At 38.2% G+C, this 144,179-nt stretch overlaps 1 protein-coding gene across 5 annotated transcripts; it reads left to right on the forward strand.

The window, feature by feature from the left end:
- The first annotated feature begins 7,441 nt into the window (after positions 1–7,441).
- Positions 7,442–114,300, forward strand: Ptprc (protein tyrosine phosphatase receptor type C). Of its 5 annotated transcripts, XM_037211364.1 has the most exons (33): positions 7,442–7,569; positions 7,650–7,765; positions 53,994–54,017; positions 57,645–57,773; positions 60,295–60,441; positions 63,077–63,217; positions 63,926–63,994; positions 65,212–65,238; positions 67,039–67,254; positions 68,312–68,443; positions 69,370–69,504; positions 72,627–72,749; positions 79,180–79,335; positions 80,753–80,961; positions 85,655–85,715; positions 87,414–87,522; positions 88,180–88,214; positions 90,598–90,707; positions 91,377–91,467; positions 91,560–91,636; positions 96,002–96,038; positions 96,128–96,225; positions 96,898–97,023; positions 98,805–98,962; positions 99,497–99,632; positions 101,197–101,346; positions 105,338–105,428; positions 106,660–106,793; positions 108,530–108,664; positions 110,026–110,148; positions 110,370–110,545; positions 112,349–112,484; positions 113,879–114,300. In XM_037211364.1, exons 2-33 carry the CDS (start codon positions 7,693–7,695, stop codon positions 114,149–114,151), a joined length of 3,837 nt encoding a protein of 1,278 aa, XP_037067259.1. In that variant the 5' UTR covers positions 7,442–7,569; positions 7,650–7,692; the 3' UTR covers positions 114,152–114,300. The 5 variants fall into 5 exon arrangements, with proteins under 5 accessions (XP_037067259.1, XP_037067261.1, XP_037067260.1 ...); XM_037211366.1 differs by lacking the exon at positions 63,077–63,217 and having other exon boundaries at positions 7,443–7,569; XM_037211365.1 differs by lacking the exon at positions 57,645–57,773 and having other exon boundaries at positions 7,443–7,569.
- The last annotated feature ends 29,879 nt before the right edge of the window (positions 114,301–144,179 follow it).

A 144,179-nucleotide genomic window follows, 5' to 3' on the forward strand; every position in this document is an offset into this window, starting at 1 on the left:
AGAACAGACAGCTACTAAATACAAAGGCTAGAAAATGGTGGCACTCACACCTTTAATCCTAGCATTCCAGAGATAGAAATCCCTCTGGATCTCTGTGAGTTCAAGGCCACATTGGAAATAGCCAAGCATGGTGACACGCCTTTAATCCCAGAAAACCACCCTTTAATCCCAGGGAGTGGTGGTAGAAAGCAAAAAGATATATAAGGCGTGAGGACCAGAAACTAGAGGAATTTGGCTGGTTAAGCATTTGGCTGGTTAAGATTTTGGCTGGTTAAGCATTCAGGCTTTTGAGCAGTAATTCAGCTGAGACCCATTTCGGATGAGGACTCAGAGGCCTCCAGTCTGAGGAGGCAAGACCAGCTGAGGATCCGGTGAGGTGAGATAGCTGTGGCTTGTTCTGTCTCTCTGATCTACCAGCATGGACCCCAATAACTCGCCTCGGGTTTGATTTTATTAATAAGAACTTTTAAGATTCCTGCTACAGGTCATCTTCAAACCCTTCAGAGATCTATAGAATATGGCATTTAAAATGTTTTAATAACTTAGAAATTTTTCTTTTTTGAGACATGTCAGCTCCTGGCAGTACCAATCTACTTCAGAGAAAATATGGGCATTGAAGAAACTGCATATGGAGTTAACTTTCATTGTAGCAAAAGTTAGCCACTGGACAACAAAGAATCCTCGAATCAACAGGACAAAATGGACAAACAGAACATGAAACAAACGACTACTGATTCTTGCCAAAACAAGTGTGGTTATGGCTTTATCAAAAGGCATCTTCTGAGGCCAGGACAATATGGCACCATCCCTGAAGTGGCCTTCGCAATTTGGAAAAGGTACAGTGCCCTTTTCTTCGAAGGCAGCTGAACAGGCAGTGGGCCGATGGCTTCTGTTGTGCAATGGAACAGCAGCTGAAAGCTGACGCCTCTCAATAGTAGACTGGCAGAGGCATGTGGAGAAGAAGGGGATGCTGAGATGAAGCCATATATACACAGCCGAGAAGAATGGACAGCTGAATTAAAAAACCGTCAACAATTTCCAGAATTTAAAATCCTGAATCATGACATGACACTAGTGGAATTCAGGTGTTTCTGGTACATGGACTGCTCTCACCTAATGTGAGGTTGAACTGTTGACCTTGTGTACATCCTACTTCACAAATGAGTCTGTCAGATACACTAAGCCTATAGGCTGAAGATGATGCCCCAACACTGCAGAGAAACCTCAGATGACTGTCCAGGCAGCTAGCTGTTTCTGTCAACTCACAAATTTTTTTGGAAGTTGTTTGCATGCACTTCCTATTTTTATTTTTTGTTAGCTAATATTATTTCCTTCTTGGATCTCTGAGCAAGTTGAAGATTAGTTAGTTATAGTTGAAGATTAGTTAGATATAGTTGAAGATTAGTTAGTTATAGTTGAAGATTAATTAAGATAGAAAGTGAATCAGATACATTTTGGACTTACCAAAATAGATAGATAATGAAATTATTTGCTCTGAATTTTTCAAATACAAATGGACTAGACATTGTTTAGGTATTTATTACTTGTATATATTGTATATAGTTATTGTACTTTTGTATATAGTTTTTCTCATGTTAGTTATAACCTTTTGCTTTTTTTCTTTTTATTAAAATAGAAAAGGCGAAATATGGTGGTATTTTATTTGTATTGAAATGTGATTTTAATTGTATGTTAATAAATAAAGTTGCCCGGGGGTCAGAGCTATTAGAGCCATAGAAAGAGTGTGGTGGTGGTGGCGCGGCGGCGGCGCGGCGGCGGCGGCGGCGGCGGCGGCGGCGGCAGCAGCAGCAGCAGCAGCAGCAGCAGCAGCAGCGGCGCACGCCTTTAATCCCATAGATCTCTGTGTGTTCAGGGATACAGCCAGCATTGGAGACATATGCCTTTAAGACCTGGAGGGCTGTACTTACAGGCAGTGACGAGGCAGTCACGTGTTTGGGTTTACAACCAATGAGAAGGCAGAACAGAAAGACTATTTAAAGATCTACACACAGGAAGTAGGTCTCTTTCGGAGAGGTAGGAGCACCGCAGGAGCAAGGGTAAGATTTTAGCTCTGAGCTCTGACCTCTTGGCTTTCTCTTTTACATTGGTTCTGTGTTTGTTTTTTTTTTTATTTAATAAGACAGTTGGTTACATCTACAATAGACCCAGAGAGAAACTCTTGGCTTAGCATGAGTTTTTAAAACCCCAAAATCCACCCCAGTGACAAACTTCCTCCAACAAGGCCACCCCTCTTAATCCTTTTCAAACAGTGCCACTCCCTGCTGACTAAGCACTATATGAACCTATGGGAGTCATTCTTATTCAAACACCCACAGGTGGACATCTATAATCACCCACTCCAAACCTCGGGGATCATTGTGCAAGGCGGGGCTGAAAGAACATAAGGGCCAGAGGAAGGGGGTGGAGCACTGTGGAACAGTTTCCTCTGAGATTGATACATTCATCCAGCAGGGCAGCTCACTAAACAGTGGCATAAACAACTCAAAATAGCTTCTCGGGAAGTTCTCGAGACTGAGGAAATTCACTAAGACCCACCCTCCAGTGGTAAACAAGCCAAGCTGCAAAGAGTACGGGAATCAGAGCCACTGCCTGGAAGAGGATTAGACCGGAGTCACTTGGAAAGGACACTTTCCAACCTGTTGAGCTCACTGCCAACTGTGAAGTGTGCTCCAGGTTCCCAGCTTTTGTGAGCTGTTAGCCATGCTGGTATGGGCTTTGGTGATATAGCTGGCATTGAGTCATCCCGCGCCTGTAAGTAACCCTTCATCCCTACTCCTGTAAGTATCCCCAGTGAAACAGCTTGGTAAATTGGTTTGCCAAGCTGAACTTTGGTGGTATCTGTTTTATGCTTTGGTCTGTCATGGGCTCCCTATCTAGGGTGAGTAGACATGTGTGTCGCATCTCCCCAGGAAAAGTTTGTCACCAGACAGGCATATTTAATGACTTATTTTAGGGAGGATGGACTATATCATTATTTACATCACACACTGTATCTCAAGACTTTAAATTGATATTTTGCAAAATATTGTTATTTTTCTTAGAAGATTAACAATTAAATTTCACATTATAACCTTACATCTGACATTTTTGAGGAATATATAGGAAATTTTGTACACAAGTAAGTTTTCTTTTTTAAAAAAAAGTTATATTAGTTTACATTTATGTAAATTATGTTTTACATGTCATGTTTTAAAGTCAAATTGATTTGATAATGTTATGTATTTTCATTAAGTCAATAATTGAATTACCCACATATTTTAATAAAAACCCCAAAGTTACAAATGGAAGAAATATTCCACTGACCAGATTCAGGCCCCTCCCTGACAGAGTAAGCTATAAAAACCAAGTCCTCCTCAAACAAAGCAAAGAGACAAGCTGCAAAGACTCTCAGACCAGACCAGTTGCCTGGGAGAACCAGGAACCAGCCAAAGAGATTTAGACCAGCTGAGGCACCTGGAAAGGACATTCTCTAATGGGTTGAGCTTCCGGAAGGTTGTGCAGTGTGCTCCAGGTGCCCAGCTTTTGTGAGCTGTCACCCATGCTAGGGTGGGCTTTGGTGATGTGGTTATTTTTGAATCATTTCTGTTCCTCTAGGTAACCCCTCACTCATACTCCTGTAAGTAATGCCAGCAAAACTCACTGGTTCACCAAGTTGGACTTTGGTCGTATTCGTACTTTGGTCTGTTGTAGGATCCCTATCTGTGTTTAGTAAATGTGTGTGTGTGTGCGGTGTGTGTTGTGTCTCCTCAGGAAGTGTTTGTCACACAACACACGGGAATGACCTCCCTGTCCTTTGCAGGAAACCATCTCACTGCAGACATGTTTGCCCCCTGGTTCTTACAATCTATCTACCCCCTCTTCTGAGATGTTCCCTGGGCCTTCCATGCAGGAGTTGTGTTGTATCATGGCAGCTTGCCCTACTAACTCACTTAAGAACTAGGCTCTGGTCCTGCTTCTTGGAACCGAGCAGGTAGTTTCTGTTGAAGAGCCACAAACAAAGCCAATCAATCTCCCAACACCCCCGCACCACCACCATCCCAACCAGCATCAAGGACAAAGAGACCTGGCTGGTACTGCAGGCCTGAGCCACAGCAGCTCAAGGTGATAACCAAAGAAAGACAAAGCCTGGGACTTTTCCAAATGGAAAAGCTATAGCCTTAACCAGCCTCTGACTAGCCTTATGTAGCCAATTAGAAAGTACTAATAGGATTACCACTTGCTTAAGCCAGTCATATCTGAGATGACCTAACTGCTGTAGGAACTCCCCTTAACTGTGCTTAAAAGAAACCTGTGAGCTTCTCTCAGGGGTTGTCACCCCTTTGTGTCAGGTGTGCAGCCCCAGCATGCTGGTATCCTTCTCAAGATCATAAACGCTCTTTCTGGTTGCATATGTGGATGGTGGTTTTTTGTGGAACTTCTCCAGGACTCTAACAGTATCCACTGGGTCTGGGGTCCCCATAATCAGTTGATCTCTGCATGGTGACTGGTTGATTCTCTAAAATGGTTTCAATTTGCTACAAAAAGAAGCTTCTTGGATGTGTGTGTGTGTGTGTGGGGGGGGTGAGAGCGACATTTATATATATAGGTGTAAAGATAAGTTTTAGAATGTAGGAGTTAGGAATCATGCAACTCTAGGAAAATGGCAGTAGTAGGTTCTCCTCTGAGATTTGTGACCCCAAGTAGTTGGCCAGTTCCTATTATGAGGCGTAATTTCCCTCCTGTTGAATGTAGCTCAAGTCCAGCTAGATTGCTGTTGATTACCATCCATATATGAGTGCCGCTCTCCTACCTTTAGGGATCTCTGGACGTTTTGCTCATTATTGTGGTTTGTAGATGCCACAGCTAGCTGGGTAGGAGGACTGTTTATTGCTTCCCTCCCTAGGCAGATGGGGCAATGAAAGCTAGCCCACAGGAAGGAGGCTTTCAGATTAGATCTGAGCTGTGCCCAAAGTGTGTGGTACCTTTAGTAGTGGGGACTTACCTTCAGCCTCTGGGAGGCAACCAAGAACACCCGCAATAGCCTGTAGCATTTTGAGAGTCACGTGGACAACCCTGACCAATTCTAATGGAGGTTTCTTGTGTCTGGTATTGGAAGTTTTGTCAGGTGGTCTGTGGATCTTGTGGAGAGTACTGTCAGTCCATTTGGCAGAGCTTATAGGTATTATATATAATTTGGGGTAAATACAAAAATAACGTGGTTCCTTGAGGATTTAAAATTTTATAATCTAGAGTTTAAGCTGTAAGGTTATTTCCATGTATGCAAAGGGGAACACAGGTCTGACCCTGCAGCTCCTTGAAATCAAAGTAAGAGGAAAACAAGTAAGTTTTAACTATCAAAAATGTATCTGCAGCATGCTGGGGAGGTGGGGAGGTGGGTAAAGTGCTTGTTGTGCAAGCATGAGGATTTGTATTTGGATCCCTAAAAAAAGTGACTGTGCATGTGTGTAACCCCAGTGCTGGGGGATGAGAGACAGGGGCCACCCAATCTAGCCTAAATGGTGAGCTCAGGCTCAGTGAGAGACCCTGAATCCAAAACTTACATAGAGAATGATAGAGGAAAACACCTAGCAGTAACCTCTTGCATCCACATGTGCACATGTACACACACACACACACACACACACACACACACACACACACACACTTACAAAAATACAAAACCCTTCAGTATTTCCAAATTGGGGATTATAGTCACTTTGGGGGCGCTGACTGCCTTCCTGTCTCCCACACGTTATCTACGTATTTCAAACAATAACTTGTGATTGTGCTTTTTTTAAATGCAAGTAGGTAACGTAATAGTGCTAGATTGGTTTAATTGTACTATTGAATTCATAGTGACTTTTTTTTAAACTAGTAGATATATTCTTATTGGTAAACTTACTAAGCATAACACCACAACATGAAAAGCACTATAATACTAATCCTTATACCTAACAGATAACTGTAGCATTCAGTCCTCATCAAAGATGTTTGTTTCTTATCGCAGTAGACGGAGACTATTACAGGAAGCCACAACTGGTCAAATGCAAAGAACAACTGACCTTGAGGCACCCAGTCCCAGTTAATGCATCTCTAATACAACCCCTATACTCAAGGCTCAGGAAACATCACAGAAGAGGGAGCAGGAAGCCTGCTGCAAGAACTGTCTTTTAATACAGCAGAAAAGGCACACTTGTGAAACCCCAATGGTGGCTTGCTGCATTAACAAGACTGAACAATGACAAAACCAGTTGACTTGCTAAGGTGGATGAGGGAAATCTCAGAGACCTCTACTCCAGATGAAGCACTAAAAGTAGTTAAGGACTGCTGAGAGTGAGAATGAGTCTTTCCCAGGGTGAGATTCCCCCATTAGTTAAGTGATTCAGTCAGGCCTAACCACACGTGGACATATACAAGACACAAACACCTATATACACACCTACAACACACACAAACACACACCTACAACACACACACACACACACACACACACACACACACACACACACACCTCTGCACATACAAACACACAACACCAAACAAAGTCTGTAGGTTATAAGTATGTGTGTGTGTAACAAATAATCATTAAAGAAAAGAAGGCCATGAGTTTGAGTTTAAACAATATGTTGGGCCTACGAGGGGTTCTGGGAAGAGAGCAAGGGGTGGGGAATGATGTAAATATGGTATACATGTAAAACTGAGCAGGAGTGTGTGGAGGGGGTGGGGTGGGAAAGTATTGTGATAAAAAGAAGCAAGTTAACTTCGTGAAAGATGGCCCTTGGTTTTCATTGCTCTCCCTTCCTTGGTGAATAGCAAGGGACACACCAGACGTAGAGGCATTCCAGTTTGGAAGGAGAATTCTCTGAGGCAGAAAGGGGAGTCTAACTCCCGTGTTCACAGTGATACCTGCGTGAAACCAAATGAAACCAGGAAAAAAAAAAAACAATTTAGGAGGCTCCTTAAGCCCACTGGGGATAGTTTTGCATAGGAAAGCCACATAACTGAGACAACTGGGACATCATTTGAGCCTGATGAGCTCCTTGTGGTGAGTAACAGGAGTTGACAGACATAAGCAGAGAGACAGTTTGGTTCACTTGGTCATCTTAAACGGACTGGAGAACCTCGTGCTGGCTTAGCCACTCACTCTGTTATCTTGCCAACCCCTGTGTTGATATACCCATGCGGAATCTGTTTTGTCATCTCCTGGGTAAGAAAAATTATTGATGCTTTGCGGATGGATGTATCATTTTTGAATCAAGCTTTCTCAAAAGGATATTATAAAGGAGCAGCATTTGAGTAGGGTGAGACTGTTTTCCCTTAGAGGAAAATTGAGAAGAACTACCAGCAGCGTAATACTTGAATTAAGGAAGTAAGCCATTGCACTGACTTTGAACAACTTTTTTTTTTTTTTCAACTTCCTGCAAAGAGGACCCTTTACAGTATTTTTGGAGAAGTTAGTAAAACCGAATCTGACATCACCATTTAGCAGTGCATGCAGCTAGCAAGTGGTTTGTTCTTAGGGTAACAGAGAAGGAAACCTGCTCCCCATCTGATAAGACACGGTGCAAAGTATGCATTAATTTCTTTTATTTCGAGTTAGCTTTACAGAGTCAAACTTCTAGAGAGATAACCATTGTTTTGCCTTTCAGGGGGACGTGTGCTATTTCTTAGGGACACAGCTGATCTCCAGATATGGCCATGTATTTGTGGCTCAAACTTCTGGCCTTTGGCTTTGCCTTTCTGGACACAGAAGTGTTTGTCACAGGTAAGCACTTCAATGTTAACTTTTACTTTCTGATGTTCTGTTCCTTTTGCGGGGAAGGATTGTTTGAAATGGATATTTTTAAATGTTGTGTGATGGAGACTGAAAATAACCTGGCCGGCCCACTACTCCAGGGTCAAGGTTGTAGCTCAGAGAAACCAGGCCTGTCGCAGGGCAGCAGACACTGTTTCTGTTCAAAAGACGTACATGGTTTGGGGGGAAAAGACACAATTAAACAGAAAGCTGTCTCAGTCTCTTCATTTGACAATTGTCCAAGGATGTCACTAAAGCAATATACCTGGACATGCAGCTATGACACTCAAAAGAATTGTTAAATAAGTCAGTTTTTATGCTTTTGAGCAAAATACGAATGGTTTAAAATCATGAGACAGCTTTGGTTGTATGTAAGCCAGTCAGTCATTTCAGACCGAAGGTTGCTTCCTCAAGTGTTGATGGTTGTTAAAATAGGGTCTCGAATGCTTGGCTACAGAAAGGCTTGAAGATGAGCTAGGTGCTTTCAAAACTGTTAACTTTTCATGTTGTCTTGTCAGAGAATGCATTTTGAATTGATTATTTTAGTTCCTCAATAATGGTTCTTACGAGTTCTGCTGTGGAAATTCTGGTAGAGCCACCGCCCTTCCTGGGTGATGGGTAGATAGCTAGACAGCATAGCCCCGAAGAGGTAGAAATATTAAATTTCTTAAGAATCACACAAACGCTGTGTCCTTCTTTACTTGCTTAAGTCTGAGATCTTCCCACACTTCTGGTCTGGTCAATAGATACATCTTGAGTAGTTTCAGTTTGGGTTGTGAGTTTTGTTGATTATTAAGTGACTCATAGATAGCATTTCTCCTTGTAATGTTTAACCTAAAACCGTCTTTTTACTATCAAAGGGCATTGGCAATGAGTCTTTGTAGAAATTTCAGGATACTTTTAAGTAGGAACAGTTTTTAAATCTAATCAGAATTCAATTTTAAATTTTTCTTAAGTTTACTGCTCTGAAGGATGGAGCACTAACTAACCACTGAATATGTCACATGGCTAAATTATGGTTTTGGTCATCTATGGGCCTGGAAAAGAAATACAGCCTGAGATAACTTTCTCTTGTTATTACTACAGTAAGTTTGTTTTGTTTTTTAATTGGAAAGGTTAATTTAAAAAATCCACTTAGGCCAGTTGTGAATTTGTTTGGTTTAGGTTTCCAACATAAAGATGATTTTTCAAAAATACATAGAACTACAGAAATTTGTCATAATGTACAAACTACTTCTCATGTTGTCATCCCTCTACATTTTTTGTATAATCTAAAGAAAATTATGAAGAACTTAAGGTTGCATATATGCATTTTATTATAAATCAGCATATTTTCACTTGTAAATCCCCTCTCAAGGTAAGTTACTAATTCTTTTTAAACGAGTATGAAAGAACCCTGAGATACCTTTAGGCCTCAGAGCAAATCACCATCACATTGTTAAATCAGGCTATTTGGTGTTTTTTGCAGAAGAAGCATATTTGAATTCATGATCAAAATGTGTATAAAGGGTTCTAGAAACCTTTAAATCAACCTTGCTAAATATTTTAGTCTATAAATAAATAAATGTAGATAGATTATTTATCAATATACAGATGATGGATAGGTAATAGATAGCTGATAGAAAGAAAGATTTTGAAAGATCAAGTTTACCATGATTGCTCCCATAATACTGAGGGTAGAGACTTCTCAACAAGGCACTGATAATCTCTCTCAACATGTGTATTTATTATTGGAAACATAAATCTTTTTTAGGAAACAAATGACTTAGAGCCTACATTTTATCTTCGGGTGTTAAATTAATTCTGTATATATAGGAAATAAACTCTCATTCATCAACTTTTTATTATATGCTTTAGAAAAATAAAGAAGTACACTGACATATAAATGAGACACCGATGGACAATACACATCACTCCAGCATGTTACTTAATTTCTGAGTCCTCATGAGACCAAGGTCAAATTTAAATTCTTCCATGGCACCAGTGATGCTGTGTTCATATTTACAAAATGTCTCTGATCCCTTTGCTCTGTGCCTCTCTGCCATGGCAATTGGATACTGGATGCTTGTTTAAAAGTTCTTAATAATTCTAGAGCACGGTGATGGAGTAGGATGCACAGGCTGGGTGCAAGGTTTCTACCTCTAATAGAGTCCTAATTCTAGGCCTATCTACCACCCATCATCTAACGGCTAAAAAGCATCTTCAATTGTGCCCTGAAGAGTGTGCAGTGAGATATGTTATGAGTCAGAACAGTGAAAACTCATTTCCTGAGCACAATTGTTAATTTTCCATCAACTTTAAAATATCTCATATAACAAATATGTACTTGGCCTTGTATACCACAAGCATTTGAGACAAATTATTAATTGAGTTTGACAAACACTCCTATTAAGTTCAGGAAATAGCAGGAGAGCCTGGGCTGTGGGAATGATGACTTACTACTTTTTTTTTAAAGATTTTTTTTTTTTTTACTGCCAAAATGTTTTCTGTGACCCTTGTCATTGCTAGAATGTGAAAAGCATTTTGTTGGAGTAAAGAAAGGTGAATTAGAAATGAGGGGATCCTTTCTCTTGCTTGACACTCTGAGCTCAGGATCAGAGTGGTGAATTGCCTTTTCCATTCAGTTTGGTATCTTTCCAACAGTGTCAAGCAATGAATGTAGCATGCAGATGTTTCTCCATTGTTCATGTGCATATGCACACCGGCATATAGATATGCATATATAATACATACACATAGTGCTTTGTTTATTTGTTGTTACCACCTACTACGTGTCTGTCTACTGGGTCTCTGCACATACTTAGCTGTTCAATACTGAGGTTCTGTGAGCACAAGTCCTTCGGCAGGTTTAATGTTCCTCTGTCTAGACTGACTACTTCTTTTGTGCCTGCGAGCTTATTTCCAACCTCCAAACTAATCCTTCAGAAATGGAAAAGTTCTTTTCTGAAGTGCATTCACTCATATGCTCTGCAAACAGCGAAAAAAAGTTTGTCAGCTTCCACATCTTTGTTGGGATCACCTCAATTCCAAGTCTCATTATCTTTTGTCTGTAACATGTGACAGTATTTTTTTTCCACCAGTATGAATCTCACCCTTTCTTCATATAACTTAAAGTATTAAAATTGGGGGGAAGGGGGGTCCTGAGATTTCCTCATTAGCTGTATTCTCTGTTTTTAAAATGTCAGCATGTACTCACTGTACAAAATCATGACATGGATTCTGCCATGCACGCCAGTAGTGGATGTCGGTCTCATTCCCCCCTCCTCTTTTTACAGGCCTCTCCCTAAGTAGCTTCCTCTCCCCTCCTCCCCTCCTTCTCTTTTCCCATTTTCCATGACTGATTCAAAGAGAACGAGTGGGAGGTGCTTTCAACATCCGGTTCTCTATGCCCTCCAGTCCTTTAAAGGTCCATGAACATTCTGTTTCTCCTCTGACACTTTCCCCCACTTTTCCCTGTAATGTGTCAAGGATTATTTCAATTATTGTGAAAATGATGGAGATAAACAAATTGGTATTTTTAATAGTATGTACCCCACATGAGAGCATAATGTATTATTGTATCTTTCTGAAATTCTATGTCTGATTTTATATCTGAGTTCTGGTTAGTTAATAAATATCTGAAGGAGCTCCTTGATAAAACTGTTGATGATGATGATGACTACAGGGGAGGAACAGGAAAAGAAGGGAGAAGAGGAGGTGGGCAGGGAGGGGGAACCTCTGAGAGGAAGGCCAGAAAGAGAAAAGGAGCAAATAAAAACTATTAAGAGGCAAACTGGGAAAGTGGAAATAGAAATTTTGTCATGATTAAATAAATTTATTTTTATTTAATTTGTTCACACTTTGATCCATTTTTTGTTATTTACCTCTTTCATATCTATTTCGTTTCTTGTTGGGAAGAACATCCCTGACTTCTTAAAAATGCATGACTTGAGAATATTTTTCCTTGAAAAGCTCTTGCTAATATCTTCTTGATGAGATTCATTCTTCAGAGAAAGGTGTCCCTAGGAAGGGGGCTCAGGAAGGAAAAGGGAAAGGCACATAGCAACACTAAGGTATGGTCAGTCTTTTCAAACATTGATTTGGATACTCAGGTTGCAGATTTGGGCTTCCCTTCAAAGGTAGATGGAAGATACTGGACACATAAAGTTTATCAAGAATCTGAGAGTCATTTTCCCCCATTTAATGGGACAGTGGACTCTAACCAGAGTAGACAAATAGTGTATATATCAGGATGATTCATTTTGTTGAATATGGTATTAATGAAGACATTAATTTTCTATTAAATTATTTATGCAGAAAGAAACTGCAATGAACTGATTTCTGTCCAAACAAATTATATCAGTTTTTCAGTACTGGACTCCAAACCCCATAGCAGCAGCCTGTCACTCACTGAAGGATCAGCATGGATTCTGCTCACACAAAGATGAAACTTCTTAGAGAGGTTACAGAAACAAAAATTTAAAATTTCAGAGTATTCACTTAGCAACATCATATGATATCTATTGCTATATAATGTACAAATATACAAAAATAAAAAATTCATTGGACTTTGTGTACAAAGCCTTAGCCAATATTTAGATTTAGTAATAAATGAAATAAAAAAATAGTCTAATACTTAACAATGCTTTCTAAGTATTGATTCAGCCACTATTAGTTCTTAAATTTTATTTTTGAGTTTCAATGTCACATGCAGTACAACAAAATCCATTTTTTTCATGATTTTTTACACTTGTCTGGGGCAATGTGAGCATTCTGAAGCATCTGCTGTGTTAGTTCCTGGCCGTACTGTGAGGTGAGAGACCCTACAGCCAGATTCATCTTGAGATTTTTTTTTTTAGAAAGAATTTTAAGTATTTTTTAAAGGAGATAATGGGAATGCCATTTGTAAGACTGTCTTCAAGTCAGCTAGAATTAGTTTGATCAGTGATCCCTCATTTGCATAGCATTCTGATTAGCTTATGCACCTTACACTAGTTTCTTATCCCTCAGTGGAGCAGCGACTAAAGAACAGGGCCACAGTATAAAACGATGGGTAGGGGCTGCAAAGCATCCTACTGTGGTTCCTGTGTTTCATCAAAATGAATGCAATTACTACCATGAACACAACTTGGGTTAACTCTCTACATGAGTGGAGCTTTATCTGTAGCCATACTATTGTTGTAACTTGGATTTTTTTTTTTTAAGAAAAATTTCTCTGTCTCTCAAAGGTTGGCCATCCTCCCTTTTCATGCCTTTCTGTCTCTCTGTCTCTCTGTCTCTGTCTCTCTGTCTCTCTCTCTCTCTCTCTCTCTTCTCTCTCTCTCTCTGTGTGTGTTTTCTCTCAAGTGAGCAAATTAAAATTGCTTTTCAAAGTTTAGCTCAAAAGTCATATCCCTGGAGCTGTTTCGCCTCTCCACTCCATCCCATGCTATGAGCATTCTGTCTTGTGGAGAGTCTCCAGGAGTGCTAGTCTTCCTGCCTTTCCTTCTCCTGCTTACTCTGTCCTCCATTTCTACTTCTTTCTCTCTGTACCTGCAGAACCCTTGTAGCCATCACTGGATCCTTTCTTCTTTACCAGTGTCGACTGGTCCCAGTGCTTGCTTTATGAAGGTCTGGTAGTTTGTGAATATGACCCTGCCCTGTGTATATAAAGTGCTTACTAAATCATATGAATAATTTGACTCCTGCCCTTTTATTATTGCTGTCTGTGTAAATTACTCAAAGTGAAATTTTCCATGTAGAAGGAATGTCAAGAAATAGAAGCAATTGTACAGATTCTTATGTTCCCTCTTTAGATCACATGGTACGAATAAAATCCTTTAGTTTTTCCCTAAGTAAACCATTATTGTTTTAGACAAATTGAGAAATCCAGAAATAAATAAACAGATTCAGAGTAAAATCAAGGTCAGATTTCCCAAACAAACAAAGAGACATAGATTATTGGCACCAAGACCTAAAATATTCCTCAGTATCTTACTTAATCAGGTCAACTGAATCCATTCATTTATTTAACTTGGAATCTGATGAACCAGTATTTGGAGAGTGAATTCTCTCCACAGCATCCACGAATGCCATGCCTTCAGCTGGCATTCTGTGATGTGTGGCCTGCTGGCTAAGACAAGATTACAAGTCTTCAGTTTCTTATTCCAGACTCAAAGGCTCTTACTCAAAGTAGTAATGTATTTTGCTGAATATAATTATTGGTCATGATAATTTTTTATAGATACTTTTTTAAAAAAAAATCTGATACACTGGCTACAAGTATTAAGAGACCAGTTAATACTTCATATACTCAACAAAGAAACAAACCCACTTCTGCTTTGGTAAGCTGCCTTCAGGACAACAGTACAACTAGATTTTTTTTTTCTTCTGTAGACACTTCAGCAGAAGGTGTTCTAGAACTCCCAGCGATTGTGCAGATGATTAGATATTCAATAGAATAAAAAAGTGGTAGACACTAAAAGGAACTGGGCAGTCTCTGTGATTTGCTTTACTTGTCTTGGGATTTGTTCTCAGCAGAAAATCCTTCCATGGAGAAAAGCCTTAAGTCAGACAACTGCTTTACTACGGCATCAACAGCTCCTGGCTGAATGTGAATTCCAGAGGAACATTACAAAGTCATCTGCTGGGGGTGGAGTGGGGGAAGGCTTCCATTTTAACCTGGGTCTGTCTGTTTTTTCCAGTCTACTCATTTTGTATTAAGTCAATCTTGCTGTTGTTTCAGCTTGGTAACCAGGTGCTTAGAGGATGACAATGTTCATATGCAAAACACAGTAGGATGAAATGGTAGTTGGCAATCTCAGAGGTCCTCTGTAGGCAGCATGCACCACAGGCCTACCCACTTGGTTTAACTCCTTCCACACACCATTGCTCACTGGGTCTCTTGAACATCTTTGGCAAAATCTAACTCATTTGAGGTTCTTGCTCTGTTGAAAAGTACAAAAAAATCTTTGATTAATATGTGTTTCCCACAAATGCCAGTGCCACCCATTTGATGCACAAGTAATATTATGAGAACACAGGAGACTGAGGGAGCACAGGATTGAGTGTCTCTTAAGGTGGGTGATATGAGGAAAACAATGGATTTTCCCCCATTTAACTTGCTTTTGATATTACACAAAGTGAGAGGCATTGAGTAATTTACTCAAGTATCTGATTCTGTTTTGTTTTGAAGCGCAAGGGAAGTAATTTGACCTTTGTTAAATACTTTGATCATGGAAAACACACAATGTTCTCATCTTGCTCCAGGAAGTGCAGGCACCAGCTCATCTTTCCACAGTCACCCCAGAGCACAGCGGTATTGGCCACAGTGGTATTGCCCACATTTCCACTCTAGAAACAGGTTGGATCGGCTTCATGGGAAGCAAAGAATCAACTTATTTACTGATGCCTTAGTATTATAAATACGGATTGCCAATCAGAAATTGTAAATCACATAAGTTGACTCATTAGACATGGATTTCCAAGTGCCCTACTAACCTCTAAGGTTAAGTGTTAACTTATGCCCTATGAGTCTTGAATATGCCTAGTTTCCAATGAGCTAGGTTGTTATGATCTGAATTTCATTATGGGTACTTTAGTTATGATCCAAACATATAATGGAGGGCTCAAAAGACAGCTTAGTGATTAAACAAAGACATATAATGGCTAAAAATCCACTTAGTGATTGGTTCAGAGTCTTGACTGTGATAGTGAGCTGCACAAGGATAGTAGGGACAGAGTCTGTGAGCTGACAGGCAAACTCAGTCTTAAAATATAACCTAGATTCTACTGTAACTGCCAGGAAACATTGTGGAAATCATGCATCAAGATCTCAATTTCCTCAGATGAGAAATGGGAATAATGACAGGAAATATTAAGTGAGATTATCTATTCACTGAATCAGTTGCTTGCAGAGTGCTACCTTTGAGTCAGAAATTATTCTAAAGAAGAAAAGGCACCCACTTCCATGCAAAAGGTGCTCATGTGAGAAAGAAGAAATGATTGAGAAATGTTCATATGTTAGTAAGTGTTGTTTCGACAATTAAACAGTATAATATGGGAGAAGGCCAGATCCAGGAGTGCATGTTTCTTTATGGAATCATCAAGGAAGCTCTACTTGAGGACAAGTCATTGAGCCAATTGATGACTAACATGAAGAGGAATATGATGTGATGAGAATTTGGCAAGCACAAAGGTCCTTTGATTACAGCAAACACATTGATGTGTTTAAGGCATAGAAAGGTCAAGTATAGTAGCATGGTGATCAGGAAGATGAGCAGGAGACAAGTATAGAGTTCCCCATAAGTGTGGTATGATGGTATGTGTCTTTAATACCAGCACTTGGGAGGCAGAAGAAGGCATATCTCTATGAGTTTGAGGCCAATCTGGTCTACATAATGACTTACAGGACAGCCAGAGTTTCATAGTGAGACTCGTCTCAAAACAAAACAAAACATAGAATTCACCATGAGTATACTGAGAAGATGCCGTTTGGAATCTTTAAGGATGATCTAATCTTATTTCTGTGATGCATATACTACCCAGGATGCTGTAAAGAAAATAGGTTGAATGTAAATCAATCCTAGAATAGGAAGAATTGGGGTGTGTGGGAGTGGGTGGGTGAATAGGATGGAGATAGGGGTAGACTTTTACATAGAACCAAGAAAAGTGGCTTCAGGAAAGGGACATGGAACATGGAAAATGATGCTGAAGAGGAATGATGGGTAAACAAGACAGCTAGTGAGGAGAAACAAATGGATTTGCCTTGCAGGAGTGCAAAGGACTTAGCACATCTGCTGCTTTGCAATGATATATCATTTAAATGCACATAAAATCCCCAAATCTTGTCCCTTCTTGAAAAGTGAGGCAGGGGAGTCTTTGTCACTGCTCTGTAGCATGTCTTGTTTTTATGCACTTTGATGAAAATAGTCAAAAATACCTTTTACTCAACATGCGGGTGACTTGGAGCTTTGTTATAAGATTTTTGTTTTTGTTTATTTTGCTGGGTTTCTTTTTGGTTTTTGTTATTGTTATTGTTCAAATGGTAGTTTCCAAACCAAAATTTAAATCCTCCATTTTGTTGAAACATTTGAAAACCAACTGGCTATCAAGTTGGCAGGTGTTAGGTAGGAACTAACACCCTTGATAATGATAAGTCATGCTCATGGGAAGAAGGCCGTAGACAGTAGACTAATGTAACACTTGCATCATTTTTACTTCTGGCACGATGGATTTTGTTTGTTTGTTTGTTTGTTTGAGTTTTCATTTAAGTACCACTTGCTTTTTTTCTCACTGGTAATTAGTTAATGGGAAAGATAGCTTTGTGAGGAAAAAAGAGGTCTTATAACATCTCAGCATTTTACAGTGATAGCTTATTGCTTTCAATATAAATAATTCTTCCACATATGCTTCCAGATAAATAGGCAATGTACCAGTACCATATTCTCAAAGGAAATAACAATATTTCATGTACCAGTAGCATATTCTAAAAGGAAGTAGCTATATTTAATTTTCCTTGTTCTAATATTAAATACTAAAATTGAGGAAGAATAAATAAGGAAAATTGAGGAAGAATAAATAAGGAAAGGGAAGTATTGCTGAGTATCTGCATCCTTGTTTCTCTACAAATTGCTTAAGGTACACATTTGCAGGCTGCCATTGCTGGGGATCAAACCCAGGTCCTTATGTACTCCTGGCAAGTAACCTACCACTGAACTGAGTCTCTCGGCCCTTGACCATTCATTTCAATAAGAGAAGCCACATGTGTCTAAACTCAAAGAAAATGAATGATCAAAATTTGGCCCTCATTTTGTTTACTGTGTCTTTTTTAAGTTGAAAACAGACACTAGATGCTTTGACAATTTGCTGTGATGTCTGAAGTGGGAAATATGAAACGACATTGGAGAAAGTGATGCAGTTTTCTCTTTTTGCTCCTACTTAATTTTCATATAACCGTAAAGGGGCCACCTGGGCACATCTACTTAAACCCCGTTTGAAAGAATAATCCATGACAGCAAATGTATGAGGATGGATGGAGGGAGAGAAATACTCCAGTGTTTGAGAAATAGATCATCACACATGTAGTCTGTGCCAACTGTGTACCAGAAGGTACAATTGCTACAATGCAGAAAAACCTCCATTGCATAAGCATTGCAAAGGAAATGTAAGCTCAGGGAACCTAAGTAATCTGTTCTCAAAAGTGTTAGCTCTATTACGTGCACAGGCATTACGTTTTTTTGTTTCAGGGATAAAAGTGTAAGGTCGAGATCTCGTTCTGTTGGAATGATAGAGGAATACATTCTTTGTAAATGTGAACAGCTGTGACCGGCCCTTGCTGGGTGGCAGTCTTAGTACAGATGGAACCCACCAGACCATTCAGAAGCTCAGGGGAGGGGGAGTTCTCATACTGGGGAGGATGAAAGATGCTTACAGGTTGACGTATAAGAGGAAATCAGCAAAGCCTTTGAAACAGCAGATTTTCCCGTTTCTGAGCACAGACCATGGTTTGTGAGGGCAGCTAGAAGGCATGGAAAAAACCAACATGGAGGATGGCCAGTGAGAGATCAAAGGCAAGTGGAAACTCAAAGCTCTGGAAGTGAAACAAGTCGGATATAGCATGAGGAGGACTTCAAAGATGGGGAACAAGATCATAAAAATAGTTCGAGTTGTCAAGTCTAAGAAGTGTGCCAGTTCTGTCACATTCTGTTTCCGGGAGGGCTGTAAAATGGAAGATACTTTCTATTCATGTCCATTTAATTACGCATATCTCCCCATGTATCTCAGCCAATTTGTAAAAAAATAGGTTATACTATGCTCAAACACAAACTCCTTTTCTTATTCTTTCAATAGAATACATTCTCTTAGCATCAGTTTTAACATGTATACTTCTAAATTCGGGGTTACATCAGAAAATCAATGTGAAAGCATTTCATAAATGTAACGCATGGGACAATACCGGGGATAGAACAGTACTTAAGTGTTTGGAAGTTTATAAAGGAGTTGGAATTCTGCTGTTACTAATATATGCAGCTTCCATTTGGTTCTTCAAGAGTTATGGCATAAGTTGAAATCTTGCTTTAAAAACAAGCAATAGTTGTTATGTTATTCTTTAAATCAAAGTATAGAAAAATGAAATGCCAAGCCATTTTTAATGCAGATTCCTATTTTGAAATTAATCTGCTTTAAAGGCATCTATATTTGCTAAAGAACAACAAATAACGAAAAAATGATGAATGCAACTCATAAAACATGATTTTGTACAAAATTGTCTCCAGTTTGTGTTTGGTCAGTGTTTATGAGAAAGAAACTTCTCATAGATGTATCATTTAGCTAAAGACTGATTGTTATAATTTAGAAGAAAATATTCACATAAATGTATTTTTGGCAAACAACCCCCCCCAATATGGGCCTATATTTTAATTCAGCTATTATTCTATCCCCATATATTAAGTTGAAACAGAAAGATTAGTAATTTTAAAACAAAAGTAAAACATACTTCATTCTAAAAATCTTTCTTGGCTGGGAATTTCCTTATATAGTTACATTTCTAGGACTATCAGAATTTGCCTTTTTCTCTTGGTCACCATTTTATGGGCCAAACACCTGGATCTGATGGGAAAGGGGCACTTCCTCCCTGGCTTTTCTAATTATCCTCTCATAGATATGTGTGCTTCATGCTTGTTAAGAAAGTGGCCAGAGTTTAATATCTGTCATTATAACACACAGTTAATTGTGGCATTTTCAATGACTTTTCAAATTAAATACATTTTTAATTTCTTTAATAAAACAATACTGAGAGGTACCTTTAAAAACATTAGGGCTACAGATGTTTTCTTTTATAGTGTTAATTGATTTAAGGTCCATCAAAATGTTGTTAAAATGTCCAGAAGTTCACAATAATGATGGCACATGGATCAGATTAAAATTCTTTTTATGCAGGGGAAAAAAGGAAAAGAAAAAAACCTCCAAACCAAATAGCTTATTCTCCTCCATTCAGATATATTTGGCGAGTGCATTGCAGCAGCCAGGTCATAGCTAAAATTTTACTCTTAATTATTTATTCTCTTACTTTATAATAATAAAAAAGAAATATAAGGGGTGTGTATAACATATAAACTCATAAAAAAGGAGATATAAGAGGTGTGTATAACACATAAACTCATACAGATGCTTAGTACACATTTTGGTTTTGTGAAGACAGACAACCATACATTTTCTATTTCAATTTGTTGTTCTGCTTTACAACTGTGCCAATTTACTAACCTTTATTTTATTATTTCTTTTTAATTTTGAGATGATAATATAATTACATCATTTCCCCCTTCCTCCTTCCATATGCCTGTCCTTGCTCTCTTTCAAAATCATGGCCTGTTTATTCATGAATTGCTGTTACGTGTGTGTGTGTGTGTGTGTGTGTGTGTGTGTGTGTGTGTGTGTGTATGTACATTTAAATTTCCAAACATATCCTGCTCAGTCTGTGTAATGTTATTTGTAGGTAGGTTTTCAAGGTTGACCATTTGGTGTTGGAGACTCTATTGGTGTGCTGTTCTCTGGAGACGACTATTTCTCCTGTTCCCAGCATTCTTTGCCTATAGTTCTTTGTGTAGGGTTGAAGCCTTGTACCCTCCACCCCATCTGCTTTGGCATACCTATTGTCCTTGTTCAGCTCACATGAAGGCAGTCATGCTGGTGAGACTTTGTGAATGTAGCTTCAGTTGATAAAAATACAGTATTATTTTTCAGTCCTTTGGTTAGGCCTCCCTCTAAAGATATTTTAATTTCCTCTTACTCATTTCAACCATGATTCCCTGATATCAGAGAATAAATAATGTGCTCTGTAACCTGAGAAAGCAAAGGTGAAGGAAGGTCTCATGAAGTTCACGTGAACGTGTGTATAACAGTAGTATTTTAATAAAAGTAAAATTGTGTTTTTATAGAAAATAATGAATATTAAAATTAAATTTTAAATGCTTATTATTTTTTGGTTAAAGTTATTATGAGTTGCAGATGCACAAATACTGAAGAAAATTTGTCTAAGGAGAAATTACAATGGACTGGATCTAGTAAAACAATTCAATTAATTCAGTGTAGTTATCTTTTTTTCATGATTTATTTCTCTTTTACTTTCATGGAGTTTATATTGCACAGATGTAGTCAAAATAAGTAATTTTTTGTACAACATATAATGGGATAGGAAGGAATGGGAATCTCTTTCATGGACATCACTATTTTTAAATGACACATTTACTTCGAGTCTGTTGGGTACTTTACACAACATTCAAAGGGGACATCATATCATTTACAAAAACTTCAAGAGTTCAAAAACATTTACGAGTGAGAATGTTGTCAGCTACAAAGATCTATGAGGAGGGTGAGCAAACCAGTATTAGTGTGTGTTCACTGCGAGAACTATACAGATACCCACAACTGCCTGTGCTAGGCACAGTTTGCTCCTTGTTTCAGAGCCAGAGAGTCTAAGCCATAGATATTCATTAGGCCATGCTCTCTTTAAAAGAGACCCCTGCAACCACGTAAATAATGATTTCAGATAATGTTTGTTAGGAGAGTAAACACTAAGGGTTACAGATGTGTTTCTACTGTTCGCAAATGGAAGGAGCCCGGATCTGTTATCTTCAGTTTTTAAATTAAAAGATATTGTTGCTTTTCTTTCTTTCCTACCTCTGCCTTTCCTACCCACTGCCCTTTCCTGGTCCTGGCACCTGTTGCTACAGGATAAGGGCCTGGTACAGAGACTGTGGACTGTACAGGGGCTACTGAGGCATCTTAGATATCCAACTAGCAGTTGATGCCAGACCAAGGAGCCAGTATGCAGAACAGGGCTATCTTCTCATGCATTGCTCCACCTTCTCTGAGGAAGTTAACCGACTTTGTGTTTTGCAAGAAAGTCACGTCATGGAGGCGGGTTGCAGAGTGGGTACATAAGGGAAGTTTAGTTTCTGTGAGGTGGGAGTTGAGAGCTCAGACATTGTTCATGGTCTTCCAGATGGACGTCAAAACCAAGGCACCACATCCTGTGACTAAAAATCGTTAAAGGGAGCAGACATGTATTTTAGAATAACAGAAAAGATATCTAATGATATCTCCTTATCTAACGATAAGGAGATGAAATCAGAAAAGTAAAATTTATTTTACTTAAAATGGAAGTTCTGTTGTGTTTATAGGATGTGTAAATTATACTGTAGGATGAAGTAAGAACATGTTACTCAGATTGCACATATGTGTATCTGTGTCCATGTTAAATGCTTTGATTTAACTTTTCTATAGAACAAGATTTATGCTCTGATCTAAAACATACAGTTACTAGAGCAGTGAAAATTATCCAGGTGCCCTTGTTAATCAATCACTCTTATTTAACTAAAAATAAACCCTTGGAGATACTGCCCTAAAATCACACACATACCTGTGATGAAGTGTATATGTCTATGTCTCCCATTTAGTGGGCAAATCACTTAAATTTCAATAGTGTTTTCATTTCAAATTCTCTTGCTGCTTCTAGATTCTGACTGAGTCCGAAAGTATAAGTTAGGAAATATGATGAGAAACCTTTTTTGCTTGTATTTTTTTCTCAATTCCCACCAAAATAGAAATACCAGAAGTCTGTAGAAGTCCATTTTTGCTGAGTTTCTGGCCCTTAGGCTTCCTCCCAGCTTCAGATCTCCAGTGGTGGCTTCATAGAGCCTCTGGGCAGTTGTACTCAGTGTTCAATAGCCATTGTCCCACATCTCTGCCTTCTTCCTGAAGGGACAGAGATGTCCCTACCTTTCCTATACCATTAGCTCTTGTATATCAGTTAAACATGGATGGTAGCATTTCTTTCATAATTAGACAGAAATAGTCCAATTATTGTTGGTACTTAAAGAATGTGCTTAATTAAATTTAAACTCTATGAATAGTAGGGGTGTGTGTGAGAGAGAGAGAGAGAAAAAGAGAGAGAGAGAGAGAAAGAGGGGGAGGGAGGGAGGGAGAGAGAGGGAGAGAGAGAGAGAAATGTCTAAGATCTGGAAACTTTGAAACAGTTGAGGTTTCTTCATGCACACTGAGAGATGGCTTTTTAAAAAACTGCTTGCCTCAGTTCTTCCTAGCATAAATCTGAATTGCCCTTCACATTGAATTTTATCATCTCAAACATGTCACTTTCTGTTTGTGACTATTGTGTTAATTAAACACTGCTATTTGTTTAATTAGCTGTTTTGTGTGTCGTTTTACCTGCATTTTGGTTGAATCCTACTGTGTTTTGTAGGTTTCCTCTTTGAGGTGCTGTTGACTGAGTTCAGGACCTCATCTTTGCTAAGCACACACTCTGGTTTGAGCTGTTTCCCCAGCTGCAGATGTATTTTTAACACACTCATATTGTCATTATCCTTTACATTTCCTCTTCTGTGAACATATTACTTACTGTGGCAAAAATTTTCTAAGAAGTTGTGTAAAAGAAGAGCATGCATCTGAGGACCAGGTGACAGACTGACAACAATGGCCAGAGGTCACAAGGTTTTCTGCTATGTCAAAGACTGAGACTGTGCTTGTGTTCATTTTTCTCTTTGGGAGAATCTTAGAGTTTCTGGAACGCCCTGAGAAACTCGGAAGGGGAGTCTAGACTCCATTCTCCTTCTTCCTAAGAAGAGAGCTCACAATAAAATGTAGATGACTTTTCCACCAGCGCCTCAAGATGTTGTCCAGCTTGAATCTACTGCTAGTAGAGTGCTTCACAACGTGGAACTCTGCTGCCCTAGAGTTCTGCACCTGCCACTCTGCCCTCAAACTTCCACCTCTAACCACACGCCTGTTTGCTAACTTTCACACCAGATCTTTGAGAACAATACATTTAGTAAACTCCCCATCTTTTCTGAGTCCTTTCATGGTGGAGTTGAAAGAAACCTTATAGGTCAGCCATTAGAGTCAATGTCTGTAAGGCTTCTCTCATCCATCCTCACTATTCCAATGTTTTCTAGAGGCTATTTTAAAAGGGCCAGTCATAATCCTTCAACTACTCAAATGAATTGAAATTCATATTTTCAAAATCTTGCTCTATCTAACCGTGAGGCTCTCAGACCGTTTCCTCTGGATTCCTTGAACAGTCTTCAGACAGTTTCATCCTCAAACACAGTTGTGAACTCTACCGTTTCCATGTGCATTATGTGTACTTTTACCATAAGAGCAACAGTTAAAATATTTATTTTAATAATAATAAACAACCCAATATGTGCTAATAAAAATGACAAACGTATGAAAAACATTCAGTAGAAATAGTTTTGCAGTTCTAACAAGTCTTTTTTGTTTGGTTGGTTTGGTTTTTTTGTTTGTTTCTTTGTTTTTTCCAGACAAGGTTCCTTTGTGCAGCTCTGGCTGACTTGGAACTATTTGGTAGGCTAGGCTGGCCTCAGTCTCAGAGATCTGTTTGATCCTGCCTTTGGAGTGTTGGGATTAAAGGCATGTGCCACCATGCCTTGCATTCTTACAAGTTCTTCTTCTTTTTTAAATCTGTCTTCTTAGAGAAGTGCTAGGGTCTCACACTTGCTTTTCTATGTGAGATGCTTTACCATTCTGGAAAGATCATTTACTAGTGAGAGAATGAGGGAGACAAAACTGCTTTTTGGTATTATCATAAAAATAATACTACATATACTGCTCAATAATTTTTTGTTTGTTTGTTTTTTGTTTTCAAGACAGGGTTTCTCTGTGTAGCTTTGTGCCTTCCTGGAACTCACTTTGTAGACCAGGGTGGCCTCGAACTCACAGAGATCCACCTGGCTCTGCCTCCTGAGTGCTGGGATTAAAGGCATGCACCACCACCGCTAGAACATGTTTTGAAAACACCGACTTCAGCCATCAGGGTGGGATTGTCTCCTTAGAGTAGCATAGAACATGACAATACTGCAAGCATTTGAAGGTGTTTATGACATCTTCACCGATGCTACGCTTTATTAGAAAAGAACATCTTACCTTTGCTCTTGTTTTCTTTTCATTCTTTATCACACCTTCTATACCTTCATCCCCTTTCCCATTCAGCTGCTTCTGGACACTAAAACTTTTGGTTCCATTGCCAGTGAATAGCACTAGAAACTGTACTTTTAGGACCTGGTAATTTGATTCAAAAAACATGTATCTTCCCCAAACTGGCTATTGAGAAGTTAGCATGTCCAAACTGGTTGGCTATTCATTGTATATTTGTAATTATGAGACACATTTATGGAATGCAATGTGATGATTTGATTAATATGTAAATCATATAGTTATCAACTAAGAGTAATTAGCATACATACACATCACCTCATACAACTATCTTGTTTTGTGAGAAGACTTACAGACCCTTCTTCTGTTTAGTTTGAAATGCATAACACATTACCATTAATTATAATCACCTCATTGAGTAACAGAACACTGGTCCTTAGTTTCTTCCCATTTACTTGTAACTTCATACCTGTCACTTCTCTCCCCATAACCTGATAATCAATATTCTATCCTGTTCTCTTATGGGGTCAATTCTTTAAAATTCTACATATGAATGAGACCATGTGTTATTTCTGTGCTTATAGCTTATTCCCCTAGAGGTCAATCCCTGTCGTTACAAATTATAAAATTTCATCCTTTACTTTTTTTTTATGACCAACAAGTGATGTCATGATCAGCTTATCCAGATTTAAGCAATGTGCTTGTTCCATGGTATATCAGCTATTTTAATAATAGTTATGACATAAGATGAGTAATTATCAAAACAGTTGGCAAGAATAAATACTTACTGTGCTAGAAGATGTTATGTTTAATGAGTATATTAACTCCTTCACCTAATCTTAAAGTAACTTGATGGTAAATACACATTTTTTTATTCCTGTGTTATATAATCTTTAGTTCATAAGAGTTAGACAGTTGTGACAGTATAACTAATAGGAGATGACGAATTGATCCCCAAACACTTGAAAGAATCATCAGTCTCACTGGTTTTCCAAGGTTGTGCTTTGCTATGTGTATGCACATATGTAAGTGAATATTTTTATAATTTTATAATAATATTTTATAATTGAATAATTGTGAATGGATTTCTGACTGAAACGTTATCATTGAATTGAATTTTTGATAGAAATGAGAAACACGGAGGGAAATGGGAAGAAGAGAAGAAAGGAGAAATTCATTAGGATTGCTGAAATCCATAAAGTATAGGTCCCTCCTGGTGTATGTCTGATTTTCAGCTTAAACCCAGATGACTGGCGGCAGAACACTGCGTTCTTCTCCTCCAAGGACAATGTCACAGACACAGCTGAGACTTTTAGCTATTTTTCAGTTATGTTTCTTTCTTTTTTTTTTTTAATGTCGGTCTGTTGAAGTATAGCATCAAAATATTTCAGGAAGGAACTGGGAAAATTAAGGTTTCTCTCTTGAGTGTGAAGGCTGCATCTCAAACCCTCATTCTAGGCCGGCCACTCCCTGTGTGCAGGTGTCTGTCACTGGGCAGAATGAGCACAGTGCCCACTGGTGAGGGACAGCTTGCATGAGCCTGGGCTCATGCCAGAGCAAGAACTGCTTGCCAGAGAGAAAGGAAGGGCGGGGGAGAGAGAGAGAGAGAGAGAGAGAGAGAGAGAGAGAGAGAGAGAGAGAGAGAGAGAGAGAGAGAGAGAGAGAGAGAGAACCTGTGTCCTACTTCCCAAGTCTCTGCAGTTAGGAAGTGTGACAGACCCCTGAGCCCAGGATCACCTTCCCCGTGAATGAAGACACTCTGTCAACACAATAGCACCGCAGGCAAGACTGAACTTACCCTACTTCTTTTGTGTAATTCTGCAATACCTGGTCCCGAGCCCCGCTGAGTACACCTGCTCCCTTCTATACCTAGTTGAATTCCTTTCTTTTCAGGCTATTAGCAAAGCCAAAGCAAGCTGCTGGTGCTTACAATTTGAATAACAATGGTCTTTAACTTTTTCTGTTTTTTTTTTTTAAAATGTGGAGCTGTCAGGAGCACCGTTAGCTACATGATCCCATTATCTAATTAAGGAAGCTTGAACGTCTTCGAACTATAAAAGGGCACAGATGGATTTGTCGAATTAGATGAGCTCAGTCCTCAGTCTGAGTAATTCGAGATGCCAGCAAGCTTCTGGGAAGAGCTGAAGGAGTCAGTCGAGGTAGAAGCTTAGTCTAATGAACATGGTCTGAGGAGGGATGATGGAGTCTCGCAGCTGCTCTTAATCAGTTCTGGTGTGGTGGCCATAGTATATAATTTTGTTATGCAAAGCAGTTTGTGGCCATCGAGACAGTAGGCTTTAATGCCAGACTTCTTGAATCCCATCTCCGTTCTGTCTCTTCACTTCTCTTGGGGAGTTAGTTAAACGTTTCTGTGCCCCAGTTTCACTAGCTATAAATGCTAGTTACTTGACTGGTTACTTCACAAGTACAAAGGAGTAAAGTAATTGGCCATAGAAACCATCAAATGCCCGTTACATGTTATTATCACTACTGTTATTTTTTAATTATTCCTTTAACTATGGCAAGATGCTACCTGGTCGGTAACGGGGATCACACAAAAGAATATTTTGCATGTTTGAGAACATAAGAAAAAGAAAAGTTTTTTTTGTATTACTGGTCACAGTAAACTATTTAGTATTTCTAAAATCCGTATTTTTTTTTTTTACACTCTACGTGCTTTTGTGTCATCTAAGGAATGTTTTGTGTATCAACAAGAATGCACAGAAGTAAGCAAAAGACGAAATAAAATTACTCAGGAGATTTTCTACTACAGATTTTATCTATTTGTATGAAAGAAAGTAAAGGCATATAAACAGACACACACTCTCTCAGAAAGTTGGTCTGTGGATCACGGAGGAGAATATGGTCTTTTATTTATGTCTGTGGTGAGCTGTGAGAAAAAAGGAACAGAACATCTTCCCATATTTAAAGGGAACTGTGTGAAGATGAGAAGTATTTGTCTGGAACACTTGCTTGAAATTAGTTCTGCTGTAGTTGTGAAGTGCATTAACCGCAAGAGCGTTAGATTTAATAGAAAGGATAGATCTGAAGATGCTGCGAACGAGAAAAACGACATCTCTACTTGTCCTTTGGAGAACAAGTCTAACGTGTCCCTGTAAGTTTGTAACCCTGTCATGAGGGCAAAAGGCAGACACTGCTATCCACTTCTCAGTAGGAAAGCAGAACTTCTTGACGCACTCTTTTTGAGTAGTGTTTTTAATAGTGGCTGAGAAGGGGACATGTTGAAAACCATCACATGACTGGACACAGTCACGTGCAGTTGTCTTTAATGGCAGCTTGTGAGTGTTCTGAAAGTCCAGGAGGCTCTCAGCTGCATGTGTGGAGCTGTTCTGGCCTTCCCCTTCCATGTCTCCTTCAGCCTTGCCTGTGTGAAGCCCTCTAGCCACTGCTTGGGAAGATAATAGACTCTCTCCATGGTCACTTTCAGCCCTGGTAGTTAGCTTGAGAATCAACACCCCACTCTGCCTCTGCTCTGCTCTGCCTTTGAACTCCTCATGGGCTCCTGCGTGTTATGGAATGTTTCTCTCAGTTTTGTGCAATGCACATGTCAGTGGTGGTTTTTGTTGAAAAGAGAAAGACTTTGGTATCACTGTCCTGTGAACATTGACTTAGGCCTCTCATTTGGAAAGTATCTTTTGGATCTGAAGAGAGTAGAGACAGTACCAAGGAGATTTTTTTTCCCTAGAGATATACATTTTGTTACTCATTATAATTTTAATGAATGTCCTTTGACATCATGGGTTGGGCATGAGAACTAAACAGCTGAATTGGCAGCTCCCCAAATGCAGCAGATTCCGCTGGAGATGGCAGCACCCTTGAGCCAGACCCCATCTGCAGGTTAACTGTGTAGTTATAATCCTGATCTCTACAACGCCATATCCTACCTAGTGTGTATAAATAACTTCTTTCCTTGGTTCCGCCCTGTCTGATTGGTAAACACAACTGAAGTGTTCAAGGGTGGGCAAGGCCCAGCAATAAATACCACAGCACAGAGGGTTAGGTATATCTGGCCTTGGGGTAAATACGTTCTGACTGATATATTGAGGATAAGAGGCAGAAGGCACAGACAGAGGATCATGAGTTTGAGGCTAGCCTGGGCTAATAGTGTCTTTAAAATAAGATAAAATTATAATAAAAGGAAGCATGGATGAATCTCTTTCCTGCAATAGGAAGACAAGGTGTGTGTGTGTGTGTGTGTGTGTGTGTGTGTGTGTGTGTGTGTTTTTACCTACAAAGAATAAATGACTATTATCTGCTCAAATACTCGTTTTTTTTTTTTTTTTTTTTTTGTTTTTCCGAGATAGGGTTTCTCTGTGTAGCTTTGGCACCTTTCCTGGAACTCATTCTGTAGCCCAGGCTGGCCTCAAACTCACAGAGATCCGCCTTGCTCTGCCTCCCAAGTGCTGGGATTAAAGGAGTATGCCACCACTGCCTGGCTCAAATACATTTAAATATAGAGGACATCTGTTTACATAGACTTGAATAATAGTGGTGAAACACATGTATGTGTGATGTGGTGTGAGAGAGAAGTATGTGTGCAATGTCTGTGTGTATGTGTGTGTACATACATTACACGTATGTAGCAAATAGAGCATGGGACAATGGAGAAGGACATTTGGTGACCATGATAGCCTTAGAACAGATTTCTTGGTCTTAATAGATCTTTGCTGGACTAAAGGTTTTTACAGATTATTTGTAAAAGTAGTTTATTTTATAAGGAAGATTAAAATAACAAAATTATTTGGGAATCTTATGTCGGTGCTGTAGCAAATATAAAATAGCAAGAATTTATGTTAATTTGCTAATTCAGGCGAGGCTTTGATGAAAGGACAACCTTTTAGTGTGCAGAAAGAATAAGTGAGAAGATGCTGGACCAGAAACAGACCTCAAGGGCATACAGCATCTCGTGAGCAGAGCAATGCGATCTTGATGTAATAGGTTTTCAAGACATACTTCCACCATTTTAAAATACTAGGATCATTTTCATCTGTCACTATTAGTTAAGTAATTTTTAAATTTTTATTTCATGTGCATTGATGTGTTTGCCTATGTGTATGTCTGTGTGAGGGTGTTGGATTCCCTGGAACTGGAGTTATAGACAGTTGTGAGCTGCTATGTGTATGCTGGGAACTGAACCCGGGTCCTCTGGAAGAGCAGACAGTGCTCTTAACCACAGAGCCATCTCCCCAGCCCTCCTTAAGTAATTTTATTCCAAAAATTACAAGACCTCTCAGTAAAGTTCTGTGGATTACTGTGTCACTTCTCTTGGTATCCAGATGTCATACATGGTAAAATACAAATGGAGTTAGAGAACCAGAGTCTAGACAGACTTAGAGCGACGCCAACAGCCATCCAAGCATCAGACACTTCTCTGTCACTGTATTCTTTGTGTCTTTGCCTTCTTACTTGCCATGCTCTCTGCCTCCTGAGGCTGCCACACACGTACACCTTTCATCAGCCTTCTAAAAAAGAACAGAAAGGACAAAACGGCCATAGTTTTTTACCTCGTAATGCTTTTGTCTTTTCCTTTAGAGGTGGAAGTCTTCCCCAAAGGCTTATTGGGTTAGAAATGTACCCCAAGACCACTCATTGCTAGAAATAGTGGGAGGGGTATTTGAGAAATAAAATACATTCATTTTAAAGTTAAACAAGGAAGGTAGTGAACAATAGATCTCATCACATGATTTGGGGAAAGATACATGGTTAAAGTTGAGGTGAGAATGGATTATAAGGAATTAGGAAGGCTTGTACCAGGGGAGGGGGTAGAGGAGGAGAAGGAAGAAGAGGAGGAGGAGAAGATAATGATGATAGTGGTGATGATGATGATGATGATGCATGCAAATACTTTTAGGTTAGATGAAAAGTATGCATGGCTGAGTCTGAACCTAGTGTGACAGAGAAAAGCAACTCTGGAAAAGCTCTATGGAAAGAAACAAGGAGAGTCCACAGATAGTTCAAAGTCCAGACTATCTAGGACTGTGTTCTTTTTCTATGAAAGAATTAAAGAGAATTAAGAATTTCCTAAAGGGAAAACTAAGAGAACAGAGCAGAAACCCACCATCTATACATAAGAAAAGCAGTAAGATCACCAGGGAGCCGTGATACATTTCACTAGGAGCTGTTTGTATAGACACAACAGGCAGCACATAGCATGCAAGCTGAAGAACATGAACACTTGGTCAGTGGCCTTCTCCAGAAGGAACTGTTTCCTGAAGCCACCCTAACAACATCAGCTTCAGGATGGTGAGCATAAGACAAGTACAGAGGAAGAGGTTGTGCTTGGGGTCAAGTGTTGTCATCATTTATGAAAGTATTTATGAAGACAAAACCAAAAATGTAATTCTTTACATCCTTCATATTTTTTTTTTAAATGAGTTAAGCTGTTTGTTGAGTGTTGCAGATTGGGCAGTGTGGTAGAGCACAGTTTATGACAAGGGCGGTTAGACATCATCAAAGGAAGGCACTGGGGACAGGTGAGTGGGTGTTAGCCCAGAAAAGCCTGGCAGATGAGAACAGCCAACATGTCCAGTGATGGGGGAAAAATCAGCTCTAAGGATTAGTCACTGCCAAACAAACTTTCAAATCTACCACAGTTTGAACCTTGATAATGAGCTTGTTCATTTTTTGTGGTTACCATGCAAACATTTGTGTATTTCTTTGTATTATCTGCTTAGTGTGCCAGTTTGGGATGCTATTTCAGCCATGGTATTCAAAGCAGAACGCATTTCTAATCCAGGATTTCTCTCTGCAAAGCAAATGATCAGCATATTTCTTTTGTGTGACTGCAAAGAGACACAGGCAAGAGAGCTGTAAAAGTCAGGGTTTATTTTAAATGAAACCTAGGATCTTCACTGTCTTTGAGTCTTAAAGCCTACTAAATGATGACATCACTTTACCCAAAGTACCCCTCTTCCTCCTTACTTCTTATGTTCAACATCCCAAGAGAGAGTCTTATTTGGTAAGGATAGTGTATTTTTAATCAGGTATGTACGTGAACTTTCTTTTAGACTTTAGCAAAATGCAGATCCCAAGAGGCTAGCCATACTCTAGTAGGTGGCCCTACATCCAGACATATATTGGCAGCACCAAGTGGACTTGGTGGGTTTTACAATAACACAAATAACACATGAAATTGGCAGGCAGTAGTAGAGAGAGAAGTTGGAAGGGAAGAAAAGAGGAGTGGACTTGATCAAGCAATTTGCATGTACAAATGAAATTCTCAAACAATAAAAAAAACTGATACAATTGTGTTTTTCTGCTCAAGAGTTTCGACTTAGTGTTGTCAGAATATTTTTTCCATGTTAAAATATCATAGGCTTCCATTTTAGATTTATCTGAGGAGCTTTCATAGAGCTGCAGACATGTGTAAGATAGGTCTTAAGTGAAAGAAACCCTGGCATAGCTCGGTCAGAATACACAGCGAATGCGGCATGCTGTATCAAGTAAAATGTTCCTGCTGGTTTTCTTAGCTTTTCTTTCTAAAGAATCAGCACTGTCTGCCTAAATCTCCATGAAGAAATGTTTATAATTATTGAGCAGCATCTTCTGATTTTACTAGGTACAAAAACACATTCAACTTCCAAATATAAATACACATAGCTCAGGCTTAAGGCTTAATAGTTAAACAAAATCCACTGACATATGCAAGAAAGGAATGCAAAGGAATGTTCATACTCATGGCTCGTAAAAAAAGAAGCGAACTGGAACAGAGACCAAAAATAATTAGATAATTGAATAATTTGGGTCTAGAATGAAATAGAAATATTTGTACACTGTTTTTAAAAGATGAATTTTCTCTCATGGATGCCCCCAATACTTAAATGTATGTATTAATATATAAACTATACAATAACTTATTAATTGATGTATAACATATTACTATATATCAAAATCTGATTTGGGGAGAATTATAATGGAGATGTAAACAGCAAATAATTGCCCTTTGTCTACCCTGGCTCCTCCTCCTTCTCCTCCTCCTCCTCCTCTTCCACCTCCTTCTTTTTCATTTTTCTTTGAAAATTTATCCATTTTTTTATTTCTGGATTTTTTTTTCATTTTTCTTTCAGCTTTGGTACAGTGTTAATCAGTGTTAATCCAGGGGTAATTGGAACTAGAGAAGGTGAAATATTACAAGAGAGGGGACTACATACTACTTTATTACATATCATGTTTACTTACATGCATTATAGTATCGACTCTTATTTATTTATTTTTTAATAGATTTTTTTTCACATCATACATTTTAATTAGTTTTCCTTCCCCGAACTCCTTCCAGATCCTCCTCACTTCCCCACTTCCCCAAGTCCACATCCTTTTTTTTTTCTCTCTCTCTCTCATTAGGATACAAACAGGCATAAATAAATAAAATAAGAGAAAATAAAAATAAACCAGAACAGGACTATCTAATTAGTACCCTTGAGGTCTTTCTTGTGCTTTGTAGAATTTTAAAAGATCTTTTTATATTTTTTTTCAACCAGGCATGGTGGCACATTCCTATAATACTAACAGCTGACGGGTAGAGTGAGCATATCCCTGTGAGTTCAGTGCCAGCTTGGTCTATACAGAGAGTTCCAGGCTAGCCAGGGGTTCTGAGTGAGACTATCAGCTTTTGTTCTGTCTTCCCAGTTTATACACAGTTGTCTCCCTTGCACTCACCTGCTCTGTATTCCTCCTAGCAGGACCCCGAAACTACAGGCATGCACACAGCAACAGCATCTAACCTGGATCCTTCCTTTAATAAGTTAAATCCAGAGGACCAAGCTTAAGCATTTGCTTGACATCACCTTTCAGAGGGGCTTGACCTTTCTGACAGCTTCCTTTCAGAGAGTCTGGGCTCCCCCAGCTTCTACCCGGAGCTCCGAGTTTTTCTGACTTTTAGCCCCTGGAGTCTGTGTTGGTATGAATTCCATGCCAGGGACTCTCCTTCCACACTATCTCAATGGCATCACCTACTCCACTGCTTAATGTGTCTTTTGTAGGTTGATTTCTCTGTCTGTCTCCAGCTCCTTCTAGAGTAAAGACCTGCTTTTGCAGCTGTTTACTTGACACCTCTGGCACATGTCCCATCGGTCCCACCAGTCCAGCTTTATCAAAACTGAACTCGGAACTGTGGTTGACCTGCCTTGCTTCCACATTCTGTCTGTTGGATTCCACCCACTCAGTCCAGCTGAAAATCTAGGTCATGTTCTGAATCACTCCATTTCCCATAATGCTGTTTTCAGAGGCAAAGTATTGACTTTCTTTTCCTTACTATCATCTTCGACCATGTCCCCTGCTTTCACTGCCACTACTCTGACTTGGATGACCTGCATTTTGAGAGTAGTCTCTGGGACTGACATACTCTACAACTCTATTTTATTGTTGTTGCTGTTGTTTGGTTTTTGTTCATTTGTTTGTTTTTTCGGCTAAGGAAACCTCCAATTACAAAGGATAACTACTTGGGTCTTTACCTGTTATGAAATTCTAGGTGGGTCTTACCATTTTCTTGAAACCTGACCTTAAGTTCTGATTGGTCAGAGTCAGTCTCGGTGAGTACATCATTCCCTTTGGCAGTGCTTTGCTTAGACCAATGAAACATGAGAGCATCTTAGGGAAACTGTTCCTTCTGTGTTAAGACAAATCCCCAGGCTAGACTGCTCTTCTGTCTCTGGTGATATTATTTGAGAATGTAACAGTCGTTCTGAGATCAAGTGAGTGATTAGGCCTTTACCCTGTAGATGTCAGAACAAAATTGAGGATGGAATTAGGTTGGATATCACAGGTTAGGATGAAATTAACCCAGATTTGTGAGATAATAAATTCCTTGGGGTTTAATCCATGAGTCCTCCTCCTCCTCTTTTTTTTTCACCTGCTAATTGCAGCAGGAACTATTTTATAACATTTTAAACCATTTAACAGCCTCTTGGTCCACAGCTTCATGACTAACCTTGTACTCCTGACTTCCTCTTTACACAAAACCCAGATGTCCACCTATTTCCCGGCAGCCCGAGGCTGATGCTCAGACTTTCCAGCTGCACCTGGAAGCTCTTTGTCATCAGAATTTCATTTTTTTTTTCTCTTCAAACATGACAAGATCTGATTGGCCTCGAGCTACTTCCCCTGTTTGGGACCTCAGCATAGAGCCTCAATTTCATCCCCCGAGTCCAGGTTTTCATATTCCTGAAATGTTGGTAGGTGACCTGGCTTCTTCTGCAGTCTTGATCTCCACCAGCCCCCTGGCTATTGTAATGATGGGTCCTGGTTACAAGCACTTCCCCAATGTTCTTCTGGAAATTCCCAATTTCAAAAACACTAGTTCAAAAGATGAAAAAGAAGTTGTTTTCGATTGCTTTGAAGTGTAAATAAAGACTTTAAAAAAAAAACAACAAAAACCTGTAATTTGGAAATAACTTTAGATTAGAGAAGCATTTCAGAGAAAGTATGGATCCTCATGTACTGTCTGCTCAGCCTCTGCTGATAGTAATATTTGACAAAATGCACATTTGTTAGAAATAGCAGTCAGTAGTACAATACTGCTAGCTAAATTATAGCTTTTGTTTGAATCCCATGTATTTATTTTAAACTGAATGCCCTTTTTCTACTACAGCATCCAATGCAGGACTCCATGTTGTATGTGATAATCTCGCTTCCCATGGGCTTCCCTGATTGGTGATGGAGGCTCTGTTCTACCTTAACCTCAAACCTTTGAGTTCCCAGTAGATGTGCAGAACATTCTTGAATCTAGGTTATATGATGTGTAATTTGAATGTTTAAGTTTTTTCTTGAACATGGATGCTAATTGTAAATAAATTTCAAGATAATTTTATTATCAAATCTAACACACTTTTTAGGATTGCATAATTTCCCATTAAGAGCATATTACAACCATCCTGAAGCTCAGACATCTATGCTTTCTGCAGTACTGGCCCCATGAGCACAGGGAGTCGTCTATATTCCACACCTTGCAATGAATATAGTTGAATGTGTACTACAGTTTTCGTGAGCACAGTGAATCATCCACACCCCACATCATACAATAAAAGTAGTTGAATGTTTACTGCAGTTTGCTCTCACAAGTATTAGTGAGTACAGAATTTCTTCTAAAACAACTTTTCAACTGATGTGTGTGACATCCTTTCTGTAAGAGGTCATTTCCTGCTTTCGGTTTGCCTTCCTGGCCATGATAATCACTATCTATCACCTAGAGGGGCAAAGTGGTGGCTAATTCTCTACAAAATCTATCTTTGATGCTCACCACACCACGGCAAGATAGGCTTTCTTCACCTGCCCAAGTGCTCAGATGAAAAAGAAAACATACTGATAGGACTCGTCCAAACAGTGCTAAGAGATAGAGTCTGGACTGAACCTTAAGTGTTCCAGCTCATTGTCATTTAAACAGCCCATGGTTTCATAGGACATCTGTTACAGAAACAGTAACCTTGAAATAGTAAGGTTGGGAGGGATAGGAGGAGCACTAGAAACTTGATAATTTAGTAGCAGAACTTGCAGAGGGTGGTGTGGTGCTGTGTGAAAGGACAGTGTATTCATCGGAGTGTAACACTAGACCACTTCAGCAGAGCACTGCCACATGTTAACATTCAGATAGATGGATAGACAGACAGTAGATCCTTTCAAGTTCCCATCTTTACTGCCTCTTCGGGAACCTCCATACAATCCCACTGCTCGCTTACTTAATTCTGCCATTCATCCTCTATGTTTTTGAAGGTGATACTGGTCGTTGCAGTGTATATATGCAATACAACAGCCATTGCAGTTCAGTAAAACGTGACCACTTCTATGTAAGCATCTTCAAACTGTGGATATTGTATACACACTGCTTGCTCTAAAGGCAAACATATAAGGTTACTCTGTTTTTTAGTCCCTGTCACATGAAGAAATTTATTAGAAAGTACACAGATAAAATATGGCTTCAAATAAATTTATTATAGAAACTATCATCATTAATACATAATTAAAATGATAGATTTATCATAACAATTCAAATAATATAAATACCCGAATTCAATGGGTGATGCTAATGAACAGTTGACAGCAGTTAATGCTAATATGATGATGTGTTCTCCAGGTGGCTACATTAAACTTTCTGTCTTTAACTCACAAACATGTACCCTATGTAATAAGGTAAACTTCCCACTACACTTTCCAGATCAATATTAACTCAATCGAAGTCATCACCAGCCAAATAACCTGAGTTTCATGTTGTAACTAAAGTATTTCTGTGAGTAGAAGCCCACATTTCAGTGATTAAAGATCAAATATAATATTTCAATCATCCTTGACATTTCTAAAGTATTTCTCAGTCCCAGATACCTTATGAAATAGTAAACTCCAGTTCTACCTTGTAAACCTGCCTTTATTTAGTGACCAACATAAACGTCTAATCTGTTGAAAAGCATATGCCATTTGTCAACTGTAATTAACAAGAAGAAACTAGCTTGTTTCAGCCTGATTCTCTCCTCACTGGGAATAATCTAGTTAGATTATCATGAGGCAAAATGGTGTGAAAAAGAAAAAAAAATCCATGAGTTCTATGTTAAAGTCTCCATAAAAATTCTCTTGTTTTATGTCATGAAATGACAGACTGTGCAAAGAACTGGATTTCTCTTGTTGCATGCCACACACAGTTGTCTTTCCATGTCAGTAAGTTGCATGAATGAGAGCACATTAGTAAGATGATAATTCAAACAGAATCCCAGTTTCTTCCTTCCTTCCCTCCTCCTTTCTTCCTTCTCCTCATTTGCCCTGCCTTTCATTTTGCTTCTGAAACAGGCTCTCCCTCTCAGGATGTAGCACAGACTGTCTCACACACCCTCCTCCTCTTCACTCAGCCTCCCATGTGCTTCAGCCCAGAAACATTCCACCAGCATGGTCAAAGGATGTGTTTTCGCCCATAGGTTATATTATTTCTAAAGGAAGGTAAAGTCCTTTCTTTTTCTTAATGACATCTTTAGTAAACTAGTAGCCAACTACTGCAATGGGTGGGGGAGTTTCTGTGAACATTGCTGATGTCATTGGAAAGGGCACATAGAGGAGGCTGGGAGCATTGTTTCTGAGAACAGCGACAAGAATACCACTTCTCCCTGGTGGCCCCTGAAACCAAGGCTACTGATGTGATTTGGGGTTCAGGTGTGAACACTGTGGTGAAGAGTCAGTAAAGGAAAGACATGAATCAAAATAGACCAAATAAGAGCAATTTTGCTTAGTTTACCCTCAAATGACCATGAAGGATAAGCAGTTGCCATGGCTGTTTCATTAGCTCAATCTCATCCACCCAAGCATGGATGGGGACAGCTGATGCTGGGCACCAGGAAGCCAAAAGGAGTCACATTTTTGAGGTTTTAGTGTAGCTCTCTTGTGATAGGTTCACCATAAATGTTGAGTGTACTTTGACATTTAAAAATGCTTCAGCCAATCAGAGGGATGATTAGTCAAGTAAACATGAACCTACAAAGAGGCCTTCACTTTTTCCACTCAAAGTTGTGAAAACTTTGTTGGACAGTTGTCCAACAGAAGAAACCAGTGACTGATGCGTGTGAGTGAGGGAGTTCCCTAGTGACCTCTAGGAAATAGTCTCAGAGCCTGGCTGGCCTGGCATTACTCTGAGAACATCCAGGGGCCTGAGATTCAGAAATGCCTCCCTGAGGATAGTAGAGCCCACTGTACAGAGATAGACCTGCGTGTGACCAGCTACTTGAAAACCAGGTGGCTTGCTGGGCTGATACCTTTATTGTCACTCATAAGTGTCATTTTTGATAACATCTCTTTAAAGCCTTCCATGAAATGAAGGGGACATACTGAAGGCATGCGATAACATACAACACTGAATGTTGATTAGTGTGTTCAGGCTGCAGGGTACAATGTGTACTGTTATGTGGGAATATCACTCAGTGTTTTTGTTCAATATGAGGAAATTATATTGAAACAATTAGGAGAAGTATCTTCCAGAACTCTTATTCAAGATGGTAACCACTTTAAATGCCTAGTTCATAAGGACAACATGAAATTTTGTTTGATGATCATAGGAATGAACTGTGATAAGCAACCACTCATGCCTCTCATTTGTAACACGAAATCCTCTTCTAGGATTGTTTAAATAATCATAGCACCCCACATCTGTACTAGATACTATGATTTTAGGTTTGTGGACAAAAGCTCATAATATTACTTACTTTATTTTTAACTAATAATGTTCGTACAAATTTACGTGCATAGTGTGGTGATTTGATGCATATATTATATAGCATTGATGAAGTCAGGGTAATTAATGTATTTATTATCTCACTCATTTAGAATATTCAAAACTCTTTTCTAGTTCACTTGAAATATGTACCATTTCTCAAGTCACCCTGTTTAGCTGTGGCTTTGTATAATTGTGAAGCATCTCCCTTCTGCCTTTCGATCTCCTCACTGAACTCTGAGAGTCATACCCTTCCCTGTGTTTATGTCTCAAGTTTTTTAGATTCCACGTGGGTAAAATTGTTATCATTCCTAGTTAATTTCACTTAACCATACCCTCTGACTTCATCTATGCTTTCACATGAGGCAGGATTCCATCTTGTTTGTGACTGAATACCATTCTTCCACAGTGTAACTCATTCTCTGTATTATGACGTGTGTTCATGGGCACTTAGGTTTCCATTTCCTGGCTACTGTCTGTAGAGCTGAAATGAACATGGATGCCTAGATGTCTATTAAGCATAGCGATTTCATTTCCTGTGTACACGTATCCAGCAGCCCAAGATTGAGACTGCTTCATTTTTAAAACCTGAAGAAGATTCTGATTGGCTCAGTTAGGGTTCAAAACCAAGTTAATTGCACACAATACAAAATTCAGTTTATTCCTCAACACAGATATTAATATTTTGGGGTTATCAGTTTGCATTTTGTTCTCCATTACATGAATGTAAGTGTAGATATGTATGGAAATTCAGAAGTGCATGAAAATGTCAACAGGGAACACAGCAGTATGTGATGAAATGAAAACCCACACATGCACTTTCTCACAGTGTGTTTCAACACACTATTGCTGCAATTTTAGTGCTACAGGACCAAAGTTACAAACCTAAAGCGCCATCAGAACTGTTTACGGTTATATTCTTTCATAGACCAGACGCTATGTGGGACATAAAGAATGCTGGTTTTACCAGATTCTTTCAGAGGCACATTTGCTGATGTCAAAATGCTGCAAGATGACAATAATGTCAGTAAGAACAATTGCTAAGGTTTATTGAGTTCCTTCTTGTGGAAGGATCTCAAACGACTTCCCAGTAATGAGTCAGAGCAGCCCCATAAATAGATACTATAACCTTCCTGTAACTGAAGATGAACTGATGGAAGTAGCCAAGAGTGCAGAATTTGCTACTAAAATATTTTAATAGGAAAGGTGCATATCATGGTAGTTTAAAGTTGGCTGGATACTGGAGAGCTGGGGAAGTTGACGTTTAAGAAATGCACATAAAGGCTGTGGGTTGGATGGGAAGATGCCTGATCTAGGGAAAGGCAGAGACAGAGAAGGAAGTAGCAGCCCTCAGGAGTCCAGTGTCCAAGATCTTTGTTCCAAACAAGGAAAAGGGCAGGGAATGGATTTTCAGAACCCTCTACTACTAAGTGAAAGCATTATGGAGCTTTGAGGAAATCAGACTCTTTGGATTCTGGCTGGCCTGGGATTGAAGTTTGGTGCTGTTGCTTACTTGATTAGGAAACAATTTATTTAAGCCATCCATGTTATTCTTTCTCATGTAATAAACCATGAGCAGCACCATTCATCAAATAGAGCCGTGGTTCTTAACCTTCCGAATGCTGTGACCCTTTAATACAATTCCTCATGTTGTGGTGACCCCAATAATATTTTTGTTGCTACTTCATAACTTGGAATTTTGCTACTGTTATGAATTGTAAGGTAAAATTTCTGTGTTATCCAATGGTCTTAGGCAACTCCTGTGAAAGGGTCATTTGACCTTAAAGGGTTGTGGCCCACAGGTTGAGATCTGCTGATGTACAAGCCTATCTTTAAGTAGCTTACAAAGCTAGTAAAAGAGCAAGTTTCTTGACTATCAAGAATGACTTGCAGGCCTGGGAATGTAGCTCAATTGATAGAGTGCTTGCCTAGCATGCCTAAAGCTTTCAGTTTGATCCCCAGCATCACATGAGCCCAGCATGGTAGTGCATGCCAGTACTGCTAGCAAGTGGAGTGAGAGGAATCATAAATTAAAGGTTATCCTTGGCTATGCAAAGAGTTTGAGGGAAGCTTGGGCTACATGAGATCCTCTCTCATACAAATGAATAAATAAAAATAATGTCTGAAAATTGGAGGTCTGGGACTGTGGGTAGGAGACCAGAGGAGGAAAATTGGATCCAGTTGGGGATTTGGGGCTTGTTGATTTTTCCAGCATCTCCTTAGCCAAGGCTGGCTTTGAATTCTCTGTGTAGCCAAGTCTGAGGATGTCTTTCAACTTCCGAGTCTCTTGTTTCTACTTCCTAATTACTAGGGTTACAGGTAGAAGCCACCACACCTGTTTATGATACTTCTGGGGATTTATGGACGTTAGGCAAGGGCTAGTCTAACTGAATTACAGCCCTAGTCCTAGGTAGGAAACTTCCTCTAACACTTAGATCAGTGATTCTCAGTCTTCCTAATGCTGTGACCCTTTAATACAGTTCTTCACATTGTGGTGGCTGCCTCGCCACCATGCTACCATAAAATTATTCTGTTGCTACTTCATAACTGTAATATAAAAATCTGATATCCAGGATATCTGCTAAGTGAGCTCCATGGGGGTTGCAACCCACAGGTTGAGAACCACTGAAATGAAAAACCATTGGTAAAAATCCTTAACATGGAAAAATGTTTCCACATGGGACAAATGGGCATCAGTTAATGTGGCCAGGCAGAGCAATAACCCAAGTACACATCGGTCTTTCAGGCCTTGCTTTCATGATACTATCATGTATAATATTAAGGAAGTCATCCAACTTAAGTAGATCAGCTCATTGAATTGCAAAGACTGTAATATGGTATTTCCTAAAGGTGGGCATTATTTTTATATATGATAATAGAGTATTCTTCACAAATATGGAAAATCCTTGCCTGATTATCTTTGATAGTTTCATAATCTTGGATGGAAAGGAACATGTTCTCGTTTCGATTAGATCTTTCCCATTGTAGTCTGTTCACTCCAAGTTTCATTATGCAAATCCTTAGTGAAATGTAAATGCTGACCCAAGAGAGGGGGTGAGTGCTTATATTTTTAAATACTGAATGGGATTTAATGTTCTTTTTACATTAAAGTATCTTTTGTGAGTGCCTTGCAAAGTGAACTGCTTCTGAAATCAAGCCAGTCATTACACAAACGTAGCTTCATCATTGAAATATGATTTCACTAAAGCAAAGTCGGGTCAACCTGAAATTCAGTATTTTGTAGCAGTTAAGTGTACAACCAGGCAGCTTCACCATGAACTAGAGAAGTTGCGGTTTTACCCCGAGATAGAGCTGATTATGCTGGTGCTATGGCAACCGGTTGCACCATTTGGAAGCTCTTGTGTGCTTAACCGCATGAGCTGCGCCTCTTCCTTTCCTCTAAAGACTTAGAATAAGAAAAACAGAAGTGTGCGAGGAGGAGAAACCACAAGGGCAGCAAAGACACTGCTGTGAGCCTTTAGCTCTTGCAAGCAGCAGCATGGTGAGAACAGCCCACTGAAATCCTCTCCTGCTTGAAAGCTGCCTCTCTGCTACTTCTCCCATTATGCCTGGCCTTTAATGATTTTGAAAGTAAGCCAAGTGTTTCTGTTCAGCATGTTCAGGACTGAGAAATAAGACAAAAAAAATTAGTTGGGCATTCATCAACCTTGGCTTTGATTATCCACAGCTTTGAGGAGGTTGGGGGACTTGGTGCAGCCTTGGGAGACATTTGATGCTGTTCATGAGATGGAGAACAGTTTGGTGGACTTCCCACAGTGTAGTGCTCATTTTCTTTTTATTTATTATTTGGCCTCACACACACACACACACACACACACACACACACACACACACACACACACACACACACACACACCCTCCTCCTGGTGTTAAGAAAGATAGATGGATTCTACCATGAGAAGAGCTTCAGGCAAGCTCACCCTGCTCACCATGCAGTACCTTAACCCATGGCTTTCCAGCTGCTGAAGTTATGGCACAATCTTTTGTTGTTGTTTTTATTTATTTTTTTTTGTTTCAAATCATGGAAATACTAATAAGAAGACATCTTTAAACTTATTTTCCTATTTTTATTTCTTTCACGATTTGGATAAAAGGGCAGACGAGCTTCTGTTCCTACTCTAGTTTGTCTCAGGCTGCTTCTTTTTCTCCTAAATAATGAGAATTTTCCTTTTTCACTATCACCATCTGACAATTTGCATTTTAATTGATTTTTTTTACTTAGCATTCAAATAATGGGTTTCATTGGGGCATTTTTATACATATGCATCATTATAGTCAATCTTTCTTGCACAGTGCCGCCCTAGTCCCCCTTTCCTCTTCTTACAGGTCTCTTTCCTCCCCCAATAGGTTTTCCTTCTGCTTTCATATCTTATATCAGCAGTTCTCAACCTGTGGGTCATGACCCCTTTGGGGGAGGGGTCGAATAAACCTTTCACAGCGGTCGACTAGGACATCAGAAAACACAGATACTTACATTGCCATTCACAGCAGTAACAAAGTTAGCTATGAAGTAGGAAGGAAAATAATTGATTGTCTGGGATCACCACAACATGAAGAACTGTATTAAAGAGTTACAGCATTAGGAGGTGGAGAACCACTGCCTTATACAGTCCGTTAGCCTTTTATAGTCTCTTTCCCCCTCTTTTAGACTTCTTTCTTCAATATCAATGTCCACTTTCCATTTTTATGCCCCCTTCTCTGCCTCTCTCTCTGCCTCTCTCTCTGCTCTCTCTTTCTCTCTCTCTCTCTCTCTCTCTCTCTCTCTCTCTCTCTCTCTCTCTCTCAGAGAAAGATACAACTCCACATAAGAAGAAAATATGTGATAATTATCTTTTCAAGGCTGGCTTATTTCACTGAACACGATCTCTAATTTGATCCATTTTCCTGTGAATGTTGTGACTTACTCTTCTTTATAGGTGAATACAATTGCATTGTGGATACGTATCATTTTTAAAGTTCTTTGCTAACAGTTTCATTTTCAATGATACATTTCGTTGGGTGTGGAAGTACATGATTATAACCTAAGAACTGTGGAGACTGTGGTAGGAGGGTTGTAAGATGGAGAGCAGCTCAGGCTACATTGCCAGTTTAAAAGGAGCTTCAGCTATTTCACTAGACCTTGTCTCAAACAGAACAAAACAAAATGAAAGAAAACACTAATACATTTTAATATGTCATACTCTGGATTCTATTTTGATGATATATACTAGATATTTTGATCATTGTTGATTCTCTCATAGCTGTTCAGCACAAATATTGAATTTAATATAAAATATTTTTTTGTATATCACAGTGTGGTTGAATAAGCCTGGGTGCATATATATATATATATATATATATATATATATATATGTATGTATATGTATATGTATATAGGTATATATGTATGTATGTTTATTTATATATCAGATTTCCAGTAGATTTGCAGTTGTCTAAATGTTACTATCTTAAGTACTTCAGCTTTGTATACATTTATTTATGATTTTTAGCTCTATCTAAGAAAGAGGAGAGTGCTATCTATTTTAGAGAATTTCTGTAATGTTATATAAAGTATAATTTAACAACATTCAGTATAGTGCCATACATCCAGTATCTGCTTATTAAATAGTGACATAAATTCCTAGCACTGAAAACAATAAAACAATTTTGCCACTGGTGCCAGTACATTTTGGTGAATCTGTATAATTCTTTGACTATGATCTTAGTCTATTTCAGAGGAAGCAAAGAGTTACAGAAACATACACACTAAAATGTTAGTTAGTATAATTAAATAGTATTTGCTGCCTGGCACATATTCTCTACGTCAGGTATACACTCCTGGATTTAAATAATGGAAAACAGATAGCTACATAAGACTAAAATAGACATTCTAAGTCTGAAAATAAGCCTATCATGGGAACTGTTTTAGACAAGTGTGTGGGTGGGGAATATTGCCACTAGCAATTCTTCCTCTACTTCTCCACCCCAGTCCTCACCGCAGCTTAAGAAAATAACAAGGACATGGGTCATACTGCAGCTTCCTACATCAGCATTTCTGCACAGAGTCGGTATTGTCAACATGGTCCTCAGTCAGCTGATAATACAAACACAGGATTCGCATTTTAAATCAGTCAGGATTACAATACTGATTATGCAGAAGCACATACACAGATATAGATAATTGTTACTATCTAAAACATCTTAAGCTGTGCTCTCCACAGTTCTGCTGTGCTCATTCTGTTGGGTATCCTGCAGAATGTCAGAGGAATGATGGACACTTTGGGGAGATGGTGACGATGATGATTTTTTAAAAAAGTGTTTTCCCTTTTATAAAAATAGATTCTTTTCTCATACAGTATATCCTGATTACAGTTTCCCCTTCCTCTACTCCTCCCAGTTCCTCCCCACCTCCCTTCCCATCATGATCCACTCCCTTTCTGTCCCTCATTAGAAAAGAACAGGCTTCTAAGAGATAACAATAAAACATGACAAGATAAAACAAAAAGCATCACATTGAAGTTGGACAAGGAAAACCAACAGAAGGAAAAGAGTCCAAGAGAAGGCACGAGAATCAGAAACCCGCTCTTTCTCACACTCAAACACACTTTCCCACACTCAAACACACTCTCCCACACTCAAGAGTCCCATGAAAACACTAAACTGGAAGCTATAATATATAGGCCGAGAACCTGGTGCAGACCTGTGCAGGCCCTGTGTTTGCTGCTTCAGTCTCGTGAGCTCATACGAGCTCTGCTCAGTTGATAGAGAGGGCCTTGTTCCCTGGTGTGCTCCATTCCCTCTGGCTCTTGTACTCTTTCCACCTCCGCTTCTTCGGGGTTCCCTGAGCTCTGAGGGGTGCGGGAAATGATGGAGACATCCCATTGAGGGCTATGTGTTCCAGTCTCTCTCTGCCTGCCCGTGGGTCTCTGCATTTGTTCCCGTCTGCTACAGAAGGAGGCTTCTCTGTTGATGGTTGAATAAGGCACTGAGATGATGATGGTATTTGGGAAAGGGTCTTACCATAGCCCAAGATGGCCTCAAACACATTATTCTCCTGCCTTAACTCTCAACATGTAGAACATGGACCGTTTTAAAACATGTGCAGCAAGTTCAAAAACGCGTATGCTGCCATGATTACGCATTGTTGTTGCCACTAGCACATAGGAAATGACCGTTTTTTGTTGTTTCCCTTGAAATTATAGACTTGAGTTATAAGACAAGAAAATAAAAAGAGAACCATTGTTTTTTTTTTTTTTTCTTTCATGCCTCCTGGATTTATTTATTTTATTTTTGTTCATTGAGAGTCCCTTGAAGTCCAGGCTTGTCTGGAGTTTGCCACGATCTAAGGAGAATCTTGAGCCCCAATTCCCCTTGCTTTACTCTCCCAGGTGTGAGGGTTTCACTGTGTGCCACTGCGCCCCACTTTCCAGTCTTTCCTAACTTTCTGTTGCTTATCTAGTTAATTAGCATAATTGAAATTGATAGCAAGATACATTTAGACAAATACAAAACATTAAAAAGCACATGTTTTTAAAGTTTCACGCATGTGTTACGCATAGTCACACAGCTTGTGATAATTCTCTGGGTTTGGAAGAGGTGGACATGATACCTGTATTGAAAAAATAAAACAACGAATCATCTGATTTTAAAGTGCCTTCATTCATTAAACATTTTCTGGTTTAGTCTTCAATAGCGTTTCACATACTAACACTTTCCTTATCTGCAATTTATGATTTTAGAATAGTGTCAAAGCGAGGGTTGAATGTTTAATTGCACTATAGAGTCTACAGTCAGCAGGATTACTACTCTTTGTCCCCATCTTATTTCTCAACCTTGACTCTTGTATCTCTGTCATCAACTTGAACGAGTTCTTTTGCCACTTGTAAATGATGTATTAATTATCTTGTGTGGCTTACAAAAATATTTTAGAGAGTGTCTCTTAAATCCTTGTTTTAGTTTTGAATGCCTGCTCTTCTCATTTCCTGCTCGTTGTTCCCAGACACAACACATCCCAGTTCTGAGGTTGTGAGGTAGAGTTGGTTCCAGTTTCTCCTGCTCCGTGTGTTGCTTCTGTTTGTCCTGAGTTGCTCTTTGGTTCACCCTGTTGTCCATCAGTCTTGCATTCCTTTGATGTCCGATGCATTAATGAGGGAAGCCAACAAATATAGGTTGAAATTCTCTGAGCCTTGGTTCAACTTGTAAATTCAGAGCCCCTCAGGAGATTGAATGGCATCAGAAAGGCATTCGATCTCTGGGTCCTAGTGTTCCTTTTCACCTCCTGGACTCCATCTCAAAAGACACCAGTAGGGTCTTCTGGGCTGTGAGTATAAATCGCTGGAATTACTGTCTAGAGATAGGTGGCCTTTCTTTCACTCGAAAGACTCAAGGTACAATGTGAACACCACCAATGTTTTGACATAAAGCTGGTAAAAAAGAATGAGGACTATTGTTTTTAAACACACACTACTTCAAATCTAATATGCCATCATATGACTGTGAGCAAGCCACTGTTGTTCTCTGTTTAATTCCCTATAAAATACAGAAAAGAATCGCTGCCTTGCATGGCTTATTGGGATGATAAAATTAAAAACAACTGTTGGGAAAGCGATGTTGGCAGTGTCTGTAATAGGATTTCAGTGAATTGTTTACTGTCAGTATTCACTTACTGAGGAGTGGCTGGAAGCAGGAAAGTCTACTGCCTATAGTTTTCTAAAATCTTTTCTTTTTTCTTTTCTTTTTTTTTGGTAGTACTGGAGATGGAACCCAGGGGTTCTCACATGCTAGGCAAATGCTTTCCACTGAGCGACAGCCCCAGAACTTTCACCCTGGTTATTTTTACTTTCCTTTCCTTTATTTGTTTCTTTTCTTTTCTTTTTTGTATCTGAGACACAATCTCACTATGTTGCCCAGGCTGGCCTTGGATTCAATCTGCAGCCTAGTCTTGCTTCGGAATGTAACTATTTTTTTTTTTTTTTTTTTTTGGTTTTTCAAGACAGGGTTTCTCTGTGTAGCTTTGCGCCTTTCCTGGAACTCACTTGGTAGCCCAGGCTGGCCTCGAACTCACAGAGATCTGCCTGCCTCTGCCTCCTGAGTGCTGGGATTAAAGGCATGTGCCACCATCGCCCGGCTGGAATGTAACTCTTGCTGTAACCTCTGGAGTAACTGGGGGATTACATGCTTATGCTATCATTCCACTGTTTATGTAATTTTGGTCCTAACATGGTCATCATTACAGACTGGATCATATACCTCATTTATAGAGTAGATATAATCCTTTATTTTTATTTATGTCTGTCGGTATTGTCCTGTCATGCTAAGAGGGGAAAGCATGCAAACTGTTCTAACTGGCTCCCTGCTTTTGAGTCCATCTACTGGTCCCACTTTTGTATAGCCTTTATAATCATGGAGGGAACTTACGCAGATACATATTCCAAATCCTCAAAACACGGCAATGCCTTTTAGACCAGTACTCAGAGTAAGTGTTTATGTCATCCATTCTGCTTCACTCTCCTGTCCGTGCCCAGCAGACAGGCTTAAATCCCCTCACAAATGGTATTCCGTGGGGTTCTCTGTCTTTCTTTTTTGTTCTGGAAAGGAGGTAGTGGTGGATTGGGTGCTGTTTAAAGCCCAAGCATATCCTTTGAAATGTCATTTCCACTCCAATGGATTCCTACTTTTCTTAAATCTCTGATGGCAGACTTAGGGGTGTGACTTCAAGGTAACTTTGATTTGCAATCATTTAAACATTTCGGGTTGTGAAAGAAACATATTGGGAAAGGTAAATCCAGTTAACAATACACGTGTTAGAATAACACAGCTTTGAAGATCAAGGGCTCTCTCATCTCCATGCTCACGTGTTTAATGTATCTAGTCAATTCCACTGGTAATTCACAACAGGATTATAATGGGGCAACACTCACCAGGTGGATGATTTACAGATTTCTGGTGCTCTGGTGCCATCTACTGAAATGTTACGAAAGAAAAAAAAATGCAGGAAAGTTGTGTAAGAGGAACAGTAAAACATTCTGTAACACATAAAAACACTGAGTAGAATGCTGTTTTTTGTTTGTTTGTTTGTTTTTTATTGTATGTACTTGGTAGGTTTATAGACTTTAGAAAAAAACCTGTGAAATTCATAGCTTTAGAAAAGTGATTTTTTTCTCTTAACTGTCATCTGTACTGTTTGAATTTACACTGTATTTTTCTTCAGCTATTTTTATTTCTTCCAAATTATGTTCCTGACATACGATGACATTTTTACTAACACATTTTACTAGTTGCATTGGCCATGAGATGCTATGCAGAGGTTTTATGTCTAATACCAGATGTATTGACAATAGACGCTTGCTTTCCGGTTACAGAGGCTAGGGTGGAGAGTGCCATCGACAAGGGGACAAATCAGGTTGATACCTTGACTCACTTGTTCAGCATGGCCCAGACAGTACAGTTAATCTGAGACCCTGTAATCAGTCCAATGAGAAGGCCATGTACTAACTAAATCACTTCAGGTCTGTCTGTGTGACAATAAGGATCCAGGAAGGTTGCATCTATTTATAATGTTCATGGTAATCTGGTAATGCGAGGGTAGGAAATACAATAGACAATTGTTTGGTCAGTTTAAAAAGAATTCCAGAAACATGATAGAAATATCTCAAAAATGTCGTACGTATTTAGTAGCACAGCTCCTATGAATAATTATGTGCAGTCTTCTTCTACCTTCTGGCCTATATGATATGTGCACAGAGGTAGCTGTTATTATATGGAAAAGGTCTGAAATGGCCCATGCACGGGGATGCATGGCCTTCAGACAGTAGCTTTATAACTAGGCTATTTCTATAGGGCAACTTAATTGCATTTCTTCTTTAAGATTTGTATTGATTGTTTTTGCTTGTGTTTTTCTTTTGACACGGGAATACCTGGGAACATTCATGCATACTTTGAATGTGTACTGCTGAGCGGCATTCATAGTTTCTTAAAGTGATTGGTTTATACTTTGGAGCAGTTTCTTATTTAAAGAAACTTATTTAGAGTTATTCTAAAATTTTTTTTGACTGGTTATTTTTTTTTCATTTTATGTTTCATGTTGAATAAGACTGCTACTTTTACTTAAATCCACTTGAGAGGATTTTGTGACCAAAACAGTAATTTTGGTCTTACATTGACTCTAAAGAGTAGTTCTTAAGTATTGGAATTTTATTTTAAATATGTACGCCTGTGTCTGGGTGTTTCTGTGTCTGTATGTAATATTTTAAAAATGAAAGGCAAGTGGTAGTATTTTGCTAAGGTTTTACAATGGAAAATTTTAACATTACATTGTAATAAGTGAGTGTAAAAGAAAATGTGCTGTCGACTTGAGAAGACTTTATGAAGACAGTACACATTAACAGAGAAGAAACAAAAGTGTGATCTATCTTTAAATAGGAGTTTCCCAATTATGTTAAATATTATCTTACTCAAGATGAAGGGATTTGTGAGACAATGAATATCAAACCACAGCTAGATCAGAAACATAGATGTTAACCTCTGACCAAGCTTCAGAATGCATTTCACAGCTCCAGTGCTTAGTGTGATATGACACTTTTGGCTCTTTGTGTCTGTTACCAAGTGTTCACTAAACAAATGTTATAGGAGATCAGGTTGAATTAAATCCACTTTTTGAGACACTTCCCATGAGTGTGGCACAAGGAATTATTTCTAGCCAGTACACTCTGGTACTTGATAGCCTTTGTTAAAAACAAAAGTACCAGGACTGGAGAGATGGTTCATTCATGAATATGCTGGTCTGGGCAATCATAAAGACTTGAGTTCAGATTCACAGCAGCCATGTTAAACAGATACACAAACAAGCTGGGTGCTGTGGCATTCACCTTTGAGCCCAGTGATGGAAAGGCAGAGAAAGCAGGCTCTGTAGGGAGCTGATTCAGTGGGAGACCCTGACTCCAAAACTTAGATGGGAAATGACTAAAGAAAGCACCTGGCATTGATTACTGGCTTCTACCCACACATACACACAGCTGTCCCTATGCACAATGAATACATGCATGTACTATTCTACCATACATACAAACGTGCCTATCCTGCAATCCATTGTTAGCTTTTTACTATTTACATACGATAAGTTGTAAGGTTATAGTCTTTTATAATGCTTTGTCTTTGTGTTACACATTTGAGGGCACCAAGCTAATAAATTAGTGCCATGAAGCAGAATGGTCTCCAAAATGATTGATGGACTAGTACAACCTACTCTAAAATTCCTCTTTCCTCTGTGACCAGAGTTATTATTTGTTTTCTTCTCCAAATTCTGTGGTTTTGGTCACCTTCAGACAAACATTCAACCCCTTGTTAGGGCCTACAATGACTACTCATGAGCTCATGCCTGAAGACTGTCACCAGATGGGTTTGGACTCTCCTTCATGTTTACTCTATGTTTAAAGTCATTTAAGAATTTCTCTACTGGTGATTACATAGTAGATAATACATACCCCATCTCAGTGTCTTCTCATTCTTCTGTTCTTCATTATACTATACAGTTCTTGTCAGCTGTTAATTATCAGTCTAAGTAAGGTACATATATTATTTAAATGTCTTTGCAGACTATTGGATGCATTGTCCTTTGAATTCTTGGCTTTTCAGGGTGAGAATCATGCCTTTATCATGGTTGACTCTCACTTCTAACAGCAAGCCAACAAAACAAGAATTACTTCCTAAACTTAAGTGAATAAAATGAAATGAAATTCCAAGGAACCACATGCTGATATTGAGAATGAGTGTATCAAGCTATTTTTAGACATTGAAAAGTTTAATATATATTAATTATATATATTATATAATTAATAATAATATATATTCACAAGAGAAGGATAGGATCCTGTTTGTTATGGTTTCATATATTCAAGCCAACTTGAATATTTTAAACTTTTTGATATCCTATATTCTTCACAATGACCACAGGTTATTTTTCATCTTATTTAAAATGTGGTCTATTAGTTACTGATGTATTAATACTTTGTTTCTTCTTATTATCTCATTTGCAAACCAGCATAATTCTAAGAAGTTAATAGAATGGATCAGAGGACAGGAACGCCTTTAAGAGGGACATAAAAGTTATAAAATTAGATGGAATAGAAGGTACAAGCTGACAAGACAAGAATTGGGACAGTCTTTCAAATAATTGTTGTGGTGGAATGGTCTTTCTGTATGCTGTGAATATGTGTTGTTCCCATTGGTTGATAAACTAAAGCTGCTATGACCTATGGTAAGACATGATAAGAGCCAGGTGGGAAATCCAAGCAAAGATACAGGAGAAGAAAGTGGGGTCAAGGGGCCACTAGGAGCTGCGGGGGCGGGGAGTGGGTAAGATGTAGTAGAACACAGTTGAAGCCACAACACACGTAGCGATACATAGATTAATAGAAATTGGTTCATTTAAGATGTAATAGATAATTAGCAATAAGCCTGAGCCATAGACCAAACAGTCTGTAATTAATATTAAGCCTCTAAGTTATTATTTTATAAAAATGGCTGCTGCCCAGGTGGGACCAGGCAGGACTGAGAAACTTCAGTCTACAATGTATTTTCAAAACAATATCGTCATAAGCCACATAGTAATGTCTCAGTCATGGATGGACCTTAATTCTGTCACCCAGTGACATTATAGCCATTTTTAATTATGAGAATATACTCTATGATATTAGCATAGTGGCAAAATCATCTCATGATGTATGGCTTAAAGGATATGCCCATTGATAAGCAATGCATGATAGTACTTCAGTATGGATGATAAAGAGAAAAATAGAAGACATGAAGAAACAGATGTAGTTTCATCTATCAGTTACTTATCTGAACATACCTATGAATAAACATTTAGACACATGTATATAAAACGAGTACACACCTCTGATGGCCATTCTGAGGGGAGAAGAATTTCTCAGATTTATTCTACTTAAAAAAAGAAAAACCCCTTGCCAGGAACGGACCTTAATTACTAGGCAATCCCTTCTTCCTCTTGAAGATTGCTTATTTTTCAGAGCGTTGCTTTTCTTCTTAGAAAATAACCTTCTACTGTTTCTGGTAGCCACTTAGTAAGAAGGTGACGAAGCCTCTCATTTCACTGTGGACTGGACCCGGCGCCCATCTCACGCACACAGCTTCCCCTGTACCAAGTTTTTGAACTCGTGACAGACCCCTCTGAGCTCATTGCCTCACTGTTTCAGGAAAACCTTTTTTGAAACAGTCCCCGTTCACTTCTTTCCTCTTATGGGGAGTATGCCGTCATCTTAGCTGGCCTTCTCCTGGTCATTCACTTAACCCCTGCTTTCTGTCTTAGACTTTTGTTTGGGAATCTGTTTCATACCCAAAGCTACAGTGTCCATCTGTGTGCTTCAGAAGCGGGCAGCGTGAGCCCTGCGCTCTCCGAGCAGATGGTTCTGAAGGATTTCCCATAAAACCATCAGCACATCCAACTTTCCTCTTTCACTTGAGTTTTCTTTCCTTTTTAATTCAGTGAAAATGTCCAAACTCTATCTATCTTCAGCAATTCGGTAATGTGTAGAAACACCCGTGTGACCCCTTTCTCTGTGTCACTTCCGTCTCTTTTCCGAAGACGTGCAGAGTCCTGGGGGCTTCTCCCTAAGAGTGTCACGGATTCTCTTGTCCCCCACTTATTCCCCCAATGTCACTTCCATTATTCTCTATTGTGCTTCCTGTAATCTTTGCCTTTTCCTGCCTCTAGTTTACCTTTGCCTTGTGTTTATTTTCTGTCTTACAAATACTGATTCAAAGTTCAAAAATTTTCCCTTAGACCGCCCCTTAAAGACGTCACTCTACTGACTTGACTCCAAACTGTGAGAACATTCCCACATTCTTATGCCTTTAGGACTACACATCAAATACGTTAGGTCAGCGTGTAGCTGTCTTTGGGACAGCAAAACACTACCGGAAAAAAGTAAAATGAGAACTTGGATTCACTGAGACAAAATGTGCTGAAAATAAATATGAATCTATGATGTATAATTGCATGCATGCTTTAAATTTGAAACTTTCTAAAATTTATTTAATTTTATTTTTTTTCAGGGCAAGTCCCTATACCCAGTAATGGTAAGAATTAATATTTAACCTTTAATATTTTATTTTTTACAATCTCATGTATTTAATATAGATATAATTTTTTATTTATTTGGTAAGGAAGTAAGGTTGAAGAAGAAAGTTAATAATACTATATGGTTCCTGACTTTCACATGTTCTTATAATTTTTTCTAATATAAAGTTTAGTAACTATTTGAACATACATTTAAATTATATAAATATTATTGTATTTAACATTTAACATTACTTAAAATTGACAATAAATGACATAGCAAGCCTCTAATCCCCTTAAAAATTCAACACTGTAAATAAATTTAAAAAACTGTATAAATCAATATGAGTTAAGATTTGAATATGGAGAAGAAACTGTGATCAGAATATATTGTATAAAAATTATTTTCAATAAAAAAGAATTGAATTAAGGAAGTAGAGGGAAGCCTAAAAACGATTTCACATTTATTTAAGGACCAATATATTTTATAAATTAATTTAATCTAGAATTTGTTTGCATTAAGAATTTAATATATGTTCTCTTATAGGTAAAAATTAACTTTATAATATTTTTCAAGAGTAATTAGCCCTTCTCCCAGTTATGCTTGGAGATCTGTCTAATACTAAGATGTTTTATATTAATTGTTTGAAAAATTTCCTACTATAATTCGATTTATTTTCTATAAAATTTTCTGAGTTTTGAGAAAAGTAAATTTAAGTGATGGTGATGTTGTCAGTGCATTAAAATTAATTAAAGCCCAAATCATAGAAGAATTGACCTGTAGGTGGTTAAAAAGAAACTGAATTCCTTACATGTTGCTGTAAATATTTGTTTCCTGACTAATCATGTGGTTGATAGCGTGTCTTAAGAAGGTAAGTAGAACCATAAAATATGACTGCTTTAATAATTTAAATACACATTTCAAGTGGAACAAATCTGACATAGTCTAAAATTGGATTATTATTGGAATTATTTTTCATTAAATGTAAGTTTATTCTGAATGCTAAAACACTACACAAATACTAACAAATCCCACTCCTGAGCTAAACATAGAAGCATATTCTTTTATTTTCCAGTCTCTAATAATAGAATTTTATAGTTTCATTGTGTGGGAGAGAGGTTCATAAAGCACTCTCTGTATAGCAGGTTCTGGTTGGCTCATGCCAACTTCTTAAATGAAATTTTGCATTTTCCTTTACAAAACATTATGTCACTCTCAGCCACACAGATGAGACACTGTTGCAGAACAGGGCTGGGCGTGGGATAGGACCATAGTCTACTCCCTACCCTATTTGGAGTTTCATTATTTCTTCACTAACTGTCATAATAAGCAGATCAAGGTGGAGGTAAGTTAGAATTGTGACCCATAATGCAAAGGAGAATGGTGCCTCCCCTCAAATATAACCAATGAGAAGATAATTGTAGTGTAGAGTGCTCAAAGTGAGAATTAGGGAACAATATGGAATTGGCAAATTTATAATTATAAGTTCTACTTGGGAGACTTGAACTTAAGTGTGTGAAAAGACATTAATGCTTCTACATGAGAGTGACTTTTCTGAACACTCTTCTTCATATACCAAGGACTGAATTCGCTTTACTAGAAGAGAAGAGGTCTTGCTGCAGCATTCTCTAGGGCACTCCTTCCATTACTAGAGTTGATATAACCCAAAAATCACAAATTGTCATCAGTAAAGATGACAGTGAGTTAACAATGAGTGGACGGGACTTCAAATCTCTCCTTCCACCTCTCCTCTCTCCCTACTCCTCTTTCTGCTCTGCACTTTCTTTCCTTTTACTCAATGTATAGTGGAGGAAAGACAATTAGGTTAGAATCGTGACCCTGAAGGTTAGAGGTAGGGCTTACCTCTAGTTCAAGCACACTCAGTTTTGATAATTAAAAAAAAAATGCACATTTTACTATTCAAAGAGGTTAATACATATTAACCATGGAATATTTAGGAAAAAAATGAATCCCTATAAATCCAAAGAGCATATGATATTTTTAAAAACAGAATTTGATGCATTTATTTTTCACAAAGGAAATATATTTTAAATAAGGAAATCAGAAAAGTGCTAGATTTATCCCATTGCACTAACTCCTCTGAGACAGCACTTTCCATGAGTACCCGCATCTACTGAATGTGTTTGTCTTTCCCGCCTTCCCGCCACATCATTCTTTTAAAACAATGAGGTAGAACAATTTTATTTCAGTCCCATACGTCTCTGATTACAAAGTCAAACACATTTTGGTATTTTCATAAAAGCAAGGTGTTCCTACTTCCATTTGTGAATTTTGTTTCCCAGGTTTTACCCGCATAACTCTCTCTCCCTTATTTTCATTTGGTTGATTTATTTCTTTTTTGAATCAGCACATATACAAATTTTCTTTTTAGACAGGAACTGTTTATATAGTTCAAGCTGGCATAGAATTTGCAATCCCCTGCCTCAGCCTTTTGAAAGATGGGGTTGCAGGCATGGCCCATCTAGACTTTTCACCCCTTCCTTCCTTCCTTCCTTCCTTCCTTCCTTCCTTCCTTCCTTCCTTCCTTCCTTCCTTCCTTCTTCTTCCTTTTTTCTTCCTTCTGCCTTCCTTCTGCCTTCCTTCCTGCCTTCCTGCCTTCCTGCCTTCCTTCCTGCCTTCTTCCTGCTTCCCTGCCTCCCTGCCTCCCTGCCTCCCTGCCTCCCTGCCTCCCTGCCTCCCTGCCTCCCTGCCTCCCTGCCTCCCTGCCTCCCTGCCTCCCTGCCTCCCTGCCTCCCTGCCTCCCTGCTTTCATTCCTTCCTTTCTTTTTTTCTATTCATTTGGAATCCTAACTCTTCCAATGCTTCATTTCTGGCTTTGTCCTTCTCCACTATTGCTTATCATCTGTGTTTCCAGATTTCCTCTAGACATCTTACCACTGGGTTTCACTCTTCTGAATCAAGATGCTTTGGGTACCTACCCTACAAGTAAATGGGAAGAGAGCTAAGGGGAGTTCCTTTTGAGTCCATTTCCTCGTTTTATTTTTATTTTTTTTTTCAAATTTAGATTAAATGCATTTATTCTTACTGCTAGCAGAAGGAAGGCTGCCTTAGAGCCAATATACAGTGTGCCCCGTGGAAGTGGAGGTTAAGGGTTTCTTTTTAAGGGCAGTCATCAGAAAGGTATTATGGATATCCACAAATACCTTTCCTCGTTTTTATTTTTAACTCTAATTATAATGACTATCTATATATGTATCCATGATTAAAATCTATAGCTATATATGGTCATGTGTGTGTGTGTGTGTGTGTGTGTGTGTGTGTGTATCTGTATATGTGCACATGTGTGTGTGCCTGAGTATAGATGTCTGTGTGAATACATATATATTTCTCACTGTGTGTATATTTTTAGGTATGTATGTTGTATGTATGTGTAAGTATGTGTGCCTATATGCCTGTCTGTGTGTATGTCTGTGCATATGTGTGTGTGTGTGTGTGTGTGTATGAGAGAGAGAGAGAGAGAGAGAGAGAGAGAGAGAGAGAGAGAGAGAGAGAGAGAGAGCACACTACATATCACATAATCTTGGTGTCTGTGTATGGGGTTGGAAAGTTGGTACAAGCATATGAATGGGTATTTTGGGTCCCGATTTACATGTTTGTTCTCTTTCATCACCCATTAACATAACAGGACCGGACACAACAGAGAAGGCCCTTCCTCTGTCTCAAAGTGACCCTTTACCTGCTCGCACCACTGAATTCACACCCTCAAGCATCTCTGAAAGAGAAAATGACTCCTCAGAGAACATCTATCTTTCAGGTGACCATTCAAGCCAGGTCTCCCCAGAAACTTGGATAAGATTGGTATTCTTATTACAAAGAAAGGTTGCCACATGAACATTCCTAACCAAAATGATAGTGGGGGTGAATTTGCCTCTTAAAAACTTTCTAGGGTGATCAAATTTTTAAATTTTAAGTAATGCAAGCTGTTTCTAAGCATTTGGTTTTCTTCAGATAAATAAAGTGCGGGTGGCTGTAGACATCTGTAGAGGTTGCTGAGTGGAAACAGCACAGACACGATGCTTTAGATAGAAAGGGGGTGTGGGAGACCCTAAAAGTAAAACCAGGGAAGGGACTGCCCATAGGCTCCAGCTGCTGCACTGAGCAGGGCACAATTATCCCGGGCAGAGTTCTGCCGCCTCAGAATTCCTTGAAGCTGCCCTGAAGTGGGATACTTCCATTTCTTAATTTCGTTCCAGGTTCACATTATCAGAAATGCCTAAGATAGGTAACTATTTTTAACCATCTACTCAGAACTGAGGATTCAGTTTTGTAATGTACAATTTTTCCAGTGACATTTGCATTATTTCAATTCTTACAAAGAGAGAAACAGAATTGTGAAATCTAGTAGTGGAATTTAAGGTAATGCCGGTGTATTTACAGTGAACCACAGAGCGAGTGGGAGTTGTTTTTCCAGGGAGGCTTGTGGCAATTCCCTCCAACCTGAATATGTCAGAGATTTAGGTTCCTCTTTTGTTCAACTCTAGATTTGCCGGCCCAGTCAGGACATCATCGGCTAACATGAAGTTGTGCACACATTTCTGAAATCACATCCTTGATGCCATTTTCTTAGGCAAACAGGTTTCCAAACACACTTTATAAGACACTGAGCGAGTCTACTGCTTTAGAGAACCATTTATCTTGGTCTAAAAAAGTAGCAAGCATATGCAGCATCAACGCAGACATTTTACGTATAATGCTGATAGGGACTGTCTGTTAGTAAGGAAGCAGGTCATCAAGGGAGCAATTCTTTTTTTTTTTTTTTTTTTCTGAGACAGGGTTTCTCTGTGTAGCTTTGCGCCTTTCCTGGGACTCACTTGGTAGCCCAGGTTGGCCTCGAACTCACAGAGATCCACCTGGCTCTGCCTCCCGAGTGCTGGGATTAAAGGCGTGCACCACCACCGCCCGGCCTGGGAGCAATTCTTTTAGTAAACTCAGAACTTCATAGTTCATCTTTATCTGTGCCACCAGCAGAGTAGTCTCTTAGAACCTGTGTATACCTCAGAGCAGACTGTTTGAAGCTCATGGAATTATGAGGCTGAAAGCCACTGGTATGGGGCCAGACATGTGGTGACCCATCTTTTCCATTTTTAATCTCATTTCATATACACAGAACGTGCATATGCAGCATCTTTCTTCATTCACACATTTAATGTACCACAGTGTTTCAGGTAGACCAGCTTAGGAAAGGCTTATGGTAGAATGGACTGGGATTAAGGATGAGTAATATTAAATATTTTTTGCCACAATTTGATGGTGAAATTTGCTTGGAAAATTCCTTATTCTTTCAAATAGAAGAGCATATTTTCTTTTCAATAGTATGTATTGCTATCTAGTGATATTTCAATAATGTGCTGAGGAAAATTTTATAATTTATATTTATGATTGATCTGTAGTTTTAGGTGTAATTAAGTTTTTCTTAGTTGCTGATATACTTAGAAAATATTCATTTTTTAAATGGTATACATTATTCAAAATTGTCCTGTTTTGAAAATCCTTACAATAAGTATTCACATGGTCACATCACATTGGAGTATAGAATACTATTTTATAAGATGCATATGACTTTTTAAACTAAATATAGAATGATGTGTATATATGTATACACACCAATATTTACTATATATTACACAATGAAAATTAACCCTCTCCAATCTTGTGTTTTAAATAAACCATTTTAACCATGACTTTCAATACTCTAGGTTCTTGGCATTTGGTTCTGTGTGAACATGTGTGTGTAAGCATGCATACATGACTGTCTCCATAAGTTTTCCAAATGCTGGATGTTATCAATTTGTTAAAACTGCCAATAGGGCGGTTTAAAATGCTTCCTGTTGATTTTATGTTTCTTCAATATTTCACAGTGATAAGCATTTTTTCATATATATTTTGGCTGTCATAGCACATCTGTGCATTCTCCTGTTCTTTCTTCATGATTTTGTAAGCAGCACTTTAGTATGTTTTAGAATTTTGGAGTTTCCTACTCTTCTTTCTGTCTGTAAAGGCACCTTTCATCCTAGTCTCAGTCTGTAGATTTGTTGGTGCATCCAATAAGTTTTCAGGGATCATGAAGTCAAAGAACTAAACTGGACATGTGCATCTTCTTGGGGAGGAATTTGTAAGCAAGAACTCAGGAGCCACTTTCCTGCCCAGGAAACTTCAAGATCTTAATACATTGGGTCATGTCACATGGTGGCAATTTTGCTCCATGTAGTTGTCTTAGAGTTGAAACTGCCAGGAGCAGCAGAGATCGACCTAACCATCTCGCTTTCTAACCTCAGGTTTTTCATTGACCACGCCGCTGCCTCACCTTTCACAGCAGCCCAACTTGCAGACGTCCTCTGCCAGAGGAGCTGACACCCAGACACTCAGCAGCCAGGCTAACCTCACCACACTCATGCCTGCTCCGGGCGGGCCTGACCCACCAGGTTTGCGCGCGCGCTTTAGACATGCACAAATACGAAGAAAAGTACTGAGAGTCGCCTCCCTTTAAGAATGGCGTGAGAAGCTGTGGCCACCTGTTCAATGTGGAACACTTGTCGCTGACGAATTAGTAATTTTATAGTTATCCTTAGGGTGCAAACCATGTGACAAAAGATGTTCTAACAGAGATGAAATAATGCTCAGGGGTGGAGGCTACCACAGTGTTCTATGTTTCTACAGTTGTCCTTATTGTTTAGTGAAGACTTCATCCTCTAGTAATAAAGAATAATGTATGTAAATCTGTAAGACCTTGAGCCAATAAACAGCTGTCAGGAATGAAGGATTTCTTATCCATAAAGGGGACTGAAAACTTATTACGATAATGTCATTGTCTGCCATTTAGAGAGTGAGAAAAAGGAGAAACAGACACAAATCTCCTATGCAGACAAGATTCCTTTTTCTTGTCTCTTCTTAAAACAATGCAACATATTCTCTCCTTTCTTGTCCCAAACCAGAGTCTTCTTCACAGTAACTTCACGGTGTCCCTTTATATGGGATAAATTTAAGGGTGTCCTTTCTCAGGCCATCATTCCATAATGTTCTACATATACATACACTCAGTGGCCTGAGTGCTTGGCAGCGAGTTAGACATGTAACAGAGGCCTGCTGGCTGGCAGCAGAGAGTCTTGCTTCAGGATAAATCAAGCATAGAGATCAAGTTCACACATAAGATAATTAGTATTTTAAAACACTAATACTGTTCCCTTGGCCTAAAAGCCACCACAGGCAGTCTACACACTTCAAACAAGGCAAAGAGAGGCCTCTTCTGATCCTACCACTCCAGCAGAGCAAAATGGACCTAGTTCTTTTTAGCAAATCCATAGACATAGAAAGCAGAGAAGGAAAGAAGCCATGAACAGAAGCATGCTCTGAGGGCTGCTTGCCACACAAACCAACCTGCTCTGCCACGAGCAAATAATTCTTCTTGGCCCATTGGCTAATTTCACTAATTAAAAGGTCTATCCCGTGCAATGGATATAATTAAAATGGAAAATGCCATTCTTAAGTGGGTGGCTGAGATTACCTGCTTAATAAGGAAAATGTAGTTTTCAAATGAAGGGGGGCTCTAGGGATTCTGAAGACAGTATAGCAGGGTCTCTCGACATCAGAGGCACAAGAGATGATTGGGAGGGACAAGTGTCTATAAAGAGGGAGAAGCAGTAAGTAAGGTGGAAGGCTAGTGGGGGGAATTGTCTGCTTTTGAGATTCCACAGGCAGCCAGTTTGTGTCTAAATGAAGCCTGAAAAGGCTGCCTGCATAACCCTTCCTCCTCTCCTATTACTGTGGATCCTTCCATTGTTTCTAGAACCAGTGAATGGATGCTCCATGTAGTCACTCTATGCCATGGTTTCCTTACAGCTGGGAGCGTTCAGTGGTGTTTGAAGAGTAGGCCAAGAACAAACTCAATTGGCATGGAAATTCATTTCCACTTCTCAAACCATATGTGTGATGACTTATGGATTCAATCCATCTGCAAATGGGAGATGTTTGGCATAGTCTTAGCAAAGTGCTTTAGAGAACAGCCACAGGCCACTGAGGAGACAGAACACTGTGCACCCAAACACACATACACTGACCTGGAATGTGAGGCTAAGTTCATATCGCTGAACCTGGGGATCTTGACAATGAAACCACCAAACAAGATCCCCAGTAGGAGCTAGCTCTATTTCTTTTGCATTCCCCATGTCAGCTAGCACAAAGCTAGTCACCTGATGGGTGACTATACATGGGTTGCTTGTTCCTGAGTGCTGGCTGTGATATATGGGGGAAACATGTAACAGGCATGAAATGCTCTGATGCCTGACAGTGAATTTCTAAGCAGGATATGCAGCTCTTTTAGCTATATCACTCGGCACTCTGCCCAAAATTGGGAAATAAGGGGATTATATCGGCATAATTGGCAGTGTGCTGATATAAAACCAATTTGATATCTTCCTGGCATGGGAACCTTCTTAGTAAAATGTCGTATTTTGACCAGAATCCAATAACGAGGAAAAGCCGGGGCTCTGATGCCACACAGGCAGGAGACCATTTAGCTCAATTTCAGGGAAATTGACTCTAAGCACCTGTACACAGGGCTTCCCTCCCCAGAGTGGCACAGCTACCTAGGCCTTTAAACAGGTGCTAGGCCACACTTCCTCCTGGGCAACCTCCAATGGCCTTAGCATCTCCAAGACAGCATCCTTCTCTTCTCTTTGAAATACTTTTAATATTACAGAATGCAGCACTTGACTAGGAGTTTGGACCTCCTTGGGCTGTCCAAGCTGTTTCCAAAGACCCCAACTATTTTTTTTTTGTTGTTTGTTTGTTTTTACTTTTTCTGTCAACTGGTACCTGAGATGTACAGGTTTCTACGTGTCTTCCTCTGAGTTCATCTTTCAGCAAGTTCTCATATTGATAGCACAGTCTATAGAATTAGGACTATGGGATGGGTTGGGTTGTGGTTAGGGTTTGGTTAAATATTGTGCTGCAGTAGTAGGTATACCAGATAGTTCATTGCTCTGCCTTAGTTCCATAATCACATCCATGTCAGCATGTGGCATGATGGAGTGACAGTGTTGGTGACCCTTCTGATTACAGGTGCATCAGGGGAGATGACTACATTGGGGACCGTTCCTGCAAACACAGCCCTTCCTGCAGACACCCTCACGCTTGCACGCAACAGCTCTGCTGCCTTACCTACACACACCTCCAACATCAGCACCACAGATATCTCCTCAGGTGTGACCATTATGTGGCATCTGTTTTAGGCTATGGAGGCTCCAAACTTGAGTGTAACTCTTATTTTACTCCAGATACTACTTTCAGATTTCCCATCTTTTTTTATCATCTTGATAAGAAATTAGGCAAAAGAAACTTACGAGGAAGCTTTTTGGGAATAAATTCAGTTTTACTATTATTGTAAAGTTCATGACAAAGGAGTGGATAATAATACATTCGTGGCCTGTAGCTCTGGGATCAAATCCATCTGCCTCAGTTTTCTAGACAATCTAGGACAGGTAACTCTGTTTCCTTTCTGTGAAAACAACCCTAATAAACTCATTTCATAATTGATTTGAAGACTACACATGCAGCAGGTTTAATAAAAAGGATGTAAGAAAAGCAGCCATTGGTCCCACTAGTATCCAAAGTAAGGAGAGCTGTAATTCAACAGAAAATGCTCGTTTGAGGAAAATTATTTTTTTCAGGTAACAATTATACTAAGGAGCGAATAACTTGCCCTTTAAGTTGTGATCTAATATTTGCAATTACTTGAAATGTGTGTTATCGGAACAATTTGTGCATAAGTCTTTGGCTCACTTTGTTACTTTGGAAAGTATCAACTCAAATGCAGGAAGAATCACTTATCTTTGCTAAAGAGTTTGTTTTTCCTCAAGTTTCAAGGTACTCAACGTATTGACCTTTATCCTTTTGTTCATTTCCTTGCAGGTGGCAACCTTACAACCACTGCACCAACCACTGTGGGCCTTGCAACCCCTCGCCTTCCAAGCACAATAGGTGACAACCTTACCCCCAGTCATGCAGGCACACCTCTGCCAGGGCTGGGCACATCCTCACAAAGCTCTCTGGCTGTCTCTACTTCAGGCTGCCTTCTTAGCGGAATCTTGAGCTCTAACCCTGATGGTCACAGAGCAGAATCTAGACACTGGTGCAGCACAGGTGTAGCTGAGGCCACTAGGATATAGTGTCCCTACCATGCCTCCCCTGTGGCATTTATGAGGACCCACATAAGCAATAGCCAAGTCTGTTAGAACGTATGACTCTGAAGGGCAGATGTAGTGTATGAGGAGGAATTTTATCAAAGCCTCTACCCTGGAAGATCTGTGGCAGTGACATTGGTTAGGGTCAGGAAGACAGTGCCGGCAAGCCCATCATTCACCCCAGATTCTTCCAACTTTGAGAAGATTAGCAGAAATCCTTTGGCTTGCACGGACTCAGACTCCCACCTTTTCAGTTAAATTAGTGCTTCTCATCCTGGAGATTAAATGACCCCTTTCACAGGAGTCGCCTAAGACCATCAGAAATATCAGATATTTATGATTCATAACAGCAAAATTATAGTTACAAAGTAGCAACAAAAAATTTTATGGCTGTAGGTCACTACAACATGAGGAATTGCATTAAAGGGTCACAGCATTTGGAAGGTTGAGAATCACTGAGTTAAATTCATATATTACAATTACAATTGTAATCTTACAGTGAGTGCTATTACAAGGTAATTGCTGTAAGATCAATTAGCTACCCTGAATCTTGTGTGTGGTAAGCATATAGAGGTTAAACATGGGAGCAAAGCAGTCTTTATTTATTAACATCATCTGATCAAAAACAAAAACACAACATTGCTTCATAGGGGTTATAGTTAAGAAAATGTAGTTTGAGACCAACAAAGTGAATGAAGACTTTTAAAATATTTTGGCAATTTTTAGATTTGGTCCTGTCACCAAGCTGACACCAAATCTGTACCTCAAAGTCTACATATTGCAACAGTCACAGTTCTGTTTATTTTGTATTTTAATGAAGATAATTTATACTTAGCTCATTGGTTTATAATATTTGCATGTGTGAGGGGAAAATAAGTCATTAAGCAAACTGCATTATGTATTCAGCCTAAACTGGAAAGTCTATGAAGCAGATTCTCAAAGATGAACACAGCAGATACATTTTAAAATAACATTTCAATGATTTGACTCTTTCCTTTTTCATCCCTATTACAGCTACCACTCAACCCAAACCAACATGTGGTAAGTTTGTTGACCCAAAGGTAGCCTCTGTCGCTTGGGAACAGCATTTCAATCATTTCTCTCTTTCTTCTTAATGCACTATTTCTATTTTTCCTGGCTAGTTCTAGATTTTAAGAGCCACTGTCTTTCCTTTTCTTCCTCCCCTTGTGGTGGAAGCCAAGTTTTTCTTCATGGCCCATGTTACCCTTCCGTATCCTTTTGAATCTCAGCACTGCAGTCAGGTCTCCATTCACTCAAAGTCAAGGTCAACCTCCATTGGTTTGTTTCCTTAACATGATGTCTCAAGTTCCAGCTCCCTTGCTCTTCCTCTGTATCACCAACTCCTCACTTACACTCCTACCTTGAGTCAAACGGAGCTGCCTTTATCTTTAAGACTCCTGATGTATATACCTTGCTTTTCTTCCTCTGCATTTGGAATTCTTTCATATTCCTCCATTTTGGTGCCTGCATTTATTTTCTGACACCTTTCTCATACTTGAAAAATCAATCGAAGTCATCTAGACTTTCATGTCCTCCAATCTGAATAGATGTCTCTCATTTTGCTCTTACATTATTTGCTGTCTAATCTTATTTTACATCGTTGCTTAGCTCTTGTAATTCGGTCTGTGTCCATCTTGGTTTAATACCTCACCTTCTAAAAGCCAATTTCATCAGATTTGTCTTTGTACTCTTAGTATTTAAGACAAAGGGCATACAGTTTTGCAAAATAAAACGAGTCTATAGGAGCTTTGAAGATGAGGATAAAGTGCTTGCTGCACAACCGTAGGGACATGAGTTCTGATCCCCAGTGCCTATGTAAAAACATGAACTTGGCAGCAGGTGCCTGTCAGCCTAATGCTGGGGGGAAGGTAAGAGGATCCCTGGGGTTGCTGGCCTGATACTGTTGCTCAATCAGAGAAAGACCCTGTCTCGTAAAATTAGATCAAGAGAAATAGAGGGAGATGCCTGATGTCAATCTCTGGTCTCCATACTCATGCACACATGTGTATGTGCACGCCTTCACATACATGCACATATATACATGTAGACACACACACAGATACACAAATACACAGAAATCATTTTTAAAATGGATATGTAAATTAATAGTTGTTTGAAAGAAATTTTTGCTAGTCAATAGAAATTGTTGACACTAGCCAAAAGGATTTATGAAGGATTTAGTATCAAGCATAATAATATTACAGATGTAATGCCACCAGTGAGAACTTACGGTCTCTAATTCATGATGGGGGAACTAAATGGTTTATAAAGACATTAAAAAAAAAACAAGAGTAGTTATAAAGCAAGGATTAGTTTGCATATGCGTTTACTAGATAAACTGATTTGTCAGTTAATTCAACAATTAATTATTGAATTCTTGCTAATAACAGAAAGATATATTATCATGGACCTGAGTTGATTATAATGATCAAAATAGACTAGTTTTGGCTCGCAGGGCCTTTACAGTTTAGCAAGCAAGACAGATGAAGTCTAATAATCATCTGAGCACAGACTGGGATCCTTCATGGGAAAGGAGAATTATGAAATAATGACTTAGGGGCACGTGATACAGTTCTTATTTTTACATATTTCTGAGGATATTGTGTCACAGACTATAATCTGATTTGGTGATATTTTGGTGTTTTATCTGCTGTTCTTAGCCTCAGTTTGCTAATTCTTCTTTTACTTCTGTTTGCTGTATACATTAATAAATTCACTCTTTTGTAGGTCATTCTCTGTACAAAAGAATATGTTAAGGCATTATTATCCAACAGCATCTCATTCATTCTGAACAGTGATAATTTTCTTTTTTTTTTCCAGATGAAAAATTTGGGAACATTACTGTGCATTACCGCTATAACAGCAATAGTCGGGTTTTTGAGGCAGAGCTAAAAAGTAATGAAACCCACAAAATCCCATGTGAAATTGTGGCTTGTAAAGAACTTAAAAAACTACAACAATGCTCAGATGAAAGATTCAACTTGTCTGATAGCTCATGTACTCCAGCTAAAATTATAGAATTGGATGTACCACCAGGTGAATGCCAATTTCTTTCTATCTGTGTATTTAGAACAACTGTGTGATTTCATGCATGTGTTATGGTGTTTCTGGGGGCTAATGTGGTTAGAGAAAAAGAACTGGGGAGAGAGAGAGAGAGAGAGAGAGAGAGAGAGAGAGAGAGAGAGAGAGAGCGAGCGAGCACACGAGCGAATTGATAAGTATGAGTTCCCTGCTGAGAACACTGGAGAACACGAAGAAATACATACTTACTCTTTAGGGGCATCACTTTGTTTACAAAAAGATTCCTAGCTGAGCAGTGGTGGCACATGCCTTTAATTCTAGCACTTGGGAGGCAGAGGTTGGCGGATCTGAGTTCAAGGCCAGCCTAGACTACAGAACAAGTTCTAGGGCAGCCAGGGCGACACAAAGAAACCCTATCTCAAAACTCAAAACAAAAAAAAACAAAAAGACAAAGCAACAACAACAAAGAGGTTCCTATGGATTAAAAACAGCCTATTTTGTGAAGTAACTATTCATGAGATTTCTTGTTCTTCTTATTAAATTCAAAATGTTCTTTGTCCTCCCCTGCCTCCAGAAGTTTCTTATGTATATTAGGGAAAATAACAAACTTAAACATTTAATGTTCTTAAAAAAAAAACAAAACAAACAAACAAACAAACAAAAAGAAACCAAAGGGAGAGTTCTAATTATGTTAATACCAAAATTGTAATCCCAGCATGTGGAAGGCCAAAGCAGGAGTATTTCCATGTGCTCAAAGCCAGCCAGGGTTACATAGTGAGTTCCAAGCTAGCCTGAGCTACAATGCAAGATGAGACTGTGTCTCCAAAACCCAAAACAGATTACTAAACAAGCTTTAAACCCCAAAGACATTTTTTTCAAATGAGAAAAATTGACTATTTTATCTAATTGCTCCCTTGAGTTGTGGCATGGGTCCTGCTGAAAAGCAGCACACATTTCTATTAAAATATGTGGTGTGGAAATAATATGTTTGATTTCAGAGTATTTAGTGAGAGGGGGCACACCTTCACACTAGGAACTGTAACCTAAGGGCACTTCTATGTTTTATTGACAGGGCGTGAGAACTTTATCCTGCATGACTGCACAAAGCCAGTAAACGCTGATACCACAATTTGTTTGCAGTGGAAAGAAGAGAAGTTAACCTGTAACAAAGGAAATCTTTCATACAGATTTCACTGTGATAAAGGTAGGATACTGAGTAAAGAAATTCTATCATCAGAAGTTATTCCAGACATGACTTAAATGTTCTTTCTATATACTTGCCTTCCTCCCCTGACCCTCAGTGATCTGTGGTAACTTAGAATATAATAACTCCAGTATCTGCCACTGAAACAAATTCACAAAATAGAAAAAATAAACAAACAAAGCAATTATGGATGGTAACTATAGAAAAAATCAAAAGTAATTGAAAGAATTTTCTTGATTACTGTTATGTACCAGACATCATTGAAAGGATGAGAAGATGAGAAAATTATAAGAGTAATGGTATCCATATTCTCTAGACAGGAAGCAGGGTATTATATACATTCAGAGGTTATTTTCTTATACCTCAATCAATGAAAATTATTTGCAAGTTCAAGAATATTCAGGTAACAAGGAAAACATGTGCTTCTGGGAATGAGCTTGAATTTCTACAGAGTAGAGTTTCTTTTAAAATATATTTGAATTCAATGCGATGGACTCTTTGTCTTCCTGACATCAAGCCACTTGCCAGGACACACTTGACAAGACAGAAAGATGTATGTTCAGCTCTGTGCACACACACAGAGGCAGAAGAGGAAAGTATGACCCTGATTGTCATCATCATGCCAATGGGAAGATACTGAGCTATGCTTTAATCAGTGTGTCCAAAACGGGAACAAATACATAATGAGCTATCAATTTTAAAGATGTAAAAGAAAAATCTGCTTACGCAAAGGCTAAATTAGTCGTAATCCTGGTTTCTCTACAAAGTTGAGTGTAGTAGTGCTGTTTGCAGGATCTTGGGCTTATTATTCCATCATTTGCAGAGGCTTTGCTCCAACATTAAGTCTTAAACACATGGCATCAGAAAAGCAGTCCACACATTGTGTGTCACTTCATATACTCACGTACAATACTTATTTCTTGCAGATACTTCAAAGCACTCTCAACGAATTGAGCTTAGAGGTCTTGAACCCCAAAGAACTTACCATTGTGCTACAGAAATCCTCTATAATAACGCAATAGTTTTCCAAGAAAATAAATCTGTGGAGACGGATTTGGGGAGTGAGTACATTACTTACATTTATAAGATAAATAAAATTTCTGTTTCTTTTATGGGATTACATTATTTGGGGAACCACAGAAAATAGAGAAGAAAAATTTTAAATTGATTTTAAGGTGAATTGAAAAATAATTATGCAAAACTAAAGTTGTTCTTTTTCTGTTGTTCAAAGTATGTATGTTGCAAGACTGCTGGACACAGTTAAAATGGTTTACATGGATTGTTTCCATTTTCTTCATTTCCTTTTCCCTTCCTTTTATAACATTCTTCACTCTGGGTTCTTACACCTCTTCCCCTAGTCCTGTCCTGCTTCTCACAGAAGAGGAAAGTAAGTAAATCGACCAGTATAGCCCTGGCAAATCTATGTGCAGAATATAACACAGGAACCGTAGCTATCAAATTGCTGGCAACATCATTAGTAACAAGGTAAAGCTTAATAAATGGAAAGGGGTTCCATAAAATAATAAGATTTGGGAAGACAGAAGTGAAAAATTCCAAATAAATTTAAAATTTGCTGGTAAATGTTAATTTGAAAAAGGTGATTAATGAATGATCAACTATGAAGAAGACAAAAGGTGCCATTGCTTACAAACAGTAAAGTCATTTCTACAATAAAGATTTGTGTTTATCAGTGGAGGGAAAGGAGAAGAGAAGCAGTAGGAAAGGGAGAAAGCAAGTGAGGGAGGGAGAAGGGGAAGGAGGAAGAGAAGAGGTAGAGAAAGACAGAGAGCGAGAGTTGGAGGGAGGGAGAGAAGGATGGAGGGAGGGAGAGAGAGAAATAGAAATAAAAAGCTAAGTATGATGGGAGATATTTTAGGTGCTTGGGAGGTTGAGACAGGGTGATCCAAAGTTGGAGGCCTGCCTGAACAACTTACTGAGACCTACATAGTGTATGAAGGCTTGCCTGAGATAATGCAATCCTGTCATTGAAAACAACTGGAACAATAACAACAACGCACTCCACAAAATATGTTATGACTTTCTGGTATTTTACTCACATGATTCTAATTTGTTTCATAGCTGAGGACAAAGGGATGCCCAAATCCATGTCTCCTATCCCTCCAAACTAACATTAACTATATCAAGAGCAAATAAAACTGCGGGGTAACCAGACAAGTTTAATATCATGTGGGTAGTAAAAACTTCAAGTGAGGCCAGGGAGATTGTTCAGTGGGTAAAGGTGCCTGCTGCCAAGCCTGAAGACCTGAGTTTGTTCACAGTATGCACATGGTAGAAGGAAATAACCAATTTCTGCAAATGTTTTCTCACCTTCACATGGGCGTGCACACGCACACGCACATACACACACACACACACACACACACACACACAAACATGGACACACACACATATACTCAGACATGGACACAGACATACAAATAAATAAATAAACAAACAAAGATTAGCACAACCTTTTAAAATCAGTGTAACATGTGAATCTTTAAAAAGTCTATATTTGATAAAATACAAGTCATTTCAGTTGTTTTAGTATCCCTAAAGAGAAAGGATATCAAATGGCCATCAGTCATTGTGTCTCAACACGCACAAATGTTCCACTGCTCTAAAAGCTAAAGTTATGAAGTACCTAATTAAAAGCATGTGAGCTACTCTGTGTATCTTCAGAATAGGCAAGTTTGCTCAAGAAAAAAAACAAGAATCATAAAAAGATCTATAAAATTGACTTCATAGTTGAATACCTCTTTGAAGTGATTGAAGGAAATAGCATATAAATTGTGTACTGTGGGAAAGTACCCATGATTTATTTATACTTGATGTGGACCATTTCCCAAAATATATAGGAATAACTTCAGTTACAAAGCAAGACACCAAATATTCCAATTGAAACACAGGAAAGCATTTTGACTGTGCATTTCACAAAAGATATACAAATGGTGACTAAGCCCATGGAAAACTGCTGAGCCTTATTAACCATCTGGGAAATGAAAGTCAAAACAAGATAGAGATTGTATACATAGCCACTAACAAAAGACTGACAACATTATTGATGAGAATGTAGCAATTCACCCAACAAAAGAAGAAAGACTGTATCTGCATAGGAAAGTGGATTCGTGAATATGCATCCACTCTTAGAAAGAGCCCAAATGGCTCACAAGTGTTTAATAATAGAGAAAACATGGAGTATGTTAATGAAGAACACTGCTCATCATCCCTTGCCCTAATGAGACAGTTGCCATATAAAGATAAAATATTCATTTAGACCATAAGTTTGGAAATTTCAGTCTAAGGCACTGTGGCACTGGGTCTCTGGTAGGGCCACCAGTTAATAATGGTAGGAATGTATCTTGAAGGGAACTACTCATCTTGTGTGTCATGAAGGAAAAAGAAAAGAGAAGAATAGGGACTCTTGATTCCATTTGAGTGTTTGCTTCCAAGGACCCAAAGATTTTACACTAGGCCTTATCTCTCCAACAGCCCACCAAGACATGTTGTGACGTTCAGCCACCAACCCACAGCCTTACTGATTACTAAAAAGACATAGTTATAATGTGTAAAAATACAGTCCAAGTGCTATATTAAAACCAATGTAATTTGTGCAAAATATTACTGTTTAATTCTATTTATATATAATGAATACAAAGTTACATTCAATCTACAGCATTATGAAGTAGACCAGAGAATATGTGGTATCTCAAGGGAGCTCATTTTGACTGTCAAGTGACATACAAGGACAACAGAAATGTTCTATATTAATTGTAATGGTAGCACACATGGATGCATAAACTCATAACTCATCAAGCTATACCTTAAGCAAGTGTCTGTGAGTGTAAATTGTGTCTCATTAATTATATTTAGATGTTTTGCCCAGCAATATCTCAAAATACCAAAATATCTGAACAGTGTCTGTGAAAAAAGAATATTCTTAGGTATTCTTCAAATCACTGGGATCTCTAGATTTCCTACTGCTGTTTGGAGAGAAATATACTCTGTGAAAGAAATCTAGTCAAAGGAAGCAGCATAAGTCTAAAGACTTCATTGAGATTTTATTAATTCACAATCAGTCAAAAAATGGCTGTTAGTGATTCCAGGTTGTTATGTAAATACTATTTTTTCAGTGTCTTATTTTTTCCATTGTAACTCTTTTCTTTTTCTTTCTTTTAAACAGCTCCAAAGAAGCCCCTAAATGTTTCATGTAAGAATGTAAGGGAGAACAAAACATCAGTTACCTGGACTCACCCTGCATCTTTACTCCATGGTTATTATTTATGTTCCAATAAGACCAAATCAGGTAATTTTGTACAATGTAATTCCCACAAAGGAAGACAAATCAAGAATTTTTAAATGCTGGCACTATGGTTTTAGCCAGGGAGTTACAGGGCTTTTATGTAGATGGTGAGAGATTTCTGTATGTCTCAGTTTTAGAACTGTCATTAACAAAGGACTTTCCAGCTTCAATGTAGCAAAAAGCAAGAATATTCCTAACACTTGTTTATTTTCCTTAATCTTTCTTAACTTTAATCTTGACATTAAAGCACAGAGAAGGAAAATTTTCTTACGAATAACATGTTGTCCCATCTTGCAAATATCATGTAATTGGTCTACACTATTTCGAACTCATCACTCAAGCCCCTAGATAAACAAGCAGACAAATGCAGACATACAACCTTGTGTGAATAAAAATGAATGCCATCCCATCTAACCACTCAAAGGGGAAACTTGGGTAATTTTAGTTCTTAATTAGTCTGCTTCAGAAATTGAACGTAGTCCCCCAAATGTGGCATGACTAACTTTAGATAAGTCTGCTTAGATGAACAGATGTCTCCTGGAGAAGATCAAATATCTAGAACATTTATGGAAAGCAACAGACAAGATTGGAGTCTCTCAAAGCAACCTGCATATCAGACAGACCTTTACCTCTGGGCTAGTGTTGTGATGAACTGAGCACTCACATATTCCTTTTTGTGTTTAGCTGGAAGAAATCAGACATATGTTACAAAATTTGAAAACTAAAGATCCATTTTTGTATATTCTTACATTTTGATGACATTTTCCTCCTTATTCTTGAAATCATAATAATCAAATGACTAAAGAAAGTTAAGAGGCATGTTATCTTTAGCCCATGTTATGGAGAGAAATAAGCAGTGCATTTGAGAGTCTGATAAATCAAAAGTAGATGGAAAAGACAGGAGAAATAGAGATTCTACGAAGATAAAACAGAGGAGCTACTTATGTCCTCTGCTTCGTCGGACTTGTGTTTTATGGATCTTTCTGCATGGTTTCTTCAGGAATGCACTGTTTGGTTTTTCTTTCTGTTTTTAAGATTTTTCTACTACTCTGTTTTGCTGTACTTCCAGTTTGATGTATTCTTTACTGAACTGTTTGTATATCAGAGTATGTGGTAGAGTTACTTGTGTATATGGTTTATTTGAATTCTGTATAGTCTGAAAAATCCATATTTGTACTGAATAGCATAATTAGGTAAAGATAGGATGAGTTATTAAGTTTGGAGAATTTTGTATGTCTACAGCCAATATAAGGCCCTTCTTACTGTCACTTACCTATACGGCTGTTCAAACATAATGCTTGCACATGGTTTAAGGGGAATGAAGGGAGCTTGGGCGATACGTATCTTCTAGTCTCCTAAACTGTGCACTGTTAACTGAATTGATCCTCTACTCTGGTCTTGTGACAAGACCACCTTAAAGATCCATTGAAGCTGCCCCCACCCCCCTTTCCATGATCTCTGACTATAGTTAAAATGATTTGCCAGTAACTGAAGACTGCTTGGCCTCTGTTTTCTCACTCATGTCTAAGGTATGCTGCAGGGAGATCAACATCCAGTTTATCTGGATGATTTGGCAGGATCCTAGCATCATTCAGTCCTTTAAACTAAGCACCCTAGTCCAGGTAAAAAGCCCTATTCAGAATTTACTGGTCTAAAGTCTTTGAAATGAATGTCTTTACATCAAACTTTACATTTCATCTCATCATTTCACAATGTAACTATTTCAGGATCTCCAAAAGTTAGAAAAGAAGAGAGAAATATATCCAGTATTTATTTCTCTTGGGATATCTGGTGATTTTATTAGGTTCTACTTAAAGTGGTTTTTGATATGATCTACTATCTCAAGAGAGTTGTTTGTGTGATGAGAATCAGATTAACACAATTTTAGATGATTTTTCAGCAGCTTCAGGTGAGATTCCTGACATTGTTATATTCATGGTTTTTTTTTTTTTTTTACCATATTCTATATCTTGAGGAGCTGTAGCTTTGTTTTATCAACTTAACAACACCTAGTGACAAGAAGATACACCCCCCTCCCCCCGCCCCCCGCATTCCCGGATCATTGAGGAAGAGGCATTTTTAGCTTTGTGCATTCAAATGACTAATTTTTTTTTAAAGAAGCAAACCATGATTCATCTTTCTCTTGTTTTATTAAAAGACAGTTTTTTGACTGAAATATCTTTTAAGCTTAAGCAATTTTATAGCCATTAAATCATTACTTTTACATATATTGCTATTACTTCTGCTTTCTTCAAATGACTATTTTTAAGGGTTATTAAAAAACAATGTGCATATTTTGAAACTATGATGAGTTAGGAATCATTATGTATATCTTTTAAATATGAACTTTTATTTGACTCTTTTGACACTGTAATATCCCTTGGATAACAGTGTGTTTCCAATAATCCCATTGGGGCAAGCATGTCTATACTGTTTGAAATAGTCTCCATGAAGACACTTTAGAGGAGATCAAGTCTGGAAATTATCAGTTCATTTCTCATGTTAGTCTATAATATATATATATTATATATATTATATATTATATTTATAAAAAAAAAAATATATATATATAAATAAATAATATATATTTTTATATATATAATATATAATATTATAATAATATATATATCACTGGTGACAAAAATCACTGTCTTCCTAGGTGTTTTCAAAAATAGCAGACATGACTTGGATGGTGGGCATACTACTATTGCTTTATGGGGGAAAATGAAGCACTTAATGAAATAAGGTGTTCATTTGTTCCATACAGTTTGTTCCTCTGAGACCTGAAAGTATTTGGGTTCATAAAGAAGCCAAGAGTGTTCATGTAAAGCATCGTGGAATGTATTAGTGAGGGTTCTTCACTGGAAGAGAATCAAGGGGATGTGTGTAACGATTATTAGATTAGTTAACACAGTCTGAGACTGGGTTATCCTTCAGTGTCCATCTGTCCGCTGCAGAGACAGGAAAAGCAGTAGCTGTTCAGTGCAAGAGCTTTGGAACCTCAGCAAAGAAGGACCACAGTCCAAGGCTGAAGGCCTAAGAGCTCCCTGCAGAATCACTGCTGTCAGCTGTCTTCAAAATTAAAATGGTGTGTGATGACAGCAATAGGTGAAAGCATATCCACTCAAGAAGAGTCTGTCCTTCATTCCACATTCATTTAGGCCCCCATCTTATGGGACAGTGCTATCCATATCCAGGGCAGATCTTTCTCACTCACTTCACAGAACCATGTGCCAGTCATGTCTCACACACCTCACAGACATACAAGTGTGACTTACCAATTTTTAAGGCTTCTCTCAATCCAATGAAGTTGTCACCCAAGATTAACCATGACAGAGCCTTTCAACCAAAGCTTGAAATTCCTTAGTAATTTCAACAAACACCCCAAATATTCTGTCCAAACACTAAGAATCTCCATTAGTTACTTCTTTTAAAAAAAATCTTCAGATTTATTGTTCAAAATAAATGAATCATTTCATTTTTGTTGTATTAGGTAAAATAGGATTGAATTACATTATAAAGCTGTGTTTTGATGCAAAAATGCTTGTGAGATTCCATATACAACCTCATGAATTTAGGTCACCAAATAAAAGCCAAGCTGAGCTGGAGATCAGTAGCCTTAACCCCTGGATATTGTCCTAGTGGTGAAGGCATTATCCTAAAAACCAGGCACCACATGAAAAATGTAGCAGAAGGGTCAGATAGTGCCTTCCTTTATGCAGCCTTCTTAGAGAGAATTCTCACTATGTGTAAAGCAGACCTGAGCTAGAAAGTAATATCTTTTCCCAGGCTTTAGGGATTTCTGAGAAATAGATACCATTAGAAAAACTGCTTTTCCTCACTTATTATTGAGATTTCCATGATGATGTTTCACTGTAGAAATTTGGTCATAAGTATGTGTTGACTTTCTGATACTGCTCCTGAAAGCCCAAAGACATATCCAAGAGCACCAGAGAAGTATCGTCTCAAGAAAAAGTCAGGCTTCACCCTATTGTGGGCATTTATTTCCTGCTTTTCTCCAGAGAGCAGGTGAAATGGTAAAGGTAGGAGCTCAAATTCCATACCTCAGTGCCTAAGCAACATCCTGGCTTCATTTCCCTTGTCTGTCGTCAAGGACAAATGGCTTAATATTTTTTATGGCTCAGTTTTCTACAAAATACAGTGATGTGGCAAATACCAGCCTTATAACTGTGGTGATAGTTAAATCAATTAACTCACACATCACATAAACAGTGATTGCCACATGTAGAGTCATTGATCACTTTTTGGTGTTATTGTTATCATTGTAACTACTGTCTAATAACATGCTGCTTAAAATTTCTTTGCTATAATTTTTTTCTACTTAAAATGTCAATATGTGCCAGATGTTTTCTCACGTAACATATGCTAGCTCTTCAACCAAATGTCCTAACTCTTAACTTCTCATCCTTACCAAATAGCCCAAATCTGCTGTGCTAGTCATGTTTGTCCATAAGCTCAAAACATTCCTTTTTTCATTTATGATGTTTTGTGGCAATGCAACTCAGTAGTAGCATGCTTGTATAGCATGCACAAGTCCATGAGTTAGACCTTAACACCCCAAAATACCAGTTTTTCTCTTTCAACTCATTCAGTTTTACTCATCTTTCCATGCAAAGCCCAGATCCCAGTTATCATAATCAAGCCTTCTCTCATTCTCGTGGCTCCATAAATTACTACAACCTTAAAATAATGTGAACCTAATTATTGGTGATCTGATGGCTTCTACCCTGAAAGGCTGTGGCAGTAGCTCATGCTGATGCTCTAAGGTCAGGTTTAAGTATCAGAAAAGGTGATGAAAACAACCATTCTAAAGCATTACAACTTAAGACTTTGTAGTGTTCACTGGGGCCTGTGTTGTGTCAGAAGAGAAAAATCTTCACGAACATGTCTTAAGTTAATTGAATATTCTATGCACCACATAACTTTGGATGCTTTCATATTTTTAGAATAATTGGATTTATTCAATGAATTTTTGAGTAACTGTGCTGCTTTCTCATATATATACATACATATTTATATAAACACACACTTGCACATATATGTAAAATTAAACACACTTAGAACGTTTTGCTCACCCCTCTCCATCTCCTCCCCCCTATACTTCTCCTGTTCCTCACTTCCAAATTTACAGCCTCCTATGTTTTTTTTTTAATTATTGCTACATATACACGTAAATGACTAAACATGAAAATGCAGCCTGCTGAGTCCATCCAGAGTTGCCTGCAGGTCACTTGATATCAGATAACCAATCAGAAGCATCATCCCTAGGGAAGATGGATTATCCTGATCTCAGAAATTGCTAATAGCTTGTAGCTCTTCATTTAAGGTTGGGCCCAATGAGGTTTCCCCACCCAGGTTTGGCTGTCGACTGCTGTTGGAATTGTTTGGCTCTCATTAGGTAGCTATGCTGTTGACATTTCTTAGGTGTAGGTTTCCGGTCATTGCTAGAAGACACTATTACACCGCAGACTTCCTGGTCCTCTGGCTTTGTGGTCTTTCTGCTCTCCTTCTTCCTTGAAGAAAAGAAGTTTCTTTGATGAGGGGTAAGAGGTACACTTACTTGAGTATAACAATACATATTCAGAATTCAGATAGGCAGAGTACTGGTTTAGGGAAGTGCCAGAGGTAGTGTTCCTCTAGATTCTATGACCAAACTAACCACACACAGTTGCCTATGTTTACAGTACCAGCTGTAATTTTCCTCCTGTTAAGTGGGCCTTAAGTCCCATTAGACAGCTATTGTGTACTGCCAAGATCTGTATACCACTATTGCCCCTTTGGAGATGTCTTGCTGTGCTGGTCATTGTCGTTCATAGATACCACAGCTAGGTAGGACTACGGACTGTCTCCCTCCTTTAGTAGCTTGCATATCATCTGGTACTAAGAAAGCTAGTCCTCAGGGAGTAGGTTTCCAGGTCAGTTCTAGTAATGTCCTCCCTCCTTCTCATGGCCCCATGAATTTTGTGGTGTCATTAGCAACAGGGACTTAGCTTCAGCTATGGGTAAATATAAGGTAATGATTACCTGTGTCTTCTTCAAGCATCCTTAGTGTTTTGTATTACTCTTCCCTCCCTCCTTTTCTGTGTTTCCCCCTTCCCCTCTTAAAGCCCCCTTCACATTTCTCATCTCCCTCTTCGTATTGCCTGTATCCTGCTGTCCCCTCTCTAGAAACTCACTCCCCAGTCCCTTTGTATTTTCCTGACTTCTGCAGTTACTCCAGGTTGTATACTCACATCTAAAGATTTGGAGCTGGGAACAAAGGTGAGAGACAACATGTGGCGCTGGTCTTTCTGTACAAATTCACTTAATATTTGGAGTCTGCTTAGAATGATAGAATGTAAAAACCTAGTTATACGCATAGGGATCCTGACTTTCAGGAACTTACTAAATCCTTCTTTCCTCTTAATTTTAGAAACATGTACAGAATTGAAGAAGAATGCAACCTGGTTTGAGGTGAACTCCCTGAAACCTTACACGTACTATCATGTGTCACTTTACGCCTATGTTGTTGGGCGAGTGCAACGTAATGGGACTGCTGAGCAATGCATCTTTCAGACAAAAGCGGCTCGTAAGTTCTTTGCTTTAATGTTTCTTCCATGAAGGGCAAGGAACAACAAATGCCATTTTCATGTACAATGCATTGATCTTTCTGCTTTGTTTTAGAAATGCATTGTCCTGGTTGGTATGTTTGTTAACATCTCAGATTTGTTTAGAAATATTTAAAAACTGCTATTCAAAGTTTACTCTGTTTATCAGATGTAGTCACAAGGTTGAAGGAACAAAACTGGAAGCTTCATCAGCTGGTGGTTTTTTTTGGGGGGGGGGTAAGACTTCATGCACTTAAGCCCCTCAGCAACTTAGATTAAAAGTTCTCACTTTACTATCCAAAAACACTAACTGCACCAAGATACAGAGCATTGATCCCTATTCACATGACAAAACATTTCATAATATACAGCTTTTTTTAATGTCATATTTTACATTGGACATTTCAATCGTCTTGCTTTCAGTGTGATGTTTACACAGTTTGTGGAAACAAACCTAGATTAGTGTTCAAGGTAACTGCTAATCTCAATTAGGGGCAGGGAAGAAGAAAGAGTCTGGGGTTTTGGTAGGATCTACGACTATAGGACCTAATGAGCACCAGATTCTTGGAGAAAAAAAAAATGTTGTCACTGTTAAAACATTCTCTATATCACTGAGGCTCAGGTTTTAAATGACTAAATCCTAAAATCTCAGTATAGAGAGGAAAAATGTACACATAATCCCACCACTAGTTCAGGAACTGTTGGCATTTGATAACTACTAGAGAAGGAGAGTCAGTTACCTTTAATGATGTGACCCTTGATAGGCTGACCACACATTCAGACAGGCCCCAAGCCCAAGAACTAGCTTCATGGGGCAAGAAGAATAAGAGTAAACTCAAACCTGCATGGGTGGTAAGGCAAGAAGACGGGGAGAAGAGGCGCTGGGGTGTGTATGTATGTGTAGGCTCAAATATATACTGTATGAGAATCTCAAAGAATTAATAAAAGTATTGAGAATTTTCCAAGTCCTACAGCTATATGCTGTTGTTGCCTTCCAGGTTTCTGGGATGTCAAAGCAAATGTAAGTGGTTTGTTGCCTCAAGAATATCACCTGGTGTTGAGTAGGATATTCAGGAGAGGAAGAAGACTGGGCTGTACAGGGGACCTTACATGTTTCTCAAGCATCCTCCCCTGCCCCTCATTTTCACTTTTCACTGTTACTTAGTTCCACATTCTGTTCCTCAGGGATTGTGCAAACTCTCAGGACTTTAGCATGTCTTACACATTAATACTTGATGAAGAGTGACTTATTTTTAGATGTTTTAATATAGACTTTGAATCTGTGTTCTCTTGTGCAGACCAACACTTAAAATGTTTTACATTGTACTCGGGTTTCAAGTTATTTAAGTTTTCACATATCAAACGATTAAGATAACAAACACTTCTTTATTTTCATAGCGCCAAGCGTGGTTAGAAACATGAGAGTCATCCGGAAACAAGAAAATGTTATAAGTGTCACATGTGAGCCTCCTAGTGAAATTAATGGCCCTGAAAAACATTACATTTTGGAAGTCAAACATGGAGATTCTTTATTTAAGAATTTCAAGCACCCCACATGCAAATTTGAAGTAGATAATCTCTACTATTCAACCAAGTATACGTTTCTGGTAAGGTCATGCTTTCCATAATCACTACTTTCCCAAGCTCTATTACAATGTTTAATGCTAAGTACTTGCGTGGCATGTAGACCAGTGCTTATATGGACTTAAAGATTTCTGATGACTTGTGGAATCAACACTTTAGAACATTCAACAATTTGGTGCCAAACATTTTATCTCTGGAGTGAAAAGCAACGTTTTAAGGCAAATTTTTGTTAGAACATCTGCAACTTCAAAATGACCACTGTAGGGAAGTTGTTGCTCATGTGCCTGGTAGGAGACAATTCATGAGTAGCAGATCTTTACTTTGCCAAATATTTAGTTTTATTGTTTTCGACTACAAAATTTTGTGTGTGCTTTGAGGTTAGAAAATACTAGAAACAAATTCAATAAAGCATTTGAACATAAAGTGAATGTAAAGAAGCTTAAAACATCTGTAATTTCACTGTGGACCATGTATTATAAAGATATTTCTGTTGTTTATAATGAAAATGTTTATGCATTAGATAAAAATCACCATTTCTAATACAGTTAGGTAAATTTTATTTTTTTTCTGTATTATTTCATCATGCTCACCTGTGTACATTTTTGTTATTTAACTTCCAGTAGTTACATAAGGTTCTGCCATGTGGTTTTTATCATATTCTACTAACAATAACTATATTGAGGTCTAATATACACAGAATTCAGTAAACATATTTATTGATTAATAGCAACTTCATGTAATGTCATTAATAATTTCTACTCAATACATGAAAAGGTCAACTCAAGGAAAGAAAAATCTTACTTTGGCTTATAGTTTGAGGGAAGGCATCATGGCAGGAGCCTGATAGAACTGGTTACATTGCACCTGTCTTCAGAAAGCAGAGAGAGATGGATGTTGGTGCTCAGCTTCTCCCCTATAATTATTCCATTTAATACCTTATACCTGGTAGGTCTATGGTGCTGCATTTTGGGTTGGTTTTCCCTATGCAATTAACCCTATTCCCTCACACACACACCTAGAAATGTATTTCTTAGGCGATTCTGGATCTGTCAAGGTGACAATCAGTATTAACCATTGTAAGTTTACCTGTCAGCTTGACACCCAAGCATGTAACTTTTAGTCCATAACCTTCCACCTATTGTGTTCTCCTCTTCTTCCCCTTTAAACTTGCTCACACACTTTTCTCACCAAGCTTCACATTTTCATATCTCTCCTCTTTCTTCCTGGAGATCTGAATGAGAGCAGTAAGCAATAGCCATGCTATAGCCTGAACACTGTGCTATCATGAGATTTCCTCCACCAAAGAGATTAATCCATCTCTTTTTAGTTCACCATTACTCATTTTCTCAGCCATGGATAGAATCTAGCCAGATTCTTTGCCAAAATGTATCGTGTAGCTGATACATTCAACCCTGGTCCCCTCCAACTCTTATAACACCATAGGCTGAACACTTACTAGTTGCTGTTGTCTTGGTATTCTGGTCTTCAGATTCCTACCACAATTATATATTATATTCTGCTTAAAGTATCTGAGACCTTCTCTAGAATGAATCTCCAAACTCTTTCACCTTTTCACAAACCAGTTCCCAAGGAGTGAGGATCATGTCCTCAGGTGTATCACAGCAGTGGCTCTATTCCTTGGAGGATATTTTCTTTGTAATTTTTACTTTATTTATGAAGGCCCATGTGTATATGAATGTGGCTAATACCTGCTATAGTGAACATGCATGGAAGTCAATTCTCTCCTACCATGGGTTCAAGGAATTGAATTGAAATTGCCAGGCCAGGCTTGTGTAGCAAGCAGTGTTATCTGCTGAGGCATCTCTTTGGCCCCTAGTTTTCTGTATTAGCTACTTGTCTTGTTGCTATGACAAAATACCAGACAAATTAACTTGAGGAAGAAAGAACTTATTTTTATCTCAGTTGGAGGTGGTACAGACCATCATGATAGGGAAAGGACGATGACAGGACCATGAGGCAGCTGGCCACATTTTATCCACAGCTATAAAGCAACAGAGTAATGTTAATCCTGCTTTCTCTTTATTATTTAGTCTAGCATGGAATGGTGCTACCCACATTTAGGGTGGATCTTAGTCCTCAACTAGCTCCGTCTTGACACTCACTCACACAGATATGTTTTGAGCTTTTTTCATGGTTGATTATAGATCCTGTCAACTTAATAATAAACATTAATCATACAATACGATAGTGATAGTTGACTTCATTGGCTTCTTGTCACTACAAGTGTTTTTATATAATCACCATTTTGGACTATAATTTTTAAAGGAGGAAAGTAGTGTATTAGTTATGGTTCTCTAGAGTAACAGAACAGGAAGAATATATATGGGATTTATTATAGTAGCTTACAGGCTGTGGTCCAGCTATTCCAACAACGGCTACTATTTCCAATGGAAAGTCCAAGAATTCAGCAGTTGTTTAGCCCATGAGGTTAGTTGTCTCAGTTGGTCTTTAGCATATGCCAGAATCCTGAAAAAATAAGATCTAATGCCAATGACAAAATGACTTGACAACAAGAAGAAGAGCAAGCAGGCAAAGAGCAATCACTTCTTTATTCCGTGTCCTTTATATAAGCTTCCACAAAAAGATACAGCCCAGATTAAGGTGTATCTTACTACCTCAAAAAATCTGGATTTAATGTGGGTCTTTCCACATCAAATAATTCAGTCAAAAAAAAAATTCTCTCGCAAGTGTACCTAGCTGCCTGGATTTTAGTTAATTCCAGATGTAGTCAAGTTGACCTCCAAGAATAATCATCACAAGTAATTTCTAATTTATTAAAAAAAATGGTGTTATTTTAAATGGTGCTACAGTGGTGATTATATAGTCTGACTTGCTCATATGGTGAATTACAGTAATGGGTTTTCTAATGCAAAACACTCTTCATATTCTAAGAGGCAAATTATCTCTTCTCTTTCATAGTGCATTATTTTTCAATGCATTATTGAACAAATAGTTTAATATTTATTTAATTCCATGAGTAGCTATTCACAAAGGATATTATTCAATAAATAGGTAGAGATGGTTTTGACATCTGTGTGGTATGCATAAATTTTGTTGCGTTTTGGATATATTTCACTCTTTTTCAATGTTGAATAACTTTAAATAGTGTAGGGATGATTTGTACCCTAGAAATCCCTTTGATCCTTTTAATACAGAAGTATTCTTAGAGAATCATTTACATTGTCTTTCACAATTAATGGTTCTTGCAGATATTTTTTGAGTGAGTGTGCCATTTATATCTTCCCGAATGGTGTTCCACATGGAGAAACAGCATGCTGTTACTAAAGCATCCTGCATTCTGTTCCACTGTGTGCAGCTTCCTCAGTGGCCACAGAGTTCTTGGCACAGTATTCCATTTAGTCTCACACACACTCAGCTTTTATCTTCTTGATGTCTTTACTCCAGGACTTGCTTTTCTTTGTAGGATTCTCTTCCACTCTTTAAACATTATAAATTATCACGTATCTGGGATACGTGAGTGAGCATTATAAACATAGAATTCAAATTAGGAGATAATTATCACTTAGCTATTCCTTCTCCCACAGCATAAATAGATCTCTTGTTTTCTTGATTTCACTCATCATAACTTATTTCCACATGCATTTATAACCCTAAGACAATAGACACACTTTCATGAGGATGTAATCGTCTCATATTTATTCAGTATCACCATTTCCACTAAAGATATTTGTGTTTATTTTATTTGTAGTAATTTATTTCTAGTGATAGAATTTGTTTTGATGTTTTTCTCATTGTGTCTTTACATTTTATGAAAAAATAATTATGATCATTATTACTGTGGTTTGGAAAAATTTGTATCCTGATCCTACATGGCTTGTCAGTTATATCAACCTGCCTGCACACAGAAAGTAATGGATTCTTAAAGTACATTGTTCTGATAATTTCTACCTTGATGAAATCTATAATGGTTACTTGGCAGAGTTTACAATATAATATATCTACATATGTGGAGTTTAAAATTCTATTGCTGTAAATTTTATTGCTTTATAAGAGGAACTTGAAACAATTTTGTTTATGGATATTGGGAAATTCTATAGAGAGTGAAGGCTTCTATGCATGTTTATCAGGATTGTCACATCATGTTAATCCCCTGTAATGATGTTATTCAGATCTATTTTCACATAATTTATGTGGTGTCAGTAGTCTTGTTTCAACATCTCTTTCTGTTTCCTTTTGGACCAAGCTGATTTTCTTTATTTGTATTAAGTTTTGAGTTCTTGGTGTTTATGGTAATTATTTCCACACTGCAATTTGTTCATTTTTTACCCTCAAAAATATGCACATTCCACACCCAACTCTTGTAAACAGCAGATTTATTTTAAAAATAAAATGTGAGCCTACTAGCATACTAATAGACAACTTTATTTTTTTGTCTATTTACTGTACCTTAAAATCATTAATTCTGGGTTTCACTTCTTGAACTGTGTTCTTCCATTTCCATTTGTTATTGATGTCATTCAATTCATGACATTCAAAAGGTAAACAACTTTTCTATCTTCTTGACTGCACACAATAAAATAACCTTAAACTCTCAGCTTTGACTCAGTTTTTTAATGAAAACAAGCAGCATTTTATAAGAAATAATGTACATTTTATAACATGCCATACACACTTAAAGTAGAAAACTAAATTCTTTTCTTTTTCTTTTTTTTTTTTTATTTAACTGAAATTCAGGTCTCCTTTCACAATGGAAAGTATCAGGGAGAGGCAGTTGTTAAAGATCAATCAACATCTTGTAAGTCATCTTGGCCTATTTTTTCTACCTCTATGTGTATGCATTTGTTTGAGCAAAGCTGTGCTATATTGCATCCATAGATTGACTCCTTGGTTGCTTAAAAGTATTTTATAAATACTGGCAATTTTCAAAAATCTCTGAATAAACCCATATTAAAATACAGTATCATAAAAATTAATAGATTTGATCACTTAGTCACTAAGTGAATGTTGCCTTTGTTACAACTTTTAAGAGTATTTATTTGCACAGACAGATATTTTTGGTAGCTCTTTTAAATGGAACTGCTTTCTTGACTATAGTGTTTGGCATATATCTGTGCTAGTGATATGTGTGCTGATTATGTTCTGATTTCTAAGATATCTTTAGCATATGGAGCAACATTATAGACAGGAAAGCACACACACAAAAAACCCCAGGTTTTAGAAGTCATGAATAGCTAGTTTTCTCTCTGTTCGGTCTACCATTTACTGGAATCACACTATTTAGCCTCATTTCAGGAATTAAAACACTAAGGTGCAAAGGTAATAGGATTCTGGCCAAATTCCCTTTAAGTAAGGAAGAAGTAAGGTTGGGAACTCCCTAGCCTGGCTCTGGGACTCAAACTTTGATGTCACTGCATGGGTTTATTGCATATGAAAAGAATGGCATGTAACCCAGGATGGCATGTAACCCAGGATAAAGATTTGCCAACCTAGTGGGAACTCATGAAATTTGGATCAACAGCTGTGGAGCCTGCATGGGACTGGGCTAGGCCCTCTGCATAGCGAGACAGTTGTGTAGCTTGATCTTCTTAAGGGCCCCCTGGAAGTAGAGGCAGAATTCATCCCTGGTGCATGAGGGGGCTTTTTAGAGCCCGCTACTTATGATGGGACACCTCACACAGCCTTGAGACAGGGGGAGAGGCTTAGACTTGCCTCTACTAAATGTACCTCCCCTTGGGAGGCCTTACCTTCTTGTAGGAGGCAATGGAGGGTGGGTTGGGAAGGGGAGGTTGGAGGGGCAGGAGGAAGAGGGGGATCTTTGATTGGTATGCAAAATGAATAAAAACTTTTCTTAATAAAGAAATAAAAAGACAGTAAAATAATAATAATAAAAAAATATTGCCAACCATGCTTTGCTCTGCTTTCCCTAAGCATGCGATTCACATTGATTCTTAATGAAAACTCAGGCTAGGGAAAGTGTTAATCCTGACTGTCAAATGAAATAAATTTTGTCTCTTGGTTAATTGGTTTTATTCCCCAGTGAGCATGTAAGAGATTTATCTTTGTGGGATAGAAGCTTTTATGAATCCCTTAGGAGGCTACCCGCTTCTGTGCTCAAATGGTAAACTATGAGTTTCTTTCTGAAAGCTGTAATAACCACATTACCTCATTGATCCCTTTAAAATGAACCTCTGAAAGGGAATTAAATCTAAATGATAGTTTTCTACAAAAGTACAGTATTTAATGAAAAGAAGTGGAAGTGCTCATTTATATTCTAATTAGTCTCTTTAAATGTAAAGGCCTTGGGAATTTTGAAATAACAGAGCCCATCATTGCAAAATCGAGATTTTAATGTATTTCATCTTATTCTAAAATTTTAGCTTTGGATATTCACCATAAATGAAAAATATTAAAATTCTAGTTCATGAAGGTCACTCACATTGTCTAGCAAAGTACTTGACATAATAAGCTCTTGTGTGTCACTCTTCACTTCTAGATAACGCTAAAGCACTGATTATCTTCCTGGTGTTTCTCATTATTGTGACATCAATAGCCCTGCTTGTTGTTCTGTATAAAATCTATGATCTGCGCAAGAAAAGATCCAGGTGAGAAACAGTTCATTTTGAATTAGGAGGCAATAGTAGTTGTAATAATGTCACAAGCTGTTTTCCCAAAATGCATTGATTGAGCAATGGACCAGAGAAGACAGTGTGAACTTCAGTTTATGACCGAATTGGGTGTCAATTCCATGACTTAACATGAAATTATTGGCTTACTGTACGTACTTATACTCTCTACCATTGCTAAAGGCATTGTAGGCTTGCTTGGATAATGATAAGTGCAAAGACTGTACCTCTCTTTCAACCCTCAGTGGATGAAAGTCATTTGTGTACAGCAAATGCAACAGGAGGGAAGTTCTGGGAAGTGTGTTTATTTCCTTGCTCAAGATGATAGATATTTAGGAGAAATGGAAAGATTCACTTAACTTTCTCACGCTTCTGAAATTCACAGGCAACTCTTGGTTGATTTCTTCCCTCCTCCTTGTTTTCTTCACTCTCCTCAAGTTCCTGTTCCACCTCTCCCATATCCATCCTTTCATTCTCGACCCTCTCCTATTCCCCCTATGCAGTCTCCTATTATCCTTACCTTGATTTCTCCCTCGCTCAGGACATTTATAAATGGTGTTTGCTCAGTTAAGTTGAATGCCAACTGAATTCCATGTTCCTTACAAATAGAGAAACTCATGTTTCTTATTTTCACAGCAATTTAGATGAACAGCAGGAACTTGTTGAAAGGGGTGAGTATAAATGTTTCTTACTGATGAATATTATTTCGCTGCATTTGAATCCTCTTATTTTAAAATAGGGACTGTGCATTTTAAATTAAACCTGGACTTTGTCCATTGACACACGATGAAACAAAATTATTTTTTCTAAAAGTAGCCATCTGTGTGAAGTTATCAAAGTGTCACAAATATTGTCCCTGGCCCTGAGAGTACCACAGTGATTGTCTATGGTCTCTGCCCTTCAAGGTTTGGGAATCTAATAGAGGAAGGCAGGTGTATTGATGAGTAGGGAACAATTTGGTAAAATGTTATATGCAATATGCACAGTTCTGTGTAAAGATAAATGATAGAAATTTGCCTGTGGAGGGTGCAGAAATTTGGTTGGCTAAGACTGCTGGGAAACATCAGACCAACTAGTGAAGAAGGAAGAATAGGAGAGCAGATGGTATTCCGTAGTGATAAGGTGATGTGGAATATCTTCAGTTTGCCAAAGTGGGATGGGTGGTGGATCCTCCCACTGAAGACACAGTGATGAATAAGATAGACATTATATAAAGAAAAGACACTCCTCCTTCCAACTCTTCTATAATTTCTTTAGGTTTTAAAGACACAATCCAATAAAAATCATTAAAGACATTCAAACTATGCTTAAATAATTAAAGCGCTTATTTTTCTATTACTTAAGACAGAATTTCAGAGCACCTCTCTGTCTTGTGTTACCTCTTGTGTGAAGGGTTTCCTTCTGACAACAGGAGACATGATGTTTGAATGCAGCAGCTTTTGGGTTGGTTCTTTAGAGATCTTTAGTTTTAGTCTCCTTTAGAGACTGTGTCCCAACCTGATGCTGTTGTATTTGTTCATGTCTTTATTGATTAGCCTCCCATAAGTAGGGTGCAGACTTTGGAGAGGCTGGAAGTTCCTCTTTTTTCAGTGTTTTCTCCTCACTGCCCAGATGAGTGTATGGAATTCAGTGCATGTCAATGAACAGATAAAGTCAACAAGGTAATATGCCTAGAGTGTTGGTTCAGTTAGGCTGAGAGGAGAAGGAGGAACAAAGGAGTGATCACACCTGGGCAGAGGGCAGAATGCACTTCCAGGAGTTAAGGTGGATTGGAAGTATCAGCTGTTTCATCTTGTAATTAATACCAATTGCAACTGGAAAGACTTTAGAACTTACCCACTCTAAAACACAGCTTTCAATTCAGCATGGATGAATACTAGGCATCTCCCACCACCTAAAGGAACTGCTTACTGCAGCTAGCCAAAGTGGTAATTGTGTTTGGAAACAAAGTTTTTGTGAAAAGTAATATAGCTATACCACACTCATGGACAGCTTCTTTCTTCATCTGACAATCAGTACAGTTACCATGACACCTGAAGAACCAGTTGGGAGAGTAGGAGAAACATTTGCATGTGTAATAGCACAAATTTTCTTAACCTTTTAAATCATGTTTTACCGGGATGAAGAGATGATTCAGAGGTGAAGAGCATTGGCTGTTCTTGAAGAGGACCTGGGTTAGGTCCCAGCACCCACTTGGCTGCTTACAACTACCCTAAAATCTAGATTGATGGGATCAGATACCCCCTCTTCTGGCCTGTGTGGGCACTGCATGCATGTGGTGTACATGCATAAATGTGGACAAAAACTCACACACATAAAATATATCAAATAACAAATATATCTTGTAGAAACCCATGTTTTGTCAAGATCAGTATATTAATATAGCTCATAGTGAAATTTTTCATAATGGAAAGAAAGGGAAGTACTCAATACCCATCTACATTTTTTTAAATCATAGAAAGTTATCTCACAATGTATTTAACTTTTTTAATATTCTTGAGATACAACAGATGAATATAATTTGTTTGATAGTATAGTGTAACAAAATTAAGATGAATGATGGATACAATAGTACTAATAATTTTCTTTTATCATCTGTACTATTACAATAACTACACAAATGTAAAATTAAAAATGGAGGCTGGGGATAGAGCTCCTACGTGGGCAGTCTGTTTAGCATGTGTGAGGCAATTGATTAGAAAAATAATAAACATGACATATAGAAATATGTCAACTAATATAAATTCCATGTAAACAATTAAAAACATGGATTTCTAACAATGGCAATATTTGTTAAGGACCTTTTATCTAGGCATAGGATAGGGAGAAGCTCACGATAGTAAAGAGAATAGTACAAAGTCAGAAAATACCTGAAGTACAAGACTTAGAAGTCCTTAATTTATAGGCCAACACTTTCATGTAAATGAAATTTCCCACAAAGATAGGGAGAAAAAAATTGTTGAGGACTAAGTTCAAGATGTGAACTCTATTAACATATGCATATCTGACAGACAGACAAACACAACACTGGTCTTGAATCTCACTTGTTTATAGATGATGAAAAGCAACTGATGGATGTGGAGCCAATTCACGCTGACATTTTGTTGGAAACATATAAAAGAAAGATTGCTGATGAGGGTAGACTTTTTCTGGCTGAATTTCAGGTATGTGTCATCATTGATATAGGGTAAGAAATTCCACGTGGTCATCAAGATGATTCCGTGTTACATATATTTACATAACCGTTTGCCTTAATTTATCCGCTGAACGCAGCAATATAATACAGACATATGTTACTGCAATATTTACAAATGAGAGACTCATTGAGGGTGCAAGGTCATTCACAATATGAAGCCGGTTAACATCATAGTATGATGTTTTAGTGCATTGTAAGTGATTATGAAGTCCTGTCACAAATCATATTTGGATCATTTTGTGCTTGTGTTCTTGATGACTATCTAATTAATGATAAGTCATGAACTAAAAAGTTCTGAATGTCATATTGATTATTTTGTATTTTTCATGTAACATTAAGTTTGTTTTGAAACTCCTTTTTATTTTAATAATTTAATTGTTCTGTCATTGAGTTTTAAAGGAAATATGGTGTTTTTGAAAAATGTAAAATAAAGTTAATTCTAGCTTATTAACCATGTTTGTCAGTAGAAAGGACATATTTATAAGTTCCCTCATTTACCCCCAATGGTGACTGGCAAAGGAAAAAAGAAAAAAAACTTCCTTCCTTCCTTCCTTCCTTCCTTCCTTCCTTCCTTCCTTCCTTCTCCTCCTTCTTTTTTGGAATCTTCTGTAACCCCAAGAATCTTTGTGTCTTCCAGAGCATTCCACGGGTATTCAGCAAGTTCTCTATTAAGGATGCCCGAAAGCCTCACAACCAGAATAAAAACCGTTATGTTGACATCCTTCCCTGTGAGTGCACATAGGGAACTGAGTTTCTGTGTGTTGACACACTGCATGACTACTCGTTATTTCAATATCAAAACTTTCTTTTCTTTAAACAGATGACTATAACCGTGTTGAACTCTCTGAAATAAATGGAGATGCAGGGTCCACCTACATAAATGCCAGCTACATTGATGTGAGTAAATACGCTGGATTATCTTGTAGCCACTTTTGGTTGTTGGATATGTCCATTTTCTTTGTATCTATTTGTTTGATTTAGTTCCTCCACTGATTTCACAAAAAATTGGGGAAGTTATTAGAAATATTTAAGTAAAGCCCAAAACATCTCTGATACCAATAATAAAATCACTAATGTTCACAAAAAAAAATGTAACAAGTATGGTTGCTGGTGCTGTAAGCAAAGTAGGGCTTTCTTGTCAGTGAAAATAAAAATCAACTCCTTGCTGTGTATTAAGCTGAATGATCTCTGCATGCATTTCTCATAAGAATCCTCCATTTCTTCAGCTGAGCACGCTGTGCCTACTATATACATGAGACGTGGGAGGCTCGGGTTCTTCAGTTATTATGAGACTGATGTAGTTAGTAAATGTTTTAACAAGAGGTGCGACTCAGGTCTGCCCGACCCCGAACCGGTGTGCTTCTGTGACGACACAGGGCACTGCAGTGCTTGCTTACTCCATTGATGCTATTCATCGCTCCCTTGTCGTTATCCAAACTGTAAATATCTCGACAAAATTTGCGAAAACATTTTAAAATGTGGCATATATAATTTTTAAATAAGTATGCTTTGTGGAATTAAAGACTTTTACACAGTACAAAAACACAATGGCTAAGACCATCTTCTTACCCAATCTACCCAGTATTTCCTTTCATCAGGAAAGTCTTCATTGTTTACATGGAGTTTCTTATTAGAAAAGCAAAACTCCAATAAGGCTCGCTTATTACAAATATTATACTCAACTATTATGTATCCTGTATAGGCATATATAAACATACCCACAACAGAGATACATTTTTTTGCATGGATATACATGCACATATACACATCTAGTTGTATAGATATAGAGTATTTAGCTATCCAACATATTTACGTACATGTAGATCTTTCTCTGTCTACATAGAACACATATAACAGTACTCTAAATGGAAGGATTAGCAGAATCTTCCTCTAAGGGCCCAGAGAGCACTTCCTTTTGACTTTAGAGATCATACTTAATCTTTATCACAAATTCTCAACCCTCACTTGAGTGGCCGAGCTTCCCTTGACAGAACATAACAACTCAGTAACAGAATCACTTGAGGTATGAAGTCAGATCTTGCTGGATTTGCTCACAGGCCTGTTCCTGTACCTTTCTTGTTCCTGTTACAAAAACCTAAGGATGGGAAGGTTTATTTTGTCTCATGGTTTGAGGTACATTGTATCACGATGGCCACAGGAGTGTGAGTGGCTGATCACACTGCATCTGCAGTCAGGAAGCTGAGGAACATAAATGCTAGGATTCCATTTGTGTTCTCTTTATTCAGTGCTAGACCTCTGTCAGGGGAATAGTGGTGGGTCTTCCTACCTCCTACTTACTGTGATCAGAGTGGCTCTTCCTACTTCATTTAAGTGTCTCTGGATATTCCCTCACAGACATGTATGGTTTGTCTCCTAGGTGATCTTCAATACTGTCCAGTTGGAGATCAAGATTAAACATCAGGGTTCAGGGAAAGGGGAGCTGAGAGATGGCTCAGCAGTTAAGAATACTGGCTGCTCTTACAGAGGATCTAGATCTGGTTCCCACCATCCACATCAGGCAGCTCACAACTACCTGTAACATCCATTAAGGGGAACTGATACCCTCTTGTGGCCTCTGTAGGGACCTGCCTGCACACACATGCTACATCAATACACAGACACACAAACAACTAAAATATGTAAAAAATGAACAAAGATTAAACATCACAAGCCAAAGTTTGCTGACTCCAGACCTAGAAAGTTTTTGTGTTTTTTGTTTTTGTGGTAATTCATGGTATAATTAATGGACATTAAGTGTGCTTTCTACTACTACAAAGAAAGATGTGCCACCTTGGTTCATATTATTACCCTATGGGTTTTAATATATCTATAGAATAGATTTCTAATAGAGGAATTTCAGATTCAAGGAACTTATATAATTATAATTTTTTAAATTTCTACATGGCAGTTGCTCTATCTTATAATCTATTCCTAACATAATTATTTAAGTACTTGACAAAGTATATGTTATGATATGATATATGATGATTTATGTGTAATTCTCAGTTTTTCTAAAGGGTGGGCAGTTGAAATTGAGGTCCTTTTGTTATTATTATTGTTGTTGTTTTTCTTATATAAGTGTGTAACATTTTATTGAAGTAGAAATTCAAATTTCACCTTATAACATATATAATAATATATATATATATATATATATATATATATATATATATATATATATATTGTTTTCAAGAATTAGTTTCTGAGATCTAGCATAATAAAATATCACAAATTAGTACCAGGAAAACAACATAAATCTGTTCTCTGAGTACTTGAACCTAAAAATCTCAAAGCAAGATATCACTCACGCTGTCTGGTAGAAAAATCCTATTGGCCAACTTTTGGCTGCTGGAGGCTTCTAGCTATCCTTGTTTTTACTGATTCATGGCTGCCTCTGTCCAGTCTCTGTCTCCACCTCATGGCCTTCTTGCCTGCTCCAGATCCTCTGTTTTCATAACCTGCCCCTTTCACTTGTATGGACACTGGTCATTGCACTCTGTGACATTATTTGAACTCTCAGCTCTACAAAGACACTATTTTCATTTAAATGTACATTCTGGGGTTCCAAGTAAATATAAAATTTGGGAACAAGAATTCAACTACACAAATCTATGTAAAGGCCTAAACTAATTTAGATATATTTTCTAGTTGGATTACTTGAGAAAGATACACCTTTGGCATCTGTGTATTAATCATTAATAAAGTCACTTTTTGAGATATGGTATGGTTTTCCAGAGCTAAATTATTCACATAAATGATTATGAATATTTGGTAACATACTGTAATTTATTAAATGCATTTATTGTTTATCAGTCATCATTTTTAGTGATTTCCATGTATTAATTAAATAACTCTCACAATTGATTGAGAAACATTTCCAGTTTTTCTAGGAGAATCAGAACTGGGATTGCATCCCTTGGTAGTCTCTGAAGATAACACCCGAAACTTATCTCTCATCAAATATTTTTGATACCTAACACTTTTTATATTCTTACTTAAAACCATACCCTGGAATCTAACTGAGTTGACATATTTTTCCTGACTATGTGAATGATCTCCATAATGTAAACTCTTATTCCTGCTTTACATGTTCTCTGCGAAGCTTGTTTCCAGTAGCAAGTAACACTTTCAACTGTGAAGAGCGGTCTCCCAAAATAGCGTAGTCATGTGTCATAATTTTAACTGATTTGGGCAAGTGACCTACCTCTGCAGGCCACAACAATTACTAGTGGCCAGGTTTTGTTTTCAAGTACACAAGTTTATTTTCCAAATGTCTTGTCCTTCAAAAGAATGTAATGGAGAGAAGACATGGCAATACTAAAGATTTTGTAAGGATTTGGGTAGACTCTAAAAATAAATAGCCCATGTATTCTGTTCAAATATGTATGATAATGATGGGATCAAGTTATAATTACGTTTCTCCAACTGAGCTCCAACCCCCTGGAAGGCAGATCTTATCAGCTCCTAGGTAGGTTATTGACATACTGTAGCTGCGCAGCATGTTCTTGATGAATAGATGCAAATGACTGATACTATCAGGAGACTGACTGAAATTAAGCAAGGATTCATATACCTGATGGGCAAAGTTTCTGTCAATGGCAGCGCCACCTCTTCCTATGGAATTTTCCCCTTTACTAAGGTATAAGTGTTTGAGAGCATTTTGCAGGGAATTAGCATATTTTATCTGTGTCTGCACTGCTTCCTTGTCAGTGGAGCAGAGAAAGCAGTCATTACAGGTAATGAATGTTTTTATTTTTCATATCTGGAATGGCATAAAAGGACTCTAGGGAATACAAAACATGTTCCAGCAATAGTTAATATGTGCAAGTGTAGGTGTGTTCCCAGAGGTATTTATTGCAAGAAATTGAGTAAAACTGAAAAAGAACGCCATGGCTGGTGAAAAGGTTCAAATAGCAGGAAGTACGGTAGGGCAAGTAGATTATAAACAAGGAAAGTCCTGATCCACTTGCTAATTGCTGCACCATCCCAGATGAGATGAAGTCTAATTATAAGAGCTGTTTGGAGTACATAGTAAAAATACATGCAGGTCATGAAGGCTGTTTGCGAATGATAACTAATGTGTTCATCACCATTAAATGCCATGTTACACATTAATAACCCTACCCCCACCCACACACTGAAAACGGCCAGACATGTTTACAACCATGATAGAGCTATATCAACTTCTCCTGATTCACAATTTTTCTTGTTAAGCAAATAAGTGTTCTATAAATGACTTTTCCCTTTGTGTTTTCTGATCAGGGCTTCAAGGAACCAAGGAAATACATTGCTGCACAAGGTAATTATATCAAATCCTGGAGTGACTCCTGGAAACTTGTTTTATAGCATTTCTGAGAAAGCATTTCATAACTTGTACTTAACTTCTAGGACCCCGGGATGAAACGGTCGATGACTTCTGGAGGATGATCTGGGAGCAAAAAGCCACAGTTATTGTCATGGTCACACGATGTGAAGAAGGAAACAGGGTAAGAGTCCAGAGGCTGAGGTTGGAACTTAGGAATGCTAAGCTGCATCTAATATTTGTAATATAAACAATTCTCTGTTTTAACTTGTTCGAATCTTGTTTGAACATTTTATTTACATTTTCATGCCGGTAGAAAACCTAAATTTGTATGCAAAGTTTGTGTGTGTGTGTGTGTGTGTGTGTGTGTGTGTGTGTGTGTAATATTTAAGTCAATTAATTTTGAGGCTTTCATTTGGCATCGTGATAAGTTCCATACATTGTAATGTGCCAACTTTACAACTATTTGTGAATGACCACAGCAAAACCGACCTTGGGTAGATGGTGGACACTCACATAATTCAGTGTTGGGAGAGAGAAATAAAAGCCTCTGGTTTCCCGAGCCTGAAGGTGACTACTTGCAAGCATGTCACTTTTCCTAATCTTCTTGTAATAGGCGCTAAGGATCAGGCAGATTGTCCTTCTATTGATTGGTTAAGATAAATCCATCCAGAAACATTAGTGGGAAATAGAACACATTCCAGTTCAAGGTGCACATGTTATTAAAAAAAAAGAATATGCAAACGTTTGGGGGAATTTCAGTTGAATAGATTTTTTGATTGTTGGTGTTTTAGGGAGTAAACAGAAACTGTTTTATGATACACTGGAGTCATGAATGATTTTTTTAAAACTGTAGAACAAGTGTGCAGAATACTGGCCATGCATGGAGGAAGGCACCCGGGCTTACAGAGATGTTATTGTGAAGATCACTGAACACAAAAGATGTCCTGATTACATCATTCAGAAGCTGAACATCACACATGTGAGTTTATTTCATTATGTAACTTTTGGCTTGGTGTGGCTTTTTATAAAAGTGCAGCTAAGGGATATTAAATGTGAGGAACTAAAACACACGTGGGAAAAATTATTTTTTAATGATCTTTAGGAGAAGGAGCCAGGTTGAAACAACCATGAAAGCTGACAGGCTATAATTTAAATTGCTGATTGATGCATTGTTTGTCTATACCACTCACAAGCGGCTCTTATGCTGGACCTCTGAAGTAGTAACAAGAGGGTCTACAGCATGTGCTAAGTCAGTAATGAGGTTATTAAGTGGAAAAACAATCCTGCTTGTCAGTAGTCTGTCTGCATTATGGAAAGCATTATTTTAAAGATGGCACACTACATGAGAATTAAAAGAAATACTAAGTTACAACTATACAGTTGTGAGAGAGAGTATTCGGTTCAGCAGAGAACGAGGTCAGCATGGCCTTGGGAAGAGTTGAAATGGAGGTCATCTCTTATTATGCAATCCCATTTTCAGGAAAATTCCAGATAGAGGAGCCTATAAAGGCAGAAAATAGATTAGTGGTTGCCTTAGGCTGAGGTTGTCAAAATGGGGAGTCAGATAGGTTCAGGCTTTCATTTTATAGTGACAACAACATTCTATCATTAGATAGTGATGGTGTTCCACTCTGAATGTAACAAACACACTTTAAATACATGGACTCTTTGGTTTACCATGTATACCTTAATAGTGCCATTTAAGCTATTTATTTTAACTTTTCTTTGAATTCTATTCGTTGGAGTGTTTTGGTGATCTGAACTTTATTTGTGCAAAGCTCAGATACATTTTTTTCAGGAAGACAGAAACTGAAAACCCAGGTTTGCTGCGTATTTCTCCTATTGCCTTCTTTGCTATGATGGTGTTACTCCCTGTTCTGCTCTTGGGAGATCAACAATCCTATCTATGGCCAGTAGAAAAATGCATGCTTGGTGAAGGACCTCATTGCATGTATAGAGGAGCTGTTAGGGGCTGATGCCTAGCTTGTCACTGTGATTATTCTGAGGAAGCTATCTTAATGGATTTATATAATTTCTGTTGGAGACTTGCAAGCAGAACATTATATTATTTATCTTTTGAAAGTGGGTAATTCTCTGTGTGATAATCTATAAAATGGAATGCAAACCAAATAATGAATTATACTTTCTACATGTAGGAAATAGACCTACTTGCTGGGAAAACAAGCAGATGCATTCTAAAAAGCTGTGAGAGTACTGTTTACTTGGTAGCCAAAACTCGACCTACATCTCTCTGCTTGCTTTTTTTTTTTTTTTTTTTTTTTTTTGGTTTTTCGAGACAGGGTTTCTCTTGTGTAGCTTTGCGCCTTTCCTGGAACTCACTTGGTAGCCCAGGCTGGCCTTGAACTCACAGAGATCCGCTTGTCTCTGCCTCCCGAGTGCTGGGATTAAAGGCATGCGCCACCACTGCCCGGCTCCTTTGCTTGCTTTTTAAGTCCTTCTCTTTTAGTCTATTATTGTTTTTTAACTTTGACTTCTTAGCACAGAAAGTCTGAGAAGTTTCCACTTTCCTTACTCTTCCTTGCTCTGTTCATCATTGGTTTACTGGGTAGTGCATGTGAGTCTTAGTGTGGCTTCTCATGGGACAGGAAATTGGAAAACCAAGGAAGAAAGTGTTTGAGGCAAAGGTTTGGGGGTGGTTACATGAGGAGCCTATTGTGCAGATCCTCTTTTTTACATATTCATCTCCCTGAGTTTGCTTTGAAAGAAACCATCTCAAAGAATGCATTATCTCTTGACTAGAAAAAAGAGAAAGCAACTGGAAGAGATGTGACTCATATTCAGTTTACCAGCTGGCCAGACCATGGGGTTCCTGAAGACCCCCACCTGCTCCTCAAACTTCGAAGGAGGGTTAATGCTTTCAGTAACTTCTTCAGTGGTCCTATTGTGGTGCACTGCAGGTAAAGACTTCAGGGCCAGAGCGCCTGTGGCTATGTACAAACCTTCTATTGGGCAGCTAGGGACATTTATTGACTAGTGCTATTTTGTCAGTAATCTGCTAAGATAAACTTATATTCATTTCTCAAATAACTATTGTTATAAATTGACATTGTGTAATTGCATACATTTGTGGGGGCATAAACAGATGTTATGATTTGTGAACTAAATAACAAGGGCCTGAATGTAAATAAGTAAATAAGTTTCAAGTTGAAACTTGTGTTATTGCCTACCCTTGATGGCTGCCCCACTTCTTCCTTGTGAACACAGCTCATATTTTTATTCCTTTTAAAAAATTGTGTGTGTGTGTGTGTGTGTGTGTGTGTGTGTGTGTGTGTGTGTTTAAGATAGAGGACAGCTTTACAGATTCAGTTCTTTCCTTCCACCTTTAAGTGGAATTCAGGGATCAAGCTCAGGTCAGTTTTGTCAGTCAGGCTCCTTCATGCACTGAGCCATCTGGTATACCTCTCACCTCATTTTTCTGTTTGTTCCCTTAGTGCTGGTGTTGGGCGCACAGGCACCTACATTGGAATTGATGCCATGCTGGAAGGCTTGGAAGCAGAGGGCAAAGTGGATGTCTACGGTTATGTTGTTAAGCTAAGGCGACAGAGGTGTCTGATGGTACAAGTGGAGGTACAGTAAAACTTTTCATGAGTAGGCTTACCATTGTTTGATGATTTAAATCTTCAGGAGGGGTGGTGAGGGGTATAAAAGAAATACTTATCATAACAAATTCAAACGGTGGAGAAAGAAAGTATTTTAACTTCTGAGAACTAAAACAAGCTAATCTCCATCAGAAGAAATGTAAGCTTAAGTTATTCCCCAAACAATGAAGTCATTTATGATGAGAAAAAGGAAGCAGCATTGGCAACTTTTCATAACAATGAGCAGATAGAATAGTATAGGGATTAAGAGCATCTTTTGTTTTGTTTGTTTTTCCACATAAGATCTCACTGTATAGCCTACCTGACCTGGAATTTGGAACAGAACTCCTGCCTCAGCCTCCAAGTGATAGGATAAGAGGCAGGAACCACCACACTCTGCAAAACCCTAGCTCTTTGGACTAGAGTTCAGAAATTCAAATATAGGCCCTGAATTGCTTTATTATACACTATTGGATATTTTAAAATCTTTCTATGCCTAAGATCAACTATCCACAAAAGTCAATATTTATCTCATATAACAAGAACAACAACAAAAAATGGGTGAAGGGAAAATATAAGTTGAAGCACTTAGACACATTTGGAACATGTGCTGTGGCATTTGGTAATTGGAAGAGAGAGAACGGTACAAGTCTGCCTGTGTAAATGGCCATAACCAGAAAGAGACATATGAATGCACCTTGGATTTAGCATAGCTAGAATAACAAAATATTGGAAATAATCTAAATGCCTATAGTGGGGAATGGGGAAAAATCACAGCAAATGACACACAGTGTTGGAAAGAACAACTCAGTGTGTGTCTCTGCGTGGTCTGATGCAGACATGGAAACCACAGGGGAATCAGTATCAGTGAAATTCATGTACCTTTGTGTCTGTAGTTAAATAGACATGCATGCAGATTTGTAAAAATGGAATGATACTCAGAAAATAATCAAAGTCAAAAGATGTGCCAAACTAGAGATGCCAGTTTAAAAGGCTTATCACAAATATATCTTTTCCTTAAACAAAAACAAACAAACAACAAAGAACTCAAAAGAGATAACAAAAATGTTTAGAATTGCTGAATTTGGGTTTGGCAGAATGAGATGTAAATAGTTTTCTTCATGGAAGAGAAATGCTATAAAAACTTTGAATAAAATGTTCTATAGGATATCAATCAACTTTTCTGACTTACATTGAAAACTATTATAGTTTTGAATAATATTAATTTCAATCTCAATATTAAATACTGAAGGAAGTAACAGAATATGAGTTAATGAAAAATCTAGGCATAAAATGAAAGCCACATACAATGGATACTCAAATATATTTGACAAGCTATTTTTTTTCTGGAATTTTAGTCCAAAATGCAATTTATTTATATTCTAGAAAATATGACAATTTTGAGACTATTTATATGTCACAAATATCAATATTCTTTTATTCCCACACAGCTCAATGTGGAAATTTTTGTATATATGTGCATTTTAGTTACATATGACATGTAGAGCTCTACAGTACATGTTAGTTATGTGTGGTATTCTTTGCTTTTGCAGGCACAGTATATCTTGATCCATCAAGCATTAGTGGAATACAATCAGTTTGGGGAAACAGAAGTGAACTTGTCTGAGTTACACTCATGTCTACAGAACATGAAGAAGAGAGATCCACCCAGTGACCCCTCTCCTCTGGAGGCTGAATTCCAGGTAACAATAGTCACAAGCAATGTCAATGGTTATAAGTAGCTTTGAGGAATGCAGCTCGTTTTCCAGTTACATGGCTACAAACCAGTGGAGCACAGAAGAGGAAGCTAAGACTCTGAGAGTTCTTAAAAAAAAGTCTGAATTCATAAACCAGTTATGTAAGAGGCTTGTTTAAATCCTGAAGTCTGAATCTACAACCAACGCTCTTGCTTCACTAAGCTTATGTGAAGAGTTTCAGAATATTCACAATAGCCACAAAATGGTCTGCCACAGGCAATGTAACATCTCACCTTTAAACATTGCATCTGGTTTTGGTTTCAAAAGGAAATAATTAGAAGATTACAACTGATTAGGAAGTTGAACTGGCTGGAGCTGGTAGACAGAACATAAAGGATAAGTATGTGTGCCTCTACCTCTTTATTAAGTGGTTATTTTGAAAGCCAACTGGAGATGTATTCTTCTGTGATCAGTGGGTAGACATAGCCATTCTCAAGCAACTACATTGTCAAAAGTGGTGTGAATTTTCCCTTCCACCTGTAATTTCCAATTTACTGAGGCATTCAGTTTCAAAAGAGAAGGGATAGACTTTTTATCAAATGGAGACCGCTTGACTAGTTAGGATGAACGTGGGGCTGAGCTTGGAGGATGGGCAGCATCTAATGATCCCAAGTTCCACCATCTTCCCTGTAGTGGGGGACTAGCAGACACAGCACAAGATTGAACATCAGGAAGCTTTAACATTATTCTCTTTCCCTTTGAACTGATGAGCTGACCACAGGCCCACTAAGTCACACATGAATACTTGTTGTTTGGTGAAGCTGGTATATTCAAGGTATATATTTGTATGTATAGTCACTAAAAGAAAGAGGAATTTGTTTTTCACTTAACGGTATGATTGAATTTTGCTGGGTGCCAAGGACATTTGTAGGTAACAGAGTCAAAGTGCTTTGCAAATGGACATGGGGAGAGACTTGGAAGTACTACTCCATCCAAGCAGACAGAATGTAGAGACTGCAGTATTATTCCATCCAAGCAGATAGAGCATAGAGACTGGAGATCAGCAGACAGAATGAGGGGAGAGATGCAGAGAGGCTGGCAAATGTGATAGGATGTTGGAAAGTGGAAGCAGCTCTTCAATGAGCATCTTTCCTTTAGTAAATAATATATTGAAAATATTTAATTGACACACAATTGTACATATTTGTGAAGAAGAGTAGGATGTTCCAAAATATGTCTACTACACATGATAATCATATCAAACTATCCTTACATTACTTCAACCCCAACTGCCTTTAATTTACAGAAGAATTGTAAAGTAAAATCATCAGTAGAAAGTTGAGGGAAATCAGGGGAAGGAAGGCAAAATAGATCTTAATGTTTGAGGAGGAGGAAAGAGTAAAAGATAATTTTGAAGATAGTAAGATTGAAAGAAATTATTGTGTGATCACCTGATGTTTATGGCCATGAATTGAAAAAGTGTCATTCAGTGGTTTTGATTGAGTTCTCTGGGGATAGAGGTTGTGTAAAAAGTGGTTATGTGAAGGTAGAACAGCAAAGGAATTGATGGTCTTTGCAAATGAATGTTTATAGCAATGGATGATGACATAAGAGGGAGTCACATAGAAATCAAGAAAGAAAGTCATAAGAACAGTATGTTGGAGACTTTGATAAAAATAAAAATTTATAGGAGAAAGTTGCTAGAATAATGACTAGGAAGAAGAGTAATTTCCATTAACATGGGTGGTTCAAGTAATTAGTTTAGACATGATGTCATGTTTGTGATAAAATTGACAAAGTTGCAGTGGTGAAACTGGATGGGTGGAAAGTATAAAGAATGATCCCAGTAGATGAGAATAAGGCATCAAGCTACAGCAAGGCTGTGTAGATTATTTCATCAATGCTGGTTTGACCAAGGAGATGAGCATCTTGTGGGACAGAGCCCATTACTTGCCAGATCTAAAAATAATGAGGTCGGGTGATCTTGAAATTGGCAGCTGATGCCTCTGAGTGAATGACATTGAATAATGAGTACTATAATATGAGGGAAAGAAAGAAAATTAAATTCATTGGGTTTTGTGAATATGAAATTAGTATAAATGGTTTGCAAGTGGAAGCAGGGAGCGAAGAGAATATGTAATTGCTATTCACACTATGAGGCAAGAAATTTAAGATTCAGCTTTTTTGGTGGTATCAGTGATACTTCCTTGGTGTAAAAAGGAAAGGAAAGAAACTGTTAGGAGAAGAGGATCAGGGTATATTCTTGCTGAGGATAGACCATGAACATCAGAAGGTTGAGAGAAAGGTATTTGCTGAGATACCACAGTGCTGCATTAGCTTTTCTTGTGGAAAATGAACAGACTTCTGTTCATCCCAGATAGGACACTCAATAGGAAACAAAAGTCACAATTTCATCCAAGTTCACCTCAAAGAACTAGTATATTTATTAGACTTACTTGCTGAATGCAGGTAAAGGGCTAAATAGTGTAGATGTCTCCAACTAAGTGGATCAGTGCAAAATCCTACACCATCATGGATAAGGACCTCCAGGAAGCTGCATCAGGGAGCCCTCCTTTCAGCTAACCTTCCATTTCCGACATACTCTAGCATTATCCAAGATCACATGGGGTTGACCCTGGGACCCTGCCCTCACTTATTCTACTAGGAAGTGTCGGTGGCCTCTTCACCAGTAGCCTCTTCACCTGGCTATTATTGTGCTTCCCTGGACTGTCAGCTGCACTGAGAGGCTTAGCCTTGTGGACACGTGAAAGACTCAGGGACTGAAGAGTAAACAGTCCTCCATATTTCACTATTGGAAGATGATTCACCGGTTCCACTTAGAGTACTAGGTTCTAGCGACTTGAGGAGAGTGGTTGTTGGGTGCCCTCTCACAACACGATTTGTTTTCCAAGGTAACTGGTTTCCTGTGTTACTTACATTCTTCATTGCTGTGACCAGGTACCAATAAAAAAGACCACTTATGGTTGAGAGAAAGCAGGAGGGAGGAAAGGAGGGAAGGCTTAGTTTGGCTCATGGCTTGATGGTTTAGTCCATTATGGAGGAGGAAGCAAAATGGAAGAGGTTGTTCTCAGGGTTGGATCACAGAACCTCTAGCTACTGCCTCCCACTTGGCAAATGGTCCATATTGTCAGGCATCTTCAGTATCCTGAAGTCTCCATTGCAACTTAGGTTTTCCCCTCACAGCTTCACGACCAGATCACTCCAGAATTCCACGCAGGGCATCTAACCCTTCTACACATTGACTGGCCTCAGTGGCCTTTTGGAACCTTATTGGAAAATTCTATAACATCCACACCCTTGCATCTTGCGTGCCTGAAAAATTAGCATTACATGGACAATGCCAGGTTCCTTTGCCAGCTGGAGATGCAGCCTGGACCTCTTTGAACACAGCTGCAGCTGCTTCTGTATACCTCCATGGCTGAGGTTTGGAAAATACTTCCCTAGATAGCATAGCTGAGATCCACTGCTATGAAGGCTCTCATTGTATAAGCATCTCTTTTCAAATGACAGTTTTAAAATGAGTTTGAATTTTTATATCCCTGCTCTGTCTCCCAATGGATGGGGTCTTACATCCCCTGGGTACCTTTCTTGTTGACCCAGACGTATTCATTTAAAATAATTTGCTATTGCAAGATGGATAATAATGAAAATATGTGTTTTGTGATTTTGTCTGATAGAAGAACAAACTATACTACTTTGCTATCAAGCATCTCTTAACTAAGGAGCAGATTCTGTTAGGTACAAATGTCATTTTGCAGTCCCAATTCGACATATCAAAGCTACTAAATGTGGGAGCAATAAAAAGGAAAGGCTCAGAGTCAAATTTAAAAAACTGTCACCCATGAGGAGTTATGCAAATTTCACAGGCACTGATGAAATTCTTGTTTATAGTGATATCTAGGCTACAATAATTAAGGAAATACTTAGATTTTTTAAAGGAGGATTTTGTATTTATTTGTTTGTTTCTTTCTTTCAGAGACTTCCATCATACAGGAGCTGGAGGACACAGCACATTGGAAATCAAGAGGAAAACAAAAAGAAAAACAGGAATTCTAATGTTGTTCCATGTAAGAAGTTTACTTTTATATCTTGTATCAGGTAAAGTTAAGGTGTGTTTGGACTTATTTAATGTAAGACATGCACTTGATTGAAAATTTTAAGTTGTTTGTGGGCTAGCTAAACTTTAGTTTTAGGCAGATTATTTGGATCCCAATATTCTCAATGAAGATGGACAGTATTAAGTGTATTTTCTTCCCCTAAACAACACACACATTAAAAAAAAACAATAAAACAGAAATAGGTTATTAGAAGATGAAGCCTCTGAGCTGGGGCAAAAAAAGGCTTCTTCTTTATCTTTATTGTGTGTCCAGGTAATCACCAAACAGCAGAGGTTTTAACAGTCATTTGTTCTCTTTATCAGTGATATCTGAGAGGCTGGAGAAAGGTAGAAATGTTCAATAGATTGTCAGTCACTAAATTTACCACATTGAAATATGAACAATTTTAAGGCTTTAATTCTCCTTACACATATTGACGGGATCACACCTGGCACTGCTTTGATTGCATCCAGCTGCCTGTACCAAAATTAGCACGAGTAAAATATAAGCCAAGCTAGTAAACAAGACAACCAGATAAATCAAATCAGCATATGGCTGACCTAGTTAATTTCTGCAGAAGTCCTTGTTAATACATTTAAAATATGGAATTGCTAGTAATGTAGTTAAATACGTCATCAACTGGAATTTTACTAATTTAAAATATTGAGAAACAAAAAAAGCTTTAGCACTAAATAAAATTAGATTAAATAGTAATTAATCTGAAGAATGTATTTAGTAGAAATTGTTAATTTAATATTAATTGAATAACATTGAAAACAAGATCTAAGTTATGATTTTTTTAAGTTATATTAACCAGAATAGTGATAGTCTATGAACAACTTATGTGTGCATATCAAACACTGAACAATCCATTAGAACATGATGATGCTACTTTTCATGACCTCTTATTACTGGAATCTTTTGGGTACTTTCTTTTTTAGACTTCCAAAACTAATTTTAATCATTACACACTGAGTGAATTAATGATTAGACTCTTATTGCTGTTAGATCAGCACATTTAATTGAGTTTCCTTTTCATTTCTACATGTCTGTCAGTCCAAAATTTGATTCTTTTTTCATTTGAGTTCTCCATTGAGCCCTGAAATTTGCTCATGCATAGAGAGCATGCTCCGTAGTTGAGCTCAGTCCTCAGCCCTGTTTACTTTCCTGGGAAGACTTGCTACTGTTTGTTTTTACATAGATGACTTTAACAGAGTGCCACTTAAGCATGAGCTGGAGATGAGCAAAGAGTCTGAGCCCGACTCAGAGGAGTCTTCTGATGATGAAAGTGACTCGGAGGAAACCAGCAAATACATCAATGCATCATTTGTGATGGTGGGTACCTAAACTTCTAAACCAGGATCTGGCCATTTTGAGATCATGTCTGTGTTGTTATAATAACTAGTATGTTATTATATTTAACTTAAAATATAAGCAATAGCATTGCCTTGCCCTGAAACAACTGATAAAGTTTTAACCTTTTCATGCTGCTTAATATGTTTAAAATGCAAAAAAAAAAAAAAAAAAAAAAAATATTACCAGGTGAAATTTTTGTGCCTCTGAGTATGTGGTTATCACTGAGCTTGTCAGCTATGTGTAATTTTGCCTAAGCAATGGACAACACAGACATGATCTCAAATTTGCCTAAGCAATGGACCACATGACATGTTAGAAAATCTACAGACATAAGTTAAAATAGATGATAAGGATAATTTTAAATGCTTATGTTGCTTCATTTTTTGTAACACAAGTTGCTAAACAGTCTTATTAATAAAAACCCCACAGCCAGATATTGGGGTAAAAGCTGAAAGATCAGAGAGGTAGGGCAATAAGCCACTAGTACTTACTCCTATGAAATCCTCTGCTGAAAGAGAGCAAGCTCTACTCTCCACCTGGCCTTCTCACTTCCTCTCTCTGTCCAGCTCTATCACTTCCTGTCAGTACAGACCTCCAGACTTCTGTGGTTAACTAGTGCTAGCTCCTCCTTCTGATTTTCAGGCAAGCTTTATTTGTTAGAGCACAAATAAAATAGCACCACAGTTCCTCTTTTTTTGGTCTAAAATAAAAAGTTTATAACTAATATAAGAAAAACTATATACAATAATTACAATAACTATATAAAATATATACAGGCAATAAATATATCAACAATGTCTAGTTGTTCAATGACAAATTCAAATAAAATACTCTTATTAGTTATCCTATCTTTTTCAAATTCTTTTTTTTTTTTTTTTTTTTTTTTTTTTTTTTTTTTTTTTTTTTTTTTTTTTTTTTTTTTTTTTTCTTTGTGAATCCAAAGGATTGTATCTAATTCATCTTCTATCCTAATTTGCATTACTAACTGAAAACTATCTTTTGATGTCTTTCAAACTTATACACTTCACACTTCTCTAGTGAGTTTCTTTTCTGAATTTCTTAACAAGGAAAACTATAACTATAGCTATCTAATCTTCAACTCCCTCAGAGACCCAAGAAGGAAATAATATTAGCTGAGTAAGAAGTAAGTGCAAACAAGAGACTTCCAAAAAAATGTGAGAAATGACAGAAACTGCTGGCTGCTTGGACAGTTAACCCAAATTCCTCTGTAACGTTGGGACATCCATCTTTGGCCTACAGGCCTAGCATATCTGACAGACTCATCTGTGAAGCAGGATTTTCCTAAGAGCCCTCCTATACTTGTCTTGGCAAGGATCAGCAGTCCTTTCTTTTGTGTCCTGCTTGTCTGTTTGGAGAGCATACTGTCAGCAGTTGAGGCAAGGGCACTTTTTTCTACACATTTTTACAATTACAATAACTATTAGAGAAAAAAGATTTTTAGAAGAAAAATTATTCTTGCAAGGTAGCATTGCATATTGTAACTCTAATTTCACATTATTAGCTGTGAACTAACTATTTTGTGAATAGATACCACATTTTTCTTGGACTTGAGAATCTTAACTTTGTTAATGGCAATGATACCAAATCAGCTATTTTTCTAAGTGTTTGAATCTATTGCTCTCTTTTTTATAGCAGCACTAACAAATTCCCACTTTTGTGATTTTTTTTTTTTTTTTTTTTTTTTTTTTTTTTAGAGTTACTGGAAACCCGAAATGATGATCGCTGCTCAGGGGCCACTGAAAGAGACTGTTGGTGACTTCTGGCAGATGATATTCCAAAGAAAGGTCAAGGTTATTGTGATGTTGACAGAGTTAACAAATGGAGACCAGGTATGTGCTTTGGAGAACGCTGTGCTAGAAAACCTTGACCGTCTGGTGCTGTTCCCCATTCTCGGATTCCTTGTTTATTGCTGTGCTCTCCATGCTTTGATCCTTCTGTGACACTTCACCTCATTAGCGTTCCTGGGGCCATTGTTAGGTTGGCTCCATTATCTTATGTCTGGGTGCTGGACATTCTCTCAATTCTTGGGTGCAGGGAGAAGGAACCTACATGATGCAAAGATATACCTTTCTATGTTTGTCCTATATTTATATGATAAAACCCACTCTCTACTCTGGACAAGTGCTTTTCTGTATGGAGCTTTTAGTATCCATCTGGCATTCTCTATATGCAAACATCCTTTGTACCTAAATGACCCTCATTGTCTCTCCTAATCCCATTCTTCTAGAAAGGCAAATCTTTTTGAAATCTTCAACTATATTCTTCCTTCTTTATTCCCACATGATATTATTGTCATAAAACTCTATAACTGGAAATACACTTACCATGTACATTTAATTTTCACTTAATCCATGTGACATATGTTTGGTATTTTCCTCAGTACCTAGAGATTCCATTAAAATCCCCCAATGGTAGATCATTTAATAGAATTTAATTCTGACATATGGTGAGGCTTATTTAGTGAAAATCCTCATAAGCAGGAACCACGATCCATCACTCTCTCTGGCTTCATCTCCGCCTTCTCTTCTCTTACCTCTCTCCTCTATAGATCCTTTCTGTCCATTTCCCTTTTCTCTCTCTTCTCTGTCTCTGACTTTTATCCCTTACCCTCTCCAGCTCCAGCTCCAGCTCTCTCCCTCTACCTTTGTCTCCCATCAGCGGCCCTCTGTGTTGTCAGCAATTATGGATGTAGAGATGTGTGGTTCCCTTACTCTCCAGTCTGACCCTTTATTTTGATGCGGCCTCAATGTGGCTTCTCATAGAGTTGGCCATCAAGATTCTGGGTGAAGTGTTGGAGCAACACAAACTTTGTTCTCAAGGACCAATGGAGTAATAGTGGGGCCCAAGTTGTTGGAAAGGTCGCAGCTAATGTCAGCTCATTCTATAGAATTTTGAAGAGGTTAGATCATTGGGGTTTAAAAAGTGGGACAAATCCCAGACACCTCTCCCAGAGCTGATAAAGCTCTCCTTGGATCCTTTGATCACCCCCAAGCAGACACCGCACAGTGAAAGGATTGTCACTATATTTGAAGTAGATTTTAGGTTTTTATAAAGCTTTCGATTTTAGAATACAATTTCCTTTAATAAAAAAAAGAGAGGTGAGGAGAGTGAAGGGGTTCTGAATGCTTTAAAGAACAAACCCAGTGCCTGCATAGAACCTGGTGAGTCTTGTTCTTTTTTTTTAATCTAGGAAGTCTGTGCTCAATACTGGGGAGAAGGAAAGCAGACATACGGAGACCTGGAAGTGGTGATGAAAGACACCAACAAATCCTCAGCCTACATTCTCCGTACATTGGAACTGAGACATTCTAAGGTATGTAAACACTTCTGTTGATATTTACTTATGATGCAATTAATCTGATGGCAAACTAATATATAGTATTTGGGGTCATCAAAGCCGCTGTCTATATAATGGTTCTGAATAAAAATTCTAAGTTATTTGAATGAAAGCAAGTGTGAAGAAAACGCAGCTGTCAAAGGATAAAGTAGACTGAGCTTTATATGCATTAATGTTCCCTTCACCTCTGATTGCAGAGGAAGGAGCCCAGAACTGTGCACCAGTACCAGTGTACTACGTGGAGAGGGGAAGAGCTTCCTGCAGAACCCAAAGAACTGGTGTCTATGATTCAGAACATCAAACAGAAGCTTCCCAAAAGTTGCCCTGAAGGGATGAAGTATCACAAGCATGCGCCGATCCTAGTCCACTGCAGGTCAGGGGGCTGACGCGATGTACTCTAAAGCTGGCAGGCTCCTTCATTTCTATTGAATTCTGTTATCCTGATAATGTAAAACATGTGACCCAGTGAAAATCCCCGTGAAGTAATTCACCTGTATCACAACTGCAGCAACAATATAAATAATGAAGTTTATAAAAGCAATAATTCTAGGCCGGTAGCTGTTTAATATCACTTCATGTAATCTTTGACTCTCCACCACCTAGCATTAGACCCGGAATGTTATGTGTTGTAAATTTGAACAGGGAAATGACAGAAAAATGTATGAATGGATTGGCTGACAGATTTCATTATGTGTAGACTTACATGCATCATATTCACTCTACTGGATATTACAGAACCTGAGAGCTGAATGATTTGTTTCCAGTAAACACACTTGAAGCTATTTATTTTTTTTTTAATTTTTTAAAATTTAATTTAATTTTATAATACCATTCAGTTCTACATAACAGCCACAGATTCCCTTGTTGAAGCTATATATTTTTAAACTTTGACAAAATTGTGTGTGTGTGTGTGTGTGTGTGTGTGTGTGTGTGTGTGTGTGTGTGTACAGCCCATGTCACATATGAGGAGGTTAGAGAACAGCAGCCCTCAGAACCACTTTCCTCCTGCCACATTGTGGGATCCAATAATCAATTCAAGTCACCAGAACTGAGTCCAAGCACCTCGATCTACTGAACCTTCCCACCTGCCCTTAATTTAAGTATAAACTGTAATTTCAGTGCTTGGCAACTTGACTTTAAACCCATTCCTGTGAGGACCCTCAAAAGCACTCATACAAATAATAATATTTAATTTCACTAATTCTTTCTATGCAGACACAAGTATTACCTGTAGCAGACAGCTACATAATCTCCTCCAGACAATATTGAAAATATGCATAATATGAAAACTTTACAGAAAAAGAATATTAAAATAAATGAGAAATTAAAAGCCATCTTAATGTAAGATGAAATCTGTAAATCTGACAAAATGGTTTTGCAAGTTGTGAAAGTCTTCATTGTTGGCATCACAGATGTGGGAACAAGCTCTCATTGGTGTACCCCTTTTCAGGATTATTTGCATTTTTAAAGTGAAATTTATGTGGAAAGAAAACTGAAGAGCAGAAATTGAGGCTTGAGTGTATTGCTTAGGGTGTCACTGGACGTTTCTTAGTGAGGTGTAATACAGAGTACTTTTTGATTACCTGAGGTCTGACCTGAAGCTGTATTACACTTTCCACCCACATTCATTCTTCCTCCCATGGTTGGTAGATTATTCAGTTGTCCTTGTTTTAGTGAATAATTCTGTCAAGCATTTTCCCACTGATGTAGAAGTAGAAAACTGTTAAGATTATGGGGAGAAGCGAAGAAGGGAGGCAGTGCAGGGCTAATACTTGGGTTTCGTCTGTTTCTGAATGTGCTTTGATGTTTCCTAAATCTTGGTTTCCTCTCCTATCAAATCAACCTTATTATATTAGTTCTAACAACCCAAGACATTACTAAAAGTGCTTTTAAAGACACAAAGTCCTAAACAGAAGAAAGTATATTTTTAATGTCAAATCCACGTCTCACGAAGCCACAGAATCTGCAACATCACAGTCATGCATGGGATAAGTCTGCCCCAAATGTACTCACAGGAACTCATTTGGCCCTTAAAAAAAAAAATGCCTCTAGTAGATGTGAAATAAAAACATATCCTCTATCTCAGGGTATATGCTAATAGCGTTTTCACTATAAAAAGCGGAATTACTTCATTTTCTACTTAAAAAGAAAAAAAAAACTCTTGTTCTTTTGGCAGAGATGGATCCCAGCAGACGGGCTTGTTTTGTGCTTTGTTCAATCTTTTGGAAAGTGCAGAAACAGAAGAAGTGATTGATGTTTTTCAAGTGGTAAAATCTCTACGCAAAGCACGGCCAGGGATGGTGTGCTCCTATGTAAGTGTCCCTTGAAATCATTTTCTAGTCCTCTGTGTTTCCATGTGGGCACTTCGCCTTCTCCTCTTCTCTATTCACAGATCCTCCCCTTCCATTCTCCTCTCTGTATTTCCTGTTTTCCAATTCATTTTCCCATTCTAAACCTCAACGAAGGATAATCAATATAAATAAGACCTCATTAGAGTTTGTCAGCAACTTCTTGTGACGAGTTATGTAGTTACATCATTAAATGCCCATTCATTGTTCATTTTTCCTCTCTTTGCTCATTTATCAACTAGTCTTGCTGTATAACAAACCAGCCCCAAATTTAGTGACTTCAATAACATCAAGGCATTTCAGAGATATTTTATTGATCTACTGAGTTCCACAGGGTTAGCCGATGAGACCCAAGTTCATATGTCTGCTGTCAGATGTTAGATCCACTTAGGTCTGGCTGGCCTAAAATAATCTCTGCTGCTAGGAAATTGTCAAATGACTGTCATTTACCTTCGACAGCAGGAATGAGTAGCCAGTGCTATGTGAAGAAGGCCAACCCAAACTTATAGAATGGCAGAACATTAAGAGCATGGGCAGAAAGAGATGTGCTACCTCTTGAAGTCAAGGCCTAGAACTGTCATAATATGGCTCCCAACCAACACAATCCTGAGGCCAGCCTAGAATCAAGGGGCCTTTAGTTTACACTGGAAAAAAGTTATACAATGGGAAGCAGTATGTGTTACATTTATGCAATCAGTGTATCCTTTATCTGCAATAGTAACCAGAGTTGAACATCAGCACTTTAGTAACTATTCCCGATATAATTTCTCACCGAAAATACAAAGCTTTCCCGTACATGTGAATTGAGTTTACACATATGGATTTTAAAATGTACTTGAATATTTGAGGAATACATAGGCTGTAAAGAAACTCAAAGGCAGATAAGCATTAAATAATCAAAAAATTAGATTGACATAGAATGTATAAGAAGGTGAACGGGGGCACTTCGCTTTAATTTGTGGAGATTCAAGCAAGTTTCTTGAATGAGGTGATCCCTGCTAGCATTCAACAATGATGTGTGCACATTAGCCAGGAGCATAGGCACAAAAATGACATCTGGGCAGACGCCAGGGCTCAGTCATCACATGGTGTGTAATGGGCAATGCCACTTGTTTGGTGGTGTTCACCAGGTACCTCCTCTGATCCTAGAGAACTGGAAGTCAGTTAGAAAGCTCCTGACAACCTGTCTCAAAAAACAAAAAGAAAAGGAAAAGAGAAAAAAAAAAGAAAGACAAAAAAAGAACATGTCAGAAAACTTTCTGTCCTCTAGACTTTTAAAAGGTGATGGTTAGTGCTCGCACATTTCTTTGGACATAAGAACTTTCTTCATGCAAGCTTTCGGTGTTTTCTTTCACCAGGAGCAGTACCAGTTTCTCTATGATGTTATTGCCAGCACCTATCCTGCCCAGAATGGACAAGTGAAGAAAACCAACAGCCAAGACAAAATTGAATTTCATAACGAAGTGGACGAAGCCAAGCAGGATGCTAACTGTGTCCATCCAGCTGGTGCTCTGAACACAACTCAGGAAGAAAGCAGAGCTGCAGGAGCTTCTGAGCCCACCAGTGGTACTGAGGAGCCAGAACATTCTGCCAATGGTCCCGTCAGCCCAGCCCTAACTCAGAGTTCATAGGGAAGGGCTCAAGAGGGACAGCTCAAAAATCTCAAGTTAGTTGTTTCTATTTTTCTAGAACTAGTGAAAGAAGATGGCTGTGTAGTGGTTCATGGAGTCTGTGTTCAACCTTGCCACTGTAGAAAACTATTTAAAATTGTCAAAATGTTTTGTACAGTTTTATGCTTATTTTTAAAATGTATCTATCATTCAGCAAGAATGTGTTTGTGTGTGAGTGTGTCTGTGTGTATGAGTGTGTATGTTTGTGAGTGAGTGTGTATGATATGTATGTGTGAGGGAGTATATGTGTGTGAGTGAATGTCTGTGCATGTGCGAGTGTAAGTGACTGTGTGTGTGTGTGTGTGTGTGTGTGTGTGTGTGTGTGTGTGAGAGAGAGAGAGAGAGAGAGAGAGAGAGAGAGAGAGAGAGAGAGAGAATTGACATTAGGGAGAGAGTGCTTTCAAACCATTCTAAATGCTATTGAGAGGCATTGCTTTTTTCCCCCGAAGAAACTATATATTTTATATCTAAACCATTAATTTGCTTGAAGGATCCATTTTTATTTTAAACACAAACTGAGTGTGGACCCAGTTCTAAGAATAACAATGTGTGCATTTCTGAAATGACCTCAAGATGTCCTCCTTGTTCTACTGATCATCTTGTAGTTTAGGATGCTATTTCTGGAGATAGATAAAAGTACATAAGAGTGTTGTGGGTGTGTATAGCTGCTTCAGAAAGTTAACTAAATTAACATTTGAGAATTCATGCTCCACATACTGTCATTTCATCATTATCTGTTAATGCATATTTAACCAAACGTAAAAATCTCAAGAGAGCTTAATTGTATACACCTAGGAAATAGAACTTTGCAAATGGGTTGTTGTCTACATAATAAATGAAAATTACTACTTGATGCTCTCAATCATATTTATACATGTTATGACTGAACCTAAATAACTGCCCTTAAACAAATACAATGTATGTTAAAAACACATAAAATAAAAACAGGAGCATGAACATTTGTTTGTACTGATCATTTGCATATGAGATCTCAAACAGATATATAATTCAGCATTCATGAGAAACATAAAATTGAATATGCATATTTCCTATGTTTAAGGCCATCTTTACTTTCATTGAAGTGTGTTTATTTTGAATTTTGTAAATGTTTAGTTTACTCTTACCAAGAAATAATATTGATAACCGTAATACAATTTCAACTATTACTTTCCTCGTGTATATGAAGTGTGTTGCATATTCATATGTGAAGTATGTATGTGCCTATTAAAATTTGTTTAAGACAACCAAAACCATTTTCAAAACACTTTCAGCTGTCCCAATTCTTTAAAAAAAAACCCTGAAGTTTGTTATATGTTAATTCTATAGGATCTAAATCTAAAGATTCCTCAATAATAATTTCCCCAGATATAAGGGAAATAATTCCTTTGGTGACTCCTGTACCAGCTGATCACATTAAGTATTTACTGCCTTTAATTTGGTCTATTGCTTATGGCATCCCTGGTCTGGCTTCTTCAAAGTGGCTTAAGAACACACCATCAGTTCTATACAGCTTATTTTATTTTGTGTTCTAATTATTTCATGAGTGTGTCACACAAAACTGGCCATTAATCCTTTTACTAGGGTGCAGCCCCTTGCTCCTGTTCATGGGGGAAGGGGGAGGCAAAATTGACAGTGAAACAGTTTCTTCTTCAAAGTGACCTTAGTTGTTTGTTCATTGAACAAATTGTTGTTTGTTCATTGGTGAGAAAAACGAAGAGTGATCAATGGCAAGCATCAGAAGGCAATGAAGTAGGAGTTGGCTTTTCTATGTAGTCCTTCAAACTTTCCTACCTCTGTTTCCCCTAAGGAAGTTTCTGCGGCTTTTCATTGGACAGTGTCATGGAATTGGGCAGTCCTGATGCTGGAGAATGTTCAGGGATGTGATAAGGCTGGTGTCTGTGTTTATCTGAGAGTGGCATCAGAATACAAAAAGCGTAACTTCTATGTCTTCAATGATACCCTACTGGAACACAGTTCTACAACTGTTTACTTAACAAGCCATTTGCAGTGGCATCAAAAGCTGTGATTACTTTGAACTCTATGAAGACAGTGCATGAAGGCTGATCTAAATTTTGCTCAAGTGTCTAGGTTAAGCTTTCTACCAAGAGTATGGAAGACTTGTAAACACGTGAAGCTCTTCAACTTAGAAAATATTTTTAGAACTTCAGTAAAGTATAAAATCATTTAAAAAAATTATGTGTAAGTAAAGTATTTCTTCAGAGATTTCAACTGCAAGTAATATCCTCCAAATGTGAATGTTGTGCTTAAAATGTGTATTTTCCACTTGAGGCTATTCTTTCGAATATATAAAATAAATACTTAGAAAATAGAGCCACAGCAATTTATATTAATGTAAAAAAAAACAAGCTAGGAGCAATTTTCTTTTGCAAATGGCATGGTGTGATCAAGGAAGTGGCAAACAGTGGCTCAGAGGCTGGTGGTTCCATGAGAATGTATGTCAAGTGAGAGGAGAGACCTGTGCACTCAAGTGTGGAATTCTAGGTCTGATTTTTAGCTGAAAAAAAAAGAAATTTTTGTGGGGGCTACAAGATCATGTCTTTAGCCCATGGCTTATATTCACAGGGAACATGAAGATGGCTGTGCTGGGGCTATTCCTCACTATTACTAATTCTAAGATCTTTCCAGGAAAAACAAAAATAAAAAGAACAAGTAAAAAGTTCTTACTTTTAAAAAAGCCTAGTCCACTTTAGAGCTATCATACTGAGAGTCCTGTTACATTTTTTTTTTCTGGGCATAAGGAAATTTTTTTTCCTGTTTATTTCTGGTGTCAGAATTCATTGGGAATAAATGATTCATTCAGTAACCTTAAAATTCAACACTCCATAGTTTTGTACAGAAGTGACACATAAGGAGGTGTAGGAAAGAGATATGCATTTTAATATATTCTTGCAAGAGTTAAATTATGAGAAGTCATTAGCCAGAAAATGTCTTTGCAATGTAATTTCAAAAATGTAAGCTTCTGGGATTGGGTAGATGTTTGAATGGTTGTAGTGTTTGCTCACAAGCCTGAAAACCCCAGTTCATATCCCAAGCACACACACTGAAAACCTGCTGGGTAGGTGATACCACGCAGCTGTATGCCCAGGCCTGGAGGCTAGAGACAGCTGGATCCCGGGAAACAGAGGGCCAGGCAGTGTAGCCAAAATGGCAGAGAGAATGATTCAAAATGGTAAAGCAGAGAAGTAACTAAGGAAGATATCCCTTACATTAATCTCTGGCTACCACACATGTCCTTACAAATGAGTGCACACACACACACACACACACACACACACACACACACACACACACACACACACGCACCCAACACACACAAGAAAATGTGCAAGCTTATGGTTGTAACTATAGCACATGATTGATAAAATTTTTGTATTCATTTTCTCCTATTCCCTCTATAATATTGAAATTTTATTGTGTCTTAGAGCTAACTAGTATAGATCTTAATTTTAATTACTTTGTTCATCATAGAGATTTGTTATAAAATGCCACATTGGGTGATGATAACACTAAATAAGCAAGTGGTCATTTTCCCACTATGAAGTCCTTGAAACAGGCAACTTCAACAGACATAAGGATCAGTGACAACTAGTCTCGCGGTTGTAACTTTTATTCTCTTGTACAAAGTTTACAACTTGACTGGTTTGATTCATCTGAGATTTCTTCAAAGAGAAACATTCAAATTCAGGCTATTTAACTTCCTGTTTTAAGTGGACATAGACACAGACACACACACACACACACACACACACACACACACACACACACACACACACAATCTTACAACTTTGACCAGAAAGAACAACAGGCCCGTTTCACGTAAAAGCTGTGCAATTAACTTAAATTTTTAACTTTAGAAAAAAATTACATCTATCGTCTTCAGATACAATTCTTCCTGCTAAGAGGAATATGAATATGAAAATGAATAAATGTGTGAAAATAAAAATTTTTAAAAAGCAAGCTGTTCTGATTCAAAGAGCATATATCCTATACTATTAATTATAAAATATTTTATAACTGATATTTGAGACATAGACATTATTTTCACTGCATCTGTTTTTATAGTCAAATTTTGGACCATGGTCACACGTAATATATGTGTTTTCCAGATGGGAGCAGAGCCTTTGGCAAATTCAGTCTCTGGATGCTATATCACATCCAGCCAGCGATCTAGCCAGCATCTGGGCTTGCTCTTGCTGGCACATGCTCTTCTTTCTTCAGAGAATCAATACCTTGCCAGTGAGAAGAATGACAACTTCAGTTTATCTTCCTTCTTTTATTTATTCCATGATCAAAACAAAACTGTATAGTGTGCCTGCCCTCCACGATGCTGCACGGCACAGTAAGTTCAGCTGAACTCATCCACAACACTGAAGTTATTGTGCCAAAGTAAACATACTCGACATCATGGGAATTTTGTTCCTATAATGCATATAAACAAATACTGCTCCATCATTAAAGTGCACATTAGGGAATAAAGTATTGTAATTAATCACAAATGTCACTGTTCCATTATCCCCTCACTAGGACATCAGATATTGTTTTTACTGTTAAAGAGAAGTGGTTCTCAACCTTCCTAATGCTGCCACACTTTAATACAGTTCCTCATGTTGTGGTGACCCCAATCATAAAATTATTTCCATTGCTACTTCATAACTGTAATTTTGATACTGTTATGAGTCATAGTGTAAATATCTGTTTTCTGATGGTCTTCAGGGACCCCTGTAAAAAGGGTCATTTGACCCCCTAGGTTGAAAAACACTGATTTAGATCATATTTTTCTGTTTTTAGCTACTTATCAATCAGCGTTTAAAACTAGTGATCAGAGGCACCATAAAACACAAGCCACATCTATAAAAAATGAGTCTCATTCACTCTATCTGGAGTGCCACAGTGAGTCTTGAGGATCTAAGTGTCTCTGAACTTACAAGACCAGGCAAGCTGAATGGACTCCCAGTGCAAAACAGTACATGTGGGCCAGTGAGATGACAGTGGGTGAGAACACTTGCTATGACCCTAAAGACCCGAGTTTAACCCTTAGGATCAAAATGGCCTATCCTTTGACCTCCACACCCATACCATTGTGTTAATGCATCCTCACATGGTTCCTCCACAAAAGCAAGCAAAAAAACAAGCTAACTAAATGTGCTTCCGTGGCTCACATATGTTCCCCATTTTCCTATACTAAAAGTGGGATATCTAATATGCCTATATATTCTTGAAAAGGGAAACTTACTTAATTTAATAAAATTTCTCTTCTGTAGGAAGCTAATCAGATCCAAAGAACCTGGCATCCTGTCCAAGAAACAAATATAATCTTACGTTTTGTGGGTTTTTGTTGTTGTTTTTAGGTTGTATCCAGGTGTGGTCACTCACTCTTGTAATGCCAATATTTCAGAGGCTAAAGAATCTTGCAAATTTTTTTTACCAGCTTGTGTTATGATAGCCTCCTAAAAATTAAATTACAGGTTACATTAACCTTAAGTGATTTTTCATGCATCCTTGTAGATGTAACTAACTGTCTTATTAAATAAGAAACACAGAAGCAATGTAAAGGAGAAAGCCGAGAGGTCAGAGCTCAGATCTAAAATCTCACCCTTCCTCCTGCTGTCCCAGCTCTCGTGAAAAGAGACCTACTTCCTGTCTGTTCGTTTTTTTTATAGTATGTTGTTCTGCCTTCTCATTGGTTGTAAACCCAAACACATGACTGCCTCATCACTGTCTGAATGTACAGCCCCCTAGGTCTTAAAGGCATATGTCTCCAATGCTGGCTATATCCCTGAACACACAGAGATCTATGGGATTAAAGGTGTGTGCCACCACCACCACACTCTTGCTATGGCTCTAATAGCTCTGACCCCCGGACAACTTTATTTATTAACATACAATCAAAATAATATTTCAGTACAATTAGATTACCACCACATTTCCCCTTTTCTATTTTAATAAAAAGGAAAAAAAGCAAAAGGTTATAACTAACAAAGGAAAAACTATATACAAAAGTACAATAACTATATACAATATATACAAGTAATAAATACCTAAACAGGTATTTGACAAATCAGAGAAAATAATTCCATTATCTATCCTATTTTGGTAATTCCAAGATGTATCTAATGTACTTTCTATCCTAATTAATTTTCAACTATAACTAACTAATCTTTAACCATAAACCATAACTAACTAATCTTCAACTCCCTCAGAGACCCAAGAAGGGAATAATATTAGCTAACAAAAATAAAAACAGGAAGTGCATGCAAGCAACTTCCAAAAAATTTGTGAGTTGACAGAAACAGCCAGCTGCCTGGGCAGTTACTTGAGGTTTCTCCGCAGTGTTGGGGCATCATCTTCAGCCTATAGGCTTAGTGTATCTGACAGACTCATTTGTGATGTAGGATGTACACAAGGTCAACAGTTCAACCTCACATTGGGTGAGAGCAGTCCACGTACCAGAAACACCTGAATTCCACTAGTATCCTGTCATGATTCAGGATTTTAAATTCTGGAAATTGTTGACAGTTTTTAAATTCAGCTGTCCATTCTTCTTGGCTGTGTATATATGGCTTCATCTCAGCATCCCCTTCTTCTCCACATCCCTCTATTAAATGCCAGTCTACTTTTGAGAGGCATGAGCTTTCAGCTGCTGTTCCATTGTACAACAGAATCCATCGGCCCTCTGCCTGTTAAGCTGCCTTCGAAGAAAAGGGCACCGTACCTTTTCCGGATGCGAAGGCCACTTCAGGGATGGGGCCATATTGTCCTGGCCTCAGAAGATGCCTTTTGATAAAGCCATAACCACACTTGTTTTGGCAAGAATCAGTAGTCCCTTGTTTCGTGTTCTGTCTGTCCATTTTGTCCTGTTGATTCGAGGATACTTTGTTGTCCAGTGGCTAACTTTTGGCACAATGAAAGTTGACTCCATATGCAGTTTCTTCAATGCCCATATTTTCTCTGAAGTAGATTAGTACTGCCAGGAGCCGACATGTCTCAAAAAAGAAAAATTTTCTAAGTTATTAAAACATTTTAAATGCCATATTCTGTAGATCTCTGAAGGGTTTGAAGATGACCTGTCTAAAACATCTCTGCTCAATTTTTAAAACATATCTAATATGACTACAAGTTCTATTGTAATGTCTAACTACTAACTTTCATTTCTTTATATCCTAATAGTTGGTAATAATAACATTCAAGGATCAGAAATTTGCATTACATTGTTAAATGAATGGTATGAATACAATTAGAAATATACATATAGCATTTTCTAACAATATCAATTTCAAATTTGTATACAATATAAAACAATTCAATCCAATGTAAAGTATTTAAAACTAGTAATTGTCTTTTTCTTTTCTTTCTTTCTTTCTTTCTTTCTTTCTTTCTTTCTTTCTTTCTTTCTTTCTTTCTTTCTTTCTTTCTTTCTTTTTAAACAAGAACCTTAAATCTAATCTCCTTTGCTTAGCCTTTTTCCTAACCCTTGACAATAACTTGTAACCAAACCCCTAAATACTGAAAATTATCCCAGACCCAAAACCCATTAAAAAGACCAAAAAACCACCCGCCCCACACCACCTCTTTGGGAATGTGGGCGTCGTAATCTTAAAATTGCTTGCTGCTGGGTATGGGCGAAGTTTTCTTTATCCTGAAAGAAAAATTTTAGGTTAATTGTCAAATTCTAGGAGAGGTAACTATATCCTTCATTATCCAGTCTGTGTATAATGCCAAAGTTCAGGGTTTATCTCAAGTCCTTATTCAAGTAGTCTTTGAGACTGGATCATCTCAGCAAGTCATCTCAAAATTGCTCTGAGCACCTTGTAGTTCAGAGCTGATCTGTGGATGATGTTTGTCAGCTTAATGATATTATTATTGTCCACGTGGAATTGTTGTTGTTGTGGGGCCCCATCTTCTTTCTGGAGACTTCAGTTGATGTTAGGCCTGGCCGTGATTTCCTGCAGAAAACTGATAAGAGACTCGAACACAAAGACATATATATGCAGCTAATTGAAGCCTTTTTTCTAGAATTAGTTAGTACTCTATATGACCATTCATATCTTAAGAAAGTTTAAAATGTATATATATATATATAAATCTTGTAAATTTTGATATAAAATTTATACTTTGAGAAAAGTTTAAAGAATCAGAATAGAATCAAAGAGTTGAGATTAGTAATAGAATAGTCCCTTAATTAATTTTGCTTTTGTCCTGTACCATAGCAGAAGATGGCTCTTATTCTGGCATGATACAGGGAGTTTACATTTTCCTTTTAACAACATGCTTGATTTTAAAGAAGGAGAGAGCCATTCTCCAACTCCAAAGTCAGCTTTAAATTTTAATTGAACTGGGACTATTAGAAAACCAATAGTGTTAAATCTTTAGAGAAAAGCAGAAACAAACATTTAGGAAGACATAAAAATTTTTTAGATAATATATACCCATACACCGTTTCACTCTGTTTCTTGGATAGATGATTTGTCCCTTTTCTTCAGTTGTCTCATTTGTGCAGTGTTCTTCAAATTCCTTAACCTTCATTCTCCTAAAAGACAAAAACAAAAACCTTTCCCCAAGACTAATTTTGGGGATGTTTCCTTTTGACAAGTTATTATCTGATTAAATGAAAAGGCATGTGTTATTGATACCAGTTAGTTTAAATTGGATGTTCATGCTGGTTGATGAACTATCACCTCCTCTAATTAAGAGGTCTCTCTTGTTCAAATCGAACCTTTATCAATTTTGATGGTACCCACAGCTTATCTTCTCCTGTAGAAACAAAAGCAAAACCTCGTCCCCAATGTAATACATACCCTGGTTTCCATTCTGAGGTCAGCATATCCTTAAAGTATATAGGCTGATTTAATTCTGTAGTTTTTTCTATTATCCAATGTCTCTCTGCAGCTGTTGTTCCTTTCTCATTGGCATTCAGAAAATTCAAAGTTAGAAGAGCATTATGCAGTCTATTTCTGGGGTTTTTGTTACCCATTTCTGTTTATTTAGCATATCCTTTAGAGTTCTGTTTGATCTTTCTATAACTGCTTGACCTGTAGGATTATGTGGTATGCCTGTAATATGCTTTATATTGTAATAAGCAAAAAACTATTTCATTTTAACAGAGACATATGATGGAGCATTGTTAGTTTTGATTTGTGCAGGTATACCCATGATGGCCATAACTTCTAGCAAATGAGTGATTACAGAATCAGCTTTTTCAGAACTCAAAGAAGTTGCCCATTGAAATCCTGAATAAGTATCGATAGTGTGGTGTACATATTTCAGTTTTCCAAATTCTGCAAAGTGAAACACGTCCATCTGCCAGATTTCATTTCTCTGAGTACCCTTTGGGTTACATCCTGCTGGTAATGGCGTCTGATTGTAGAAGGAACAAGTAGGACATTTCTTTACTATTTCTTTGGCTTGTTGCGAGGTTATGGAAAAATCCTTTTTTAAACCTTTACTATTAACGTGATGTTTTTTATGAAATTCTGAGGCCTCCAGCACATTTCCTATCAATAATTTATCAATCTCATCATTGCCTTGTGCTAGAGGGCCTGGCAGACCAGTATGGATCGAATGTGAGTTATATATAAAGGATGATTCCTTTTCCTGATTGTATCTTGTAATTGAATAAATAGTGAAGTTAATTCTGAAGCATCAGGGATAAATTCTGCAGTCTCAATATGTAACACCACTCTTTCAGCATACTGAGAGTCAGTTACTATGTTGAGAGGTTCTGAAAAATCCATTAATACCAACAGAATAGCATACAATTCTGATTTTTGAACTGAATTATACGGACTTTGAACCACTTTACTTAAATTTTCTGATTTGTAACCTGCCTTTCCTTCCTTGTTGGCATCTGTATAAAATGTACTAACTCCAGATATGGGTTTTTGCCATACAATTCGAGGCAAGATCCAATCAGCTCTCTTTATAAGATCAATTCTATTACTTTTGGGATATTTGCTGTTAATTTCTCCCAAAAAATTACTGCAAGCTCTTTGCCAAGGTTCACTTTCTGTCCATAATTTTTCAATGTCCTCATTAGTTGATGGTATGACAATTTCTGCTGGGTCTATGCCTGCTAATTGACGAAGTCTCAGTTTTCCTTTGTAAATCAAGTCAGAGATTATTTTCACATAAGTTTTTAATTTTTTATTTGGTTTATTTGGTAAAAATATCCATTCCAATATAATATCTTCCCTCTGCATTAATATTCCAGTAGGAGAACGCCTAGAAGGCAAAATAACCAAAATGCAATCCAGCTTTGGATCAATACGATCCACGTGTCCTTCATGCACTTTCTTTTCTACCAAGGCCAATTCTTTCTCAGCTTCAGGTGATAATTCTCTTGGACTATTTAAGTCCTTGTCACCTTCTAAGGTTCTGAACAAATTAGTCAGTTCATCATTTTTTACCCCAACAATAGTTCGTAGATGAGAAATGTCTCCAAATAATCTTTGAAAGTCATTAAGAGTCTGTAGTCTATCTCTCCGAATTTGTACCTTTTGGAGTCTAATTTTTTGTAGCTCTATTTTATATCCTAAATAATTAATAGAATCTCCTCTTTGTATCTTTTCAGGAGCAATTTGTAATCCCCAGCAAGGCAAAATTTTCTTTACTTCTTCAAACATTATTTCTAAAGTATCTGCATTTGAGTCAGCTAATAAAATATCGTCCATATAATGATAAATTATAGATTTAGGAAATTTTTTACGTATCACTTCCAATGGCTGTTGTACAAAATATTGGCACAGAGTTGGGCTATTCAACATTCCCTGAGGGAGGACCCTCCATTGAAATCTTTTAACCGGTTGAGAATTATTATAAGTAGGCACTGTAAAAGCAAATCTTTCTTTGTCTTTTTCTTGTAAGGGTATTGAAAAGAAACAGTCTTTTAAATCAATAACTATGAGAGGCCATCCTTTTGGTAACAGAGTAGGTAAAGGCATCCCAGATTGTAGAGAGCTCATTGTTTGAATTATTTTGTTAATTGCTCTAAGGTCTGTTACCATTCTCCATTTTCCAGATTTCTTTTTAATAACAAATACAGGAGAATTCCAAGGGCTGGTTGATTCTTCAATATGCTGAGCATTTAATTGTTCTTCTAACAGCTCTTCTAAAGCCTGGAGTTTCTCTGTTGTTAAAGGCCATTGGTGGACACATACAGGCTTGTCTGTTAACCATTTTAAAGGTAGAGCTGTTGGTGTCTTTGGAAGATCATCAGTTATTGTGCCCTGTTCTTGTATAATATGGATGGCTGTTGACCACTCATTAGAACAATATCTTCTAATATTTCTCTCAGTAACATGTGCTAGTTTATGATTTGTTTCTGAGATTGGAGGGATGTTAATCTGAGTATTCCATTGTTGCAACAAGTCTCAACCCCATAGGTTCATAGTTATGTTAGCCACATATGGTTTTAATTTTTCTCTCTGTCCTTCTGGACCTATACATTTGAGCCATCTTGAACTCTGTTTCACCTGAGATAATGTCCAATTCCTAACAGTTGAACGTTTACCTCCTGAAGAGGCCAAGTTGGATGCCAAAATTCTGGTGCAATTATGGTAACGTCCACACCTGTGTCTACCAGACCAGACAACAAAACACCATTTATTTTTATTGTTAATTTTGGTCTTTGTTCATTAATAGAAGTTTGCCAAAAAATTTTCTTTATGTTTTCTCCTGAATTTTCTATTCTCTCTTTTTCCTCATCCTGACCAGCATGATTTATTCCAATAGGCATTTGGTTATTTAATCGCTCTCCAGAGCAGGCATTTCCTCTATGGCTGCAGGAAAGGTTTGAACTGGATTTGCACTGGGGCCTGCCTGAGGCCCCTCTGGGAGTTTCCCGAAGACTGAGGCAAAGGATTACCCTGTCTGTCCTTTGTTGATTTACATTCGTTGGTCCAGTGTTTTCCCTTACCACACCTTCTGCATACTCCAGAAGGAAGGGGCATTCTGTTGCCATTGTTCCTTGAAGAAACATTGTTTCTGGGAATGACCTGTCTACAGTCCCTTTTCAAATGTCCTTGCTTTCCACATCCAAAACATCTAACACTCCTCAAACCTTTTGAAATTACTTCTCCTACCCATGTGTCCTCATGCTCATCAGCTTCAACATTAATTGTTTCTCTAATCCAATCTTCCATAGGTGCAGATATTGCCCTTAATGGCCTGATTATTCTTTTGCATGCTGCATTCGCATTCTCAAAGGCCAAAGATTCAATTATTGCCTTACCAGCTTCTGAATCCGAGACCATTCTCTTTACTGCTGAAGCCAGTCTTTGTAAAAAAATCTGTAAAAGACTCTTTTGGGCCTTGCATCACCTTTGTAAATGACTCAGATTTTTTTCCTGGTTCCTCAACTCTGTCCCATGCATTCAAGGCTGCTGTTCGAAATAAAATTAGGGTTTGGACATCATATAAACATTGTGTTTGTGCTGAAGCATATTGGCCTTCGCCAATAAGCTGATCCTGGCAAACTTGTATTCCTTTATCCCTCCATTGTTTTTCTATGTTTTTAGCCTCCTCCTTAAACCAAGTCAGAAATTGAAGTCTCTGGCTGGGTTCCAGAACACCTTGTGCAAGGTCCCGCCAGTCCTGTGGTACTATCCTATTATATGTTGACCAAGAGTTTAACATTTGCTTTACATATGGGGAATGCATGCCATAAGATACTATTGCCTCCTTAAACCTTTTTAAATCCAACATTTCAATTGGAGCCCAATTATTTTGTGTAGCCATTTGATCAGGCATCTGCTGTACGGTTACAGAATAAATTAAGGGTGACTGTGTGAAAACAGGCTTTCTTTCTGCAACCTTATGATCCCGACTTGAAACAACTTCACTGTTAATTTCTTCTGTCTGAATTTTTACAGGTTTAACAAGTTCTTCTAAAGCTGTTATCCTGGCACTTAAATTGACTATCTTTTTAAATATTAAAATGTGGATTAGTATAGTGATAAGGTGCATAATTCCACCAATACTAATATTATATAGTTCTTCCATTATCAGACTGCCTAAAATTTCAAACAAAAACCAATTTTCTTCCAATGTACACATAAAACCCACTTGTTTTTTAATGTGGAAAAAATTCTCTTTTAGATAGTTTCCTTTAAAACATCTGATATGTTATGACTTACCAAATCTGCGTAGAACAGTAGAAATCCGAGGGGATTTTCAAAGCAGCCACCTAGTGTCCTAGGTGTAAATCCAGAGAGAGAGAGAGAGAGAGAGAGAGAGGAAAGAGAGAACACACAAGAAAGCGTAGCCGGCTAAAGCTGAAATCCAGCCACGTGTTCCCTCTTGTGCCGAGTCAAGGCTTGGGTCTGGCTTCCTTAAGCTCCGACCACGTGCGTTGGCTTTACAGGCAGGGCCCTGTTCGGCAGGGCAGGTCTGAATTGTTTGTAGCACCGGCTTTAAGCAAGCAGGATTTAAGCAAGCAGCTCAGTTAGTCCGGCCTGAGGCCAAGGACTAGGGGGCCGCCGCTCGGACTAGGAAGCCGGTGCTCGGACTAGGACGCCAGCTGCCCGGTCTGCTGCCCTTGTGGGAAAGCGGGCCTGCCGCCAAGCCAAGAGGTTTTTAATGGATTCTTGTCACGTTGGGCGCCAGATGTAGATGTAACTAACCGTCTTATTAAATAAGAAACACAGAAACAATGTAAAGGAGAAAGCCGAGAGGTCAGAGCTCAGAGCTAAAATCTCACCCTTCCTCCTGCTGTCCCAGCTTCGCGAAAAGAGACCTACTTCCTGTCTGTTCGTTTTTTTTTTTTTTTTTTTTTTTTTTTTCTTTTTTTTTTTTTTTGGTTTTTCGAGACAGGGTTTCTCTGTGTAGCTTTGCGCCTTTCCTGGAACTCACTTGGTAGCCCAGGCTGGCCTCGAACTCACAAAGATCCGCCTGGCTCTGCCTCCCGAGTGCTGGGATTAAAGGCGTGCGCCACCACCGCCCGGCTTCGTTTTTTTTTATAGTATGTTGTTCTGCCTTCTCATTGGTTGTAAACCCAAACACGTGACTGCCTCATCACTGTCTGAATGTACAGCCCCCTAGGTCTTAAAGGTATATGTCTCCAATGCTGGCTATATCCCTGAACACACAGAGATCTTATGGGATTAAAGGCGTGTGCCACCACCGCCACACTCTTGCTATGGCTCTAATAGCTCTGTCCCCTGGACAACTTTATTTATTAACATACAATCAAAATAATATTTCAGTACAATTAGATTACCACCACACATCCTATGTAAAGTGGGAAGATAAGTCTGGCACAGTCCATCTGCCTATTCCCACTGGCTAACTCAGGCTGAAAGCAGTGTATCCTCAGTGTTCTTAGGCTAAGAACATGAGGTGAAAGCAAATAATTCAGATGTTTTATCTGTTCACATTGTAATAGCCGTTGTAGATTACAACTAGGATATTTTGCTGTACCCAGTAAGTCATAAAATTGGAAAATGGACATTGACATGTTTTACAAAGGAATTTCTATTTCCATTTAATTACTTGTTTTCATTGCATCCATTACTTAAAGATAGGGATAGGAAAATGAGGATGCAAATGACTGGAAGCTAAAAACAGTTGATATTTTTGTCATAATTAGCAAGAAAGAAAATACTGAACTTTCTCCATGACCATCTGGTGTCTGTTTTGAATTAGAGTTGACTTTGCCAATTAATCATCCAGAGTTTCCTACACCTGGGGCGCCTCCTCCTAAACAGTAGTAGGGTTGTTAGCTGTGTCAAGAGACTCTGATAATGTTGAAATCATTTATTGAGTCATCCTCTTTAAGGCTACCAAAGACTTTTCCCACTATGTGTTCTGATATGGTTGCCAAATCTTGACCATCCATGGGGCTTTTGTCTTACATTCTGATTCTTGACTTTCATCCCCAAGCTTTCCTGCAGCTGCTAGAAATCCCAAATGAAGTCTTGTCCATCTTAAAAGACAAATGTACCATGAAGTGCATCTGACTCACTTTCACATATAGGGGACAATGGTCCAATACCTGTGCCATGTGACTTGGATGAGGTGTCCCATCTGTGATGCCATGTTGTAAACTATGGATTGGATTTCTCAGCAGGTATAAATGTGCAGGTTTCTTCTACAATGAGCTACTGTTTCTCATCTGGACTCACAGTCAGATTAAATGTCTTATAAAGTGACTTCTTAAGCAAAAAAAGTAAATTTTGTACATAAAGCATGCTTTGGTGGATTTCTCTTCATGTCCATCATGGATGTCCCTTTAATGAAACTCTGAAAAATAATTTCTACTGTTTCTTTCACCAGATAGCAAAATATTCATTCACAATACTTGTTTTAAAAAATGCACAGAACTTTTAAAAAGGTCAAAATTGGCCAAATCAATTACAGTTAAGAAATGTGTGGTATATATATTTTGGAATTTCATGTAGTTATTATAGTTATTACAAATATTTTAAAGTTAATTTTCACACAAGTGAAAGAATTTCCATGTTCAAGAATTTTAAATCATTCTCTAGGGTGTTCTTTTAATTCTACTACTACCTGTTACACTAAGTTTCACCCATTCTTTTACTTAGTAGTGTTGGTGGGGCACAGCAGAGACGACAGGAAGGCATTCATTTGAATTTATTTCTTTCCACATTTACTTAGACCAGTGGTTCTCAACCTGTGGGTCGTGATCCTTGGCAGGGGGGGGATGTCACATATTAGATATCCTGCACATCAGTTATTTACATTATTATTCATAATAGTAGCTAGTGGTGATGTAGCAACAAAGTAATTTTATGGTTGGGGGTCACCACAACATGAGGAACTGCATTAAAGGGTTGCAGCGTTAGGAAAGTTGAGAATCACTGACCTAGGCAAACTCATCACCTATGTTTTTAATGTTCCTTTTAGAATTTTACTTAGATTTTAAAAAATTGTAGTGTGTGAATATTTGCTCCCATGTATATATATGTGCCTGTCTTAGGGTTTTATTGCTGTGAAGAGACACCATGACTACAGCAACTGTTATAAAGGAAAACATTTTATTAGGGCTGGCTTACAGTTTAGAGGTTTAGTCCACTGTCATGTCAGGAAGCATGGCAGCACAAAGGCAGACATGGTGCTGGAGAAGGAGCTGAAAGTGTATATATCTTTATCTGCAGGCAACAGAAAATGAACTGACTTGAGCATCTGAGATCTCAAAGCCCACCCCTTAGTGACACACTTCTTCCAACAAAGCCATACCTACTCCAACAAGGACACACTTCTTAATAGTACCACTACCTATGGACCATGTTTTCAAGCACATGCTTGTATGGGGGCCATTCCTAGTCAAACCACCATAGCCACATGAATGCCTGGTGCTTGCAGAGGTCAGATGAGGGCACAGGTGTAGATGAATTGCTAAATGGTCTTATTAAATGAGAAACACAGAGCCAGATATAGGGGTGAAAACCTGAGAGATCAGGGAAATAGGGAAAGCCACAGATAATCTCACCTCACCAATTTCACAGCTCCCAAAGGGCAAGCTACTTCCTGTCTACCCACACCTGTATGTCTTGCGGTTCTGCCATCTGATATGCTCTCTCTGTCCAGCTCTGTCACTTCCTGTCTGTCTGTACAGACCTCCAGACCTCCATGGTTAACTAGTGTTGGAATTTCAGGCATGTGCTACCATGCCTGGCTCTGTTCCCAGTGTGGCCTTGAACTCATAGAGATCCGGACAGATCCCTGCCTGCCAAGTGATAAGATTAAAGGTGTGTATTACCATTGTCTTTTATATAGCGGCTGGCTTTTTCCTCTGATCTCCAGGCAAATTTTATTGGGAGACACAGTATATTGGGGGACACAATACATCACCTCATGTCTCCTGTCCCACTGAACACCAGGAGCCATCAGCCCACCACCTGTTCAGCTGCCTTAGAAGGAGGGCACTGTACCTTTTCCAGATTGCAAAGCCACTTCAGTGATGGTGTCATATTTTCCTGTCCTCAGAGGACTCCTGTTGCCAAAGCTGCAACCACACTTGTCTTGGCAAAGATCGGCAGTCCTTTTTCTTTTCTTTTTTTTTTTTCCTGCTTGTCCATTTTGGACAGCATACTGTCAGCAGTCGATTTGAGAGCACTTTCTTGCCCAGTGGCTAACTTTTGACACAGTGAAAGTTAACTCCATGTGGAGGTTTTTCAATGCCCATATCTTCTCTGAAGTAGATTGGTGCTGCCAGTTGCAGACATGTCTCATAGTCATTAAAAAACGAAAAAAAAAACTATGTTATTAAAACATCTTAAATGCCATATTCTATAGATCTCTGAAGGGTCTGAAGATGACCTGTCTATTTAAAATATGTCTCTGCCTGACCTTGAAAACAAACCTAATATGACTACTAACTTTCATTTCTTTATATCCTAATAGTTGGTAATAATAACATTCAAGGATTGGAAAATTGCATTACATTGTTAAATGAACTGTATAGGTACAATACCTTGAACAAGATTAGAAGTATACGTACATACAGTATTTTCTAACAAAATCAATCTCAAATTTGTATCAATATACATAATTTGTATACAATATATAAAAATCCAATCCAATGTAAAAATATTTAAAACTAGTAGTTTCTTTATAAAAGTAGATTCAATAATCTACCTTTTAATTTTATCTTATCTATATAAATTAATCTCAAATTTGTAGCAAATTATATACATAATTTGTATATGATATATAAAACTCCAATCCAATGTAAAGTATTTAAAAGTAATAGTTGTCTTTTAAAAGTATGCTCAATAATCTACCTTTTATCTATATCATATCCATATTGTTCTCTTTTCTTTTCAGAGTAGATTCAGTAATCTACCTCTTATTTATATCCTCTTTTTTTTAAAACAAGAACCTTAAATCTAACCTCCTTTGTTTAGCCTTTTTCCTAACCATTAACAATAACAACTTGTAACCAACCATCCTAAACAATGACAATTATCCAAAACCCACTGAAAGACCAAAAACCACCCACCCCACCTCTTGGAAATGTGGGTGTCATGTTTTTAAAATTAATTCCTGATGTTTGGAGGTGAAGACACCTTTAGGGGATCCTGAAAAGAAAAAATTTGTGTTAATTGTCAAGTCCTGGCAGAGAAAGCTGTATCATTTGTTGTTCAGCCACTGTATAATTCAAAAGTGCAAGGCTTGTTTCAAGTCCTCACTCAAGTTGTCTGTGAGGCTGGATCATCTCAGCTAGCCATCTCAAAATTGTCCTGAGCAGTTTGTAATCCAAAGCTGATCTTTCGGCGATGTTTGTCAGCTTAGTGGTATTATTATTGTCCATGTGGAATCGTCATTGTGGGGCCCTATCATCTTTTTGGAGACTTCAAATTTGCTGTTAGGCATAGTTGTGATTCCTTGCAGAAAACTGATAGAGACTCAAACACAAAAACATGTATAAGCAGCTAAAAGAAGCCCTTTTTCTAGAATTAGTACTGTATATGACCATTAATATCATAACAAAAGTTAAAATATATATATTAATCTTATAAATTTTGATATAAAATTCATACCTTAAGAAAGGTTTAAAGAATCATGTATTGTGTCTCCCAATATACTGTATCTCTCAATAAAATTTGCCTAGAGATCAGAGGAAAAAGCCAGCCACTATATAAAAGACAATGGTTCACATGCCTTTAATTCTATCACTTGGTAGGCAGGGATCTGTCTGGACCTCTATGAGTTCAAGGCCACACTGGGAACAGAGCTAGGCATGGTAACACATGCCTTAAATTCCAACACTAGTTAGCCATGGAGGTCTGTACAGACAGGCAGGAAGTGACAGAGGTGGACAGGAAGAAAAAGTGATGTAGCTGGAGAGAGAGAGCAAATCAGATGGCAGAACAGCAAGGCATATAGGCATGTGTAGACAGGAAGTAGCTTGCCCTTTGGAAGCTGCAGAGTTGGTGAGGTGAGGTTAGCTGTGGTTTTCCCTATTTCTCTGATCTCTCAGGTTTTCACCCCTATATCTGGCTCCATGCTTTTTATTTAATCAGACCATTTAGAAATTCATCAACACACACAGGATCATCCTGGAATTAAGGATGGTTATGAGCTACCATTTTTGTGCCAGGGAGTGAACCTGGGTCTTTTGCAAGAGCAGCAAGTGCTCTTAACTGCTTTGCCGTCACTCCAGCCCTGTAAGCACTATTCTTAGAAATGAATGAATTCTTCTATAAAAGTAACACAGAAAAGACCCAGTAAGAAAATTAAAGGCCATTCTAAATCCAATTGAAAGGCAGCCAAAGAAAACTCGAGTTCACAGAGCAAGAACTATGAAAAGTCCTTGCATGAGGTAGAGGCTCCATTTCACTCACATAAGAGAAATGCCAAGTGAAACTACCCTGATATAATAGCTCTTGATGGTAAACATATAGACGCTCACCTGTGGAATATTATATCTTTACCTAGACTGGAGGAAATGTTGACATGGAAAGGAATATGTGACTTTTAACGTATTCTTTCAAACTTTAACCTGTGAATTTATTATCTGTTTTAAAACAAATACATTTTAAATTCTTGAATAGAAGTTCAGATATATTATTTTGTTTGGTGAATATTTTTCCTCTCTCTCTTTCACACAAACACACAAACCCTCACAAACAGACATATAACATGGACACACACACACACACACACACACACACACACACACACATACACACACAGAATACATACAGAAGCAAGAAAGGGAGGCAGCGAGGGAGGGAGGAAGTGGGGTTATAAAGGAGTGAGTCTGGGAAAGATAAGTCAAAATAATTTTCTTTTTAATTTGACAAGGCCAGGAAAAATTCAGAAATACACTTTAAAGTATAAATTATATACAAGTGCTTCTTTAACTTTGTAATAAATAATTACTTAAGTCATGTGAATTTGTTTAAAAATAAACTGTAATGAGTTGTTTTAACAGTAGTAAAATTTCTTTTTTATAACATATCATAGTAAACTATAAAATAATGACTTTACACTGCACTTAATGCAAGCAATCATAAAAATTACAGATTGTCGCACAGAGACTTTACCCAGCATTGTCTCCTTCATCTTTTGGTCTCTTTTCTTATTGACATTGCTTTATTAGAAATCTCAGTGCTAACTTACCCTATTAGTGAGCTCTTGAATTGAGTCTAGAGTCCTCTCCAAGGCTTTGCTATTTCTGAATTCCTTACTTCATATACCTCTAAGCAGCATGATTTCACCACAGAGTGGATACACCAGATAATGTTCCATACTGCTTGCATCTGGTCTTGGGTCCTTGGGGATGTCTACAGCTGCCATGACAGCTGAAGAGCAGTGTGGAGGGAGTATTAGATACAGGAATTCCATTTTTTATCTCAAAGAACGTTACAGATATTATTTCACTGAATCCTGTCATTGACTGTTGCTGTGAGATGTCGGAGCTAACTTTTAACTTTTCCTTCTGGAAATACTAACTGTATTTTCTTCCAGGATAATTCAGTAAGTCCTTCTTGATTGTTGAAATGTACAAAACCCATGTGGCTCAATTTGTCTGAACATTTCTTTCTACATTAATTCTTCCTGGGACACAATTCCATTTGGGTTCTAATTCTTTCATGATTACTTGATTACTTTTATTTACTGTGCTTTTAGTTTCTTGTTTGTATGCATGGCTTCCCTCAGTGCCTCTTGCCTAGCTTCTGCTCTCCATCACTCTCCTCTGGAATTTGTAGGGCATGTTCCTTTTCCTTTCCAGCTTTGAGAAGCCTAATGTTGGTGTCTGATCTCTCTATTGTCAGATCTTTCAGGTCCTACACGTGATCATCAATTTTAAATATTTTAAAATATATGGTGGAGTTTTTATATTTTTCCAATTTAGTTATTTGTCAGCTATTTCTGTGGCAATCGTATCCTTTCTCCTCCCCCCCCTCTTCCCCCATCACTCCCTTTTGTTTTTGGAGTGAAAGGATATATTTATAGTCCTTATATTTTTATTGTACTTCCAAACTCAGTTGATTTTCTTTGCTGTGTTTTTAATGCTCATGGGCATTTTGTTCTCCTATCTGAAGATCCTTCAAATTTGTTTTTTCCCAGCTTCTGTCAACAAGTTAGAAATTAAAACATAAATTTGAGTTGTATGGATCCCTACATAGTTTTTACTTTTTGGAGTTTCCTTTTGACCAGATACTCTTGGAAGGGAGCAGCTCTCTGAACATTTTGTTCTAAGGATCACCATTTGGCTTATTTGGCTCCCTTGCCCTACTCCAGACACCTACCCTGATGACAGATCTAGAGATCTTATCCCTGAAAAGAGGCCATCTGAAGACAGATCAATTCTCATGGACTCTGTGACTGTCACCTACCCCCGGAGTCAGGGTTGGTGCTCCATCCTTGACTTACATAGCACTCCACAGCTCTGCATAAATGCACCATTTCTGCCAGTGCCTGTCTTAGGAAGGAGCTCCCCAGAACCCTGTTTGAACCTCTGTGCATCCCTTTTGTAGCAGTTTGCAATAAGAACGCTGAATAGGCAATAGGCATCATTGCAATTATTGAAGGGATAGGACACCTGGATATTAGTCATCAACACAACTTTTTAAAGAGTTTTTATTCTTCAAGGGTGTATTTGTGTGTGACTGTGCACATGTGTGTGAGTGTATGCATGTGACTGTGCATGTATGTGGAGGCTAAATGTTGACAGTGGGTGTCTTCCTCAGTCATTCTTCAATGCCCACCCTTTCTCCTTGTTGTGGTAGCTTTAATGCCTTTTCTTGAGATAGGGTCTTCTGTTAAACTCTAGCTCATCCATTGTCTTGATGGCTGACTGGCTGACTGGCTGACTGGCTGACTGGCTGACTGGCTGACTGGCTGACTGGCAAGGGACCTTCTTGTGTCTGTGTCTTGGAGGTAAGTTTACAGGCACACACCTCAATGCCTGGCTCTTTATGGGATGACAAGAATCTGGACTCGTGTCCTTATGCTTACAGAGCAATCATGTTGTGCAGATGTAACCAACCGTCTTATTAAATAAGAAACATAGAACCAATGTAAAAGAGAAAGCCAAGAGGTCAGAGCTCAGAGCTAAAATATCACCCTTCCTCCTGCGGTGGTCCTAGCTTCCCGAAAGAGAGAGCTACTTCCTGTGTGTATGTCTTTTCATAGTCTTTTTGTTCTGCCTTCTCATTGGTTGTAAACCCAAACACATGACTGCCTCGTCACTGTCTGTATGTACATCCCCCCAGGTCTTAAAGGCGTATGTTTCCAATGCTGGCTGTATCCCTGAACACACAGAGATCTACCTAGCTCTTCTACCAAGTGCTGGGATTAAAGGCATGTGCCACCACTGCCACACTCTTGCTATGGCTCTAATAGCTCTGACTCCTGGGCAAATTTATTTATTAACATACAATGAAAATCACATTTCAGTACAACTAGAATACCACCACAACGTTGCCAAATGAGCCAGCTCTCCAGTCCCCAAGACTGCAATTTTGGAACATGTTTAGGTTCACAGAAAAATGAAAAGAATGATATAAACATCCAACATGCCTCTGGCTCCAAGCATTCATTTCCACCCTCATAATTTTATTTTAGATGGAGGAGGGAATTGGGAAGGCAGAGGGGAGGTGAAGAGGCTGGGAGGGTGTGTGTGTGAAACTGTGGTTAGGGTGTAAAATAAATAAATACATTTTGAAAAATGAAAAAATATATCTTTTAATTCTTTTGCTATTATAATGTAATTGCTTTGCTTCTCCCTTTTTCCTCCCTCCATACCCTCCCATATACCCCTCCTTGCTCTTTTTCAAATTCATTGTCCCTCTTTTAATTAATTGTTTGCATATTTACATACATACATTCCTAAATACATAAGCATAACCTGCCCAGTCTGTATGGTGCTTCTTGTATGTATATTTCAGAGATGACCACTGAGTCTTGGATAACCAATTCTTGTGCTTTCTCTAGGGAAGACTATGCTAATGTGAATGGAGGAATGCCCAGGAGGCCTCAGCTCAACACAAAGACCCATAGACAACCAAGGAACACTGAACCAAGGAATACTGAAAATGGGAGAAATAATCTTTCTCATAATTTTTTTAAAGTATAAATTTTATGCAATTCAACAAAAAATACATGTTATAAGTAGTCCTCAACTTCATCCCTATGTCTTCTCAAGCAGGTCATGAACACTGAATTTCTGGTTTAGAAAAACATACACAACACCCCTTTTGCCTCTAGAGACCATGGTTGCTTTACAACTGCACTACCATTGGCCATTTCCAACATTTCCCCCATTGTATATTTTAACCTCTGTTCCTGAACACACCTTAGAAGAGCCTAGGCTTCAGTGAGCACATGATAGGCTAAGGAAACATTGTATTGGAGGCATTTAAAAATGAAAACTTGGCACTGGACTAAGTGATGTGTCCTCACCTCTGACAATTGAATAGAGCGTTCCTGGCTGTGGAACACTGACCTAGCGAATGAGGCAAACCTCCTACCATGAGATGAGAAAGTGAGCAGAATGTGAGGTGAATCCAGAGAGGAACTTGAATGAAAGATGGATGAAGCTACGGACACGCAGCCCTGATCAGCCATAGCCTCATGTTATTAAAGACTTACATCTGAAGGAAGCAACTGGTTTTCCATCCTTTCTATCCCCTTTAACTGTTTTTTTTTTTTCTTTTTTTGGCCTTCTATAAAAAAATATTTATACACTACTCACCAAGCTTTAAGATAAGAGGTGGGATTATTTTAAATCAGCTAATAAAGTATGACACCTCACAAGATGCCATTAGAGTTTTTCCCCTGTGTGACTTGTGCAAAATAAACACCTGATTAATGTCCATGTGAATACACATTAAGAAATTCCACCCCTCCCAACTAATCAAGTAGTTCCATTAAAGTCCAACACCTAGTACAAACGGAATGCTTCTCTTGAGCTAAGGAGCCCATTCAATGACTTCATCACTGACTGGACCTTCAATACATGGGTATCATTTTATATTATGAAAAACTGCATTTTGAATGGAAGAGGCATTTTATGTACGAGATAAGTCAGAGTGTGCCTTTCCCAATGGAGATGTAAAAAAAAAAAACATCTATACATCCTAGTTAGAGAAGGCACTAACCCATCAAACAAAACATTCTGATCAAGTCCATCTTGGTGAGTCAGAGTTTATCAGGACCGCCTGGACAGCACAGGAGACAGCAGGCGGCTGCCTGCTGGAGAAGTCACACCACAAGCAGTTGCTCACTTCTTCTATGGTGGAGACTGGAATTGTGGGAAATAGGGGGGGCCTTGTGAGGAACTCTTGAGCATCTTATGACTCTCCTCAGTCTCTCGGCCTTCCATCCAGGAAAGGATGTTAATAGTTCAGGAGGCATTTATAAGGCTCAGCCCAACTGCTCTGCTTCAAGCAGGAGTCTCATACACAGCCAGAGAAAACACCCATTTTCAATACTTACTCATTTGATAGAAACAGGCTTCTAAATATGTGAGACATAAGAGATGATAAGCAAAGCATCATTTCTATGTAGCATTAAGAAGAGAATCATTTTGCACATTGTAAAATGTTCTTTCAAGTTGTTAACCCATCACACAGTACAGTAGATGTTCTATTCCCATTTTTATTAAAAACAAGCAAACAAACAAACATCAAGCTAATGTTTTTCTTGATGATACATATCTGACTTGGAATTAAGAACTCAAAAAGGAACAGTAATTTATTAATTTAGAGATGAAAATAGCATTTCTTCTTTGAAAGTCGTGTATTAAAGGACATATAAATCACTAGAATTATGGCTGAGGGGCTGTGATAAATGTAATATGGAAACTCTGGGTTTGTTTATATACTTGTTTCTCAAATTTCTTCAGGGACTACAAAGGAAATCTTGGAAGAAGATTTGAAATTCTTAAACAAGTCTAACCTCACTAAATTATGAATTAAAATGTCACAGAAAATAAATCTCTGAATGTTTTCTAGGAAGTAAGTTGTTACTCAGCAGTCAGCCTGATTCCAACCTCAAGTGTGTTAGTGGCAGGTCATTCATTTGGGACATGGAACAAAAGTTGACTATTCTAACAAGTTATGAGAATTGGATGCCTTAGAAAGAAGGTCATACACGTTTTATGCAACAAAGTCAGCTTTGTTTATATGTGACCACAGATATCAGAGGAGCTATTTATGTAATTATTTTTGGACTTTTTTGCTACTATAAATGAGTTACATGCAAATAAAATCAAGTATTATAATTATTCGTCTTTAAATTTGCATTTCAGTTTCTTGTCATAAAAACAAGTGATAACATACTTTTAAACACACCTTTATATTCAAGATGAAATTATTATTGTTTCAACTTGCAAGTGAATTTTATGGAAATAGCTTTTCAAGCCCACAGTAAGTACGGTAAGGTTGGATTTTTAGTCCAGAACATTTTCTTCTAAAATATGTATTTCCTACTGAATGAGGACAGGATACATATATACATATATATGTGTATGTATGTGTGTATGTATATATATACACATGTGTATATATATAATATGTAATATATATTAGAAATAAAATTCAATTTTACTGATATATGCTCGTAGCTTAATGTGAAGTGTCATGGGATAGTAAATTTCGTAGGAACTGTATGTATCTTCTCAGAAGCAATCTTGTAATGAAATATATATTTGCATAGGTATCGTTGTTGTTCCTCACCTTGCAGAAAGCACAATGACCACCAGGGGGCGCTAAAACCTTTGCAATAGTTTCCTTCTGCTGGTGGGTGCGGTTTCTAAGTGCTACTTCTTTGTGGATGGGGTATGATCTTTTTTCTGTGCACACTTGTATATTATGTCACTGGGACTGCTGGCAGGAATGGCACTATAAGATAAATTAATATTATTCCTGTGGGGAGAGACATTTTAGCCCATATTCTGTACAGTTTTCCCAAAGAGGATCAACCTGGCGGAACACTTACATCTCATGGGAACTAACTGTGGTATCACTCTGACAGAAGCACCCCAGGAGTGAGGGACACATGTGGTCAGAATTTCCTCATATAGATGTCCTACCATTGTTATTACATCATGTAGTACCAGCACCCTCCCTTTTGTATGTGTGTGTGATGGGTGTGTGTGAGTGTGCAAGTGCGTCTGTGTGAGTGTGAGAGGATGTGTTTAGCTTGTGTGTGTACCTAGAATTCCCAACATGGTGTGACGGCTGACAGGTCCTAGTAACCATATTTCCCAAAGAGAACTCATTTCTGTCCCAAACTGTCTTAGTATTGTTTATTGTTTTCTCAGAGCCCCAAGTTTAACTTTATTGGATTGACGACAGACAGAGATTGTGCCTCAAAAATGCTGTCAGTTTAAAAATTAGGTTTTGCCACCTCAGGTACCTCATGGTTTAGAAAATAACAAAAAAATGGGTGAAAATGAGATAATAAAATATTAATTGGTGATCGCTCCAAAAACATGCAAAGAATATAATGCATTGAAAATACTCACGTTCAGTTATTTATCTCTGGCCTGCATACCATACTGGCAGCCTTTGTCCTGGCCTTTAGTGATCCTGTTGCCATCTGTCTGCTGCTCGGTTCTTCTCTATCTGCCTCTGTTTCCCCTGTGTGAGGAGGAGGACGTAGCATCTCCTCAAGGAAAGTGCCTGATTTTGCTACTCTGTGTTTTGCAACCTCCTTTAACACATGTGAGGCTCGTTTTCTTGATGTAATATTTGCCTGGAGTTTCTACTCAACCTTGGCATTCATGCATGTGAATTTCTCTTACTGTGTGACTCCCCACCTCCTAGAGTAATTATTCCAGGAGATCTGAAGGTATTCCTTAAGGGAAAGCTTCCCAGCAGGAGGAGATGGGCACCTCTGAGTATGTAGGCTTTGATTTCCGTGGACTCCACAGCATTCTCAGTCCACAGGAACCTTTAGGCTGGCAATGCAAATAGGAAGCTCATGGTGAGACCTAAATCTCCAGTTTGCTCTTGATGCCAGAGTACATTTGAGCTATTTTTATTTACTTCATGCTCATGATTCATGTGAGCAAGTTTAAGGGAGACTCTCTCACAAGGAAATACGACTCCTTAGCCACAGGTTCAGCTATCACTTTGGTCAAATGTTTGTGGTCTGTAGGCATCTTATAAGGATCAATCAGTCTGTCCTTATGGCCTGTATTGACTTCAGACTCATTACTGCATGCCCTTGGCCTCTGAGTTATAGATTACAGAAGCACACAGGCTGTATCACAGAGCCTAGTGTTGTCACTGAGTATGCCAAGGACTCACATTACTGGCCTCGGACCAAAGCAGACTTGTCTCTGAGGTCTGATTGCCTTTTTTCTCTTGACACAGCTTCAGGACAAGACAGTAAAGTGGCCTGGGTTTTTCACACAAATGCTTTTTTATTTTTCAGAGTGGTCCTGTCCTGGGAAGTGGGAACTCTACATTAGCTGTGAAGACTTTGGGTTTTCCTACATGCTTTCTTGTCACTGACACTGACATCTGGACCTCTCCCTACCTCTGAGCCTGTACATTCGCTGACCCTTGGCACAGCTGATGAGCTTCACAGTTTCCTCCCTCACCCAGTTCGCCACTCCGACTCTATACACAAGCATCTGTCATAGTCCAACTTGCCTTTAAAAACAAAACTTTCATATACAAATTTTTATTCAATATACTTCGATCCTATTCTTTTCCTCCTCCAACTTTTCCCTGCTCCCCACCCACCTCCCCACCCAGCTTCAAGCATTTCCCTCCTCCTGCCCTCCCAACCCCACCAAAATGAATACGAAAACAGATAACCAAATGAAAACTAGAAGAAAGAAATGGATAAGAAAAGCAGCACAAGACAAAATGCAAACAAAGCAAACCCTGGAGCCCAGCCCTTGCCCTCATGCAGAGCCCCCATCTTGTCTCCCAGGGTCTCCCCCTTTGACGTTGCCTTCATCGTGGAATAGCTGCTCTCTTCACTACTTACGGCTCTCCAGCCTCAGCATCCTCCCGGAACTCACTTCTTCCAAAAGTTATGCTGAGGGCCCTGAAATGACTATACGGCACTTTGGCTCTTGAGCGCTCTGTTTTTTTCATCTGGAAAATAAATCCAGCACACTGTTAATCCCATGTCCTTCCTTCTCTACTCTGGCCAACATGCCTCCATCTGAAGTGTCAGTGAGCAGGGCTTGCCGGTCCCTGCCCATCTCTATCCCATCACAGGGACTCTGGAGGACACAGCTTCTGCCTCCTGCTCTCAACACTCATTGAGCATCATTTATATTAATGCCCCTTCTAATGGGAAAGTCAGTCAGGTGGCATGAAATTTATTAAATGAAATAATATATAGGATGATTCTATGTCCTCGAGTTTTGTTGTTTTGTTTTTTTCTAAATGGGAACAATGAACCAGTTTCTTTCAGAAACCACTGCATGGGAATAATGGCTTTTAAAAGAATGGAGGTGAGGCATTTTACATGTATAACCATAGTTTTAAAGGTTTGTTGATTTCTCCTCTTATATGTATAACACTGTTCAATCTGTATTACTGAGATACACAGCCATTGATCCAGAGAAACCGTCTGACTCTACCTCTCACCTTTGACTAGAAATATAAATAAATAAAAAGTTACTCCACTCTTTGCATGGATTTTTCTTTTATCCTAAGTACTGTATTGACTAGCGTGTTACCCAACAGAAACCCACACACACACAAAGAAAAAAAAAAAAAAAAAAACCAGAAGGGCAGAAAAGCCTGCTGTTTTGTCTGCTTTTGTGACTCACACTAACTAATCAGATGAAACCACGCTCTGTGTGTTCATTTAACAAACTAAACACACCACATAGGAATCATCTCGGGCATCTCCCCTGAAACCAAGTTTATTTAAGGTCCTTTGGCAGGGCCGGTGCTGGAGCAGCCAACTACTCTTGGATGCTTGCTCGTGCAATTTGACACTTAATGGTTTTCCCTTGGCCGAGAAACTTAGCAAGCAGAAATCAGAGAGGAAGGCAGTGACCCGGGCTCAAGTGCAGCAGCAGCGGACCTTGGGTCTGTGGAAGGGAGTGGTGGGAAGAGGAGGTGGGACAGGACTGCTGCTGGGCGCTGTGCTGAAGAAGCGTCAAGCAACAAAAGCACCCTGGGCTGGAGGAGAAGGACTGGTCCTTACAGTGCAGACAGGCCCTCCTCCGAAAGGTGGGTGGGCAGGCGCTCCAGCTTGCCGGAGGCGGCAGCGGAGCTGGATCTTCTGGTTGTGCAAGGCAAGACGGACTCAGAAGGGAGGTGAATCAACCCTGTGAGACTCACTTTGGGAGACTTGTCCTGTTGACACAGTTGCATGACTTGAGGAAAATTCCTTAGCTGCTCTTAGCTCCACTTTTCTCTAAATATTGAGATAATATTACTGAGCATTGAGGGCAGTACATGCCACTTCACACTTTGTCTAAGGCTAAATCCAAAGGCAGTGTAGCTGTTGAGTTTGTGGAGCTATTTTCTGAATTTTTTCTTTTTCCTTCTTTTCTATTTTTTTGGTTTTTCAAGACAGGGTTTCTCTGTGTAGTTTTGGTGCCTGTCCTCCTGGATCTCACTCTGTAGACCAAGCTGGCTTCGAACTCAGAGATCCTGCTGGCTCTGTCTCCCAGTGCTGGGATTAAAGGCTTGCGCCGCTGCTATCGCCGCCGCTGCCGCCGCCGCCACAGCCCGGCTCTGATTTTTTTCTTTTTGCACGATGTCTCACTATGTAGCCGTGAGTGGCCTGAAACTCACAGACATCTGCCTGCCGCTGTCTCCAAAGTGCTGGGATTAAAATTATAAGCCAGCATGTCTGAGCCTAGTTTATGGCTTTCTGAGGCCTCGGTTCTCTTATGTAACCGAGAAATAATACAATTTGTCACCTCTCAGGGCTGGAAAAAACCTGTCTGTGATAATGTGCAAAATAACCTATTACAAAAATGATTGCTTGAGGGGCCAGGCGGAACACTTGCTACACCAACAGGACCAGCGTCTGGATCTTCGGGATCTGCATAAAAAGGCAAACATGG

Source organism: Peromyscus leucopus, chromosome 15, assembly GCF_004664715.2.
Source record: "Peromyscus leucopus breed LL Stock chromosome 15, UCI_PerLeu_2.1, whole genome shotgun sequence".
NCBI classification, from domain to species: Eukaryota; Metazoa; Chordata; class Mammalia; order Rodentia; family Cricetidae; genus Peromyscus; species Peromyscus leucopus.

Excerpts from the sequence above, each read along its gene's own strand:
- Ptprc (XM_037211364.1), top strand. The coding sequence starts at position 7,693 with ATGGCCATGTATTTGTGGCTCAAACTTCTGGCCTTTGGCTTTGCCTTT. Across the intron at positions 72,750-79,179 it reads TTCCAATAAGACCAAATCAG|AAACATGTACAGAATTGAAG; the intron begins GTAATTTTGTAC and ends TCTTAATTTTAG. Across the intron at positions 85,716-87,413 it reads TAAAGATCAATCAACATCTT|ATAACGCTAAAGCACTGATT; the intron begins GTAAGTCATCTT and ends CTTCACTTCTAG.